Below are 144,179 nucleotides of genomic sequence, written 5' to 3' on the forward strand. Positions count from 1 at the left end.
AACTCAGCACTTAACTTCCATGGAGTTACCCCAGGACTGAATTTGATCACCTCTCTAAAGCCAGGGGGAAAGTTGTATCCCAGGGGTGGGTCATGTTGTTCCCTGGGGATTAGCACATATCACACACATCTTCAGCACTTCTTTCCAACATATTCATTACAAAGCACTATTGACCGCAACTTTAAAATGTATTTCTTCTCGAATGAGTTACTGTGGAACTGTAGGGCCTTCCAGGTTTGTTTCTCAGCCATTTCCAGAGCAAATGTTAGCAAGGAAAAGCAGCGTCTCCTCTCCCACTCCAAATTTCCAAACCTTCAAATTTAACCTGGAATCTGAGAATCAAACTGGACTCTTCTTGAGTTGTGCATCATCACCAGTGATAAAGGATCAGCCAGCAAATTAGCCTATTTATTAAATTTTTATGACACTGTAGCAAACCCTCAATGATACCTGGGAGACCCCATTGCGTTCAACAGAACTTGGCAGTTAAGGAATATAAATCTGTAAAAGAAACCTGGTTTTAGTCATTAAAGTAACAACTTGATTCCTAAAGGGGGAAATCCCCTGAGTAAGGTTCAGGTTCATACATTTACTCTCGGGGCAGAACTGTATTTTAATACAGTTGGCAGAATCCCATGGCTCCAACTAGGAGTCAGATGTCACACTGCCCCCAACAGTAGTAACTAGACTGGCAGCCATGTTGTGAAAGGAGAGAATTGAGTGGGGATACAATCCTAGACTGTTTAGGTAAAAATGCTACAGTATGAAATTTACTACACTTCCTGTTGCTCCTGCCCCCAGGTCTGCCACCACTTCACCTCTATCCTTATCTGAAGCAACCTGTACACAAGTGACAATATTAGATCCCTCTCAGAATCATGATTGACTCATGGAGTCTTTTTGCATTTGTGGGGCAATGCTGCCATCACATGGACATTCTAATTTAAACAACAATTTAAAATGTTATTTTCCCAAAAGATTTAACCCAATTTAATGACAAAGCCATAGCCATCTACAAACTTCATGACTGTTAGTTTGCTGCACACACTGATCCCCACAGCAGCAGCAAACACAGAATTCAGATCATCATATGGCAAAAGTATAGGATCTTACCACTTGAGCTAAAAATGAATCTCTGTTAGCTTTCAGCAATATAGGGCTGGTGGCACATAGCTGAGCAGCTCTGATTCTACTCTCTAGATAGCAGAGGTGCTAGCCTTTTTACTGTATTCTGAAACATCTTCTGTTTCAGTCATATAATCCACAGCCTGAGCCAACTAAAGTAAATGAAAAAATGCCCATTGACGTCAGTTGGTTTTGGATCAAGTCCCTAATTAAGTGCTCTTTTTTCCCCATGGAGGGCAGCTGTCTCCCAAGTAAAGAGACATACAAATTACACACTCTGCATCCGCAGAAGTGAATTACGTCCATGTGTTGTAAATTTAACCTTGCCCCATTGCACTAAGTAGCGAGCCTGGGCTGTGTGCAGAAATGAGTTGAACCCCAGACTAGAGCCCATTTCATGCACAACTGTTTATTAGCAGGTATTACACAAAGAGATAGTGGTGTGTGACGGGTTGTTACCCCCATGGTGTAGTGTGGGAGCCATGGGAACTGCTGTGGGCTCTAACCCCCAGCTGGACAGGCCTCTCTCACACTGCTTCATTGGAGATACAGCCAGTCTCACCAGGCCCTGTCATCACCCAACACAAAAACAGGTGGCGCCACACACCCAACTGAGTTACCTCTGCTGTGTATATCAGCCAAACTGGACAGTCCCTACGTAAAAGGATAAATGGGCACAAATCAGATATTAGGAATGGCAGTATACAAAAACCTGTAGGAGAGCACTTCAATCTCCCTGGACACACAATAGCAGATTTAAAGGTGGCCATCCTGCAGCAAAAAAACTTCAGGACCAGACTTCAAAGAGAAACTGCTGAGCTTCAGTTCATCTGCAAATTTGACACCATCAGCTCAGGACACTTTAAACAAAGACTGTGAATGCCTTGCCAACTACAAAAGCAGTTTCTCCTCCCTTGTTGTTGCACACCTCAACTGCTAGAAGAGGCGTCATCCTCCTGATTGAACTAACTTCGTTATCTCTAGCCTGATTCTTGCTTGCATATTTATACCTGGCTCTGGAAATTTCCACTACATGCATCAACCAAGTGGGTATTCACCCACGAAAGCTCATGCTCCAATACATTTGTTAGTCTGTAGGTGCCGCAGAACTCTTTGCCGCTTTTACAGATCCAGACTAACACGGCTACCCCTCTGATACTTGAGTTACCTGAGTGCTTTACCTAAGGGACTCAGACATACAGCCAATTTCCCAGCTCCCCCGCCTTGCAGCTCTGCTGGAGTATAAACCCAGAATTATGCCAATTTACACTGCACAGGGATATGTACAAAGAAAGCACATCCATATAGTTTGCTCTCCCCTCAATTTGGGGAAGAGATGCACAACAAGCTTGTGTTAACCAAGCTGAGATTTTCCCCAAACATTTCAATCAAAGCATGCTGGTAAAGATAAAACATGTTTATTAACTACAAACAGATAGATTTTAAGTGATTATAAGTGATAGTAAACAGATCAAAGCAGATTACCTAGCAAATAAACAAAATGGCAAACTAACCCTAAAATACTAGATAGGATTTGAATCAGTAATCTCTCACCCTGACTGATGATACAAGCAGTCCACCAAATTTCCATACACAGGCTAGAAATCCCTTTAGCCTGAGAGCAACACTTCCCCCAGTTCAGTCTTTGTTCCTCAGGTGTTTCCAGTTCTGTTGTGAGGGGCATGAGGCCAAGAGATGTTGTCACTCCCCACCTTATATAGCTTTTGCATATGATGGGAAACCTTTGTTCCAAAATCAGTTCCCAGTTCAATTTTTTTTTTTGTGGGGGGGGGGAGGGAAATAAACTCCAAAATGGAGTTCAGTGTCACGTGGTCCGGTCACATGCCCTTGTATGCCTTCCTGAGTCACAGAAGCCATTAACCATACGCTGTTTGCAGTGTTCTCAGGAAGGCTCAACAGGTGGGGGATAAGCTTCTCCTAAAGCCTATTGTTTCCCCTAATGTCCCATTACCTTGAATAGGCTCAGCTGTCTAAACTGGGAGCATCTTGCCCAGTGGATGTCATCCAGGTGTAACTACATTTGAAATACAGCTTCATAGTCAGTATTCATAACTTCAGATACAAAAATGATACATGCATAAAAATCCAATAATCATATTCAGCAAATCATAACTTTTCCATAGATCCTGACAAGATATATCTTGTACAAAATGTGTCGTAATTATGTTGTAATCATACAACTATGAAGAATATGGGGTGCAATGTCACAGTGTGATCCAGAGTGTGGAATCTTTGCAGTAACTGAGCAACAAAAGGGAATAGGAGGTTTTGCAATTTTTAACATTCTGTATAATGCTGCTTATTTGCTAGTCTGTCCTCCCCTAAACTGAGCCTGTGAGGGTAGGAACATAGTTGTTCAACCCCAAAATAGACCAGCCTTCTACGATAATCGAGCATGACTGAGTACAGACAGCTTCTAACCCAGAGGAAAATCACCAAATATTTCCAGCTAATTGTAGCTTGAGATCTCTCCATTTGCAAGGCAACAGAGACCTAATTTTAAACACACAAGTAATTGTTAGAGGTGGTTATTTCTTACTTGAAATCTATGAAGTGTCAACTGAAAATAAAACAAAAGCCTGGGTATAACTTCAAGCCATGTCTCTGTGGGACTGCTCCCGTGTTTAACATTACACACCTGCTTACATACAGCTCCTGGATCTGGACCTTAGTTTGTTAATCACTTAGGGCCAGAGTGATTCCCTTCCTCACACTAGTCCTGTACTCCACAAGGAGCCCCACTGACTTCAAGAGACCTATTCAAGGTGTAAGATTCTGGTCAGTGCAAGGGCATCACAGCCTGCTCCTTAAATTATAAATCAAATGTGAAATTGAACAACTACTAACTGTGTCATGTAGCCCAGGGCACTGGAGCCTTCCCAAAAGTGGGGGAGGCGGGGGCACCTTCCCCCTCAAGGCCCCAACTCTACCCCCTGAGTCCTTGCCCTCAGCCAGGCCAGAAACCAGACCATGGCCAAGACCCCCCGCCCCCCAGGGTGGGATGAAAGCAGCTCCCTGCCCATGTCCCAGCACCCTTTCCAGGGCAGGTGAAGGGACCCAGGCCCCCAAAGCTGCCTTTGTGACTCTTCCCAACCCAGCTCTGGCCGGAGCGGGGACCTGAGAGCCACAGCCCGGCCATGATAAGAGATGGGCGGTCAGCTTAGGGGAGCTGTGGTGGACCCTCCACGGTATGGGGGGCCCAAGGGGAGCAGCCCCTTTCCCATATCCCTGTCCCTATCCCTCACCCAGGGCAGGTGGAGGGTCCATGACTCTGCGGCTCTTCATATCTGCCTGCATGGCAATTACTGTGGCTGGGCTGCAGCTCTGAGGGGTCGCTCAGCCAGAGCCAGGTCAGGGAGAGCCACAGAGGCAGCTGTGGGGAGCCAGCACAGGTTTTTGGACCTTCCACTTCCACTTGCCTTGGGTCGGGTGGGGAGAAGGGGGCTGGGGACACAGGCCGGGGGCTGCTCTCAGCCGCCCCGCTCCCCAACACCGGGCAGGTGGAGGGTCTGACGCAGCTCCCCAGAGGTGCCTGGGTACACCAGCCAGGCTCCACGCTGGCCTGGCCATGGGGTAGGGCCTCGGAGGGAACAGGAAGGGAAAGGGTGGGATCCGCCCTCTTGAAAAGTGGATGAACAAGGGCCAAGCATTTTCAAAAAGTTAAAAGGCTATGACCTCCCCTAGTTCTTGTGTCACTGTTTGTAACCTATCATTTAAATGAGCTTCTGTACCAGATGACCGCAGGATACCTAATGTGACACCAATTTTTTGAAAAAGGCGCCTGAGGCGATCCAGGCAAGCCTAAATTCAGTACTGGGCAAACTGGTTGAAACTCTAATAGAGAACAGAATTCTCCAACACATAGATGAACATGATTTGTTGGGTTTTTGTAAAGGGAAATCATGCCTCACCAATCTACTAGAATCTTTGAGGGAGTCAACAAGCATGTAGAAAAGGGGGATCCAGTGGCTATAGTGTACTTAGATTTTCAGAAAGCCATTGAAAGGTTCCTCACCGAATGTTCTTAAGCAAAGTAAGCTGTCAAGTGATAAGAGAGAAGGTCCTCTCTTGGATCAGTAACTAGTTAAAAGATAGGAAAGAAAGGGTAGGAATAAATTGTGAGTTTTCAGGCTGGAGAGAGCTAAATAGTGGTGTCCCCCAGGGTCTGCACTGGGACCAGTTCTATTCAATATATTCATAAATGATCTGGGAAAAGGGATAAATAGTGAGTTGGCAACATTTGCAGATGATACAAAACTACTCAAGATAGTCAAGTCCAAAGCAGACTGTGAAGACTTTCAGAGGGATCGCACAAAACTGGGTGACTGGACAACAAAATGGCAGATGAAATTCTATGCTGATCAGTACAAAGTATTGCACATTGGAAAACATAATCCCAACTATACATATAAAATGACGAGGTCTAAATTAGCTGTTACCACTCAAAAAAGAGATCATTGAGTCATTGTTGATAGCTCTCTGAAAACATCCAGTCAATGTGAAGTGGCTGCCAAAAAAAGCTAACAGAATGCTGGGAATTGTTAGGACAAGGGTAGATAATAAGACAGAAAATATCATACTGCCTCTATATAAATCACTGTTATGCTAACATCTTGAACACTGTGTGAAGATATGGTCTCCCCATCTCAAAAAAGATATATTGGAATTGGAAAAGATTCAGAAAAGGGCAACAAAAGTGATTGAGATATGGAACAGCCTCCATATGAAGAGAGATTAATAAGACTGGGACTTTTCAGCTTGCAAAAGAGTAAGAAATGATTCAGGGGGATGTGCTAGAGGTCTATAAAGAGAAAGTAAATAAGGCGGTGTTATTTACTCCTTCTCAAAACACAAGAACTAGGGTTCACCAAATTAAATTAATAGGTAGCAGGTTTAAAATAAATAAAAGGAAGTATTTTTTCACACAATGTACAATCAACCTGTGGAACTCCTTGCCAGAGGATGTTGTGAAGGCCAAGACTATAATAGGTTTTAAAAAAAAACTAGGAAAGTTCATGGACCGTATGTCCATCAATGGCTGTTAGCCAGGACAGGCAGAGATGGTATCCCTAGCCTCTATTTGCCTGAAGCTGGGAATGGGTAGCAGAGGATGGATCACCTGATGATCACCTGTTCTGTTCATTCCCTCTGGGCACCTGGCATTGGCCACTGTTGGAAGATGGATGGACCATTGGATAGACGGATCTTTGGTCGGACCCAGTATAGCCATTGTTATGTTCTTATATGTTTCTAGTAGTTGTATTTACACAAAACTTTCTGTGCCTGAAATTACTTATTTTTTGATCCAATTGACATAATGTTTAGGCTGGTAATGAGAAATGCAACGTCCAGCTGGCTGTTTTGCAAATGCAAAATGCTCCCCTGGTTCTCTGTATTGTTGTAATTGTAATGTTCTTCTGCTTTTGTTTATTCTTTTGGTTGTCTTTAAGTAAAGTAAAGTATATATGTTGTTAGGATATAGATAATCAGGCCTATCTGTAAAGGCCTATACTTTAAGAATGTAGCTATATGTTTATCATTTAGCTAGTTAGAGAGGTATAAAAGAAAGAATCAAAATCACTGTCAGCCTGTGTAAGGGCCTTCTCTCACTGTGACTGTCTGAGGCCTTGTTCTTAAGCTAAGGCCTTTAGTTGGAAAGTGTGTGGTCACACCCTCACCCATTTCAAACTAGCCATATTGAAATAAGGGAATCTGGAGCTGTTAGAAAGGTGATCCGATCTATCACCTCCAGAAAAGGAGAGAGCCTAGAAGATGTAAAAGGAAATTTAGTTTGATAGTTTTCTGTTTTGATAAGTGAGTTCTACCATAAACATAGTTGGGAACCCTTATGCTTTTATAGATGTAGTTGTGAAATCCTCACTTCTGTATTGTTTTATCATTATAGTTCCCACTTTGCTATTGTTTATTTGCATGGTCTCTGTCTGGTTCTGTGATTGTTTCTGTCTGCTGTATAATTAATTTTGCTGGGTGTAAACTAATTAAGATGGCGGGATATAATTGGTTAGCTAATCCTAACCCCCTCCGAGAGCCCGCACTGTGCACTCCAATCCACTGCTCGAGCCCTGAGCCCACTTCCAGAGCCAGCACCCCGCACCCTTTTCTGCACTTCAACACTCTGTCACAGCTCAGCCCAGAGCCTGCTCTCCCTTCCACGCTGCAGCCCCCTGCCCCAGCTCGGTGAAAGTGAGTGAGAGTGGGAGAGAGCAAGTGACATAGGCGGGGATAGAGTGAGGTGGGCGGTTGGAGACCACTGGTCTAGATTAAATTGGTCCTACCTCAGCACAGGGGGCTGGACTTGATAACTTCTCAAGGTCCCTTCCAGCCCTACATTTCTATGATTATAAACTGAAACTGTAAATGATCGTAAATGTGAACAATACAGAACTGCTGTGAACTAATGCACTCAAATATTTTATTTCTTATCTCTTTTAAACATTTAGCATCGTCTTGGGTGGGGGGGAGGAGGAAGGAAGTAAATCTAGGGCTTCTGAAAATGGAGGGACTGAGGGGGCTGGTAACAGCCAGACATAGAGCATTTTAAGAAATGCACTATACCCGCTTTGTCCGTGCACAATTTGGTCTATGCTCCTAAAGACTCAGATGCAAGACACTTTCTATTCCAGTCTTTAGTCACTATACAGCTCTGTTACTGACCTCAGTCTGTGTATATTTATTTCATTTTATCTAAGCCTTCCTCCTTCCCACCAGTAAATATAGTCCCTGATTCTTGGCTCTGGCTGAGCTGAGCTGAGCTGGGGGCTGAGTTGGTATGGGGGAAAATGGCGGTGGTATGCCACCTTCATGGCTCCCCAATTCTGAAATCAGCCAGGAGCCAGGTCAACGCCTGATGTAAATTAGAGCAGTTGAAAGGGGGCTCTAGTTTACACCTGGCTGCCCATAGCTGCAGGAGGTCATTCTGACAGCTGGGAATAGCTGAAGTGCAACAACAAGATGCTTCACTGAAGTGCACAGCAAATTTTTTCATGATTAGGAGATACGAGAATATCTTAAAATGAATCCTGAATTAATGAATCTCCTCTAGGCTAGTGCAAGATGGTGAGTTTACTCTGAGCCCTGTGTGGAAGGGGAAGCACAGAGTTGAACAACCCCAGGAAGTCAGTATAACTCAAAGACACTGCCCTGAGTCACATTTCCTCCAGATCTCCTGTTTCACACAGGGTTAGAGGCAGAGGCCCTTACCAGACCCAACATGTGGACATTTCCTCTGCAGCCAGGTCTCCGGGCTGGGGCATGTTGGGAATGGCGGGGGAGTCATGGCTCTGCCTAGGCCCCCTCACTACTCACGTTAGTGGAGGGAAGAAATGGAGTTTCAGAGAGACCCTGCGCCCCGCACACACCCCTTTGCCCAGACTCAGGTAGGTCCTGCATGGTTGTACAGAGGAGTGTGTGGGGTGGGGTGGGGTGTGAAGACAGGGAGGCTCATGTCCCCTTGCTTTGTCAATGGCAGTGCTGGCCACATTTACAATCTAGCCTTTAGAGACTTGGCCAGTCTGTAGGGTTTCTGTTGAATCTGTTTTTTCACAGAGTTCAAGGGGAACTACATTACATAAATTACCAGTCAATATCCACCAGACGATACAGTAATTAGTTACAAATTAAATAGGATGAAGGAGTGGTGTTTATCTTGGGATTGTGTGGAAATAACCAAGTCTAATACACAAACATACTTTATTGACTCAGATCTTACACCACCTACCGATTCATAGTTTTCCTCTTCCACTGGTGGAAAATCCCAGAGAAATGGACAATAATTACCACTTGCTGCAGGAAAATTGGGGCCTCCACCTCTATTGTAAGGGCAAAATACTCCAGTAAGATCCAATGTGTCACTCTTAGACCTGTGGCAGAAATGGTGACATTTCTTCTCACCTGGAAGAAATTATCTATCTTTAGATGCTCCAAAAAGGTGGATTAGTTCCAGCAGGAGACCAAATGCACAAAAAATCAAATATTTTTAGAAAGGGACTTGGATCAGGTGAAAAGCTCTTTGTTTTCATTTTGCTTTATCCTACTCAGTGCTCTTAATCCTTTAAATGGGCAAAACTTAACAGCATGTTTGGTATAGAAGACAATCCATCCCTAAAGCACAGTAGTTGGGCCACAATAACTACTGCAGAAGTGAAGGCCCCAAGGATGTCTTACAGCCGCACATATTTAATGCAACTCAATCTTTTTTTTTTTTTTTTTTTTTTTAAAGCATGTGAATAAGTAGCAGCCTATGAGTGAGCTGACCAAAACGTATACACCGGTGGTGTGCAGTCATGTCATGTGAATCCCAAATTCCCAGTTGTTGTATAGCTTATGAATCAGGGTATATTGACACTCGTGGCTGGCCCGTGTACGCTGACTCAGGCTCACAGGGCTCAAGCTGCAGGGCTATAGAACTGCACCGTAGACCTCTGTGCTTGGGCTGGAGACCAGGATCTGGGACCCTGTGAAGGGGAAGGCTCCCAGAGCCCACTCTTCAGCCTGAGCCCAAATGTCTACACTGCAGCTCGATAGCTCCGCAACCTGAGCCCCATGAGCCTGAGTTACCTGTCACACATGACAGCCAGTGAACAGCTGAAGTGCCTGCAGACAACTCATGGGCTCAGTGTTGTCCAAATTATCTGAAGAGCAACAAATATGTTTGACAGAGATCAAGAGCAGTTCACAAATCATTTATACACAAACAAAGCAAAACAGGCAAAATTTACCCAGAGTGAAGTGAACGTCCAAAACAGAAGCCCTGGATTACCAAATCTACATAAGAGATAACAAAACTCCAGTGGGGCATGGTGCTGGCACATAGGGTCTCAGAGTTGTGGTGTGGTTTTTCAGAATCTTTTTTGGGAAGAGTCATGTATGTGAAATAGCTGCTACTTATGCTATTTCTATGCATGTATGTTTATTTTGGTATCTGAAGTTCTGAATATTAGCTATGTTTATTACATGTTTTCTTGCTCCCGTGGTAATGCCCACAAGCTATTTAGCCAGCACATGAAGGGACAAGTCAAGTTGAATGGCCCATTAAGGAACATTTAGCTCACAATGGACTCGCCTGTATAGACTTAATGGAGTTTTTGTAAATGTTCTAAGTAGAATATGGTTGGGGATGATGGACATATAACTTGCCCATGTGACTCCATACACCATCTCACAGTGAGAACAAATTTCCCTTTCCTTGGCACTTGGTGGAAGCTAAAAGGCCCTGGCCTGGAAACATCTCCATTTTGCCTCTTCTGCTCTGGCTGCTTTCCTGCTCCAGCCTCTGGACTATGAACATAAAGTAATGGGAGCATTCTAACCAAGGGACTGTGGACTTTAAGGTCATCTGAAGCCTTCATATTTCCTTGATCCTTTGCAGATGGACTTATGAGTTGGATATGGTACAGGGACTGTTCTAGCGTCAGTGATTGCTGATCTCTCTTGCAACGGACAGAGATCAGGTGTCTGCTGACTTTCACACGTAAGTCAGCAGCCTTTGAGACCTGTGGTGTAAGCAACATAGCCCTTGCTTGAGGGGTTTTGTTCTTTCCTCTCCAAATGTCAAAGCCTGTTTCCATTGAACTCAAAATTCCTTTGAGCTCAAGGGGAATAGGATTTGACTCCAAGAGATCAGAGAATGTGATTTTGATCAGTTGCTTTTCTGTCCAGAGACACTTCTCATGCATGTTCTGCCAGGCTGATTTTGATTGCCCCTCTTGTATGTCATGCTGAGGAAAATAATAAGACAATTTAGGCTGTAGTTCTATCAAGATGTACATGGCACACACAATTCGATGCCTCTTTTCCATCAGACCCAGATGGCACAGCCTCTTTGCCTTTCTAGTGCTGGTGGAGAGCAATACTTAGACAAAGGTAAGCTGGCAGAAGCTTACTTTGACATAAGGGTGGCACTGATAGTGTGTTAAGGGAAACTGAGGTGAATGTCCTTCCTATCCTTTCATTTAAGAAGTTTTCAATGTGGTGTGCTGCTGGATCCTCAATGACACCTGGAAGTACAGGTGGCACCAGGAGCCAAAGCTTCATTTTACAACTGCATCTGTTCAACAGATGTAGTTGTAAAATTTTAGACAGATAAGGGGGGTGTCGGAGGAAATGGGGAGAGCATGGGGGCCCTGGGCTGGGGGTGAGGTCAAGAGGAGTCACATGGAAGGTTACATGAGGAGGTCACATGCACCACCACCCCTTGTGTCCCTCCTATGACTGCAGTACCAGCAAAAAATGATTCCTACTTGCACCACTGTTTTCAGGTCATTAGAATGTTCCTGATGGAGCCATTTTGGCCTCTTCCGATCTTTCCTTTGCATCAGGATAGTTTGCAATTGTGCATTTAATATTGTGTCTTTGAGACACTGTCAGCTCTCCTGAACTCCATTTTCTATTAGATTTTTTTCCCATGGGACCCTGCCTACTCGTTCTCCGAGATTTTAACAATCTATTTTTTTAAGTCCATCATTCTTATTCTGCTCCCCTCACTCCTTTCTTTCCCTAGAATCATGAAATGTATCATTTCATGGTCGCTTTCACTCAAAATTTCTTTCCACCTTCAGATTTGCTCCCCATTTCTCCCCATTGATCTGAATCAAATCTAAAATGACTGTCCCCCTGGTTACTTCTTCCACTTTCTGAAACAAGAAGTTGTCCCCAATCTACTCCAAGAACTTAGAGGAATGGGTGGATCATGAAACAGCTTCATGCTGAGACTTTACAGACTTGGTCCTTGATCCTGCCCTGTGTTTTGTGTGGGAAGAGTGCTGCAGAGCCTTGTGGAATTCAGTGGGACTCTGCATGGACAGGGGACTCCACCCTCATGCAGTTCCCTTTTCATTATTGATCTTTCTTCCCACTTTATTAGCCACTGGGACTTTTAAATATTTGTTTTGCCAGATAAGACCAATGGTCAAACAACAGTACTTTTCTAGAAGAATTCTGATTGGAGGATACTGGTGCTCAGGTGAGTTTAGTCCTCCCAGAATATTTCCATCTCCCAGAATAGGGGATTTTTCGCATTTTCAAACAGGGTATTTAAATAGAAATTGAACATTCTGTTTGCAACTGCAGTGAAAAGGCCACTATCCAACCATGTTACGTAGCCTCTCCCTACTGCTTCTGCTAGCCCTGAAGGGACTGTGTACACGTGAAGCTAAGTGCCAGTTAGAGATTATTCTTTTCTTTTATTTCCCCTTTCCCCGCTATCTGATCCTTTTATTGAGAAGGATCCATATCAGCAGGTCAAGTCCACCACTGCCAAAACAGCTAGAGAACCAGTGCATTGACCCACTTACATCAGTAGTGAATCTGTCCCACTGAGCACTGTTACATGCCAACTGTTTTCTCTATTGATGGTTGACAGATTTGATCATAATCCTGCAAGAGCTCTTAGCTTCCAAATACAGACTATGGAAAACACCCTCCGTGGTGCCATTTAGAGGGGCAGGAGGGGCTTTAGCCCCCCTCCCAAATTTCCTACCTGAGGTCTGCTCACAGCGCACCCCCAGGCCCAGACAGAGTTCTTCTCTGCAACACAGCTTGTGTGTGATATGTGATGAGTTCTGTGCTGCTCCCAGCTTCCCCCTTTGGGGCAGGTAGTTTGTTTATAAAAAGAAGAAAAGTGATTAAGATAACAAAAGGCTTGTCATAAAATTAAATTAAGGATTATTAGATGATCCTGAAAGCATTGCCAGGCACTCCATTTAAAAGGTAGGAAACAAACGGTAGGAATAAATGGTGAGAATGGAGAGAAGTAAATAGTGGTCCTTCAGGGGTCTGTACTGAGACCAGAGCTGGTCAACATATTCATAAGTTAGCTAGGGAAGAGGGTAAACAGTGAGGTGGCAAAATCTGCAGATGATACAAAATTACTCGAGACAGTTGAAACCAAAACTGACTGCAAAGAGTTACAAAGGAATCTCACAAAAGTGGGTGACTGGGCAACACAGTGACAGATTAAATTCAATGTTGATAAATGCAAAGTAATGCACATGGCAAAATATAATCCAAACTATGCATACAAAATGATAAGGTCTAAATTAGGTGTTACCACTCAAGAAAGCGATCTTGGATCTTGCAGTCATTGTTGATAATTCTCTGAAAGCATCTCCTCAGTATGCAATGGCAGTTAATAAAGCTAATAGAATACTGGGAATCATTAGGAACGGGATAGCTAACAAGAGAGAAAATATCATATGGCCTCTATGTAAATCCATGTTATGCCCATATACTGAATACTGCATGCAGATTTGGTCGCCCCATCTCAAAAAAGTTATATTGAATTTGGAAAAGATACAGAGAAAGGCAACAGAAATGATTGAGATACGAACAACTTCCATATGTTGAGAGATTAAAAGACTGGGACTTTTCAGCTCGGAAAAGAGATGACTAAGGGGGATTTGATAGAGGTCTATAAAATCATGACTGGTATAGAAAAAATGAATAAGGAAATGTTATTTACTCCTTCACATAATACAAGAACTAGGGATCACTCAATGAAATTAATAGTTAGCAGATTTAACACAACACAAGAGAGTATTTCTTCACTGTCATCCTATGGAACTCTGTGCCAGAGGATGTTGTAAAGGCCATAACAAAGTTCCAGTAAGAACTAGATAAGTGCATAGAGGACAGGTCCATCAATGGCAATTAGCCAGGGTGAGCAGAGATCCAACCAGGGCCAGTTCTAGGCACCAGCAAAACAAGCCAGTGCTTGGGGGGGGGCACATTTCTAGGGGAGGCATTCTGGCACTGGCCATAGTAGATGTCAACTTGATTTTTTTTCTGCTTCCTATTGATGTTTACAGATGTTTTTTCCAGCAAGGGAGAAACTGACTGAACCTATAAAGGAGCACTGAAACTAACGATACACAAAATGTTGTCGAATGTACAGGAGTCCTCATTTAAGACAAAACTCTCCTCAATTCGAATGGTGAAAGACTAAGCCCAGTGTAAATAAACTGTGGGTATGGGAGGATAATATTAAGTGTTTCTTGTTACTAAACAAACAAACATAAAATTGCAGACAAATATGTGAATTTTCAAATTGACTATCTCCATTTAACAAACGAGATAAACTTGTGGTCTGCAGTTTTTCCATCATAAAAACATAGGGTTGCCAACTTTTTAGATGCTGACAACTAGACCCCCTTTGCCCCAGCCCCTGCCCCGCCTCTTATTTAAAACCCCACCCCTGCTCCACCTCATTCCTTGAGGCTCCACAATTGCCCTGCGTCTTTCCCAAAGGTCCCTCCCGCCATTTGCTCCTCTCTTCCTCGCCCCCTACTCCCCTCCCTCCCTTGCTGACATTAGGAAGAGAATATGATTATGGAGTCAGGTATTCCCTTGGAGCAATCCTATATATTTACAAGCAATGTGCACAAAATCTTATTTCCCAGGACACAGTAGGAATTAAACAGGAGGAGGCAGTTTCCTTAATCTCAGTTCTAAACCTCTTTCCAGACAGCACTCTGCCCAAAAAGTTCTCCCCATAGGCTCTCTCTCAGGGCCTTGTTAGATATGCTCTGTTTGCTGTCTCTTTGGCTTTCTGCTTCTGCTGCCTTATCTGCCTGCTTCTGCTCCTGGCTGTTTCTGCCCACAGATAAGCACAGCCAGCCAGTTGCATTGGCATTCAGTCGCCAATGAAACCCCACCAACCACAGAGCTCAACTTCCGACTAGTCTTGTATTTGCTCTGTGTTTTGGTCACTGGTCCCTCTTGTTTCAGTTATCTTACTCCAAAAGCAGCTTAATTGCTAACATTCTCCCAGCTGAAACACAGCTATCATACCCACCACCATTAGCCAGATTCCACTCATCCTCTAATAATATACAAATTATGTCAAATGCACAAAGTACACAAACGGAAGAATAGAAAACAAAGAATATTCTTTCCTGTAGTCTCTTGCAGTACAAGTAACCTTAAGTGTTTGCACAAACAATTTTCACAGAAAAATGTGAGGGGGGGGCTTATGTGAAAAAACTTGCTTGTTTCAATCCATTTTTAATGATCAGATTTCCTCATCTAAAAGGCCACCAACATTCATTCATATTACTGTCGTGCCTAAAAGGCCAATCATGGACTAGGCTCCCATTGCGCTGGATGCTGTAGAAACACAGAACAAAAAGATGCTCTCTGTCCCAAGGAACTTACAATCTTAAGTACAAAACAAGAGACAGCCCCTGGACTTTCTCGTTCCTCTCCCTAATATACTTGAGTGTGTACCTTTTTAAATGAGTGATCTCATCAAAGAGAAGGCACCACAGAACATGTCGAGGTTCACCCATCACTTATTACGACTGAGCGTGATCACACAACCCTCTCCAGTGTGACACACTATTTGGCAATAATTATCCAAACATTCAGGACCAATACTGTGAAGGCAAGTGAATGAAATCTCATGCTGAAGAATGAATTTCATTCTCTTTAACTGTTATCACACACTTGGTTTGAAAGATGGACAAATGTTTGTGGAGGGTTCTTCATTACTTTTGCCTAAGTCACATCCTGTCTTCTCTCCTGATCCTATTCTGACTCAAACCCATTCATTCCTCACAGAGAGTCAAGTGAAGAGAGAATTACAGTTGCTGTACGATGTGTGAGAGTATAACTAGCTATGATTTCTGTTCTAGATCTCTACGGCAAAGCCTTTATTTTTCCGAAGGAAACAGACACTAGTTATGTTCTCCTGTCTCCAGATCTGCCCTTGAGTCTTCAAGCATTTACACTTTGCATGAAGGTGGCCTCAGTGTTACCAACCAATCGGGAAATCATTCTTTTTGCCTACCGCACCAAGGACTATGATGAACTTAACATGTGGCAAGAGTTTAATGGCACCTTCAGTTTGTACCTGAGTGGTCCTGGGGTGTCCTTCACTCTCCCAGCACTCAACACCTTTGGGAACCACATGTGTGTGACCTGGGAATCTCAGTCTGGTCTCATCGCCTTTTGGGTAAATGGTAAAAGGAGCCTCAGACAAGTGCTGAGACCAGGGCATAGGATCCAACCAGAGGGCACTGTGATACTGGGGCAAGATCCGGACTCTTTCTTGGGCAGCTTTGAGAAGGCCCAAAGCTTTGTGGGAGAAATAAGCAACCTTTATATGTGGGACCATGTCTTATCACCCTCTGTTATCGAGCGCGTTTACCTCGACTACTCATTTCCCAAGGGAAATATTTTTGATTGGCAATCATTATCATATAAGTGTACAGGAGATGTGATGGTGGAGTGATGTGCCATGTAATGTGAACAAAGAGGCTTCCGATGTTCTAATGTTTCATTTCTCCTATGCGAACACAAGAAATAAAACAGAACAAGAAACAGAGTGCAAAACTCTAGAAATTTGTGGGTGTTTTTTTACAAGATAGAAATTAGAGATGGCAAAGCCCTTATAGGCAGCCTTGTCCCATGCCCACACATGTTAAAGCAGACTTGTATCTAACATATTATCTCAAGGCACCTTGAGACGAAAGCTGCTATGCAGATTTGTGGCGCAAAGATTTGCAACGACCTTTACTGATAACACTTCAGCTCCAGCTCACTGGATATGCAAATAGTCATGGGGGTGGGAATATCTGGTCTGTCAATCCTGTCCAAGTGACCAGCCCCATTAGCTGAGTCCCCAGTGCCTACTGGGCAGACCATCACTATAACGAGGCTAACAACATCACAAATCTGTGATCCCTGGCACTAGCACAGAACCAGGCAGTCCAGATGTGAGAGATCCTGCTTGGTGGGGCTCCCTGCACCAGAGGTGTGCTGCTTGGTCCTGAGTCACTTTCCCATACATACACCCATGACCTTCTGTCATGCTACTTGCTGCAGGAGAAAAAATACCAAACAACTAGCCCTCAAGTCGCCAGTCCCTAGTTTAACCAAGTGATCTGGAGCTCCTCCAAGAGCTCCTTGACAGAGAATAAAAAGTGTTGGAAAACTCCTGTAAAATCTCTTAAATAACAGAACTGATCAGTCCTCCAGGGAAGGCATTCAACATGCATCCTTACTGGGGGCAACCCTCCAAGATAGGGTGTTCCCCACCATAATTTAATCTATCAAAAATATCCTTCCTGGCTCTGGCAAGCAGTCAGATACTCCTAAGGGTTCTGTGCTTATCTCTATCAGATTACTGCCTCTAGCTCTGACCTGGCCACCAAAATAAGTGAGAGAGAGGGGGGGAGTGTTACAGCCAGGCTCATACAAAAGTCAATAATCTGTTGTCCTCTCTCCCTGTTCTGTAGTTGGCGGAGGGATAGCTGGCCATGTAAGGTACTGGAGAATCAGCCTCCCCCTACTACCTGCTCTGTGTTTTACCGCAGACCTCTATGCCTTTGCTCTAGGAAAAGCTGGGGGCGGGTGGGTTTTCAATCCAGTTAGCTCAACTGAAAACCCCATTTAGCACCAACACAGACACAGTTAAAAAAAACTTTTAGTGCCACGCCTGCCCAAGCAATGCCACCTCTTGCCCTCCTAGCTATGCCCATGTTCAAAAGTGGGGGGATATGGCTCTCGGTTCCTGCACGTTCTGGCACTGCTGCCCCCCCACCCCCACCTTCTATATTCTATAAAAGTTCTGGTGCTCTTGGGTCATGATGTTCCCTGGAGATTAGTAGACATCAGACTGGCCTTTAGCATTCCTTTCCAGCATATTCGTTACAAAGCACCATTGACAGCAACCATAAAATATACTCTCAGTTAATGTGCAACTGGTATCATGGGGTTCCAGGTTTCATTCTCCACCATTTCCAGAGCAAATGTACTTAATTTACAAGTAAGAACACTACCCCCTCTCCCACCCCAAATTTCCAAAACTTCAAACTCAACCTGGGATCTAAGAATCAAGCTGGAGTCTTCCTTTCCCACATCATCACCAATTATAAAGATTCAGCCAGAAAATTAGCCCATTTATTAATTTTTAGGACCCCATAGCAATTCCTCAGTGTCACTTGGGAAACCGCATTGCAATCAACAGAACTTGGCAGTTAAGGAGTAAAAATTTATGAAAGAAACCTGGTTTTAGTCATTACATTAATGACTCAATTCATAAAGGGGCAAATCACTTGAGTAAGTGTCATGTTCATACTGTGGCAAATTGCCAGTATTGTTATGCTGGGTCTCACGCTTTCTCTTCTTTGGGGAAGGTTCAGGGCACCACTGCTTGCCTCTGAATCAGTATTTTAGTTACCCCACTAGTGTCCTTGAGGAGGGTAGGGGAGTGGAGAAGGAGGGACCTGGACCCACCCTCTTCTCCAGGTCCCAACCCAGGGGCCCTGAGGTTTGTGGTGAACCACTTGAACTAGCGGTTCCTTCCCCTGGGCTGCTTCCCTCTCCTGCCCTTCAGCTTGTGAAGGGGCTTCTAGCCCTCCTTCTACATAAGCCAGTTGCCCCTTACCTAGGGTTTGGATATCTCAGCCCACCACAGCACTCCTCCAAACTTTCCTTTTGATCTCTCTTCAAAACTGTTCTCTGTTCCAACTCCCACACTGTCTGGCTGAAGCAGGCGCTTTTATCACATGACTGACTGCTGGTGCTCTAATTGGCTTCAGGTGCTCTGTTAATCTATAGCAAACCTTCCTCCCCTTGCAGGGAATAAGGCTTCGTGCTAACACTCTTCTGCTGCCCTCTGGCCACGCTATATCACAATACATATACTTTCAGGCTAGAACTGCATTTTAATGCAATTGGCAGGATGCCATGGCTCCAAACAGGGGTCAAATGTCACACTACAAGCAGCAGTAGTAACTAGACTGGCAGCCATCTTATGAGAGGAGGAGAGAATATTGGCTTCAAATACAATCCTAGACTGTGGATGTAAAAATGCTATAGTGTGATCATTACTGCAGTCACTGGTGCTCCTACCTCCCGGTCTGCAGCTTCATCTCAATCCTGATTTGAAGCAACCTGTGCACAAGTGATAGAGCATTAAATCCATCTCATAATCACCCTTGACTCAAGGAGTCTTTTTGCTTTTGTGGGGCAATGCTGCCATGACGTGGCCATTCTAATTTAAACAACAATCATTTAAAATGTTCCTTTCCCATCAGATTTAACCCTATCTAACAACAAAACCTATTGTGCATTTGAAAAATGATACTGAAGCACATAACGAAAACCTTGAATCTCATGCCTATTATGGGAAACTCAGAATTTCCTGTTCTGTCTTTTTCTAGTTCCCAAAAGAGGACAGAATCCTATCTGAGACAGTGACACAGACCTAAGTAGATGCTAAATATGCAGTCTCTCTCCTTCTTTGTACTTTTCTCAGTCATCAAGATGTCCCTTTACCATTTGATTGTTTTTATAACTACTGCAGCATAGATGGGTGCAGGAGAAGGGCCCAGTGTGTGTCCACTCTGCCTGTTTTATACCTTCAGTCCATGTGCTTTGAAGTCCAGGCGTGTCTGGAGGGCATTGCTGAGTCTCTCCAAGCAAGGCTGAGCAATTCCCCTGCTGTGGTCTCATACAGGTGAGTCACTGCATTGAAGCCCCCTTGCTGGAGAATGGCTCTTGATGGGCTGTTTCACACCCCACTCAGGCGTTGGTTACTTTCCTTGCTGTTGCCTCCGGGGAGCTAATATCTGGCTGATTCCCCAACTTTAACAGCATGTTTTAGTGACAACCGCACAACACAATTCTCATAATTTCACATGCATTAATGATATACATATATGAATAGAGAAATGACTTTCAGCAGATCATAACCTTTCATCTGATACCTTACAAGGCATTCTTTATATGTAATATCACATTTATATACAGATGAGAAATATGGAGGGTTATGGGGTGCCTCCCCAAGATACAGAATGTCACACTTGGGTTTTCCCACCTACTCAAACAGCAGTTTTGCTGTAATATCTCCAGTGCAGCCCTTGAATCTCCTGGCATTTACACTTGGCACTTGGCTAGCCTCTGAGTTATTGGGTGAATGGGAAATCATTCTCCTCCTACTGCACTGAAGATGGCAAATATACCTTATGTCAAGTTACTGTGGGGTCTACACCATGGGGGGGTCTATGGGAGAAACTCTTCTGTTGATTTACCTTACTCTTCTCATCCGGGGGTAGAGTAAATAAAAATTAATGGAGATATACCTATCTCCTAGAACTGGAAGGGACCCCAAAGGGTTGTTTGGCACAGTCCCCTGCCTTCACCAGCAGGACCAAGTACTGATTTTGCCGCAGATCCCTAAGCGGCCCCCTGAAGGATTAAACTCACTACCCTGAGTTTAGCAGGCCAATGCTCAAACCACTGAGCTATTTCTCCCCCCCCCCCATCAACTGAAGAGTGATCTGTTGTCAATTTGATGGGTCTTCAGTAGCCCCACTAAATCAACTGCTGGTGGATCGATCTCAGAGCATCAATCCCGGCTGTAATGTAGCTGTACATTACATAGACCTTACACTACTGTAGATGTTTAACTGAGTTTAAATTGTGTTTTAAGACTGTTCAGGTTGGTGGGGGGGGGGGGGGGAAGCTGCGCAAGTAACAGGCAATATAGCGTGGGGCCACAGACAGTTTACGATTACATTCTTAGGCCTGCTAGCTAGCATAAATACATGTGATCATTTATTATTTTCTTGTGTTCTTTTGTTTATGGTACAAGATGTAATCGATCAAAGGGGGGTCAGTAGTCTGGGTAAAGGATACAGTTAATTAAAGGATCCGGTAGTTAATGAATTGTAAATGATGAATTGTAGCACCTGTGGAAATCTCTGTAAACAAGTAGGGTATAAAAGACATGGCAAAGGCTAGTGATGTGTGCATGATTTGAGATTTGTATCTCCTGCACCTTATTTGATATCAAATAAAGAGATTCACTTCTCCACTCCGGTGTAGTCATTGGGATACGCACACCGGGCAAACGAACCCTAACTGTTGCCCCCTGCAACAAGGTGACAGAACTAAGCTTCACGGCTGCTGGGGCTTTAGTTATGGACAGAAATCAGCTCAAACAATAACATTCAGATCCAGAGCTGAACTGTGAACTCCCAGGGCATTTGGAGGTGTTTGGATCCAAGGTTTGGGTTCAGGCTCATCTCTTGTTAAGAACCTGAATTCCAACAAGCAAAAATGTCAACTCTTTAAAGTAAAGGTAAATGTGAAAACATCCCAGCTGTCTCTAAAGCACTGCTGAGCGCCGTGGACAAGCTAGATGGGATATAGAGAGGCTTTCCTTTGAAGTTCAGCCACTTGTAATTCTTACTGAATTTCTATTGCTGTCCAGAAATTATAGTGGAGCCCTCTTGTGGCTATTTTGTCAACTGTAAATTCTTGAGTCTGTTCTGCTGTCACAGAATAGTATCTTGCCTTGAAGTTAAGTTTTAGGTGACTATTTTCCAAGCTGGGTGCCCTGATTTCCAGAGGTGCTGAGCACCCACAACTCCCAGTGAAGATAACGGAATTAGTCCAGCTTTACCCTGTTATAAATGAAATCAGATTCGGACCAATATCTTTATATAACTGATTTGTTCGTTTCCAGAGGTGCATGCTCCATAAATGAAACCTAAATCATCGTGTCATAGGTGGCATGGTTTACTGGAAATGTTAGTCACCCAGAGTACACATTCATTCAGTTGCCTGTATATTTCTAGCACTGTCTTTGAATGGCAATTTTCATTCCTTACATAAAACAGAACTAAAATCAAAAAGGAAATGAACCATCCATTCTAATTCCATTAGTATCTACATGTCAAGAAGTGCTTTCAGTATAGCAGACCTCTCAAGTTGCATTTGGGTCTCAAAAAAAGGCATTTCACCCAAAAGCTTGTTTCACCAGTTTGTAGGCAAACAGATGATGGGGTTGTGACGGGTTGGATCACAGAACCCCTTGGGAACTGCCAACTGATGTACTGGGACTACCTATAAGCCCATTTTCCCAGGCAACTTGGGACTTCAGAACCCTATCTGGTGGTGCCAGATATGCTAGCCTGCTACAAACACAGACCCAGGTCTGAACTACGTCCCACAAACTGCAGGCTTAACTGAAAACAGCTTAAGAAGTGCTCCTGTCTCCAACACTCAGGTACCCAACTCCCACTGGGGTCCAAACCCCAAATAAACCCGTTTACCCTGTGTAAAGCGTATACAAGTTAAGCTCATAAATTGTTCACCCTCTATAACACTAATAGAGAGATTTGCACTGCTGTTCCCCTCCACCCCAATATTAATACATACTCTGGGTTAATTAATAAGTAAAACATGATTTTATTAAATACAAAAAGTAGGATTTAAGTGGTTCCAAATAATAACAGACCGAACAAAGTAAATTACCAAACAAAATAAAACACGCAAGTCTAAACCTAATACAGTAAGAAAGTGATGACAGATGAAATCTCACTCTCAGAGATGTTCCAGTAAGTTTCTTTTACAGACTAACTTCCTTCTTGTCTGGGTCCAGCAAACATTCACACCCCTGTGCTTACTGTCCTTTGTTCCAGTTTCTTTCCAGGTATTCTTTGGGATAGAGAGGCTACCTCTTGAGCCAGCTGAAGACGAAATAGAAGGGTCTCCTAGGGGCTTAAGTAGACTTTCTCTTTTGGTGGAGACACCTTCCTCTCTCCTATGCAGAATCCAGTTCCAAGATGGAGTTTTGGAATTACACGGGCAAGTCACATGTCCATGAATGACTCAGTTTTTACAGGAGGCAGAATTGCCCACATGCTATCTTGAATGTCTCCAGGAAGTCTTCTTATATGGATTGGAGTCTTCCAAGATCCATTGTCAGTTAAGTGTTTCTTGATTGGGCACTTAATTTGCACATTCCGTTCTCAAGAAGCTGACCAAATGCTTTACCAAGGCTACTTAAAATTAAAGAAGTATCCAGCCAATATTCATAACTTTGAATAGAAAAATAATACATGCATACAAATAGGATGACTATATTCAGTAGATCATAACCTTTGCAGAGATATGTTACATGACATATGTAGCATAAAACATATTCCACTTATGTCATATATACATTCATAAGCATATTTCCATAAAGGATTATGAGGTGCAACATCACAGGGGTGTTTTGCTTTGTTTTAATTTCCTAATTTGGCTGTTTTCTCTGTGAGGTATTGTGGATAATATAGAATAGGACAGAGTAGAAACAAAGCCAAGAGCCATTGCAGGGGGTAAGGTGTGGCTGATCTGCAAAGAGATGATCTACCCACCTTGCACTCCCCCACTCCTGGTGAAGCCTGATGTTGTATGGAATATGTGGAACAATTTATGATATTATTGATATCAATATTATAACATTGACATGAATCTTACCAAAAATGTTATAATTTGCCAAGTATGATCATCTTGTCTATAGGTTTGTATCCTCTTTGTATTGTGAGCTATAGAGATGTATAATGTATCTGTATTTCCAAAGTTGTGCTGTGTTTCTGGGTGACACCCCCAGACAGATAGGCATCAGCATTGCCTACCCTGGTCGGTGACTGATCAAGGTTCCTCAGCTGTACAATGAACCCATTGAAAGGACCCAGGGGATACACCTTATGAGTCAGCAAGACATGTAGGGGCAGGCCAGTGGACAGAGAACTCTAGGGCTTTTCCATGCCATGTGCCGTGAAGCTTGTGTTTGGGACACAGGAAGTACAAGTCACATGGCAAAACGAATATAAAGGGCTGCTGCATCATCTCCATTTTGTCTTCAGTCATAGAATCATGATAGATCCAGGGCCGGCTCCAGGCACTAGCTTACCAAGTAGGCGTTTTGGGTGGTAACTCTGGAGTGAGGCGGCACTTTAAGGTATTTGGCGGCAATTCGGTGGAGGGTCCCTCACTCCCCCTCGGAGCGAAGGACCTCCCACTGAATTGCCGCAGATCGCGATCGCGGCTTTTTTTTTTTTTTTGGCTGCTTGGGGTGGCAAAATGCCTGGAGCCAGCCCTGGATAGATCGGATCATCTTTCTAACAGCTCCAGATTCCCTTATTTCAATATGACTAGTTTGAAATGAGTGAGGGCGTGACCATATGCTTTCCAGCTTATGGCTGCTCCCACTGCTTAGCCAAAGGCCTTAACTTAAGAACAAGGCCTCAGACTGTCACAGTGAGAGAAGGCCCATACACAGGCAGTGATTTTCGTTCTTTCTTTTATACCTCTATAACTAGCTAAATGATAAACATATAGCTACATTCTTAAAGTATAGGCCTTTACAGACAGGCCTGAATATCTATAGCCTAACATCCATAACATCTGTAGGCAGTGGCAGGGACTGGATCCATTGCACCCGTCCCTTTTTGATTTCCCTTCCCATCTGGGACACTTCCACTCCTAAGTAGGTCACTCTTGCCTTTCCCATCTAAGCCTTTTTCCCATTGACCTTCAACTCTGCTCTTGCCAAAGCTTGCAGGACCTGCTCGATTAGACAAGATAGAGACTGGCCAAGTCTCACTAAAGGCTGGATTGTAAATGTGGCCAGCACCGCCATTTGACAAAGCAAGGGGACATGAGCCTCCCTGTCTTCACACCCCACCCCACACACTCCTCTGTATAACCGTGCAGTCTGGGTAAAGGGGTGTGTGCGGGAAGCAGAGTCTCTCTAAAACTCCATTTCTCCCCTCCATTAACAAGTGAGTAGTGAGGGGGCCTAGGCAGAGCCATGACTCCCCTGCCATTCCCAACATGCCCCAACCAGGAGACCTGGCTGCAGAGGAAATGTCCACATGTTGGGTCTGGCAAGGGCCTCTACCTCTAACTGGGGCAGGGGGCTGCAGTGTGGAAGGGGGTGCAGGCTCTGGGCTGAGCTGTGACAGAGGTTTGGGGTGCGGAAATGGGTGCAGGGTGCTAGTTCTGGAAGTGGGCTCAGGGCTCACGCAATGGATTGGAGTGCATGGTGCATCCTCTTGGAGGAGGTATGGGGTGCGGGAGGGGGCTCAAGACTGGGGCAGGAGTTTTGGGTGCAGGATGGGGTGTGCGATGTGGGTTCTGGGAGAGATTTTGTGGGGGGCTCAGGGCTGGGGCAGGAGGCTGGGGTGCTGGAGCCGGGTGCAGGCTCTTGTAGGGGTTGGAGTGCAGGAGAGAGTTTGTGTGTGGGAAAGGTCAGGGCTGGGGTTGGGGTGGAGGAGGAGGCCCAGTGCTGGGGCAGGGGGTTGGGGTGTAAGTAGGATCCCTGGAATAAAGTTTGTTCTTGTTTGCATTTAAACCTACGTGGTCTCAAGTTATTGCAATATCACACTCTGGACTCTCTCCAATTTCTCCACATCTTGTCTTAAATGTGGCACCCAGAGTGGCACATAGCACCCCAGCTGAGGCCTCATCAGTTCCCTGTGGAGCCAGGACAGATACCACCCGTTTAATGGCTATGCCATGCTGATTTTGTCCCCACATGTGTGTGCTATTGTTTTCTACTCCTTAAGAATTCATCTATGTTTCCACTTTTTGTAGGATTCCTTATTGATTTTCAGGCAGGAGTGTCAGTAGGGAGTACGCAGTCCTGGCAAGAGATTTTTAGCAGGTACGGGGTACCGGAAAGACATGGAGGTAGCCCCCCTCTCCTTAAAGAAAAAGAACACAGCTAGGGAGGGCATTCATTCTTTATACGGCTGTAACAGCACAAAAGCTTTGTTTAAGCTTGTTAGAATATGTATTCTGCTGTTAAGTTAGTCAGGAGGCCTCAAGAAAGGAGGGTTGTGGGGGGGATGGAAGATATTTAAACAGTAAGAAGAACAGGAGTATTTGTGGCACAGATTTAGAGACAACAAATTTATTTGAGCATAAGCTTTCGTGGGCTAAAACTCACTTCATCAGAGGCATGCAGTAGAAAATACAATAGGAAGATATATATACACAGAGGACATGAAAAAATGGGTGTTGCCATACCAACTATAATGAGACTAAACAGTTAAGGTGAGCTATTATCAGCAGAAGATAAAACAACTTTTCTAGTGATAATCAGGATGGCCCATTTCCAACAACTGACAAGAAGGTGTGAGCGGGGCAGCGGTTTAACGCTTAGGGAAGACATCCCTAAGACTTATCACACATCTGCCCACCATTATTCGAATGAAGCTCCTTCTGGTCTGACAGCTCAGGCGTTGTCAGTTTCATCCAGAAAAAATTACAGACTTGAAACCTAATCCTGTAAACCATTAAACATTTGATCAATCCCATTGAAGACAATGGAACTAGTTGCATGACTATGGACCATTTTTGTGATAACAGTTTCAGGAGTCTGTTCTGTTGCTATAAAGGAAGTTGAATCTCCCACTGAAATGCAATGTTTGGGTACAATACCATAAAGCAGTTTAGGATATAGTTCTGCTTAAAATTTGTCTTTTAATAAGTCATATATATGCTGAAATGGCTCCTCACCTAACTCCCATATTCCCTATAAACAGACTGAAATACTACATATTTGGGGGGAAAGTGAGTAGTTAAGCATGTGGATGTTTGTGTAAGGCGACTGTTGCCCCCTTACTAACATTCAATGGGGGTGTTTTGGTTGACTAGCTCCCAGCACTAAAAGGGGAAGGGTCGATGGGAAATCAGGACCCTGAGACTGACAGTCCCCAGGAACAATGGCAAGAGGCCAATGCTCCAGGTCAGCCTGATTGACAGGGCGGGCAGGCTAATCAGGGAGACAGAAGGCCATATTGGGTCCCGATCTCTGTGTGAGCTGGAATTGCCTGGGTCAGACAGAGTGGGGCTGAGCTAAGGAGAAAGCAGAGGCCCAAGCTAAACTGAAGAGCAGAGCTGTGCCAGATCCAGAGGGGCCAGAGCTGCAGCCACAGAGCCAGAGACACAGCCCAGGGAGAGCAGATCCTGTGCGGGGAGCAGAGCTGCAGCCACAGAGCCAGAGACACAGCCCAGGGAGAACAGATCCTGTGCGGGGAGCAGAGCTGCAGCCACAGAGCCAGGGACACAGACCAGGGAGAGCAGATCCTGTGCTGGGAACAGAGCTGCAGCCATAGAGCCAGGTGTGGTGAGCAACTGGGGCCAGCCAAGGGGGGACCTTGGGCAAAGAGCCCAGTGCAGAAAGACACCCCCAGCCAAAGTTCCTTGCAGGCCAGGCTGGGAGAGGGATCTTAACCCGACAGGGGGCTGACGCTGGGAAGAAGGGTCCCACCACCCAAAGCCCGGAGATGTGGGGCCACCACCATTGCAAGTCTCCAACCAGCAGCATCCCTGCAGCACAGCCAGGGCCTGAGATGGAGGCCTGGGACCTACAAGGAACAGGCTGTGAACTGCGTTGATGTCCAGAGACACTCTTTGTAATGTTCCCCTGCCACGGAGCAGAGTGATGTTTTCCTGTAACCTTTCCCATTTTTCCTTATTCTTTTTTAAAATTAATTGTTAACTAAATAACTTGTATTTGCTTTAAATTGTATGGAATAATCAGTGGGTCAGGGAGGTGCCCAGTGCGGAGAGGGTGCCCCGGAGTGAGCACACCCTAGCCTCTGCTCCAGGTGACCAGGGGTGGGGGTTGAGCAGGTTTGGGGGTCGAGCCCCCCAGGAATACTGGACCCAGCCTTGTTGGGGTTATGAGAACTCTGCCAGACAGGAGAGTGGAAGGGGAGTCCTCAAGGGCAGGGAGGCCTCTGGGTAAAGGAAGTGGGAGCGAGGACTCAGATCCTTTCACTAGCCCACTTCACCGGGGTAGCGCAGAAGCCAGGAAAGTTCCCTACAATAACGAGACCATTTCCCCCACTTACCTTTGTATATACAAACACCCATTTCATCACTGTACTGGAAAATATAGCTGAACGTAATTTTCTATGGAATTAGAAGAAAGTTTAACAGCCCCAATTGTTTTCTGTGTTAATCAGTGTGTCCCTGAAAAAATTATGTGTCTTCTAACAGAAAAGAAACAGTCCACACTTACTGAAAAACAAATTCCTTCCAACTGGTGTTCAGAAGAGTGATACAAGATACATACATAACCTCATGAGCAGAGGGCAGAGAGGATACCCTCCCACATTATGACCAGCAAAATAAATAAATAATACTAGTAAAATCTCAAAGAGGCAGAGGTTCACAGATTTGCAAACCTGAAAACCTGTTATGCTTTAAACCACCTCAGCACATACCAGTTTTATGAACGTTAAAAAATTAACTGCAAAGAAACACTGATGTCTATTAACCTGAATCTGTGCCAGCCAGTATGCCCTCACTGGCTAAAGGTGCAGTCACACCTGAACAGCTAAAAATTAACCTTGCCCTTTTAGGCTAAACAGAGTCATGTCACTGTCTCCATCTCTGTTCTTACATAAGAGATAACAAAACTCCAGTGGGGCATGGTGCTGGCACATAGGGTCTCAGGTATGTGGTGTGATTTTTCAGAATCTCTTTTGGGAAGAGTCATGTATGTGAAATAGCTGGTACTTATGCTTATGCTATTCCTATGCATGTATGTTCATCTTGGTATCTGAAGTTCTGAATATTAGCTATGTTTATTACATGTTTTCTTGCTCCCGTGGTAATGCCCACAAGGTATTTAGCCAGCACATGAAAGGACAAGTTGAATGGCCCATTAAGGAACCCTTAGCTCACAATGGACCCGCCTGTATAGACTTAATGGACTTTTTGTAAACATTCTAAGTAGAATATGGGTGGGGGCAATGGACATATAACTTGCCCATGTGACTCCATACACCATCTCACAGTGAGAACAGATTTCCTTGGCACTTGGTGGAAGCTAAAAGGCCCTGGCCTGGAAACATCTCCATTTTGCCTCTTTCCTGCTCCAGCCTCTGGACTATGAACATAAAGTAATGGGAGCATTCTAACCAAGGGACTTTAAGGTCATCTGAAGCTTTCATATTTCCTTGATCCTTTGCAGATGAACTTATGAGTTGGATATGGTACAGAGACTGTTAGCCTCATTGATTGCCAATTTCTCTCTTGCAATGGACAGCGATCAGATGTCTGCTGACTTTCTTTGTATGCAGAGTCAGGATGACCTCTACCCTGACATTTGGTGGTGAATTGTGACGAGCGTGGAAAAGAACTTCAGGGGCTGATCTTGTTTGCATAGGCACACCCACCCTGCCTACCATGAACCCACAGCAGCCCAAATGGTCACTTTGGCTTCTGTCAGATCCCCAGTTTCTCTGTTATTGGGGCAGGAAGAATAAAGTGTTGTTATGCTGATTATGTGAATCAAGGACAATGAAACTCTTTTATGACAGAGGGACTCGCCATCAACTAAGTAGCACTCATTAGACAAGAGACATGGATTCCAAAACATAGTGAATTGAGAGAGGCTGGGGAGAGAGATTTGTACTTGATAGTATGGGCCCCTACCCTCTTCTCCCTTGAGGCCCTGAAATACCAATTGCACCTTAAACTTTCTCTACTCTACTGTGGATTGTCAGAGCTAATTTTAATTCCATTAGGAGTCTAGTTACAGGCTGCTGAGTTGAATTCACTGTGGGCCAATGGTGTACCAGTCCTGAGGCTCCCCTACTACAAGCTGAAATCACTAAAGAGCTGAAATCAGTGAGTGCTGTGGGGGAGCATGAGGCTATGTTGCTGAGCAGCTGGTGAAGCAGAGGAGTTTGTGGGATGACTGGAGTGGCTCATGGGACAGCTGGTGGAGTGAAGCCGCTGCAGAAGAATCCCACAAAGAGATGGGGCTGTTGGCCTCGGATCATGTAAGGTGCCCCTTAACACTGCTGCACCCCCCAGGCTGGGAGGTAAATCCCTGCAGATAAAGTTTTGAACTCTGCACTGACTAGGGACAGAGACTTTTGGGTTTGGGGGCTTTTGGGTGATTTTTGGGTTGCTGGACTCAAGGGACTTTTGGGGTATTAGATTTTGGGAGATTTTTTGGGTTACCGGACTTAAGACCCTGAGGGGAAAAGGTTACTACCAAACTTACTTGGGGGTGGATCTTTTGCTCATGGTTTGTGTTATGAATCCTGTTTGTGGTGTTTCCTCAACATAATGCTGCATTGTTTTCCTCCTTTATTAAAAGGCTTTTGCTTCTCTCAGACTCTGTGCTTGCAAGAGGGGAAGTATTGCCTCTTAGAGGCGCCTGGGGGGTGGTATGTAATTGTCCCAGGTCACTGGGTGGTGCTCGAGCCAGTTTTGCATTGTGTTATTGAAACAGAACCCTTAGATACCGAGCCTGGCCCTTGTTGCTGCCAACTTAGATGGGCAGAAGGGTTACACTTACCTGAGTCAGCAGCCTTTGATATCTGTGGTATAAGCAACATAGCCCTTGCTTGAGTGTTATTGTTCTTTCCTCTTCAAATGTCAAAGCCTGTTCCCATTGAAACTCAAAATTCCTTTGAGCTCAACGGGAACAGGATTGGACCCCAAGAGATCAGAGAATGTGATTTTGATCAGTTGCTTTTCTGTCCAGAGACACTTCTCATGCATGTTCTGCCAGGCTGATTTTGATTGCCCCTCGTGTATGTCATGCTGAGGAAAATAAGAAGATAATTTAGGCTGTAGTTCTATCAAGATGTACATGGCACACACAGTTCGATGCCTCTTTTCAAGTGCCCCCCCTTGTGTCCCTCCTATGACTACAGTACTGGCAAGAAATGATTTCTACTTGCACCACTGTTTTCAGATCATTAGAATGTTCCTGATGGAGCCATATTGGCCTCTTCCTATCTTTCCTTTGCATCAGGATAGTTTGCAATTGTGCATTTAATATTGTGTCTTTGAGAAACCGCCAGCTCTCCTGAACTTCATTTTCTATTAAAGTCCTATAGGAAAACAATCTGCCTACCAGTTCTCTGAGATTGTTAAAATGTATTTTTTTAAGTCCATCATTCTTATTCTGCTCCCCTCACTCCTTTCTTTCCCTAGAATCATGAAATGTATCATTTCATGGTTGCTTTCACTCAAAATTGCTTTCCACCTTCAGATTTGCTACCCATTTCTCCCCGTTGATCTGAATCAAATCTAAAATGACTGTCCCCCTGGTTACTTCTTCCACTTTCTGAAACAAAAAGTTGTCCCCCATATACTCCAAGAACTTAGAGGAATGAGTGGGTCATGAAACAGCTTCACGCTGAGACTTTACAGACTTGGTCCTTGATCCTGCCCTGTGTAATATGTGGGCAGAGCCCTGCAGAGCCTTGTTGAATTCAGTGGAACTCTGCATGTACAGGAGACTCCACCCTTATGCAGTTCCCCTCTCATTATTGATCTTTCTTCCCACTTTTTCAGCCACTGGGACTTTTAAATATTTATTTTGCCAGATAAGACTCAATGGTCATAAGGACATAAGAACATATGAATGACCGTACTGGGTCAGACCAAAGGTCCCTCTAGCCCAGTATCCTGTCTACCGACAGTGGCCAATGCCAGGTGCCCCAGAGGGAGTGAACCTAACAGGTAATGATCAAGTGATCTCTCTCCTAGCCATCCACTCCACCCTCTGACAAACAAAACAGAAGTCTAGGGACCACATTCCTTACCCATCCTGGCTAATAGCCATTAATGGATTTAAACCTCCATGAATTTTATACCCGTTCTTGTTTAAATGCTATTTAGTCCTTGCCTTCACAAGCGCCTCAGTAAGTTGGACTGTGCACTGAGGAAGAACTTCTTTATTTGTTTAAACTTGTCTGCTATTAATTTCATTTGGTACCCCCTAGTTCTTGTATTATGGGAATAATAAATAATTTTTCCTTATTTTATTTACTTTCTCCACATGACTCATTAATTAATACCTCTAGCATATCCCCCCTTAGAACTTCCTCTTTTCCAAGCGAAAAGTCCTAGCCTCTTTAAATCTCTCCTCATTATGGACCCTCTCCAAACCCTAATCATTTTAGTTCCCTCTCCGAACCCTTTCTAGTGCCAGTATATCTTTTTTGAGATGAGACGACCCACAGCTGTACACAGTATTCAAGATGTGACGTACCATCGATTATATAAAAGACAATAATATAATCTCCGTCTTATTCTCTATCCCCTTTAATTGATCCTAACATTCCTGTTTATTTTTTTGACCACCTCTGCACACAGTTGTGACCATCTTCAGAGAACTATCCACGATGACTCCAAGAATCTTTTCCGGATTTGTTGTAGCTAATTAGCCCCATCGTATTGTATGATAGTTGGCGGTTTATTTTTTCCAATGTGCATTACTTACATTTCATCTACATTTAATTAATTTGCCATTTTGCTTGTCCAATCACTTAGTTTTGGTAGAACTGGTTTAAGTTTTTCACAGTCTGCTTCGGTCTATAACTACTTGAGCAGTTTAGTATCATCTGCAAACCTTATGCCACCTCATGTTTTACCCCTTTCTCCAGCATTATTTATGAATAAGTGAATAGGATTGGTCACGAGGACTGACCCTTGGGGACAGCCACTAGTTACCCCTCTCCATTCTGAGAATTTATCATTAATTCCTACCCTTTGTTCCCTGTCTTTTAACCAGTTCTCAATCCATGAAAGGACCTTCCCTTTTATACCATGATAACTTAATTTACATAAGAGCCTTTGGTGAGGGACCTTGTCAAAGGCTTTCTGGAAATCTAAGTACACTATGTTCACTGGATCCCCCTTGTCCACATGTTTTTTTGACCCCTTCAAAGAACCCTAATGGATTAGTAAGACACGATTTCCCTTTACAGAAACCATGTTGACTTTTGCCCAACAATTTATGTTCTTCTATGTGTCTGACAATTGTATTATTTACTATTGTTTCAACTAATTCGCCCGGTACCGACGTTAGACTTACTGGTCTGTAATTGCCAGGATCACTTCTAGAGCCCTTTTTAAATATTGGCGTTACATTAGCTGGGTACAAAAACTGATTTAAAGGACAGGTTACAAACCCTAGTTAATAGTTCTGCAACTTCACATCTGAGTTCTTTGAGAACTCTTGAGTGAATGTCATCTGGTCCTGGTGACTTGTTAATGTTAAGTTTATCAATTAATTCCAAAACCTCCTCTAGTGACACTTCAATCTGTGACAGTTCCTCAGATTTGTCACCTACAAAAACTGGCTCAGGTTTGGGAATCTCCCTAACATCCTCAGCTGTGAAGACAAGCAAAGAATTTGTTTAGTTTCTCTGCAATGACTTCATCGTCTTTAAGCGCTCCTTTTCTGTCTCTATCATCGAGGGGCCCCACTGGTTGTTTAGCAGGCTTCCTTCTTCTGATGTATTTTATAAACATTGGGTTATTACCTTTGGAGTTTTTGGCTAGCCATTCATCAAACGCCTCTTTGGCTTTTCTTATTACATTTTTACACTTAATTTGGCAGTGTTTATGCTCCTTTCTAATTACCTCACTAGGATTTGACTTCCACTTTTTAAAGGAAGTCTTTTTATCTCTCACTGCTTCTTTTACATGGTTGTTAAGCCACAATGGCACTTTTTTAGTTCTTTTACTGTGTGTCTTAATTTGGGGTATACATTGAAGATGGGCCTCTATTATGATGTCTTTAAAAAGCGCCCATGCAGCTTGCAGGGATTTCACTTTAGTCACTGTACAGTCTGTACCTTTTAATTTCTGTTTAACTAACCCCCCTCATTTTTGCATAGTTCCCCTTTTTAAAATTAAATGCCAGAGTTGGGCTGTTGAGATATGCTTTCCACCAAGGGATGTTAAATGTTATTATATTATGGTCACTATTTCCAAGTGGTCCTGTTATTATTACCTCTTGAACCAGCTCCTGCACTCCACTCAGGATTAAATCTAGAGTTGCCTCTCCCCTTGTGGGTTCCCGTACCAGCTGCTCCAAAAAGCAGTCATTTAAAGTATCGAGAAATGTTGTCTCTGAATTTTGTCCCAAGGTGACATGTTCCCAGTCAATATGGGGATAATTGAAATCCCCCACTATTACTGAGTTCTTCATTTTGATAGCCTCTCTAATCTCTGGTCAAACAACAGTCTGTTTTCTAGAAGAATTCTGATTGGAGGATATTGGTGCTCAGGTGAGTTTAATCCTCTCAGAATCTTTCCATCTCCCAGGCGGAGCGGCAACGGCCACAGTGGAGCCACCGCCAGGCCCGAGAGGTCCCGTACCAGTGCTACCTGAGCCATGCCAGGGCAATGAGAACGACCCTGGCTTTTTCAGTCTTTATTTTCTCCAGGAACCTGCTGATCAGAGGGAATGCGGGAAAGGTGTAGAGAAGCTGGCCTGACCAGGGCAGGAAAAAGGCATCGGAGACAGTGCCCTTCCCTAGCCCCTCCTCCCCCCCGGAACAGAACCGGGAGGATTGTCGGTTCTGCTGGGTCACGAATAGGTCCACCTAGGGACTGCCCCACCTTCGGAATTGCTGGTGGGCCACTTCCGGGTGTAGAGACCACTCATGCTGAGAGGCAACGTCTCTGCTCAAGCGACCCGCCCTCACATGCTAGGTGCCCAGCAGGTGAAAGGCTTTTAGGTGGATGTCATGGGCTATACAGAAGTCCCACAGCCTGAGGGCTTTGCGGCAGAGAGCAGAGGATTGGGCCCTGCCTTTCCTGTTGATATAGAACATTGAGGCCATGTTGTCCGTGAGTACCCTGACTACCTTGCCCTTCAGGTGCGAGCGGAAGGCCATACATGCCAGTTGCACTGGCCTGAGTTCCTTGACGTTTATAGGAAAGGTCAGGTCTTGCAGAGACCACAGACCTTGGATCTGAAAATTCCCCACATTGGCCCCCCAGCCCAGGACCAATGCATTAGACACCAGCTCCAACAACAGGGCCCTGTTCCTGAACATGTTGCTTGATGCAAACCACCACCGCAAGGAGATGATCACTGAGTCTGGCACAGTGTGGACCTTGTCCATTCTGTTCATGGCCTGAGAGAACTGCAAGGCCAGCCAGAGCTGGAGGGGCCTCATCCTGAGTCTGGCGTGTCGGACCACATATGTGCACGCTGACATGTGACCAAACCGTGGCTGTCATCACCAGGAACCTTGCGATTGAGTCGATGAGCCCTTTCAGGGTCTCAAACCTGTCTGCGGGGAGAGAGGCCCTGGCCGATGTTGCGTCCAGGAGCGCCCCGAAAAACTCTATGCGTTGGACTGGGACTAACGTGGACTTCGTGTTGTTTACCAACAGGCCCAGGGTGGTGCATGTGGACAGGAGGAGTGCCACATGATCCCTCACCTGCGATCAGGAGGTGCCCTTGACCAGCCAGTTGTCCAGATAGGGGAATATCTGGATTCCCCGGCACCTGAGGTAGGCCACTACCACCGACATGCACTTTGTAAAGACCCTAAGGGCAGTGGATGTCCCTGGCCGCATGGAGGGCTTCAGGCGTAAATGGCATCCGGACATCCGGAAAGACCTGCTCCGAAGGGGCCAGGCTACTCCACTCAATGTGAGTCGGAAACCTGGGGTCTGGTGGGAATCGAGGGCTACCCAACATGGGCCTAGCCTCTGTCCCAGACTTCCCTCGGTGCCATTGCAAAGAGGGAGTCTTTCCAGTCCTCTTGGTGTGCCCCATGGAAGGGGAGCAGTGCCGACGGGTCGACGGTACCGGAGAGTCTCCACATACCTATGCTGCAGTCCTGGGTACCGGTTCAAAGTGGTGTGCCAGGGTCAGGACCAGCGCCAACTCCATCAGGATGGCCTGGATCCTAATGTCCTTTACTTTTTTGGTCCAGGGCTTGAACGTCTTGCAGATCTTGCACCTTTTGCTGATATGGGTTTCTCCCAAGAGGCACAGACAGTCCACGTGTGGGTCACTCCTTGGCATAGAATGCCAACAAGAGCCGCACGACTTAAATCCCAGAGCATGGGGCATGCCCTGGCCCCGGCTCACTAACTGCAATAGTTAACTGACTACAGGTACTAATGAACGAATGAACAGTTCTGGGGACAAGCTGCAGCAAAGCTGGAGCTGAGCAATTCCAACGCATCTTCACTGGCAGCAAAAAGGAACTGAGGGTTGGGGGAGCACGCAGCTCCCCTTATACTGCGCCAGGCAAGCACCACTCTAGGGGTCACTCCCCCACTACGGATACTGCTAGGGGAAAAACTTCCGGCACCAGTGCACGTGGAATACACATGAGCAATCACTCGAAGAAGGGGGTTGGATATGATACCTGGCCATACACAAATCTTTAACCGTCCAGGGACCCCACCTCCTTTTGGGACCCTCCCTTCCCCTATCCCCCTCAGTGGGGATGTGCAAACAGAACCCTGCAAAAGCAACAGGCAGTTTTCTTAAACCTTCACAGTGCATTGTCTGCACCAATCACAATCACCTCCTAGCATTACAAGCACTGCACTCCCAAGCATAGCAACAAATATTAGTGGGTTTCAACTTCAAATTGCTGCCTCAAGGCATCCCTGATCCTTATCACCCTGCACTGCGCCTCTCTAATAGCCCTGGACTCTGACTGTTCAAATTCAAGCACCAGGCGCTGAGCCTCAGTGGTCCAGCCCTGAGTGAAGTTTTCACCCTTCCCTTCACAAATATTATGGAGAGTATAGCACACAGCTATAAATATAGGAATATTGCCATCAGCCATGTCCAGCCTCCCATATAGGCTGAGCCAGTGGGCCTTTAAATGGCCAGAAGCACACTCACCAGCCACTCTGCACTTGCTCAGCCTGTTGTTGAACTGCTCCTTGCTGCTGTCAAGATGCCCTATGCATGGCTTCATAAGCCATGGCATTAAGGGGTAGGTGGGGTCTCCCAGGATCACAATGGGCATTTCAACTTCCTCTGCATGGATCTTCTGATCTGGGAAGAAAGTCCCTGCTTGCAGCTTCCTGAACAGGCCAGTGTTCCGAAAGATGCATGCATCATGCAACTTTCCAGACCAGCCTGTATTAATCTCCATGAAATGTGTACGGTGATCCACAAACACCTGGAGAACCATTGAGAAATACCCCTTCCAATTAATGTACTCAGTGGCTAGGTGGTCTGGTGCCAGAATTGGAATATGCGTCCCATCTATCGCCACTCCTCAGTTAGGGAAACCCATTTGTGCCAAGCAACCCACAATGTCATGCACGTTGCCCAGAGTCACAGTCTTTCGGAGCAGAATGCAATTAATGGCCCTGCACACTTCTGTCAATATGAGTCCAACGGTTGATTTCCCACTCCGCACTGGTTAGTGACTGACCGGTAGCAGTCTGGAGTAGCCAGCTTCCACAGTGCAATCACCATATGCTTCTCCAATGACAAGGCAACTCTCATTCTTGTGTCCTTGCACCTCAGGGCTGGGGCGAGTTCATCTCACAGTCCCATGAATATGGCTTTCTTCCTCTGAAAATTCTGCAGTCACTGCTCAACATCCCAGATGTGCATGACAGTGTGATCCCACCATTCAGTGCCTGTTTCCCAATCTCCAAAGCAGCGTTCCACTGTGGTCAGCACCTTTGTGAATCCCACAAGCAATCTCGGGTCATAGCTACTATGTGTGGTGAGATCAATGTTGAACTCCACTGCCACTCGTGACATGTTAGTCAGAGCGAGCAGCAGACTGGTCAACAGTGCAGGATCCATTCTTCCAAACTGAAGAGGCAGAGCACGCAGTACACAAAGGGTTGAAAGATGGTGCTAAATGCGGAAGGAAGTACAAGCATTGCTGGGATGTGAAGCAATGCATCACAGGGCATCGGGACAGGACCCAGGATGCCCCGCGACCCCCTCCACATTCCCACAACTGTTAGCGGCAGAAGAGAAAAAGGTGCCCTGTGGGATAGCTGCCAAGATTGCACTCCTCTGAATACCACTGCAAGTGCCACAAGTGTGAACACACTATTGCGCAGGCAGCTGACAGCATGAACACACAACAGCGGTTTCCCTTCAGTGCTCTCTGAGTGGCGCTGTAACTGCCAGTGCTGTGACTCTGCCAGTGTAGACATACCCTGAGCAACAATAGAGAATAGGAGGTTTAGTAATCGCTAACACTCTGTGTAACACTGCTCACTTGCAAGTCTGTCCTCCCCTAAATTGAGCCTGTGGGGATAGGAATGTAGTTGCCCAACCTAAAAATAGACCAGCCTTGTATGATGATTAAGTGTGACTGAGTACAGACAGTGTCTAACCCAGAGGAAAATCACCAAACTCTTTTCCATTTCCAGCCTAATATAGATTTTAGATACGGTACTTTGAGGTTGCTCCATTTGCAAGGCAAGAGAGACCTAATTTTAAACACACAAGTAATTGTTAGAGGTGGTTATTTCTTACCTGAAATCTTTGAAGTGTCAATTGAGAATGATACTAAAGCATGAGTATAACTTCAAGCCATGTCTCCATGGGACTGCTCCCATGTTTAACATTACACACCTGCTTATGTACAACTCCTAGATCTGGGCCTCAGTTTGCTTAATCACCTATGGCCAGAGTGATTCCCTTCCTCACACTAGTCCTCTACTCCACTAGTAGCCCCACTAACTTCAAGGGAACTATTCATTGTGTAAGATTCTATTCAGTGCAAGTGCATCACAGCCTGGCCCTTAACTATAGAGCTGTATTTACACACAACTGTCTGTGTCAGACATCACTTACCTTTGGACCCAATTGCCGAATGTTTATGTTGGTAATGAGAAATGCCATGTCTAGTTGGCTGTTTTGCAAAGGCAATGTACTCCCCTGGTTCTGTGTATTGAACTTCTGCTTTTGTTCTTTCCTTTGGTTGTCTTTTAAGTAAAGTCAATCACAGCCACCTAAGGCACTGCGAATGTTCTTATTCAGAGACTGAGGATTCACTCAGCTATGTACCGATACAATAAATGTTGTCATTTTTGAGCTAAACTTTGGCTCTAAGAGCCAGCAGTGCCCTGAGGAAAAGGTGGGTTTAAGCATCTGTAGCGCCCAAGTGCTGATAGAGGGAGGTATTAGGGAACTGATTTACAGAGATGCTGAGCACCACAGCACCCATTAACTTCAATTAATGTTGAAGGTGGTCAGTGCCTCTGAAAATCAAGCCCTATGGCCATAATACTTCCAATAGCACTAAGGGAGGCATATTTGATCATTACACGTGACAGCCTGATACCAAAGCTTACAGAGTGTCTTCTATACCAAACAGACCCTGCTCCCCAGCGGAAGCTCGAGGGCCGGATTAAAATAGTTGGAGGGCCGGATATGGAAGTAAGAAGTTGCCCCCAATACACTCCGAGAATTTATTGTATGGTCAGGTCAAGAAACAGTGTTGCTCTAAAACTTTACAGATTTGGGCCTGGTCTACACTTGGGGGTGGAGGTTGATGTAAGATATGCAACTTCAGCTACAGGAATAGCATAGCTGAAGTCGGTGTATCTTATTTCGACTTACCTCCCATCCTCACAGCATGGGATCGACAGCCGCAGCTCCCCCTGTTGACTCTGCTACTGCCGCTCGCCCTGGTGGAGTTCCGGAGTTGACAGGAGCACATTCAGGGATCGATATATCCCGTCTAGATGAGACGCGATATATCAGTCCCTGATAAATTTATCGCTACCCACCGATCTGGCGGGTAGTCTGGACGTACCTTGGCCACTGATCCTGCAATGTGTTATGTGTGGGCAGAGCCCTGGAGAGACATGTTGAATTCAGTAGGACTCTGCATGGACATGGGATTCTACCATTGTGCAGTTTCCTGCTCATTATTGATCTTTCTTCCCACTTAATCAGTCACAGAGACTTTTAATTATTTGTTTTTCCAGATAAGAGCCAATGGTCATAAATGTTCCTCTTTTTAGAACAATTCTGATTGGAGAATATTGGTGCTCAAGAGAATAGGGGAGTTGTCCATTTTTCAGACAGGGTATTTACATAGAAATTGAATATTTTGTTTGCAAATACAGTGAAAAGGTCACTATCCAACCATGTTACATAGCCTCTCCCTGCTGCTTATCCTAGTCCTGAAGGGACTGTCTACAGATAAAGGTAAATGCTATTTACAGATTATTCTTTTCTTTTATTTCCCCCCTCCCTGTTATCTAATTATTTTAGTGGGAAGGTTCCTATAAGCTGGCCAAGTCCACCACTGCCAGATGCAGCTACAGAACCAGTGGTGTTGTACCCTCTTACATGCCATCTGTTTTCTCTTGATCATTGACAGACTTGATCATGATCCTACAAGACACCCTTAGCTCCCAAATGTAGACAATGGGATGCACTCCCCTACCTCAAGACCTTCTAGCTAAAATGTTTCCCTGAAAAGAGTTTTACAATATTGCCAGCTATTCTTTCAGGTTATATCTGGGAAAGTGCTCCCATAAGAATTTCTCTGCCAGTGCAAACAGGGTTTGTCATTCAAAATTTTAAGCTCACCTGCAGTAAGACAGGGTATTCCTGATTATTTCCTGCAGTCCCTGAAGTGGCACTTGAAGGTATAGCATCCCAGTCCAGCGTTTATGACAAATATGAAAACCCTGGCAATGCCATTGATGGGTCCCCGTCCAGTGATTACCTGAGAGGAAAATGTAGTCACACGGACTTAGATATTAATCCATGGTGGACACTGGATTTGAGAGCGAGGGTTCAAGTGTTCAGAGTAAAGATCACCAATCGAGGCAACTGTTGTGAAGAGTGGCTAAACGGGCTGAAATCCAAATTAGGAACTCGCCGGAGAGAGGCGGCAGAACGAATCTCAGGCAATACGCTCCGATGGTCTGAATGAAAGTGCTTAAGTGCATAGAAGGAAATGTAGTGGAAGTGATCAGAACAGATCTCCAATGGTTTTGTTGTTCATAATGGTTTTAACTAAGCTATGCTCAGTTCCCATTGGCCAGCACAACTGCCCCTGCTCATACCACTTGTGTGTGTGTGTGTGTTTAACATGTTTTAAAATGGTTTCTCTCAAGTATGATGTGAGTGTAGTTGGGGTTTTAGAGGCTAAAAGCAATTTCTTCACCTCTCCTGCTGGTAATTGCATGATCAGCTTTTTCTCTCTTAAGACCCTTGATGTGGCACTGAAAGTGAGCAGCACAAACCCCAGCATTCATGCTGAGTCCTGCATGGCACTATTGTGTGTGAGTGCACAGGTCCAAGCTAGTGGCTCCTGAACCAAGATTGGGCCTTTAATTAGACTTTCACAGTTTGTTTCTCAGAACCGCTTTCCCATGGGACATTGAGTTAATGAATCTACTGCCTTGATTTAAAGAAAGCTGTTGTTTAAAACGACTCAGCATCAGATTCTGCCATTCTTATGAGTGTTACCTGGAAACTCTTTGAGGAGTGAGGTACTACACAATATGATTAAAGGTGGCAGAATTTGGCCCTACAGATCCTCATGCCAAACTTGTAGAATCAACCTTATCTATAGCACTACTACAGCAGACACTAGAGTAAATAGTCTGCTCGTGTTGTTCTGCCTTAATAGTGATTCATTGTTTAACAAATAACTGAGGAAAAACAGGATGATGATTACATTTATTTGCTGAATTATGGGGCCGGTTTGTATTTTTCATCCTTTCCCCTCCTGTGATCTGAGGTCTTGTTGTTGTCAAAGTATAATAAATAATGGCTATTAATCTGGTTCATTTCCAGATGTACACAGATCGACTCCATGGGCAGTGGGGAAACATGCTCATTTGAATGTGAAGGAATGCAAGGGCAGTGACTGTGACCATCCCAGGCACAGAAAAATACCTCACATTGTGTGAAGTCCAAGTGTTTGGTCTACCAGTAAATTCTTCTGGTAAGTAGAGCATTGCCCTGGTGGAATGTATTGGCTGGTGTTCAGCTGCATGGCTCCCCTTGGCTGGAGAGGATCAGATCTACATAGAAGTGTGTACTGCACCACTGCTTTCTGATCAATGGAATTAAACATACTCAGGTGTGTGGTGTGCTGAAAAGGACACACCAGAAAATGTGAGAAAGCCTCTTCTGCTGCAAAGAGAGTTCTGATGAGGTTTATGAGTGAAGTCTCCAATTTGACAGTGACCACTGAGATGGTAAACAAAGTGTGAGACGCCTGGAACTGTGTAAAGATTGGTATGAATGTTGTCATACACTTTTAAAGAACAGTTTGTGTCTGTCTTTGGCTTTCTGCTGTGCCCACACTAGCACTTTTGTCAGTAAAACTTATGTCGCTCAGGGCTGTGAAAAAAACACACCCAGCTGGACATACGCTACACTGACAGAAGCATAGGCGCTGACTTCTGCTCACACTGGGTGCTTGACCCGCCTCTGCCTCAGGCCTTGCCCCGACTTGACCCCTATCCTGCCCCCATTCCAACCTCTTCCCCAAAGACTGTGCCCCAACTCCACCCCCTTCCTGCCCCTCTTCTGACTCCTTCCCCCCATCTTCATCCTGGCTCCGCCTCTTCACTGCCTCCTCCCGAGTGTGCCACGTTCCCACTCCTCCTCCCTCCCTCCCAGAGCTGACACCATGATGAGCTTGACAATCCTTGCATATAGCTAAGGCTTGATTCTTGTCTATATTAAGGCCCCTTTATATTGCTCTGACAATAATTTACGCTCACTTTCAGGGATTTTACACTGTCAACAGCATAAAGTGCCCTCATGTACGTGAGAATCAGTCCCCGTCTTGCTAGTTACCACAACTCCCCAAAGTCATATTCTGACACAGTGTAATTTTCCAATGTAGACTAGTCCCTAGATGATGCTCCAACCCTTCCTGCTATTGCTTTCTTCTTGATCTTTCAAGATTAGGAGCCACACAGGTTATCAAACAATTTCTTAATAGCTAGCTAAGGGACATGTTTTAATAGTGATGGAACAGACTGCCACGGCAAGTGTGGATTCTCCATCTCTTGAGGTCTTCAGATTAGGACTGGCTGCCTTTCTGGACGTTAGGCTTTAGCCAGACACAAGTTAGTGGGCTTACTATAGGGGTAACTGGGTGCAATGTAATGGTCTGTGATATACGGAAGTTCAAACTAGATGACCTAATGGTCCCTTCTGGCTTTAAACTCTATGAATAAGAAGTATTGCTGAAGAAAGCTGCAGAATGTAGTGCAGTTTGGAGAAGGCAGAGCTTCAGCCTCTTCTGCCCCTCATGCTCTTACTTTCCAGCCAGACACTGTGTCCTGCAAAGCTCCTAAATCAACAGGTGGACAGGATGAAGAGCTAGAGAATGGCAAGAAAATAGGCTTTTGTTGTTGTAGATCCTTTAAAAAAAATGATGCAATGCAGAGAATTATGCAGCATTGTGACTGAAAAATCAGTTTTTTGGTTTTCTGGGAAGCTACGAAGCACATGGGGTCCCTGTTTTTGTGGTAACCATGCTTATCTTGACTTTTACATTCTCAACCATACTATTGCATGAATGGTGTTTGTGTTTCACTGACTTCATGTTAATAGCTACAGCATTTAAGAAAATCATTAACAGAAACACTTTTAAGTGATCAACTGATTCTCATGGCTGGAACATTTGAAAAGGTCTAAGGATATTAGGAACCCAGGTCCTTTAGGCCCTTTTGAAAATCCCAGCTAACGTGCTTATTTCAGTGCGTGAGCATACAAGAGACAGGAGCTTCCATTCCACAGATACAGACTTCATGGTGCTAGTCCTCCAAGTTCAGAATCCATACCAGCTCTTACCACTCTCTGTGAATAAGATCCTGTTCATTTCCAGGTGTGCTACAGTTGAGTCCATGGAGCTTGGGCAAACACTCTCATTTGACTGTCATGGAATGCAAGGGTGTTATGTGACTGTGACCATCCCAAGGCGAGCTGAGTACCTGACTGTGTGTGAAGTGCAGGTATTTGGTCTGCCACTGATTTTCCCTGGTGAGTACAATTACTGAATTCACACACCATAGATCTGTAACTGTGTTTGTCGAAAATTAACCCCAAAATTCTACTGGAGCCCTATGCAGAGGCAGTGACGAATGAGCGTAAAACACTATCAATGGGGTAAGTGAGTAAAAAAATTCTGATTTAAGGCTTGTCTGTATAGAGAATTCATGCCTAGTAAGATGGGGTGTAAATATACAGCATGCTAGCTGTCATGCACTAAAACTTCCATAGTGCACTTTGAGCTGCTGCCTTTGCACAGATGTGAATGACTACACAGGGTGCCAGGCAGTGGAGAATCAGGACCATTGTCTTTTCATAGGAAAGTAGGGTCAAGGCCAAAGCACTGAAAGGGGATGTCTATATCCAAAAGAAATTCATTGGGAGACCTCTCATGGATACTGGAACTGATTGACCTTAGGGGGCCTGCTCTCCACCATATCTTTGATATGCTTCACTAGGTCTTTTGGTGCTGTTATTGTCCACCTTGGCCTTCAGCCTTCCTTTCCAGCCTATTCATCAAGCATCACTAGCAGCCGCGTTAATGGAGTCCTTATGCCCAACAGTGCCAGCCAGGGACAAATAATTTCAGCCAGATGGAAAACACCAGACTGAGATGAGGGAGGGGAGGATAACAGTGGGATGAAATACAGCACCAGACTCTGGGCTCTGGGTCATTTAACTTTCACATACAGGGCTATGGCTAAATGAGCGATGATACGTTGCTGCAGAATTATTTAGTTCTAGGCAAAAGTTAGACAAGCACCATATACTTCAGAAGCAAGGTCTTGGGTGCAGCGTAATGAAAAACATACCGGTAATGTTAAGGCATGATGTGGCACAACAAAGCCCCGTGCCAAGGGCACAATGTTCAGTATCCAATAGAAAACATTTATCCTGGTTGTGGTGGAGATGATCACCAACATAACAGTATAAATCTTCAAAGTGCTGTACAATCAACAAAGTCTACAGACAGATCCCCTTCGTTTTGTGTTAGATGTCAATCACGAAATCAACTTCTGGGTCCAGCGCCCTGGAACCCTCACAGGAAAGACTTGTACGTAATGCAGTGCTAGGGTGACCAGAAGTCCTGATAAAATCGGGACTGTCTCAATTTTTAGGCATTTGTCCCATGTCCCAATCAATGTTTGGTCGGGATGCAATTTGTCCCGATATTTCAGACTCCTGGTTTTTTTTGTTTTATTTTTTGTTTCGTTTTGTTCTGCTGGTGGGACTCCACTTTTGTTTTGTTTTGTTTTGTTTTTTTCCCCTCTGCCAGCAGGACTCCGGGACTTGAGGTTGTTTTTTTTTGCTCTCTATCTCTCTGCCAGCGGGACTCCGGGACTCCGCATTTTTTTATTTTGCTGTGCTGCGGGACTCCACTCCCCCCATCCCTTCCCCCCGCCGGCGCCCCCCAGGTGAGACTCCGAGACCTGCTGTATTTTTTTCTTTTTTTTCCCCACTCCGACTCAGGACTCTGTTGTTGTTTTTTTTCTCTGTCGGTAGGACTCAGGACGCCAACATTGTTTTTTTTTATTTCCTGTGCTGACGGATTCTGCTTTTTTTTGCTCCACTGGCGGACTCCCCCCCCCCCCCCCCGCTCCATGTGTCCCGATATTTTCTTCATCCCATCTGGTCACCCTATGCAGTGCTGAGCCAAAGGAAAGCTTGGATAAGGGAGTGATTCTGAGAAACCAAATAGTAACTACATGTCCAGGGGCAAAATTTTGGATTCAGACATCTTTTTTCTTTTGAAAAGTGCCCCAGTACATAAGAACAAACACATTTTTGCTTCCCTTCTGCTACGTGACCAGCTCTGGTAATGATTTGGGTTTTTTAACTATGTTTCAGGTGAAACACTCGGAGCACCAAAGACAACAACAGGAGGTAAATGCTGCCAATTTGATATGGTTGATGGAATATAGCTAGACAGACTGGAATTTATGTTCATGTAGCACAGGCTTGCAGAGCAACTATGTGCAGCATGTGCTTTATAGAACCTAGAACAGTGGTTTTCAAACTGTGGGTCATGACCCAGTACTGGATCGCGGAATGTAAGGCACTGAGTCACAGTAGCTCTGGTCAGCACTGCCATCCGGGCCGTTAAAACTCCCATAGGTGGTGCTGCCCGGCTCAGGCAGGCTAGTCCCTACCTGTTCTGACACTGTGCTGTGCTCCAGAAGTGGCCAGCAGCAGGTCCAGCTCCTAGGTGGGGGGGAAGGGAGGGGGCACAGGGCTCCACACACTGCCCCTACCCCGAGCACTGGTTCCACACTCCCTTTGGACTGTTCCTGGCCAATGGGAGCTGCGGGGGAGGCAGTGTCTGCAGGTGAGAGCTGCACGGAGCCAGATCTGTTGCTGGCCAGCTCTGGGGCACAGCGCGGTCCATGGTGCCAGCACAGGCAATAAGCCTGCTTTAGCATTCCCTCTACGCCGCTGACTGGCAGATGCCCAGGTTAAGCCTGTGCCCCAGCCTCACACCCCAATCCCTTTCCCCAGACATGAGCACCCCCCCCCTCAAACCTGGAGCCCCTTCCTGCACTCCAAACCCCTCATCCCCGGCCCCACCCCAGAGCCTGCACCCCCAGCCTAGAGCCCCCTCCCACACCCTGAACCCCACATTCCTGGCCCTCAGCCCTCATTCCCATACTCCAACCCTCTGCCCCAGGCCTGAGCCCCTCCCATACCCCGAATCCCTCATCCCCAGCTCCATTGGGTCGTGGGCATCAACAATTTTCTTCAACTGGGTCGCCAGAAAAAAAGTTTGAAAACCACTGACTTAGAACACATGCTTTATAGTCCCAACCTGTAATAGAGAAAGCACAAATATACCATGTTATTCTACACATATATGGAAAAATGCCTAGCCCAGTGGTCTATAAATAATGCTGCTAACCTATAGCAGGTAACAATAATATTTTGTATTCATACAGTGCATTTCATCCAAGGATTTCAAAGTATTTTGCCAAGGTGGGTGTTATATGTATAGAAAGGAAACCTGAAGAACACAGAAATTAAGCAATTTGACCAGACTATCAGAGCAAGTCAGTGGCAAGCCTCCAAGTTTCCCGACTCTTAATCACTGTAAGCACTAGACAGTTTCTGCCTAGTTGTTCAGCTCCTGCCTATATGCAGAGCATGCCGAAACTGCAAATCTCCATCACATTGCTAATACACACCTATAGTGAGCACTGATAAACCGTACCTGTGAAAGGGTGAAGAAGCCTTTTGGGAACTGAGCAAATAAATCTTCTCAGAATATACAACAGGAGAAGTCTCTTCATGAGTTCACAAGGTGTTAGGGTGTATACAGGTTACCAGGACTGCACAGGTAGCATAGGCTGCTACTTGGGAGAAGTGCCTCCTCTTCACCCTGGCTGAAATCCTAGCCCTATTGAAGTCAATGTCAAACTTCCCATTCACTTCAGCAGGGTCAGAATTTCACCCCATGTTCCTAGCCAGGTTGAAGAGTTTGCTTTCTAGCTTGTATGGCCACAGAGAGACTGCCAAAATTCATTAGTAAGGCTTCGTTTTAGTCACGGGTATTTTTAGTAAAAGTCATGGATAGGTCACAGGCAGTAAACAAAAAATCATGGCCTGTGACCTGTCCAGGACTTGTATCATATATCCCTGACTAAATCTTGGGGAAGAGGGTAGCGTGGGGGTGCTGCGGGTGCTCATAGTGGGGGAGCCCAAGGGGCACCACAGGTGATGGAGGGGCAGCCGGTGGATGCCATGAGTACTTGGGAAGGGGGGTGGTCCGGGGGCACAACAGCTGCTCTGACAGGGAGCAGTCTGGAACCACTGCTGGTGCTGGCAGGGTCTCTGCTGATGCTGGAGGGGGATTGGTGGGGCTGACAGGCTCCCTACCCAGCTCCTTGCAGCTCCCTGTAAGCAGCAACATGTCCCTCCCTCAGCTCCTAGCTCCGCGTGCTGCCACATCCCGAGCATCGGCTCCAGAGCGCCCATTGGCTGGAAACTGTGGCCAATGGGAGCTGCGGGGCAGGCAGTGCATGGAGCTAGGAGCTGAGGGAGGGACATGTCGTTGCATCCGGGGAGCTCTCCAAGGTAATTGTCACCCACAGCCCTCACCCCCTCCTGCGCCCAAACCCCCAGGCCTGAGCCCTCTCCCACACAGAAACTCCTACTGCTGCTGGGGCGGGGGGTGGCCCAAGACTGCCCCAGCAATAGTCAATGCAGCTGGCCCAGGCAGCCCCCTGGCCAGTCACATCACCCAGCTGCTGCAGAAGTCACAGAGGTCCCAGAAAGTCACGGAGCCATGACCTCCATGACAAACTCGCAGCCTTACCCATTAGTAAACCAACCAGGCATGGCAGATAGCATTGGATTATGCTGCCAAGCCCATCAGAGAGTGTTTACATGGTGAGCCTGGCGCCGGGGAGGTGGGGGAGGAGCGGGCAGGGTTGGCCACCCCCACCCAGATTTGCTGCTTGGCTTGTACTGAGCATGCTCACACAGACTGAGCATGCTCAGTAACACTGCTGAAGCTGGCTGCCCTCACTCCACCCCACACTATTGGCAGGCATGGGTCTCCTCAAGAGTCTGTGACAGGAGTCAGGATAGCCTGGGACAATTCGCAATGTTTGATAAGGTTTTTCAGACCTCATTTAAGCTCAGCCATATGAAATACAATATAGCTGGTACTTGCAGACTGGAATGCAGCACATCTTAGTCTCCAGCTTTCCCTTTACTAACACTTCATAAAGGTTTTGAGTTATCTTTTCATCTCTACCTGCCTGCAGCACACAACAATAGCATCTATCCACAGTACACCCTAATATCACGTCACAGGGAGAGTGCACACGTGTATAGTGCTGCCTATAGCAAGCATTCCAAGAACATATTGTGACAGGCCCTGATTCAGGAAAGTGCTGAAGCACATGCTTAAGGCCATCCCTATTCAGGAGAGCACTTAAAAATGTGCTTTAAGTTAAGTCCTGTCCTGGAAAAGGGAGGCTTTCCTGAACTGAGGCCATAGCAAGCAAGTCAATATCCCCTATAGTGAGCAACTATAAAGTGAGTTGGGTGAAATCCTGGTCCCATTGCAGTCAATCTTAAAACTCCCATTGATTTCAATGGGGCAGGATGTCACTGCTTGCGAAGAGGCGAGGAAAAGGGTTGCCAGTCCTCCACAGTGTTCTACAGATCACTGATTCTATTAGCAGGGCAACCAGCCAGCCAGTTTACAGTAAAAGATGTAGGTAAATTGAGCGAGATTAACCCATGCTACGTAGAGCCTCGTGGAGGTATCTGACATCCCAGAGGCCAGGCATGTCCAGTCTGTGCTGAGAAGTGGCTTAGCTTGGCTTGAGAGTAACCATGTGGCATGGCATTTGCCAGCTGTCCCTCAGTATTAGAGATCACATAAATAAGGATCAGGAGATAGCTGAAGCAGGCCTCTGCCTTATGACTGTAATAGGCTAGATCTTGACTGATTTAATCTACTTTATTTTGCTGCTGTGGGTGTGGGGATATTTCTTTCAATAAAATGTGTAGATCTTTGGCTGTTTCCTTATTTTGCCATTAAAGAGTTGCGTTTTGTATCTCTTGGCACTAACTCTTATGTGTTCTTTGGCTGATTACCTTGATGAAGCTACTAGTCTCCCTAGTACTGCACCTGTAGTAATTTCACAACCAACTGTCTTTCTTTCCAGTCCCAAATGTAGCACCACATGGTATTGCCTCCCAGTTCAGCATATATATGTACTCCTATAAGGCTCAGAATGCTAACAATGGCTCTTTATCTGCCAACGCTTTGATGGGACAATGTACCCACACACGTAAAGACTGGTCACCCTGGTGGAGGCTGGATTTGAAATCAGAGCATAAAATCTTCTCTGTTGCACTAACAAACCGAGGCGACTGTTGCACGAATCAGATAAACAGTGCTGAGATCCAGATTGGGAACTCTAATGAACGAGGTGGAATAAAGAATCCAAGGTATCCCTCCTAATCTTGAGCTGTCATTGCATGAACATACCAAAGTCAAACTCACTATGGGCCAAAGAAATACGGAATGAATTAGAAGCTGTTTCTTTTTCCCTTATTAAAGACTAGTTATGGATAGAGCAACAGCTCTGGAGAATGACATTTTATCCACAGAATGAATGCAGTGGCCATACGGATATTGCCTATACCATTTGCTACCACCTGAATGTGGAGAGACCATTAAAGAAGTAAGAAGGGGTTTTGGTCTCCATGCCCCGTTCAGTTCTTGGTCTTTTCTATGACTCTCAACCACTCTATCAATTAGTGCCAGTTGTTGTGATGGTTTTTATGATGAGGATGCCCATCCACTAGGAACTGGATTCAGCTCACTAACTCATTATGGACTCATTCACAACTGTGGAGTGAAGGGTGCAAGATGTTTTCCATTCTATGGCCTGTTTTCCCACCCACTTTAACTTACAGAAAAAATGTAGTTTTCAGATTGTTTTCTGCTTAATTTTCTTTTAGCGATGAGAATGAAAAAAGGAGCACATGTCTGTCTTTTGTGCAACCCTAACTCAAAATGTAACATCTTTTAAAAATTCTAATTGGTCATGGATTTAGTTATCCACTTATAGTGCAACAGCTCATTATCTTTTAATCAGGGTGCTATTCTTTCCAGATGTGGGACAGTTTTCCGCATGGATTATGAGGAAACCCTCTCATTTGATTGTGAAAGAATGCAAGGGCAGTATGTGACAGTGACCATTCCCGGGTGAGCTGAATATCTCAGTCTGTGTGAAGTGCAGGTCTTTGGTCTGTCCGTGAGTCCTTTAAGTGAGTACTCTGCTGAAACTTATAGTGTTGATGCAAGGATAGAGATGCAAAAAACAATAAGATTTATCAATCAGAAGTAAAGTCAACCAGATGTAAAGATTTATCGATCAGATGTAAAGCTACCCTCAGGCTAATGTCTTCCCTGCACTGGAGGTTTGCCTCCATCCCACCCATCACTAGCCACCAACTAGGTAGCAGCACCAGTGCAAACCCATAGGCCTGGTCCACACTGGGGGGAGAGGGGGGGGAATCGATCTAAGATATGCAACTTCAGCTATGAGAATAGTGTAATTGAAGTCGACGTATCTTAGATCAACTTAGATTAACTTACTTCACGTTCTCACGGCAAAGATCGACAGCCGCTGCTCCCCCGTTGACTCCGCTTCCACCTCTCGCCCTGGTGGAGTTCCGGAGTGGATGGGAAGTGCATTTGGGGATCAATGTAGCGCGTCTAGATGAGACATGATACATTGATCCCTGATAGATCGATCATTACCTGCCAATCCAGCAAGTAGTGTAGACATACCCATAGTGTAGACAAGCTCAACTGCAATATGCATGAGTGCCACCTTTCTCTCCTTGCAAGCAGTTTGCCTTGCTTATGCTTGGCATTTGGATGGATGCAGTTACATTGTTGTACACCCACCAGTGGCCGGAGTTGAGGAAGTTTCTTTTTGTTTGTAGGCAAGGCCTGCAGCCAATGTAATTCTCCCACAGCTGAGAGGCGAACTTCTTGAATGATTAGCCTTAGTTTCTGTTGTGTAATTTAAATCTTAATGAGGACTCCGTGTTTAATTACCAAAATACAGTCTTCTGGATTCTTTTCATGTCCATTCACACAACACGCTGATGCAATGATTTCTGACAAAGTCCCAAGGATGATTAAACTGAAAGAGTACAGAATACAGGGATGGAGAAGCAAATAATCAGACTTGTGTTATCCTATTTATTTCTGTGCCAGAAGGAAGGTTAGAATGCAGTTTCCTTTAGAGACAAACTTAGCCTCATAGCACTATCTTAATATAAATAATAATCATCATAATCAGAACTGCTTATTTAACTCTATTCAGACAGGATTTGTCTTTTTTTAACCCAGTGGTAACTTGAAATTACATTTTTAAGACCGTGATTGATAGCCTTCTGTAGACCTTGTTCCAGCAAAGCACTTTGGCATGTATATAAATATAAGTACTTGATTACTTCCTATCAAAATTGATAGAACTGCTCACATGCTTGATATTTTGCATGTGTTTAAGTGCTTTGCTGGGTCAGAGCTTTAATTAAAGCCCCTGTGAAAGGATGATTTTGCAGGTGGTGGAGATTATAATTTTTTATGGGATTGAAAACCTGCTTCTGAAACTAAAGATGAAAAGGTAAACTGTTAGTTGCTTCAAAAATGGACTTTTGCAAGATGGTGATGCTTAACCTGCATTGGGGAGAAATGGTTCTTAGGGTCTGAAATGACAAGAGAGTAATTAAATTTACCATTTACAAACAAAGGGATGAAAATGCCTTTTGGACCACAGGAGTTACAAAAGAGAAAATGAAGTCTAATCTCAATAGACTGGAGCTGGCCCACATACAAGTAGAAAGGGATCCATTATGCTAAATAGCTGAAGGTAATTTGTGTACCTCCAAATAATAGAAGGTAACAACAATACTGTACCTGTCATATTTCTCAGGCTACCTGAGCATTGAGGGTGACTGGCTGATGCCACTTCCCAAAACTAGCCCTGAAAAGAATCCAGTAAAACAGAAAGGTAGGTCTGGTTAATTCAAACACACACTCAAAACTTAGGCTACTTGAAGATCAATTCCTAATTTAATGAAGAATATTAGGAGATGCTGCAATTCTGCATATGTAGGAAAAGGCGAGTAATAGTTGTGGATGGCGTTTACTGTAGGCCCAGGATGAGACAAAGAATTTTAACTCTAGAAATTCTAGTTTGGGGTAGGCAACCTATGGCATGCATGCCAAAGGCGGCACGCAAGCTGATTTTCAGTGGCACTCAAACTGCCCAAGTCTTGGCCACCAGTCCAGGGGGCTCTGCGTTTTAATTTAATTTTAAATGAAGCTTCTTAAACATTTTAAAAACCTTATTTACTTTACATACAACAATAGTTTAGTTATATATTATAGACTTATAGAAAGAGACCTTCTAAAAACGTTAAAATGTATTACGGGCGCATGAAACCTTAAATTAGAGTGAATGAATGAAGACTTGGCACACCACTTCTGAAAGGTTGCCGACCCGTTCTAGTTAAACACCTCATTGTGTAGAACTAGCTGGCAATGATGTGAAATAAATCCATTTTATTACTTGAAATATACTTTGCAAATTTAAGTCTCTTTATATAGCTGGTGGATGGTCCCTTAGACTGAAGATGCTCTTCACAGTTTAATTAATAGCAGCCATCTGAACTGGTTGGTCCTGGAAACTGGGACCTTTGAGAGGCTGGTGAGGCCAAAGATTTTAGCATATCTTCCCAGGAAATGGCTTTACACCAGGGGATGGTTCCACTGGCTCTTGCCTGGAGTGGAGTACAAAGCAGATTTGTATTTGTGGATAAATGAAAAACATAACCTTAGTGGGTAATTTTCACGTTCTTATGCTGCCTCCAAACCACTGCTTCATCTGTATCATTACTTGGGGCATAGAATTCTCTTTCCTCAACATTAGTTATAACCTAGTGACAGCAAGTTAGCACAGGTTGATCACTGTTCTCCACAGTTCTGATTCTTTATAATCTATAAAGTAATTAAGATAAAACTATGGAGATTTACAGGTTTGTTCTTATTTCTAGTGGTTTAAATTATGCACTAAGGAAAAAACAGCAGATAGATCAAAATCAGGAGTATGAAATACAGTATGTAAACACTTAGTACAGGAGCATAAATGTGATATACACACACTCTTTCTCTCTCCCTCTGTAGTATAAATAGATTATCAGTCTCCAAGATCACTCAAAGTCCTCTTTGTCCACTGTTTACACAGATGACTGGAGCCACCCTATTGATCATCCTTCCTTTCCCAAGCTTTGTCAGGAAGTTGTGCAGATCTGCATCTCCATTTGCCCTTTCCTATGGGTTTACAAGGCAAGCCAAATTATTTGCCCATATGTATTCTTCACCCATCCCCAGGGAAACACAGCATCTTCTCTGTCTAATGGGTAATGAATAAGATTCAGATGAAAGTTAGGCAGGATGACTCCGTGATGTTACCCAAGATTCCACACTACATATCTATCGTTTCAAATTCTCTGTAGTAATAGCAGATACCTGGGGCCAAATTCTGATTTCAGTCACATTTAGCTCCAGGGATTAGGCTGGCTGGCTTCAGGTCACTTTCAGTGAGAACCTCATGTTTGTTATTACCCCAGTGTTCATGTGACAGACAAGATCACTGCAGATCCCCTAAGTTCACTTTAATACCATTCCTCCTATGAAGCTTATGCATCCACATACACAGTGCTGAAGCACACAGAGAAGGAGCGTTCTTCTACACTCCATGGGATCATGGTCGCTTTTATACAGGAAAGAGAATAATGAGAATGAACACACAGAAGAGAACGATGAAAAGTGTTAGAACTCTGGAGAAAAGAGAAGGCAGGAAAGCAGCAGATAGAGATTGTAAAAGGAGAGAGAAGAAAAACTGGGTGATGGAAAGGAAAAAAGATAACAAAAGACAGAAATGTGTGTTTTTATTAAACAAAGAAGGGGTTTGAAGTATTGCCGATGCTCTTGATTTATGCTGCTTTCAGTAGTGTCCAAAAGGAGTGTAAAGACAATGGCTCTGCCCTCCTGAGAATACCTCTAGCACAGGGGACTCCCTGGGTGGTTCTAGCCACTTAACCTTCCCCCAAGCATCCTCCCTATCCCCCATAAGTGCTCTGTGCCACCACCTCTCACAGCCCCCAGCGTAGAAAGCATCCTATGGGAAGGGGACATGGCCGAAGCACAGATTCACTGTGGCTAGTCTCAGCTACAACAGTGGCCCCTAAGGACTGTGGTGGGCAGCCACGCATAAATTATTAGGGCATCTCTGAGGTTATTTTAATTTATGCCAAGAGCCAGGTGGATCCCCACAAAAGCACCAGATTGTGGTGAGTCACATATGTGGAATAAAGCCACCTTGCTCCTATTCCCACCCCATGCCTATATGGAGCAGAGCCTCCTTCAAATAGTAATGACACTTCACACTTTTTATAGTACTTACATCTGAGGGTCTCAGAGCAGTTTAAAAGCATTAGGTGTTGCTACCTCTCATGCCCCCTTGAGGTATGCAAGTAGTTTTATTCTCCTTTTACAGCTGGGGGGAAATGAGGTGGAGAAAGGATAAATAAAGTATCCATGTTCAAAGGGGGAGTCAGTGTGAGACAGAAAATAAAACCTAGGGCTCCTGATCTCAGCCTCTTAACCTACCCTCCAACTTTCTCTTCTCAGTCTTAATTATGTTGTTTGCAACGGCAGTGCTATACTCATATTATTATTTATTTACTCCTATTGTAACATGCCGCCCCTGGATGAGTGGTCAGCAGAGAACCCAAGACCTCTACACCTAAAAGCATAAGCTTCTATTGACTATCTCCTCGAGAAGTAGAGCGAGCCAGAGCCCTGCAAATCTGAGTATATTCGGTTTTATACCTGGGGACCATGTTTCCAGATCATGGATCAGATGCAGATGTTGTATCTGGACAGGGCTCTAAGGAGATCCATAAGAGAGTGTGGGTTACACTACAACAATTTTAAAGGTCTAGTTTTGGGCCCAACCTCAGTGACAGCGTCCCTTTAAATTATGTCAAGTTTAAGATATATCAGTGATCATTTGTATCCTGCACTAGCTGTACCAAAAACCTCTGATTTTCTTCCTCTTTATGATTTTCTGTACTTTTTTTTAAAGCTTCCACCACAGACTCCCCTTCGCCCTCAAAGGGGAGAAAAGGCTCACGTAAGTAGTTATCCTTTTCTCGGTTTCTCAGTGGCAGGGGTTATTATTATTATCTTGTACCATTGAGCCTTGTAGCTCTAGTGACAGACCAGGACCCCAATGTGCTAGGTGCTGTACAAACACCGAACAAAAAGATGGTTTCTGCCCCCTAAGAGTTTACAATCTAAGTATAAGACAAGAGACAGCCACTGGACCATCCTTCCTCCTAATATTAGTGTATGCCTTTTTAAATGGGTGATCTCATCAAATCCCAGCCACCTCAGAACACCTCAAGGTTCGTCCATCACTTATTACTACTAAGCATGATCACACAGCCTTCCCCAGGGTAACACACCATTTGGCAATACTTGTTCAAACCATCCTATCATGCAGCACAAAGGCTGTGAAGGAGAATGAATGAAATCCCATACTGAAAATTAAATCCTTTTCTCTTCAGCTAGTATCACACGCTTGGTTTGAAAGATGGACACATGTTTATGGAAGGTTCTTCATTACTTCTGGACATGTTGTCTTACTCACATTCTGTCTTCTTTCCTGATCTTATTCTGATCAAACCCATTCATTCCTCAAAGAGGGTCAGGTGATGGAAGAACTGGAGTTGCTCTGGGATAGGTGTGATTATAACTAGCTACGATTTCTGTCCTACGTCTCCTTGGAAAAGGCTTTATTTTCCCAGAAGAAACAGACACTAGCTATGTAGTCCTGTCTCCAGCACAGCCCTTGAGTCTTGGCGCATTCACACTTTGCATGAAGGTGGCCCCAGAGTTACCGCCCAAACGGGAAATCATTCTTTTCTCCTACCGCACCAAGTATTATGATGAACTCAATGTGTGGCAAGAGTTTAATGGCACCTTTAGTTTGTACCTGAGTGGTCCTGGGGTGCACTTCACCCTCCCCAAACTCAACACCTTTTGGAGTCACATGTGTGTGACCTGGGAATCCAAATCTGGTCTCACAGCCTTTTGGGTAAATGGTAAAAGGAGCTTAAGAAAAGTGCTGAGACCAGGGCATAGGATCCAACCACAGGGCATTGTCATGCTGGGGCAAGATCCGGACACATTCTGGGGCAGCTTTGAGAAGACCCAAAGCTTTGTGGGAGAAATAAGTGACCTTTATATATGGGACCGTGTCTTATCACCCTCCATTATCCAGAATGTTTACCTGGACCACTCATTTCCCAAGGGAAATATTTTTGACTGGAAATCATTATCATATAAGTGTACAGGAAATGTGATTGTGCCATCCAAACCGTAACTGAAATGTAATGTGAATGAAAGGGCTTCTGACATTCTAATGTTTCATTTCTCCTATGTGTGCACAAGAAATAAAATAAAACAAGGAATAGAGTGGAAAATTCTAGAAATGTGTGGGTGTTTTTTTTACAAGATAGGAATTAGAGATGGCAAAGCCCTTATATATAGCTTAGTCCCATGCTCACACGTTAATGCCAATCTTGTCTCTAAAGTACACTATGCAGATTTGTGGTGCAAAGATTTGCAAGGACCTTTATAGGTAACAGTTTAGCTCTAGCTAACTGGATGGTTGTGCAATAGGTCATGTGGGTGGGAATAGCTGGGCTGTCAATCATATCCCAGTGACCAGCTCTATTAGCTGAATTCCCAGTGCCTACATGTGACCTCCTATTCGGGGCAGCCCATCACTACAATGAGGCTAACAACCTCATGAATCTATGATCCCTAGCACTGGCACACAACTAGGTAATTCAGATGTGGGAGATCCTGCTTGGTGGGGCTCCCTGCACCAGAGGTGTGCTGCTTGGCAAAGATAATGTGTTGCCAGTCATGCTTGTTCAATCACGTCGGCTCACCACAGCTGAAAACCCTAATAACTCTTATTAAAAGGCAGGTTAACACATCTTAAGCTGTGATAATGTATTAAAAACTACAGTTTGCCCTGGCTAGACACATAAAACTTTTGTCAGTGTAATAATGCCAGTTAGAGGTGTGGATTTTATGACATTTTGATACTAGCAAAAGCCCTTGCGCCGATGCAGTTATACCTGCAAAAAGTCATTTAACCAGCATAGCATATTTTGTTCGATGAACTGATATAAGCCATATTGGCAAAAGTCCTCTTTTGCTGGTATAAACTACACCTGTGCTGGGCAGGTTATACCTGTATAGTTATACCAGCAAACTTTTGTAGTGTAGACTAGACCTGGGTTTTGAAAAGGTATTGGCTAGCATGTTTTAAACAACTCAACCATTTTCCTAATGTAGCCGTACAAGAATTTTAGAGGTTTTTAGTTGTGTTACGCTAATTCAATTGAGCAAATACAATGGAAAAACGCACCTATTTTTGCCTGTCAAAGCTCAAGAAGTTGGTGACGTATTTGAAGTCCCAACACAACATTCCATTCACAGCTGCATTTGTGCACATTCTCTTCCCCACCAAAACGTTTTTGGCACTTACCTGGCATTTTTCATCTTCAAAGCATGTGACAAATACTAATTAATGAATCTTCACATCACCTGGGTGATGTTGATAAATATTCTTACCATTTTACAGAGGAGGCACATGAGTCCAAGAGGATACTTGACTTGTCCCCGGCAACAGAATCAGAATTAATACTCAGACATTCTTAGTTCCTAGCCCTGTGCTCAGAGCAGTACACCAGTCCTCATCAAGTTTTAGGCTCCTCAAGAGAGGATGCAAACCAAATGCACGGGGCTGGTCAAAACTTGCTAATCAAAAGATTTTTTTTTTCTATTTTGAGATTTTTTAAAGTCAAATGTTTCCATTGGTGGGGGCTGGAATCCAATGAGCTGTACAAATGAAACATGCTGGGGTTCATTTAATCACAGATATCTAGGTCAATACTTCCAGTATATTTGTCCTTAACAGCATATTGTTATATGCATATTAATAGTCCAGAGAAGATGTGTGCCCCCACACCCTGATTTGCTGCTTGGTTTGTACTGAGCATGCTTACATTGACTGAGCATGCTTAGTAACACTGCTGAAGCCACTGCTCTCACTCTCCCCCCCCCCACACACACACTATTGGCAGGGGTCGCCTGTAGCTATTTAATACTTGTTCTGTTTTCACCATCTCCTCAGCCACATCCATCCTCCCATCCTCAGTGCCATGCAAACCTTCAGACCAACAAACACATCCTCAGCTCTGCTTATTTGTAACATTTCTGGTGAGAGACCACCTGACTAATAACTGAAAGGTCATCCTGTGTGCATAGGTAGATAGCTGGCTATTACAAGAGGATTTTAAGCTTATACTTGGGGTTTGGTCAGTGACACTGTCAATAATACAAAGAATACCACTGAGGCTACCCTCTCTTGGAATATGCTCTGCTCTTTGCCAATGTTGTTTGTGTAAAGGCAGGCCAGAGGGTGTTAGGACTAGAGCTGAGTGACTAATTCTTCATGACTAGTTATCCAGCAAATGCACCCCTTCTTTCTGGGCACAAATTATTTGAACGTCCTATACCATGCTAGACACCTAACAAAAGGAAATATAAATACAGTCCCTACCCTGAGGAGTGTACAGCTTCAATTCAATATGACGCGACAGGTAAGGACTGTAAACAGAATGAAGTCGGGTTAAGGGATAAACCTCTTTTAGCTCAGTCACTATAAACCTCTGCATGATCCTGTCTACACTCAAGAGTCAGCACTGGTGCAGCTACACTGATTGCTCGCCACCGATGACAGCTTCCCTGGTGTAGGCCAGTGATTCTTTCACGTCGTGTGTGTGCTGCAGCCAGTCAGGGACAAGGACAGAGGTGGGCAAACTATAGCCCACAGGCCATATCTGGCCCACAGGGCCGTCCTGTCTGGCCCCTGAGCTCCCAGCCGGCCCCAGCCCTTCCCCTACTGTCCCCTCTCCCCTGCAGCCTCAGCTCACTGTGCCAGCACTGCGCTGGCGTCGCTGGCTCCAGCTGGTCGGCATGACTCAGGGGCAGATTTACAAGGGAACACAGGCTGTCCTGGGTTGGGACCCCCCAACAACAGGGAGCCGCAAGGCCGGGCGCTCGGGCAGCTTAGCACCGGCACACCCCCCGCAGGGGGAAGTGGCTGCACTCCAGGGGCAGGGGAGCAGGCAGGCAGAGTGGGTAGCGGGAGTGTGGGGAATGCGGCTGGAGGACTCAGGAGGAGCACTGGGCAGCTGCACAGCCAGCCAGAGAGAAGCAGCGCTTTGAACAGGAAACCGCCACTTCTCTCCATCTGCACAGCTGTCCCTGCTCCTCTTGAGTCCTCCGCCCATGTTCACAGGGCCACATTCCAAAAGGGGCTGGGGGAGAGTTCTGGGAGGGGGCAGTCAGAGGAAGGAGGGCTTGCATAGGGGGTGGGATCCTGGGGGCGGTTAGGGGCAGGGGATCCCAGGAGAGCGCGGTCAGGGGGACGAGTGGGGGGGTTGGATAGGTCAGGGGTTCTGAAGGGGGCAGTCAGGGGATGGGAAGTGGGAGGGGGTGTATAGGGGGCGGGGGGCAGGCTGTTTGGGGAGGCACAGCCTTCCCTACCCTGCTCTCCATACTGTTTCGCAACCCTGATGTGGCCCTCAGGCCATAAAGTTTGCTCACTCCTGGACTAGGATCTCCATCAGAGTTCAGTTTTCAAAAGTACACTAGGCTTAGCAAATAAACTGATTGGTTGAAAGTGTATTTTATTTATTCCTTATTTGTTACATGCACATGAGGGTTCACTCATCCAGCAAGCTGACTGGCTAGCACTCATCCCAGTCGGTGTAGTACTGGATAAAGTCACTAGCTATTTAAAGGGGAGGAAGGGCAGTGATTCCCCTAGGAGGATGACTGCTCTCATTCAGAGCCAGGAATAGTCTGATTTTTTTTTTTTCCTGCACTTCAGGAAAAGCGAACACACAATGTCCATTTGACGGGATCATTTCCTGAACATGATGTGAGCTGCACTGTCTCCAGGTCACTTTCCAGTGTGTCACATCCTTCTGGACAAGGGGGGGGAGGAAATGGCAAACTCCCACTATGAGGCAAAGCATTCCCACTGCAGCAATTGGTTCGTGGGAACTATAAATTGGGTTCATCCAGAAACAGCATAAAATTTGTCCTTGGTGAGATTGGCTGGAAACGAAAGGTAAGTTGGAAATATTATTGCTCGGGACCCCTTCAGCACCAACAATTAGGAAAGAGTATTCTGTCCAGAAACATTTTTGGTCTGTTTCAGGCACTTTTCTATTACTAATGATATTATTATTACCACTATTTAAATAATTAAATACATAGGAAAGTTTTTTTTCTGAAAACCAAGGGAAGGAGAGAACGGCTGGAGATTCTGTTCTCCCTGTAAACTGGGAGAGACAACAGGAAAGCCTGGAATGGAGGGGGATATTATTTTACTAGTAGTGTCTGTGAGACTGCAGTTTTCTTTTTAGAAAAATGTTCATTTTCTCAGCAAGAAAATCAGTAGCACAAATGATTAAGGGGCTACCAGAATTGATTTCTTATATATTATTATCAGGTCCGATTATGTTCTGCACAAATGTTTCGCTCAGTGCTTGTCATCTGTACCAGTTTAGGGGACAGGAATGGTGGTTGACAATAGTGTTAATGTGTTGATTTGGTTACCTGTGTCTTCTAGAGATGGAGTGGGTTAGGATCTCTGCCACAGAAATCTTTCACCCTCTGGCACTCTAAAGGCTGCCTGTCTTTCAACATGAAGTTGTATCAGACAGGAAACAACCTCTAAGGGTCTGTTTCCGTGTTTCTCAAATGCAGTCACTGTGGCTGCATGTGACCACCAGAGGCTTTTCTTGTGGCCACAGCCTCCTGGTGTTCCTGGATGGACAGCCTTGGTTGCTGGAGCTTCCAGAAGGAGTTGGGCTGCTGGAGAACTCCCCACCTTCCCAGGGGTGGTGGGGCTCAGGATTTGGCCTTCAGCTCAGGAGTGGTAGGGAAGGCAGGCTCTGGTCACAAGGCTTCGGGCTTCAGCCACGGGGCTTTAGACTCTGGCCCCCCACTGCCTCCCCTGGGCAACACCTCCCCCCACCCCACCCCCGCATTGCCCCTGTACCCTGCTGCCTCCCCCGATCCACCAGCCAGGGCTTAATTTGTCCGCAGACTTCTTGGGGCTGAGTAAATCTACTGTGACAAGTGATACTTGTATGTCTGTTAATACCATTTGTCACAGCAGACTTGCTAGTTAGCAATAAATAAATTACAACGATATGGATGTGTATATGTGCATATTTATTTGTTTTTCCTAATGCGAATTAAGTATTTTAGGGAAAAGCGTGAGAGCAGCGAGAGTTGGGGGCCACATTTTGAGGCCACCAAATAATTTGTCCTGAGAACCCCTTGCACTGTAGGTGTGAGGTGTGACTGCAGGTCATGTAGACATACCCAAGCAAGCTTTATTCTAGCTAGCGCAAGTACCAATAGCAGTGAAGGCACGGCAGCATGGAGTTCAGCACAAACTATCTGCCCAAGTAATACCCAGGATCATGGGCAGATTTGTACAGCTTGCGCTGAAATACATCCTGCCACAACTTCAATGCTATTGGTACTCATCATTGCTAGATTAAAGCTAGCTTAGGGATAGCTACACATGCTGCAATCACATCACTGGCTGCAGTGTACACATATTTGTAGCTCCTTTGCAAAACTGCTCTAGCTAGGGAGGCAGTGGGGCCACTGCACTGGGATTCAGGAGACTTGATTCTATTCCCAGCTCTGCTGCTATATGACCTTGGGAAAGTCATTTCATTCTGTGCCTCAGTTTACCTATCTGTAAAATGTGGATAATGATACTTTGCTAAGGGATTTGAAATCAATTATGAAAAATGCTTTATAAAGAGCTTGGCAATATCATTAGGTTGTTTCTCTGTTCCCTTAAGCTAAGTACAGGACACCAGTAGCACAGTAATGATCACACAATGCTCACAGCCTGAAAAGAGAACATAGAAATGTAGGGCTGGAAGGGATCTCGAGGGGTCACCAAGTCCAATCCCCCACACTGAGTCAGGACCAAGTAATCCTAGATTATCTCTGAAAGGTATTTGTCCAGCCTGTTCTTAAAAACCTCCAATTATAGCGATTCCACAACCTCTCTTGGAAGCCTATTACAGGACTATCCTTATCATCAGAAATATTTTCCCAGTGTGTACCCTCAATCACCCTTGCTGCAGAATAAGTCCATTAGGTCTTGTCCTACCTCCAGTGGACCTGGAAAATAATCAGTTACCATCCTCTTTATTACAGTCCTTAACATATTTGAAGAATATCATGTGGGACTGTATCAAAAGCTTTACTAAAATCAAGATATATCATGTCTACAGCTTCCCCCCATCCACTAGGCCAGTAACTCTGTCAAAGCAGCAAACTAAACTGGTTTTGCCTGAGTTGTTTTTGACAAATCCATGTTGGCTATCACCCGTATTATCCTCTAGGGCAGTGGTCCCCAACCTTTTCGTCTGGCAGGCGGCAGACGAAGGACTGTGGCGGCGTAAAGCATCCGCCGAAATGCCACCGAATTTCTGCCGCATTTTGGTGGTGACGCCTCTCGATGACATTGCTTGTCGGCAGCAAGTGGCATCATCGAGAGGCATCGCTGACAAATTTCTGCAGTGTTTCAGCAGCAATGCCTCTCGATGACATCACTTTGTGGCAAGTGGTGTCATCGAGAGGCGTCGCCACTGAATTTCTGTGGCATTTCAGCGGCAATGCCTCTCGATGACGTCACTTGCCGCTGACAAGTGACTTCATTGAGAGGCATCGCCGTCGAAACGCCGCAGAAATTCGGCGGCATTTCAGCGGATGCTCCATTGCCAGCCAGAATGCGGGTGCATTTAGATGCCCCTGTGGGCACCATGGCACCCGCGGGCACTGCGTTGGGGACTCCTGCTCTAGGGGCTTACAAATTGATTGTTTAATCATTTATTTTACTATCTTCCCATTCAAATTCACCCTAGAAATAAGGTTCTCAACATTTTTCATACAGTGAATGTTTTAGGATCTCACTCACAACTAACATTAAAGAAAAAGATGATGGATATGGGACCTTCCTGAAATAGGTTTGCAACTCCCCATGGAGAACCTGACCTTCACTGAGAATCAATGTCCTAGGGATTATCCCTCTAGGCTTCACCTCATCAGTCTCTGTATTCACCACCTTTAAACAGAAAGAATCCAGGATAAATCCCATAGGATCTCCATGAAGGAACAGGTGCCTGGGATTCACCTCCTTGGTACCTGCACTACCTTGAAGCAGCAGACAGAGCCTTGAACCAATCCTCAAACACACACTCCTAAGACTGACTGACTGAGTAAAGCCCATCTGTTTGTATTTCCTGGCAGGGCCATGGAGAGAGATGCTATAACCTTTCCTCCAGCACTGGACCCTACACGCCACTTCCAAATGCTGCTGCTGAATCAGAGAAGTAAGCTGCATGGCCAGATCAGGAAGCTTCGCAAGATTGCACGAAACATCAACAAGCTGCGCAGGCGATCCCTGATTGCAAACATCACTGGGAGTTCCCTGAGTGCAGTAGGAGCAATCACAGCCATCGTAGGGCTCTCCTTGAGCCCTGCCACTTTAGGGGCATCTCTCCTGGCTTCTGCCGTGGGCCTAGGCGTAGCATCTGCCGGAGGGGCTGTCAATGTCACTTCCGATCTCTCCTTAGTGCTCTCTAACTCCAGGGAACTGAGAAGGGTGCAGGAGATTGCAGTGAACTGTCAGAACCAGATGAGGGAAATCCTGAGCTGCCTAGAATTCCTCCACCGTGGACAGGGCCCAATGGACCCCCTGTTGCTTCAGTCAGAGAAAAACGCTTCCATCTCACTGTACAATTCCATCTGCTTCATGGTATTCTACGGTTCGCGCAACTTTCTTGTGCCAGAGTACACGAGGGAGGTCACAAAGGTGAGCCAAGCTGTGCTAAAGGCAAAAATCCAGAAACTGGCTGAAAACCTTGAGTCCTGCATCAGAGCAATGGATGAAGTCTGTGAACTCTTAGAATCCAGAGCAGAACTTTCCTCCAACACAAGAAACCCCAGCTCAAGTGCCAGGATCACCATCAAACCCCAGGGATCATCCAGCTGAAACAGCCAAAACCAAAAGTGTGGGGTTAGAGATGCCATATTAGTCATTATTTTTATTACTGCTGTTATTTTTACAAGCATTTGTGGCACCCATCCCCACAGCTGAGAACAAGTTACAAGATTCTGATTTAAATATGTCAGCAAGCATGTCTCTAAAAGGGAGCTGATGCTTTTACCTCCCTGCAGTACTGAACTAAAATATGAGGTTATGATGGAGATCTAGTCTGTAGAGTAAATGACAAGAACGACTCCAGAGGCTACATTTAGTGGAAGACCAGTAGGGTAAATGCTGGATTAAAGGCTAATCTGCCAACATTTCCTTGGCTCCCATCTGGTGCTGCTCCATGATGGCAAAGAGGAATCGGTCTGGAGTCAGATCAAAAGGCTCCTTACCTGGTCTTGCTCCCTGGTTGTAAATAACCTATGAATTCTTCTTCTCATAGAGGTAAAGGGAGTGAGATCTACTGATATATCTAGCACTCACAAATTTCCTATTAAAGTAGCCAGAGATGTGACAAACTATATCCACTAGACTGCAGTACAGCACACATAATATCTCAGCAGGCGCTATGCACCAAAAAGTATGCTTTCCCTTTTAAAGAGATATTTTCTTTGCCACGTGCTGTGGGACAAAGTGGAAATTGTGATTTTATTTCCTATTTATTTATATAGAGTTATTTTAAGCCTTTAGAATTGTATTTAAAGAAGAAAAAATGATTAAGAAAGTTAAAAAGAATGGCTTCCAACCCAGAGGGAAGCATTCCACAGGGCAAATATCTGATGGAAAGTCTCCTATTGACTCACCAGCCAGCGCAACACCCTATCAAAAAGGAAGAGAATTGTCTGAATTCAAATAGGCACAAAGCATGTAGATTGCAGGAAACCAAGTACAGGTCTTGGGATGGGAGGGGGAAAAAGTGGAAATGGGGAACAAATCCCTGAACAGGAGGGCTCACCTCTTGAAATATGTAGAGGAGAGTGACAGTTCCTCATGCAAAAAGATTGTTCCAGTTGTAAGATGTGGCAGGGGACTTGATAGAGATGTCAATAGTTAGGTGTCTTTGGGTATCAGTGTGAAGGTGGCAGATCTCATGAGACAGCAATACACTGTTAGCGAGTGCTGTGGAGGATTCTGCGGTTGGGATATACATTGGTACTCATGAAAGAGAGTGATGTAGAAAAGATGGGTAGTCCAGTGGTTAGGGCACTAGCCTAGCACTTAGGAGACCCTGCTCTGCCTCAGACTTCTTGTGTGACATTGGGCAAGTCACTTGGCCCCTCTATGCCTCCATTCCCCATCTGCAAAATGGGGATAATAGCACTTCCTTATCCCCCAGGGGTATTGGGAACTCAATACTTTGCATATTGTGAAGTGCTTACATATGGTGGGGGGGGCATATAAGTAGCTAAAATAGGTCTAGGAGAGAGGACTTGGAAGCTAGCTTTATATTAGTAGGAAAAAGGCTTAGGTCTAGGTACATTTTCAGTCCCACATGCAGAACGGGCCATACACGAGGAACTTCAGAATCTCAGTGCAGGGATGAAAAATGACCTAAAGAGGAGGATTTAAATGTATGAAGCACTGAGGAAACTCTTGGTGGGGGAAAAGCCAAGCCACAGTAGCAAAGTTTGAAGTCTTGTTCTTGTTTTATGCCCCTCCCATGTTCTTGGAACATGTGGTTTTATGTACTTTAAAAAACCAAAAGCAGTTGTCACTGAGAGCATCTCACATCCGAGAATGATTGCCATGCATGAGTAATGACTCTGATGTGACGCTGATTCAATTAAATGAATCTGAAGCTATTTTGTGTCAGTGTACATGTATTTCTGTATGTGTGTGATCTCTGATATTCTACCACATCCATACCCCAGTGCTGGGTCCCTGCTGCCTTTCTGGCTACCAGACGCTATAAATAAAGACCCAGTACTAGCAGTGTTGTGTATATTTGGTGTGGGAGGAGTGACGGGCGGGTGTATTGTATGCGTATGTGATCTCAAACATCAGTCCCGCATAGCCATACCATATAAGTAATGGATATACAAGTCTGTGCACATCTCCACTTGTGTGAGTACGTGAGTGCTGTTTGCGCATATCTCTGAGTGCATGAAAATGGCCCCGAGGATTGCATGTGAGCAAAAGTGTTTTATCTTGGTGTGAATGCAGACGTATTGCGTGATCTCTAAAAACATTGCTCTAGCAATGCAATACCCCACAACTAATTCCTGGCCAGCTAAGGACAGCCCTGGTTCCACAGCAACATGCAATTCTGCCCAGAGAGCACAGGAAGATCAGCTAGAAGAGACCAGCCAGTCTGGTCACAGCTTCTCCCTTTCTTTTCAATATTCATCATGAGTAGGCTGCGAGTTTGTCACAGAGGTCATGGAAGTTATGGATTCCGTGACTTTCCACGACCTCCGTGACTTCTGCAGCAGCTGGTGCACCTGGCTCTGGGGTTGCCCGAGCATCTCAGGCAACCCCTGGGCCAGTTGCACTGGCCACTGCTGGGGCAGTCTCAGGTCACTGCCCCCCCACCCTCAACAGCAGCAGGAGGAGTTTAGGTGTGGGAGAGGGCTCAGGGCTGTGGGGTGGGGCACGGGAGGGGGTGAGGGCTTTGGGCAGTGTTTATCTTGTGGGGGTGGCCTCCTTGGAAGTGGCAACATGTTTCTCCCATGCGCTGCCTCCTCCTGCAGGCACCACCCCCACATCTCCCACAGGTTGCGGTTCCTGGCCAATGGGAGCTGCGGAACTGGCAGCACACAGATCTACAAGCTTAGGGAGGGACATGTTGCCACTTCCAAGAAGCCACGTAGGGAGCCTGCCAGTCCTGCCAATTCTTCCCCCACCGTCCCCCAGCACAAGTCGGGTTACTGGGTTGCTCCCACCCAAGCACCCACAAGTGCCCCCCAGACAACTCCCCTAACACTTGCTTAGCTCCCCGGACTGCCCCCCCAAAACATCTGCGGGCCCCCCCAGGCTCCCACAGCACTCCCAGGCCGCTCCCCCCCCCCAAGCATCCATGACCCCCCATGAGCACCCACGGCACTCCCAAGGTTTAGTCAGGGGAATATAGTACAAGTCATGAACAGGTCACAGGCCGTGAATTTTTGTTTACTGCCTGTGACCTGTCCATGACTGTTCCTAAAATACCTGTGACTAAAACGCAGTCTTAATCATGAGTGGTGTTTGTTCCATGGTAAATAAATCATTGAAAGACTGACTCTGTTCTCCAACTCGTTTCATTATTTGGGTGGCAATAATAATATAGATAAATTGCTTCTTTTCCTGCCCTCCCTCCCCTTTCCCAACTTCCCAGGAAGTTCTATTAGCTGCCTAGAAGCTGAGATCCAGTCAAAGGGTTCACTTCCCCATTCAGCCAGCCAGGCAGAAACTTCTGTCTTAATTCAATCTTTACTCAGGCAAAATGCCCATTGACTTTAGGATTTGGTTTCTTCCAGTCCTGGTGTGCACACTCAGATACATAGGACTGTCCTAACAAGGTCTCAAAGTCATACCCAACCATAGATGGGTTTTACTAATCATGCGATGGAAGATCTAAGTACTAAGTGGGACCCCCATCAGCAAAAAATATCTAATATTAAATACTAATATTTTTACATTTAGTTTAGCCCCTTTCACCCTCAGTAATCCCAAAGTGCTTTACAAACAACTTTACCTACAGTACCCATAAACATGGAAAGTGGCAGGTGTTTAACTACACATCACTCTACCCAACACGTTAGGACAGGAAGTAGACTTTTATCAAAAGAAATCTTAGAGCAAAAGACCACCACACTGAGTCAGACCAAAGGCCCATCTAGCCCAGTATCTTGTCTTCTGACAGTGGCCAATGCCAGGTGCTCCAGAGGGAATGATCAAAACAGGAAATCATCAAGTGATCCATCCTCTCATCTTCAGGCAAACTAGAATTACGTAACCTGGAATTTGGCCAAGATACCAGACCTAACATTCCTACTCCAGGGACACCCTTAATAGCCACTAATGATCTGGTTCTTGGTTTCACATTTCTTCCAAAAGATAACACCTGCAGCAGTAGAAGGCAGCATAAGGGCAGTGACTTCACTCAATCTGAGGGAAGAGTGACTTCCTATTGTATCACCAAGTCCATTTCCTGCACCATCGTAGCTTTTCCTTTGAGGTCTCCCATCTAAGTTCTGACAGGCCTAACATGACTTAGTTCTAACATATGATAAGATCACAGCCTATGGTGATGTGGCTGCTGGCCAACTTTTGAAGAGTCTAGTCTAGAGCCCCCTCCAGTATTTTCTGCCCCAGAACACTGTGGGAAGTGGTAGTTCCATTCTTGATGGTGTCCTGGTTATTGTTTCAGGCTTCCTCTCCTTTCCCTGTCACACAACGTTTATTTGGATTTCCCCTCACTTTCCTCATTGTCCTAGGAATACAGGAAACAGCACATTTGGAATCCATTGACAGATGCTCAGTTATGTCACCATTTCCTCAATTTCATCAAACCAGGTTTTCTAGATTGAGAGAGTGCTCATCAGAAACACCTTCACAAGTTCCACTGAAATCAGAATCACTGTACTAGTCTAACACAAATTCTGTGACAGTTTAGCATTCTTTCTTCTAAGTCAGGTGAATGATATTCAGCACCCCTAAGTTGGCTGTGCACTTTTGTGTGTGCACACATGCATTACACGCATGGGGCTGTAGAACCAGATACAACTGATACATGTCCAGGCTCCTGCTACCACAGATCCATCTCTTCTACTACCCCATGTGACCTCACATAACCAGAGGTCATATGGCTGAAACTTTAAAAATAACTTCAATCTGCCAGACAGTCACATTAGCTTCACTCCTTCTTATGTCATCAGGGGGTATTAACAGGAACACTGCTGCCTGAAATCAACAGTAAACATCAGTGGATTCTTAATCTTTTGCATAGTACAGAGCACAAATTAATAGAAAGGTTGTTGCATTGAACAGCTCCCTTTTCATTCACAATTGCATGGACTCATCCTCCCACCTGTTCTCTCTCTGGCACATCAAAAACGGTTTATTTTGAAAAATAAGATTGGAAAGACTATAAAGTAATCTTAGCAGGGTTGGCTGAAAACAATAATCTGTTTTTGACAGAAAAATTAGTGTTTGATTAAACAAAAATTATCTAAAAAAGCTGTTTCATTGAAAAATTTAACACCCCAAAATAAAAATATTTCACTCAAAACCTGAAATATTTTGATTTAGAAATGCTGACATGGTGCTTTACAGCAGTTGTTGTTCAGTTGCTTCATATACCCATTCTCCTCTATGAGGCAGGCTCTCCAGCTGGACTACATCTCATAATGGATCATAGCCAGGGATTCCCATGAAAAACCACCAAACCTCTCATAGAGGGGAGACAATGTTGCATCATGTGAGATGTCACCTGATCAGGAAGTCCAGCCAATAGAAGAGAATGGGAGCTTGAGGCACCTGAACTACAACTCCCACAAGTCAGCAAGATTTCCAACTTGAATATTTTGGTTTTCAAATTTCTGGGGCAAAATAAAAACTTTGAATGGAAAATTTGGGGAGGGAGAGTTATTTGTTAAAATTTTCCACAGAAAGAGAAGATTTCACCCAGCTCTAAAGTTTAACTCTCTTTGTGTGATTTAATGCATGGAAACAAGGAAAAGAGGCATCTCCACAAAGTCAGCCAGCTGAACACTGGTGCTCCGCTGCCTGGCCTTGGAGAACTGCTGATATAGATATTTTTGTTCTCTTTGAGAAATTTGAAGCTTTTGTGCAATTGTGACCCAAGAAACTCTTAATGCCAACTGGCAAGGGGGTTTACTGGACTGTCCTGATTATGGTATTTATATTCTGATTCACCAAAGAATGTCATGTGAAGTCTTAAATGAAAGCTGGAGTCATAGCATTGTGAAATGTATGTACAGACACTATGTAAGGAGTTACATTTATATAAAGAAAACATGTTTTAAAGTCTGTATTAAGGCACAGTTGACAAACAGGTTTTCCGTCAAACAAATGATGTTTATTCACCTGTCTTTGTTGAGGTGTAAATTAAGCTTTGTAAGGTAATACAGTGGGCATAATTTACATACAAAGTCAATAGAGAAATGTGAAATCGACAGGGCAGCAGCACACAGGAAAAAAAAAAACCCAGGGAGTTGTACTGTCTCTGAATACAGACAATGACTTTTGGGGATAGAAGTAGAAGGCAAAGAAGACACCCCCTTATCCTGCACCTAGGAGATAGTGAGCATGATCTCACTAAACACACTTTTCATTAATATAAACCCTAAATGTTGAGGGCTTTTTTTACACCTATATTTATATTGAATATTGTCATGGATTTTAATAATTCAATAGAGATTACATGAATGAGGATTTTATTTTTCCCTTTATGCCAATAAATAAGTTGTGAATGTTTTATTTTCCTTTGTTGCATATAGTTTCTTTCATTTGAGAATAATTATTTTAAACTGATTGTTTGGCAGGCTTCCTGTTTCTGCCGTACATACAAAAATGTTGCGCTTAGTTTTTGCGTCCTGAGATAGCTGCTCTTCACATTCTGTATTAGCCTGCCTTATACTTTGGCACTTGACTTACCTGATTTTATGCTCCTAAAAAGAGTTTACTTCCAATTTGTAAAGGATGCCTTTTTTGCCACTGCTTCTATTACTCTGTTGTTTAGCCACTGTGGCATTTTTGGTCCTTTTTTTTTTTTTTTAATTATTTGGGATATACATTTAATTTAAGCCTCTATTACAGTTGTCCTCAGCACCTCCCTGGTATTTCTCTCTTCTCCCTGTTATCTCTCCTCCTTTCACCCCAGCCCATCACCAGAGCATAGCAAGCTCTTCCTGCTCTGGAAGGAAGGGTGATGAGTCCTAGATTTGCTCTTCGCCTCTGGCCTTCTGACTCCACCATGGATCAGTGGGCAAGTTCCACCACCTTAAGCACAATCCACTGATACCACCAAAATGAGACGCCGCTGAGCTCTCCGCTTCCTTTCTCACCCGCTTTATGGGCAAGTTGATATTGATCATCGGGTGACTCTTGCACAAACCCCTATAACCCCGGCCGGGAGCACTGCCCTTCCCAGAGCTCTGAACTACTGCCCCAGTCGGTGGCAAAAAGCAGCCAGCAGGAGCGAGCGCTGTGGGAGCAGAGCAGACCAGGCAGCCAGGTCTCACCTTGATGCAGACACTGGAGGTCAACTCCGCCTGGGGGAACAGACCTGACACGTTCAGCGCCCGCCCCCCATGGGGCCTGACCCCCGGCGGGAGCTCCCTGTAGCGCCTCCCCCCTCCCGCGCGCGCGCACCCAGCATATGCGCAGAGGGCGGGACCACACTAGCTCCCAGAGCCCCCTCCCGCCGCCGTATTATCATCACACGCACCTCTCAAGAACCAGGAAGGAACGCGGCTCGCGCGCCCCGCCCCATTGCGCCCTGGGTTGCGTCCTCTGATTGGCTGGAGACTCGCCGCGCTGGGACAACTAGTCGCACAATGCTCTGCGTCCGATTGGCCGGCCTCGTGACAGACCCGCCCCGCCCCGTCCCGTCGCCATGAGACGGGATGTGACGTCATTGGAAAGCGATGCTTCTCGGGAAACCACATGTCCCCGCGCTCCCTGCGGTGGGGGTCAAAGGTGAAGCGCAAGATGGCGGCGGCGAACCCTGAGCATGGGCTGTTGGAGGAGGCGGTAGAAGAGCCGCGGAGCTTCAAGGACCTGGTGAGATAAGCGAGTCCCCCTCCCCCTTCTCCTCTGGGCCTGGTGTCTCTTGTCGGGTTCCGCCCTGCTCTGGGCCCCGCGCGGTGTCCGTCTCCCGCCCTCGTCAGAAGCTGGCGCGCCCGGCTCCCTGCGGGGCACGCGGGGGCGGGGGTTAACCTGGGACTTGGGCACTTGGCTCAGTTCCCTGCTCTGCTAGCGGCTCCCTCGGTCTCCATTGCCCACCTGTGCAGTGGGAAGGACCGCGCGGCCCACCCCGCCCCGCCGTTGAAGACTGTGCGGGGCTCAGGTACGAGGGTGGTGTCGGGGCCAAGCACCGTAGCGAGCGCCCCCGTTCCGCCTGCCTGGGACCTGAGGGTGATGCCACCCTGTGCCCTTCCCCGCCTGCTGAGTCTTGCTGCTTGTTGCTTAATCTTTGAGCGTTGAAAGTAGATCTGGTGCCAGCACTTGCTGTGGGACCTGAACACGCAGCCCTCCAGGTGTGCTGTGCTGGTACTATTTGTATTAACTGGCAAACTGTCCAGCTTTCATTTGGGGCCTCAGTTACTCTTGATATGAGAGCTTAAGAGATGCTAAAATCACTTTATTCTGTTCTTAAATGCCTTTCTCTGCGCTGTTTCTATATGAAAAAACAGCCAAGTAACAGGGAAGACATGGGGAAATGCAACTGGTTGTATACAAAGTGCTGTGGAATGCATGAATTGGAAAAAAGAAATCCCCCCCCCCCCGTGATCTTAGTTATAGTGATATTAGCAGGTACTTATAGTAATAGGGGGTAACATTTTAAGACAGATAAGACTCTTTTTTTTAATGCAGGGATTTCCTTAAAAGCGATCCCCACAGTTTGTGGGTGCAGTATTGAGTGTTCATGGGTTGACTGGGAGGGACTTAACTGTGTCAGCTGCATTTGATTAGCTAACTTGGTAGTTCTTGGCCATTTCTTGATGTTTGTCCCCTTTTTTCTTTCACTCTCAGGGAGTAACAGATGTGCTGTGTGAAACTTGTGACCAGTTGGGATGGAAGACACCAACTAAAATTCAAGTTGAGGCTATTCCTGTGGCTCTCCAAGGTGAGCAAAGTCTGCTTTTCTGTTTCTGAGAACAGGTGTGGGAAGAAGGGTGTAGACTTCACATGGGTGAATCTTGTAAAGGTCTCTAATTCTTGAGGTGATTGAAGACAGTGCTTCACTTTCCACAGGAGCATGAATGTTAACTCCAGTATCCTGTCCAGATTCTAGTTCAGATCTGACAATTGGTCACCCTAAACTTCCCCTGCGATTTCAGATGGATACAGTATTCCTCACTGCCTGTATTGCTGTTTAGTTTTGAAGTGCACTATAAAGATATGGCATTGGGTAAACATGCTGTTTAATGGGGCTGGATGAAACATTCATAGCATATAATTCAACAAATTTTATTTTTCCTCTTTGTAAAATGTTACTGTATATCATGATCTTTTCAAAACTATTTGCGAGTTAATGCCAGTAACTAAATCTTGCTCTGTAGCAACTTCATTAACAGTTCGTAGTGAATATTTGAAATTTCATCTGTCTTGATTAGTCACATAGATCCTAGGTATGTAAATATTGTTTAAAAAAAAGGTAATCAGTTAAATGATTAAAATTATATCATTTAACAGATTAACCAAGATCCCTCCAGCCAGACTGGGGTCACTCTGGCCGGCTTGGTGCAGGCTGTGGGTTAACAGTTATGGTCAGATAACCTTTTACATCCTTAATAGATGCATGGTAGACTTCTGCTCTCTGCCTGAAAGAAGGTGTATCTTAGCATCAGGTTTCCAGAGTGAATAATTGCTCATTCAAAATGGCTTTCTGGGAACATCCTGTAATTGCTCATTTCAGTTACGTTTTTAGCTAACATTCCTATCGCTGAACTCAGTCACTAGAATATTAATAAAGTGAATACTATTGGGATAAGAAGACAATTCAATAATACGTTTTAAAAGGTGAGTTATTTTTTCAGTGTTTGCTTGTTCTATTACTTATTGGCAGGTACATTTGAATAAAAGATACATAGGTATTAGTACTTCTAAAATTAGTTACACTTTAGGAACTTTCCTGGTTGAAGTCAAGGATTGGGGTTATTTTAAGTTGTGCCCGTGCCTCAGAACAGACGGTGTCTTTGCAAAAGCAAAGTTGGTACTGCTACTGGATCTGTCTGCAGCAAGGTTCCTAAGGCCTGAAACATGTCTAAAACTTTACCAGATTTCCTTATCAGTCATGAAGTGACAAAGATAATTTTTTTGGACATATTTAATCATTTGGGGGCAATGGTGTATGAAATGTTTGGATTTAGTGAAATGTAAAGTGAGAGTTTGCAACCTGAAGTTCTAAGACAAACTATATGCTGCTTGGAACCTAGTGGAAAGATAAAAGGGACTGTGGGATTCAAGTTAAGTTACATAGGACTAAAACCATGTTTAAATGCTGCAAAGATCTATGGAGGCTCCCTATTCGGGTGCTGTGTCCTTGCACCTGTTGTTTTCTCGCTCCTGTGAGTACTTGCTGGTACAGGTCTCTCAAATCTCATTATGGGTTTCTCTTTTTTTTATGATGCTGGGAGGGCATATCTCTAGGCTCTAGTATAACAGGCTTTTGCCTCCACCTCTCCTCTTGTAGGCCGGGATATCATTGGGCTAGCAGAGACAGGCTCTGGAAAAACAGGGGCCTTTGCTTTGCCCATCCTGCAGACACTGCTGGAAACACCCCAACGCCTCTTTGCTCTTGTCCTCACCCCAACCCGAGAGCTCGCCTTCCAGATCTCAGAGCAGTTTGAAGCGCTTGGATCCTCCATTGGTGTCCAAAGTGGTGAGTAGCCTTCTAGTGGGCCTCAGAATTGTACAGTTCAGATGGTACTGTGTGAAAATTTGAGGGAGTAGGAGAAAGCTGTTAAACTGTAAGGAAGGGAGTAGAGAGTATGGAATGAGGGGAGATAGAAGAATAGAGCATGGGATTGGGAAAGGATCGTTGGTGAGGGGGTAGTATTTAACCTTTTAGTGTGAAAAAGAGCACGTAGCAGTCTGTCCTCTCTGAGGTGTACATCCAGGCAGTGAACGTTTCCCAAGAGGGAAGTGAGGAGGATCACTGATAACTATGTGTTAAATTGTCAGCCATAAATTTGAGTCACCACCCCAATGAACTGAATAGAGGAGTTCACACCTATCAGGCTTTCTTTGCAGCCTCCCTGCAGCAGTTCCATATTCAAATTAATGTTTTAAGGTTTAGTTTACAACCATAAGGGCTAGGAACTCCGAATGAATGCACAGATTTTGCAGCTAAACTTAGTAGCAAGGGGTGGATTTTGCAGCTAGCTTTGTGACTGTGGAAAACATAGGGGCATGACAGTAAATAAGCTGAGGACTTGAAATCTGGATTAGGATATCTGGGGGAAGACAGTTACTGGTCAGGGATGCCAAAATGTAGTTAAAGAGAATTCTTATTAAGATAAGTGGCTTTAAATTCCTATACATAAATTGTGGGTGGATTTGAGAGGGGACAGGAATAGGTAGATTGTTGATTATAGTGGTGGCTTGTACTGGTTCTGTTCCAGGTGGACTCACTCTGCCTCTTTTTTTCCCACAGCGGTTGTTGTGGGTGGAATTGACATGATGTCACAGGCTCTGACCTTAGCCAAGAAGCCGCATGTTATAATTGGTAAGAAATCAGCATGTAGAGTGATGCTTGTCATAAGATCACAGGCCTCCTAAGGAATGTGAAATGGTGGTGTTGGTTGTCAGAAGTTCCTATATCTGTCTGGAGGGAGCAATGACTGTAACCTCAGTATGTTCCTCTTGGCTTTGAAGAAGGGACAGTGGATGCAATGCAGCTCATCTCAAAATGGCCCAGCCACATTGCCTTGGGACTGGTCTCCCATTTTCCACCAAGAACTCAAGCACCATGGTCTAGAGCTCTTCTCAGGATGCCTCTGATGTGGCCCACTTTTTCCCTTGGAAAGCCTGGTCTGGTGGTCTCATTTTAAGACAGCTCTGGTGCACAGGAGCACTTCCATCCAGGGAAAATCAGTCTGCTTTGGCTTCTCACCAATCATCTTCAGTTCCCAGCACAGCTCCGTACTGCTGTGACTGCCTTTACAATTTTAGGCAAAAGAAGCCAATTCTATAGCAGAGTCCCTCCCTCCTCACGTGGATTGCATTCTGGGACATTTTTCCCATTACTGTCACCTTTACCTTTCTTTCTGATTGTCTGTTGATAGCAACACCGGGCCGTCTGATTGACCATCTGGAGAACACAAAAGGTTTCAACTTGCGAGCTCTTAAGTACCTGGTTATGGATGAAGCTGACCGGATCCTCAACATGGATTTTGAGACAGAGGTGAGGCCTACAATACCCGCCGTAAAGGAAAAGTCCTATAGAATTTAACAGATGAAATCAATACAGTTTTAAGGAAACTATTCTAAATGTCTATAAGACTTAATAGGACAGTGGTTCTCAAACTGTGGGTCAGGTCCCAAAGTGGGTTGCCACCCCATTTTAATGGGGTTTCCAAGGCTGGCATTAGACTTGCTGGGGCCTCAGACTGAAGTCGAAGCCTGGGGAAGTGGGGCTCAGGTTAAAGGCCCCCTGCTCAGACTGATGCCTTTGGGCTTCAGCTTTGCCTTCCTGCCCCCTTGAGGTGACAGGGCTTGGGCAGGCTCAAGCTTTGATCTCTCCCTCCTGGGGTTGTGTAGTAATTTTTGTTGTCAGAAGGGGGCCACAGTGCTATGAAGTTTGAGAAGCACTGTAATAGAAAATGAAATGTTGCTGTAGCTTTATTAAACTATCCCACAAAACTTAATAGTAAATTATATGTTACTTTTAACATCCCATAGAATTCAGTTTAGAACAGTTTAGAAATGAGCTAATCTCTGTTAAATTCTGTTGGATTCTTCCCTAAATGTTTGTGGTGGTGTTCCTCATTAGGTGAACATGCTGATGTACGTACTCCTGCAGATATACTGCCTGTTGACTTTTGAAGTCCATGGTGACTGTCTAGGTGTCTCAGCCCACAAAGTAGCTTCATTTTATATGGTTCTTCTAAAAGGAGAGGGATTTATTGCAATGGCCACTCCTCCCATATCAGACAGATTAGCATATGGGCCTGTATTCATGTATTCTCTGCATCCTCTGCTTGGAACACTTAATTGAAGGGGTGCATGTCTTGACTTCTACTGTGCCTCAACAGCAGGTTTTGCCTCCTCCTCCCTCTTTTACAGGTGGATAAGATCCTAAAAGTGATTCCCCGAGACAGGAAGACATTCCTCTTTTCTGCCACCATGACCAAAAAGGTGAGAGCATAACTTTTCTCAGATCAGCCTGTGTGTTTTGAAAGTGGGGAAAGGGGTCATGGATTATCTGATAGATGTTTCTACACCCCTTTCCTCCTCCCTAAGTCTGCATCTACACTATGAGTTAGGGATGTGATTCCCCTGCTTGTGTATGCATGCTCATGCTAGCTCTCATTGAGCTAGCACCGGTGTAAGAATGGCGTAGCCGTGGAAGCATGGGTGGTGAAGGGATGGCTTAACCCGGCTGTGTACAAATTTGCCTGAAACTGGTAGGTACATGTTTGGTATGACCCAGCCATGCCTCCACTACCAGTGCTACCATGGCTACACTGCCATTCATGCCCATGCTATCTTGAGAGCTAACACCGGTACACAAGTAGGGGAAAGCAGCAAAGAATCCTGTGGCACCTTATAGACTAACAGACGTTTTGGAGCATGAGCTTTCATGGTGCATCCGACGAAGTGGGTATTCACCCAAGTAGGGAAATCATTCTCCTAGCTTGTAGTGTAGACCGAGCCTTAGAGCTGTGTTGCTGGAGGATTAGCGTCTTGCTAGTACTGACTTATTTTGATTCCTCATTCAGGTGCAAAAGCTCCAGCGTGCTGCACTGAAGGACCCTGTTAAATGTGCTGTTTCCTCCAAATATCAGACAGTTGAAAAACTGCAACAGCATTATATTTTCATCCCCTCGAGATTCAAGGTAATGACTCTCTTCTCTTCCTATCCTCAAAGCCATTCTTGCTCCTTCTTCATAGTTACACTCGTGCTCTTTCTGACCTTCTCTGGCTTATGGTTGAAGTTGTCCTTTGTTCTCATGTAGTCTGTACCACTGCTGTGTGTGTTGATTCTTGCAGGACAGTTACCTGGTTTATATCCTGAATGAACTGGCTGGGAACTCCTTCATGATATTCTGCAGTACCTGCAACAACACTCAAAGGACAGCTCTCTTGCTCCGCAATTTGGGTTTCACTGCCATACCCCTCCATGGACAGATGAGTCAGGTAGTAGCCTATCTCACTCCTTGCTGTGTAGGTGTATATGAGATGAGGATGTGCCACTGTGTTGTGACCATAACGTGTGTAAGGCTGGCTCCCTAGAGCTTAATTTAACATTAATGCAGCCACCAAATTCCAGAGTACCAGTATCGGGTGTTCCAGGTGAAAGCTTAATCTCCCAATCCTTCTGTATACAAAAGGATAACAATAGTTTAACAAGAATAGGATCAGTCCTTTGCTATTTGATTCCTTAACTTTTGAGTTATAAACTTGTTTCTTTATTTTTCTTTCTCCTATCACAGAATAAGCGACTGGGATCCCTGAACAAGTTCAAGGCAAAGGCCCGTTCCATTCTGCTGGCTACAGATGTTGCAAGCAGAGGTTTGGACATCCCACATGTGGATGTGGTGATAAATTTTGATATTCCCACACATTCCAAGGTGAGATACTCATCTTGATAACCGGGGGTTCCTATCCCCTGATGCTTAAGATTGATCACCGAAGCTCAGTACAGAAGACTCTTCTTTCTCCTCTGCTGACTGGAGCTCTTAGCTCACTCTTCTAGATGAAGCTGTACTGGTTCTTTTCTATGGTGACATTTTCAATTGGTCTTGCTTTTTGGGTACATTGGTGTGTACTGCAGAACCAGGGGCGTGATACATAGGGATGCTTTCTCTGTGCATGGAGGGAGGGCCAGGGGGATAAATTCCAGCTTCTGTTGCGTCATGCTAAAGGGAAAATATCCACTTTAATCTTGGGAAATAGTCCAGTTTATAATGATCCCAGTTTCTGTATGTTGTGGACTTTTTTTTTGTTTTTTTAAAAAGTCAGTGTTAGGTTTTTTCTGTTCTGTGTTCATAACGATTTTCTTTGCAAGGGAGAAACTGATTAGACTAGAGTGCTGTGAAATTGTACAAATTTATCAACCCGAAATAGACACTTTACTAAACCTGAAGAGTAATCTTAGGACATCTCTGTATGTAAGGCATAGCATTATCAGATGTGACTTTTCAAGTTGATGGCATCGCTTGTTAAGACTAACTTGTAGCTCAGTACCTGCTGTTAGGTAAACAATGTTCCATATTCTAGAAATTAAAACGGACTATTGTTTCCTGTAACACTTGTGGTGTACTAGACTCTGCAAACAAATAAGAGGGACATAGTCCCTGTACTTGAAGATCTTAAATTGTGAAAAGACTACGGGTAGATTAGGAGTAATAAACCTGCTAGGTCATCTAGTCCAGGATTTCTCAAAGTGGACACCTCCCCCTTACAATTCACTGTCTCAGACCTCTTCCCCTCTTATTTCTTGCAATCATATAACAAGCCAATGGCAGGTATAGAAAAGTGGCTTACGTATTTTTATCTGCCTTACTGTGGTTTAGGAAATGAATTAGTACCATACAACCAGCAAGTGCTCCTCAGATCAGCTGGGAGACTTCAGATCTAGTTCGTCTTGCCCACTCAAGGCTGCTTCCCACTGTATGTTCTCGAGAGCTTTTGTCTAGTATTAAATGATCCTCGCAATGGAACTTCCACATCCTGTAGACTATTCCAGTCCAACAGGGTGTACCCAAAAATATCTTGATAGTTCACCTTATTTATGTCGTGGTTTGATTTTGTCCGGCAGATTTTGCAGTGCAGTTGACTGTCAGAAAAGGAAAAAATGAGGAGAGGCACTGTTGTAGGCCTATACCATAATTCAGAGATGGGTTAATGCCAGATAACAAACTAGAAAGCTGCTTTCACCGTCCCCTCAATTCTCAGGGAGCTACCCATGCTATTCCTTTGAGCTTAAATCCTGACTATTGTTTCTCCCCTCCCTCGTGGCTTCTGTTTTGTCCTAGGGAAATGAGTAGTCCTCCCTGCGTAGCCATTTACCTGCTGCTTGTTGGGGCCTCAGTATACTTGGGCACAAAGCGCATTTCCAGGGACTGTTTTCAGTTCAGTATTTAGCGGAGCACATCCTGTTGCTGACTGAGATATTTGCTTTTAGGATTACATTCACCGTGTGGGGAGGACAGCTCGAGCTGGACGGTCTGGCAAATCCATCACCTTTGTCACTCAGTAAGTACCATCAGGGTGTGCCTGCCTCTTCCAGCCTGCTTCAGAGTAGGACACCTCTCCTCCTGCTCCATGAGTAGGGAGCATCTTTTTTGCCCTGAGGAGCAGACAGAGTTCAGTGTGGTGAGCTCTGATAGGAGCTACATACGACTGGCTGACTCGGGGTTGAGGCTGTGGCTAAAGAGAACCAAAGAATTCCTGGGAAGACTGATCTGTACGGGCTTTCATTTTTCCAGGTATGATGTGGAACTATTCCAGCGCATTGAGCACCTCATTGGCAAGAAGCTGCCTGTATTCCCCACACAGGAGGAGGAGGTCATGATGCTAACGGAGCGTGTGGCTGAAGCCCAGAGATTTGCTCGTATGGTATGTTTCACTTGTCCCTTGCCTTTCTCCATTGCCCTGAATTTCTCTCTGAATGTGGAGAGCCCTAGCAATTGCTCACCTTGTATGGGGGGTGGTGGTTGTTTGTTTTTTCAGGAATTGCGGGAGCAGGGAGAGAAAAAGAAGCGATCCCGGGATGAGGCCGATGATGACGACACAGAGGGAGCTACAGGTGTCAGGAACAAGGTGGCTGGTGGGAAAATGAAGAAAAGGAAAGCCCATTAGCCAGATACTTAAACTACTGTCCCCTTTGAGTTTAAATGGGCTGGAGCGGTACCTACCACAAAGTATTTCCATCAAACCTGAAGCCTCCAGAACTACACTTGTAAATGGCAGGCCAGTTGGAAAGAAATTTTCCATCATGTCTGCGTCTTCAGCACCGTCTTCAGTCATAGGGTGAACCTGCACCCTAGTAGTATGCTAGAACCCGTTGTCCTACTGAGGGTTAGTGTCTGTTCTAATGCTGGGCTGTAAGAGGGAGTCATCTCCTGCAGCTGGACTGTCCCCTGGACCTGGAAGCAACAGTCTCCTCGCAAAGCCCATTTTTATAGGGATTAAATGGGAAATGTTGGCCTATGGACACTTTTTTCCCCTCAGTCATGCTGCAACCTATCATCACTCACCACCCAAACCTCAGCGAGTACCTCTTTTATAAGACAATTGGAAGGAAGAAGAAAACTGAGAAGCACCTTAAATTTTCCAGGGTATGCATATGATGCTCCAGGACAGGATTCTCGCCTTAAACAGAGACACTCATGCTGGGGCAAAAACTCCAAATATGTTTTGTTCAACCACAAATCAATTTGCCTTTCTGTGTATTCTAACTTATTGTGCCACTTCTGCTAACTTTCAAAGTTATGTGTTTTAAGGGGTTTCTCTCCCCTGTAGGTCAACACCTTCTCCACCCACACCCTTACTGTGAAGTCAACTCAGCATATGCTGTCACCATGCTTTCTGTGGCAGCTGTCTGATGTCCCAGACATTGCAGTGACTTCATATAGTCTACTCCTGCTGGAGGACAAATGCCAAGAAAATAGGGAGGCATGGGCAGACTGATGTACGTCTTTCTATGCGCCTGTAGTACCTGAGAGTTAACACTAGGGGGAAGTTTTACACAGTCAAGCAGCAAAGCCCTTTATGCTGGACCAACAGTAATTGATTATCAGATGTTCTATTTCTGGTTCTTCCTCTTTATCTCAATAGTGCTTCCTTTGTGTATTGTTTCTGAGCTTAGCAGAATATAAGAAGCAGAGAACCTCTTTGTAAAAAGTGGAAGAGAGAATTCAGCTTCCTTTTCAGTACACCAGCAATCTGGTTCTAATTCCCACAGGTGGTAAACCAGTGCTAATATGAGCTGAAAGGGTGCTCTTCTGTTACTTTCTAAAACAACATGCCACCTCTTCAGGCAACTGAATAATTCTGCTGTCTGGGTGGTTTACAAAGTGTCTGTTAGAGCTGATCAGAAACAAGAATTTCCCTTCGCTTAGAAATGCAGATATTTGGAGGAGGGGGTTCTGAATGCGAAGGAAAAAACAAAATTTTGAAATTTAAAAATTCTAAAAAACTGATTCAGGGCCAGTTTGTTAATGTTAAAACATTAAATACAATATGTAAAAGTCAGGAATAGTTACAGTTAAAGTATTTATCAAAAGCAAGTGTTCTTACTTCCTTGTGAAAGTTCATCAAGATCAAACACATTCCTGCAAAGTTTCAGTTTACAAAGTACAGTTTAAATAGCATTTTCCAACAATACTGTTGACGAGCTCTATTGCCTATAATACAAACATACGCCTAAGGTGATGGTCATCTGATGCAAAATATTTATCATTAACCTTGACTGCCTTATCAGTTATTTATCCTGGTCATTTGCAATAGCAACTTATTGATACCAAACATCCAAGCAGCTTCAAATGGATGTGCACTACCAAATTCTTGAGTCCATTCCCTCCCAAAAGAGTAGAATGCTATCACTTGGTTGAAGCCTGTGTAAGGGTGACAGCTTGTAACTTATCAGGGCTAGACACAAGAGCGTTGTTATTGTAAAGGAGTGTTTCACACTTTTTTCAATGGGACTTCAAGCACTTGTTTCTGTCTCAGGAGCAGCTCACAGTACTGGACTTTGTGATCTTATGTACAAATGTACCTAAAACTATCAAGTACTTATTTAAAGACTTTCTGGTGCTCAGATACTACAGTGATACAGTTAATCTTCACAGCACCTCTGTGAGGTAGGGAATTGCTGTTATCCCTGTTGAGGCACAGACTAATGGCTTGTCTACAGGAATAATTAGCCCGCAGGAAGCTGGATGTGATTCTACCCCCCACCAGTCTGCTACAGTCTCTTTGTGGGTACCTTGCTGGCATGTAACAGCTCCTTACAGCGCTTTGATCTGGTAGTTCTTTTTGAAAAAGCACGTTAACAAGTATCTGCAAGGTGCAAAAGAACAGTCACCCAGCTTGCTGCCATCCAGTTGTTTTTGATGACAGACCCTGAGTGGTGATTTGCACCAAGTTTCATAGGAAGTCTGTGGTGGAACAGGGAAACCAACCCATACTAGTACTGTAACCACTAGGTGCTCCTTCCCTTTTCAAAACTTTAAACCAGTGGTTCTCAACCCGTGGAGTGCATGCAGCCTAGTTAGCACACAGCAGTATGCTAAAAAACAATTCAAAATTTGCTGCTCTGGCCTGGCAGGGCCAACTGGGGGGAGACAGTGGCAGGCAGCCCTGCTGGAGTGCTCCTGCCAACAGTGGGTCTGAGTGCTGCAGGGGCCATAGTGTGGGAGAGTGGGTCTTGGGGGGGAGGGCTCTGGGCATTGAGGGAGTATGGAGTGCTGGTCAGCATAGGTGAGAGAACTATGGGAGTGGGATGTGCTGGTGCACCCCCAGGTTTTATGTAGGTCTCCACTCCTGGCCTTGCACCAGGGTACTTGGTGCCCGGCAGGGCTTGGGTCCTGTGCCCAGGGTAACAGGGCTCTGCTCCTAGCCCTGCTCTATGGACAAGTCTCTGGGCAAGGGAGTCTGAGGGGAGTTGTAGCAGGGGGCGCTGTGGTTCTCAACCTGTGGCCCATGTAACTCATTCCTACACAATGATAAATAGGTTGAGAACTGCTTTAACTTTATTTCTCCCTAAGCCCTACACAGTTAAACTAATGGTAATAGACCCTGGCTTTACAGCTGGATGGATAGATTTAAAAAAAAATAAAAACCAGCTTTTTAAATTGTCCTTAAAATCTACATTCTTCCCCCTGTGTCTGCAGTGATCTCTAACACAACTGTCTGTAGGATCCAATAGCAGCTCACAGGCGCAAACGCTGTGAGAGCATCTCAGTCCCCCAGCACTACTAAGTGATGCCCCCGTCCCACCCACCCTGAGCAGCATGTAGCTTTCCAGTGAGTAAGGGGAGTAAAACTGAAAATAAACACACACAATAAAGAGAGAGGGGGGAATGAAAAAGAAGAGGAAATGGGAGGGAGAGCCTGTTTTATCCACCAACGAGTAAGGGAGCTTTTAACAAAAAGACTGGGAATTGCTGTCCTAAGGTGTTCCACAACTATAAGAGTGTGAGTTCTATCTTGGCTTAGGATCTCACAAGCTAAGCAGGGTTGGCCCTGCTGCAGGGGTGGCAGGTTTGTAAAAATTTTGGTGGTGCCCAGAACCTGCCCCTGCCCAAACTCTGCCCCCCACCTGCCCACAGCTCTGGGAGGGAGTTTGGGTGCGGGAAGAGGTCTGGGATGCAGGCCCTAGGCTGGGATAGGGGTTTGGGATGCAGAGTACAGGCTCTGGGAGGGATTTTGGAGATGAGATGGGGTGCAGAGGTGTGGGGTGTGGCTGCAGATGATGGATTTGGGGTGTGGAAGGGGCTTGGGCAGAGGGTTGGGGTGTAGGGGATGAGGGCTCTGTCTGGGGCTGGAAATCAGGTGTTTGGAGAGGCTCAGCGCTCGGGGAGGGGGTTGGGGTGCAGGAGGATGAGGGCTCTGGCTGGGACAGGGGATAAGGTGTTTGGGGTGTGGGAGAGGCTCAGGGCTAGGGCAGACGGTTGGGGGGTGAGGGCTCTGGCTGGGACAGGGGAAAAGGTGTTTGGGGTGCTGGAGGGGTTCAGGGCTCGGGCAGAGGGTTGAGGGTTTCCTGGGGGATGAAAGCTCTGACTGGGGGTGTGGGCTTTGGTGTGGGGCAGGGCTTGGGATGAGTTTGGGGTGCAGGCAGGCTGCTCTGGGAGAGGGGCCAGGGAGGAGGATACCCCCCAGCCCTTTCCCTGCTGGCAGCAGCAAGCTCTGGGGGATGAGGAGCCCCCCTTTCCTGCCCCCCTCCCCCCAGCAGCACATGATCACTGCATGTGCTCCTAGGGCCCCTCTCAGATCCAGGAATGTCCCTCTCCTCCCCCATGGGGGGGGTGCTGCGTACGCCTCCTCCTCTGCTGTTGCCCTTGACTGTAGCTTCACTGGGGGGTGAGGGGTGGGGCTGCCTCCTTGCCCAGCATGGGGCAGGAGTGGTGACTGTGGGCGAGGGAGGATGGGACACCTGTGCTGCTGGAGGGTCCTGCCGGAAAAGGGAAGGGTCTGAGGGGAAAGGGCAGGCTCAGAGTCAGTCTGCCATGGCAGTTGAGATGGGGGGGCACTAGGACCGTGAGGCAGCAGTTACTGCAGGGAGGCAACCTGGAGCTGCACCAAGAGGCCATGTGTCAGTTTTCAGAGTAGCAGCCATGCTCCCAAGCCCAGGGGGACAGGGAAAGCACAGGGGGCGGGTGGGCTGGGGAGGACACCCAGCCCCAAATATTGGTGGAGCTGGGCCCCTGGCTCTAAATATTGCTGGTGCCCGAGCACCACGTGGCTATGGAACTCGCTGCCCATGCCCTGCTGGTATGTGATGGTATGTCTATACAGCAGTTAAGCACCCATGATAGGAGCTTGTCAGCTGACTCAGGCTCATGGGGCTTCGGCTGCAGGTCTGTAAAATTGCAGTGTAGATTTTGGGGCACGGGCTGGAGCCCAGGCTATGGGATCGTTTCTCCTCACAGGGTCCCAAAGCCCAGGCTACAACCCTAGTCTGAAAGTCTGCACCACAATTTCACAGCCTTGGAGCCTCATCCCTGTGACCCTGAGTCAGCTGACATAGGCCAGCTGAGGTGTTTAATTGCTGTGTAGATATACCCTCAAAGGCCTCCAAGGAAAATCCTTATATAGCTGAGAGTGGTGTCAGGGACTCAGTGTATGGCAAGCTTTTGTCTGAGCAGGGCCACGCAGAGGATTCAAGGGACCTGGGGCAAAGCAATTTTGGGGGCCTCTTCTATAGTATTGCAACTTTTTTTTATGAAATACTATATTCTCATGGGGGCCCCTGCGGGCCTGGGGCAAATTGCCCCAGTTGCCCCCCCTTACCCCCCGGCAGCCCTGTGTCCGAGTCAGTACTGAACAAGCATTCCAGTATGATTTAAGGGGTACTATGCTGTTGGAGTAGGGGGCTGCCTTTTGATAAAACTTAAACCACAACTCAAGGAGCACCGTGGGTAAAAGGTGAGCCAGAACATGAGCCTCTTCCTTCCAGTGGACATTGGCTCCTGTTCCACAGCGGAGGATTGTGAATCTCAGATTCTGTCTTGCATGTGCACTAGGGATCCAAGATCATCTGTTTCCTAGAAACTTAATTATAGGGAGAATGTGAGAAGAGGAACGCTCAAATTCCAAAAAAAGCTAAACCACTCCTTATGAAAGAATACAGAGCATTCCTCATGAGAGAGGAGTGGTCCTGAGAGGTATTGATGTCCTCCCCTCCACCCCGGACTGGAATGACAAGAGCTATAAAATTCCTAGCACTAGAAACCCAAAGTGCTTTCCCCACCCACATTCCTGCCTGTGCCTCACCTACTCAAGCGATGTGTGTTAATTTCAGCTAAAAATATCACGTTTGAATACCAGGAAAGAGTTTCTCGGTATGATTGTGCCAAGAGCAGGTGCTTACGTTACCAAAACGAGGGAGTGGGGAAGCGTAGCGTCCTAATACTCATTCCTTCCGGGAGGGTAGAGTGTTAATCTCACCTAGGCTATTAGCAACGCCTATATCTGACATCACAGGATATAAGCAGGAGACACCTTTCTACACAGGGAGGGTAGCTCATGTCAGCCTAACCATGGAAATGTCAAAAACACTTAAATTTCACTCCCACCCATGGGCAGCGAGTATAATAGGCCACGGGAGGTTCTGCCTCCGGCATGGCCGCCAGACCCCCGGTTGCAGGGTTTGGCGGCAAAGTTTTTGCTTTTATTATGCCCCATGCAGATTCTAGGACGGCTGAGGAGGCACATACTGCCTTGGCAGCCGCCCCAGAACCTGCATGGGGCATATCAAAAGCGTCTTCTACAGACTCTTTTCCCCTGGGTGGTGGGTGGGTTGAGTCCAGGGAGGAGAGGCACAGCGCAGCTTCGGCCAGCCCAACCAGGTCTCCTCCAGGCTTGCGGGGAGGCTCGGGGCTTCAGCCTGTCTGTCTGGAGCTCCTCTGCTCAGGGGAGGGGAAGACTCAGGAGCTCCTTTAACCCAAAAGGGGAATGCTCTGGGCTGCAGCTGCACCGGGGATCCTCTGGGCAAGGGGGTGGGGTTGTGGCTCTGGCCACGGGGATGGGGGGGAGGCTCAGGGGGTCTCAGGACTCCAACTGTGGGGATGGTGTGGGCAGAAGGGGCAGAGCTGGGGACTAGCCTCCGCAGAGGGGGACTCCACCCAATGCCCATGCTCCCACCGATGTCACTGCCCTCCTACGCCAACTTAACTCCACCTCCATGAGCGGCGTGGTGTCAAAGTCAATGTCATTAGGTTGATGCAGTGTCAGTGTAGATATTGCGTTGTTTATGTCGACTGTTGTTAGCTTTCAGGAGGCTCACACTGACAGGGCAATCGTACAAGCTCTTCTGGTGAGGACATGCACCATTGACACAAGGAGCAAAGTGTAGACACACACAAGCTCTATGGTGATGTAAATTAGGTTGACTTAATTTTGTAGTGTAGACATGCTCTCAGTCCTTGGCAGAGATTGCTAATAAGGCGGTCATGAAGTACTAATTTTGAGACGGCATTAGACTCCAGCAACTTATTTCAGTTAGGTTGTAAATTGTTCAGTGTGATCCTTGATCTCATTCCCTCCAAGCTTGGTCTACTGTAGCCTGAATTTGGTGGCATTCGGGGTTAAAATTCAGATGAGGAATATGGCTTGAGGCATTGTAGGGCACTGGGATGTATTTGACAATGAGTGTATTGTTGTAAGGGGGTGGGGGCTGAAGATGAGCAGGAAATGGATTGTACTGGTTTGTAATTTAAAGTTATGACAGGCTGTCCAGAGCCCTTTTTATGTATAATTTGAAATACTTTTCCATTGGGGGGGTCTCTATACCTGTTACTAGCTGGGAGTCCTTGTCTTAAAAAGTAAAGGGAGCCTTTCCAACACCCTGCTGTTAATGGAAGGAGGCAACTTAGAAAGATTAGATCAAGGAGCTGAGTTGTCTCCTTTTGCTAGAGTCTAGGATCAGCTGACCAGAGGGGTTGAAACTTGAGCTGCCTCGGCCATATCCCTGGACTATTTAGGGTGAACCTGTGACCCATCACAGAAACAGGGTATGCAGTGCTGTGAAGCAGGTACCCCCTTCATAACTAATGGCCTAAATAAGTTAGGAGCGAAACCTGGCGATTTTCTACCAGCACCACTAGCGGGTGATGTACAGTGAGCATTTGGAAGAGGCCCAAGTCTGGAGGAAGCTCCCAGAATAACAAATGATTTGGAGTCTGGAGGGACTAATTTATGAAGTGAGACTGAAATAACTTAACAGCCATAGTTTAGCCAAATATCTATATCATATTGTAACTGCTTACAAGTATTTTGAAGGGTGTAAGCACAAAGGAAGGAATGGGTATTGGTCAAGGTTTGAGCTCGGTGACTTGCACAACAGAAACGTGCAAACATTTGTTCCAAGAGAATTTTTGGCTTTTCTGTAGCTGTACTTTGACTACTTTTTGCAAACATTTGAGTGAGTGACTAATTCTTGCAAACATGCAGAGCAAAAATCTCGTGTGCACACATAAACCTGGCACCAAATTCCATACAAAACCACAAGTGTGTGTTTGGCCATTTTGAAATCAGACTTTTCCTCCTGTTGAAAAACTTCTTATCAGCAGAAATTACCACCAGGTGAGTTTAGGTGGCTAGCCACACTCCAAGAGTAGCAAATCATTTAAGACTGATGGTTTGCAAGCAACCTGTAGGCTGAATCACGTCCCTAGAATGGGTTTGCATGTCTATGGAGTGAGGGGGAAAGGCAATGTATTTTTGTGCTCTCTACATAAAAGTGAAACATAGGGTTTAAATAAGAAGTAGTAGATCAAAGCCTTCTAGAAGTCCTTTTTCAAGCAGACTCCCTCCCTTCCTTGGACCACTTCCCTTCACCTCTTATACTGGACATTGTTTTAGGGGCACAACCCGTCCCATACCTGCCCTCCTTTCCTCCCCTTCCTAAAAATCCTTCAGTAGGTTTTCTCCAACAACTCCTTTCAGGCAGTGTAAGTAGTGATGGCTGGGTTTACCTTCTTCTTTTGCAGGGTGTGGAGCCAGAGAACCTAGCTTTCTAGAAGGGCTTTAAATTGGGTAACCAATAAGATTCAGTTAGGAGCTTGGCTCTGAACAGAGGAAGTGAGCTCCCACACATCAGGCTTTGGCTTTTTGAGCCTTCCTTCCCTGGGGCAATGGAAGAATAATGTACAGGAGGAACCTGGGCTACTTAACATTCCTCCAGTTGCTTTCTTAAAGGCTTGCTATGTTATACCAGAGAAGAATGATCATTGTGGTGTCCCAATCAGTGGTATAGACAGACATTGCATGAGGCTTTGGGGGAGAGATAGCTCAGTGGTTTGAGCATTAGCCTGCTAAACCCAGGGTTGTGAATTCAATCCTTGAGGGGGTGATTTGGGGATTGGTTCTCCTTTGAGCAGGGGGTTGGACTAGATGATCTCCAGAGGTCCCTTCCAACATTAATAATCTATGACTGTTAGTCATAGAAGATTTACTGTTGTTACTGTATATAGTTCATTTTCACAAAAGGAACAATAACCATTTAGTTGCAATAGGTTATTGCTCAGACTCTTTCCTGTATAGATGTTTTCCTTCTATGATATGTGCACGTAATATTTACTTCTGTTGTTCATAAATCTTTTTATAGAGTCTACAGATTTAAACATTGGAAATGGTACCAACCCTGTTTTTTACTCTGTAACTTTGTCATATGAATGACAGGGAGTCAATAATAGTAGGATTGCACATACACTGATCTACCCTCACTAACACTACTGTATAAATATAACATGAGAGGAAGCAGGGAGGTAACTAATCTACCCAAAGAAGAGGACATAAAAGCTGCTGTACTGGTTGAGAGCAATGGTCTATCTAGCCCAGTATTCTGTCTCTGACAGTAGCCAGTACCAGAGTTTCACAGAGAGTGTACAGAACAGGACAGCTCTGAAGTGATTGTCCCCTGGCTTCTGGCAGTCAGAGGTTCAGAGTTGTCCTGAGCATGGTGTTGCATCCCTGACCAGCATGACTAATTCTTTGTGAACTTATCCAGTTCTTTTTTTAACCCAATTATTCTTCTGGCCATCAAAACATCCCACATGTTACTTTTCCACACAATATACATTTATTTCCTCTTGTTTGTATTAAACCCGATGACTATTCATTTCATTGTGTGACCTCTGGTTTTTGTATTGTGGAAAAAGGTACATAACAATTCTTTGTTCATGTATGCAGTGGTGATATAGCCATGTTGATCCCAGTATATTAGAAAGACAAGATGAGTGAAGCAATATCTTTTATTGGACCATCTGTTGCTGGGGCCTGGTCTACATTACACGGTTAGGCTGACGCAAGCAACTTACATTGTCACTTACATTTGCCCCACTAAGCTGACTTAATAACACCACCTCCCCAAGCAGCATAGAGTCAGGATTGATGTAATCAGGTCAATGCAGTTTCAGTGTAACAGCTGCCAAAGTTACTTGTCTCTACTGTTATTGGCCTCCAGGAGCTGTCCCACAATGCCCTACACTGAACACTGTGGTTACCATTGTGAACCCTGCTGCCCAGGAGTCAGATAAACAGGCATTTTTGAAATTCCTTTTCCTGGTTGCCCATCTTGGCGAGCACATCTAGTAACTCTTCATTGTTAAGTGTAACTGCCAAGGTGACCTTGCAGGCTACATGCTCCAAAGTGCCCCCCCCCCCACACACACACACACACACCGCCTGCCTTCCCAGGCCCACAGGCCTTGAGCACAGCCCAGACCCTCGGGGACGGAGGGTCGGGAGGAGCAGGTGCTCGGGCTGCATAGGGCACCATAATTGGTAGGGACGGTCCTACCAAGGACCCCAAGTCCCAGGCCCCTGCTGTGAATAGCGAGGAGGAGGAGGAGATGCATGAAGAAAAGGAGGAGTCTGGGGGAAAGGTGACTGAGAGATCCAGCTGCGCAGTGAGCAACAAGCTGTTTATGGCTCCACCAGAGTCCAGCCTGTCCCAACAGTGAAGCCCGGGCGAGCCTGGTGTGGGGGAAGGAATCTCTGGTAAATGTGCTGTTTACTTTGAAATTACAGGGATGGCCCATCCAAAGCGGCAGGATACATCTTGCAATTTGCTCATTTTTAATTGTGCATCTGAAGAAGTGAGGTTTTTTACCTGTAAAAGCTTATGCCCAAATAAATCTGTTAGTCTTTAAGGTGCCACTGGACTCCTTGTTGTTTTTTTAGTATAAGTAGTTAAAACATATTTCAAGGTATTATTCAAGGTGAAGTGACCTGTTAACACTTCTCCAGTCATAAGGTTGGGAGGGAAGGCTGAGGATGGAAGTTAAGTGGGTTACGGATTGTTGTAGTGAGACATAAATCCAGTGTCTCTGTTCAATCCATGATTTTAGTACCTAGCAAAGTTATGAATTTAAGTTCCCAGGCTTGTCTTTTGAAGGTTTTATGCAGGTTTCCTTCCACTGACTCCACTGGCCACATTGGATTGGGCATAGTCAGTAACAACAGATGCCCTAATGACATTTTCTGCTCGCACATACTGGAGGGTCTCAGGGCCTGTTCAGTGTAGTTCTCCACAACTTTACCTCACCTCAGGGTACCATTCAGAGAGGGGCACCTCCAGGATCCCCTATGGCCTATGCTGCCCAGAATGGAATGACAGTGGGGGAGAGACAGGGAGGAACAACAACTGCCTATGCTATCACTTGTGACAAGTGACTCTCTTGGGAGGGGGTGAATTGCTAATAAGCAGCTGCAATATCCATCCTTCCCCACATCTGTCCCCTAAGGTCTTCTCAAAATACTGACATGTTTTAAAACGTCAAACAAGCCTTCTCTTACCTGCATGATTGCAGGTAGCATATAGCTTCAGGGCGCAACTAAAATCTCATGCATTTGGGGTCTCCTTGGGCTGGGGCTGCTCCAGCGTGTCTTACCCTCACGCTTGCTCTTAGGAAGCCCCAAACCTGTCTGAACTGAAGGCACCAGCTGGCCTATAAAACAAAGAGACTGATCTTGAGAGACAGACCAGTCCTCGCTTATAAAAAGAACAATACTTCTGCACTTGCAAGCATGGAGTCTGAGTGTAGCAAAATCCTTTTAATAAAGGAAGGAAACAATGCAGCATCCCATGGGAGAAACACCACAAACAGGATTATATCCTTAGGGTCTTAAGTCCAATTACCCCAAAGTCCAACAACCCAAAAGTCTCTGGTCAGTGCCACCCCAGAATTCAAGAGTTTATCTGCAGAGTTTTACCACCCCCCAGCCTGGGTGGAAATGGGGGGAGTCCACACAGGGTGTTAAGGGGCACCTTACATGGGCCAGGGCCAACTGCTCCGCCTCTCCATGGAGTTCTGCTGCAGCCTTCACCACAACCAGCTCCACCACACCAGCTGGGCCACTCCTCCAGCTGTCCCTGCAAACTGCTTCACTGTTCCATGGGCTGCTCCAACACGCTGCAAACTGCTCCACTCTGCCAGCCACTTAACAGTAGGTCTTCAGGCTCCCTCACTAGTTAGCACAGCACTCAGTCATTTCAACTCTTAGTAGGGGAGCCCTGGTGCACCATTGGCCCAACATAAATTCAGCTCAGCAGCCTCTAGATGGACTCCTAATAGAATCAAAATTAGCTCTATTCTTTAACAGTGAAGGGCCACATCTAGGTGGGGAAATTGCATGCAGGCGCATGAATGTGGGGCTGGGGAAGGGGGTTGGGGTATGGGAAGGAGTTTGGAGTGTGGGAGGGGGTGTGGTGTGCAAAAAGGGGCTCAGGACAAGGGGTTGCGACACAAGATGGATGCAGGGTATACGAGAGGGCTCAAGGCAGGGGGTTGAGGTGCGAGAGGGTGCAGGGTGCGGCAGGGGTCTCAGGGAAGGGGGTTGGAGTGCAGGAAGGGTGTGGGGTGCAGCGGGGGGCTCAGGGCAGGTGATTGGTGTGTGGGGTGCAGAAGGGGCTCAGGGTGCAGGCTCCAGTCCAGCTCCACTTACCTGGAGTGGCTCTGGAGTGGCAGCAGTATGCAGTGAGGCTAAGACAGGCTGCCTGCCTGCCCTGGCCCCACACCGCGTTGCTCCCGGAAGCGGCCGGCACCATGTCCCTGTGGCCTCTGGGGGAGGAGGGGCAGAGGGCTCCACGCGCTAGCCTCACCTGTGAGTACCTCCCCCAAAGCTCCCATTGGCCACGTTTCTCTGTTCCTAGCCAATGAGAACTCTGGGGGAGGTACCCGCAGGCGAGGGCAGCGCATGGATCCCTCTGCCCTCCTCCCCCAGGGTCCGCAGGGACATGGTGCCAGCCACTCCCAGAAGCGGTGCAGGGCCCATGGCATCACGGGAGTAGCAATCCCATGGGCTGGATCCAAAGCCCTGATGGGCCGGATCTGGCCCACAGGCCATAGTTTGCCCACCCCTGATCTGAGGGGACTGTCTGTGACTCCATGGTAAGACTGTTATAATGATCCAGGAGTGCACATTTATCACTGGCTTGGTGAAATCTAATTATAGGCTCCACCACCAGTTTGGGCTGTCTGCCCTGTTTTTGACAGTCTGCCCCGAGATAGGTACTCACAGTCATCAGCCACCCTAGGCAGCGCGCCTGCCCCAGCCTTGCCCCTTTCAGCAGGCTGCCTGGAAATGCTGTGCTGTGGCTGGCACTCAGCCATGGAGGTAATATAAACAAATTGAGGTGTGGCTCTTGGCCTTGATTATCACTGTTCTCCTGATGTCCCAGCTCTGCTCCCTCATGTTCCTCCAGCGAAGGTGCTGCAGACTAGTCAGTTCTTGCACAATGCTGACAGGCTATCATCAAGACCGTTTAATATGTCAACAAGAAGAGAAATGCCTCATCACTCTGACCTTTCCAGGGCTATTCTTTGAAAGACTCCCTGGTAGCTCTTTTCAGCTTCTTGTCAAACCTCTGAGGAGTCCCATTTTTCCATCTCCCTTAGGCCCACCCCATTAATTCCAGCTCATGTTGGTTCGCGCTCTGTTATATTCACAGACGCATTGTTCGTTCATATTAGAAATGACTCAGACAATGAGGCTTCTGTCACTTCGCTTGAGAGACTATTCCATTGTTTAATAAAGGTGGGTCTGTGAGTTGTTAGGAAATGGTCCTTTCCAGAAACCACTTTGCTTAGGTCTCTACTTAAAGCATTACTGCAGCGGCACCTCTGTAGCGCTTCAGTGTACACAGGGGGGAGTCTCCCATGGGTGTACGTAGTCAGCTTCCTCAAGGGGCAGTAGCCAGGTTGATGGAAAAATTCTTCCAATAACCTAGTGCTGTCTACATGTGGATGTAGGTTGGCTTAATTACATTGCTCAGGCATGTGGATTTGTCAGGCCCCTGACAAACAGTTAAACAGACCTGATTTTCTAGTGCAGACAAACCACTAATTGTATTACTCTTAAATCTATTTGTCCAGCAAAGGCTAGGCTCCTGGGACTTGGGACAGACTGTGCTTTCCTAGGATGGGTCCTAATTTTTACCATAACCTTAGCCACTGAACAGATAATGGATAATATTATGCATGAGTGGTTATGAAAGGAAGAATCTAATTGGCCAGTGAAGGTTCTGACCATCTGGATTAACCATGTGAAAGGTGGGGCTCATCAGCCATCAGTCATCACAAAACATTTTAGAATCCCAACAAGACAGCAGATGAAATGTGGGTCTAGCAGGTACTGGCACCTCTGAGGAGGCCAGAATCGAATGCACCTAGAATGAGTATCTGGTATAACTGTGCACCCCAAATCCCAGTCTTTGCTGCCATAACCTATGGTCAAGTACTGTATTATTCCAGGTGTTGACAGCTATGAAAGTGAAAATGCTTGCAGGCCTGATTTACAGACTGCTGCTGGTGACTTAGGATTCACTATGCCAGTACAGAACCACTGCCCTTCCGTGTGCCAATGCGATACAGAAGCCAGACTCTGAGCCCTTGTAATTTGAGAACTGATGACAATGTTTGCGGGAGAGGAGGGATGTCAGCCCCAGTAACTTGTCTGAATCCTATTACAAGGCCAATATATTGAAGCCAAGATTGGGTGTTAGTCTGTAAAATGTTCTAGTTCATTCACCTTAGGCTTAATGCAGAAATTAGTGGCTGAAACTCTGTGTCCTGTGCTATGCAGGAGGTTAGATTGATGATTATAATAGTCCCTTTTGACCTTTTAAAGAAATAAATCTATGAACATTCTGCCAAAATAAAACGTCCCCTCTAAATTCAATTGGATACAGTTTTCTGCCCACTCTGTCCTAAATTGTGCTATAATGTTGCTGTGCGCTGTTAAATAGCTGGTGCACCCCACCCCAGAGATGATTGCATTTCAGTGACAAGTGCAGTGGTCCTGTAAAGCAATTTACAGTCTTTGAAAGTTGCTCTGTAACACTGTTTTTAATAAGCAGTGAGGGTTGTTGTTATACTAATAATGAACTGAACACTCCCCTAGCACTGTGATCTGAAGAGGAATAGAGCCCATTGGCAAGAAGAGATGGGTACTGCTGCCCTTCCAGTGATGAGCACAGCACCAGTCCTTTTCTAGGAGACCCTGCCACCACCCCTTTCACAGCCATACCTGCTATTTGTCTTTGACTGCATGTGTTTCCCCTGTTAAACATGAAATCCTTGCATAGGGCTTGGCTCTGTCCCACACACTCTGCCTCTGTTTAGCAAACAGCCAATGTCATGTGCCTGTGGGTTTATTTATTAGGTGAGCAGGAACACTGCCTGTTCTCTTACAGTCCTGGAAGCATAGGCATGATTCCAAACCCACAACCTTTCACACCTTTCAGGAGGAGGAACAGGAGGGCAGAGTGAAGGAAAAGAGGAAGGAGACAGAGAACCAACCAGCCTCATCAGTTAATAAAACCAAATCAGGCTAGACAACTCCAGGGAGCCCATTAAATAGCAGGCATCCTAAATGCCTAACTGTAGTGAAAGGACAAAGGATGGGCTAGTGGGAGACATGAACAAATTTACCCACCAAGTGGTTCTGGATGGCGTCGTAAATCCCATCAGCAGAGCTAGTAGGGCTAGCATCCCGTAGGGTGAATCGAAATTTCCCATCACATATTTTAGATGGAATATTGTGGTTGAGACTAAAGGAAAGTTTTCCTGGGAAATGTCTAATTTTTAAGAAAAACAAATTGATTCTTTTTAATAAAAAATTTAACTTTGCAGGAGGAGGTGAAGCAAAATAAACTCACTTTACAACCAGCTCTTGGCACCAGATCACCACTCTTCCCCCTTACTTTAAAATGGAATTAGAAGGAGAATAAGAAGAGACGGGATCATGGCCTAAGTGTCAGTACTGACACAGGCAGAGTCTCTGGTCTGAATCCCAGCAGGGCTGACTCAGTGCTGTTTTTTTCTCAAGCTGATAAAGTTCAGTGTTTACTGTGTGTGGATCTTTCAACTGTGACTCTAAGAAATAAGTTTTGTCTGATGTGTGCGGACACTCCAAGGATCCCACGGTAAGCGCTTGCACTGGTGAGCCTGGACCAACTTTCCCCTCACTGCAACATGCACAGTGTGCTGGTGATTTGCCTGTCTCCATCCCAGCTGTGGCTGTACTTCACTGTTGAAACAATTCCTGCACTTTGCTAGTTTGGATAGGGGTTTAAACACTGGGGAAATAATCCCATAAAACCAAAAGGTGGAGCTCAAATTGCCACAATCCATTCGAGAATGAGTCTGGGAGTGGTTGGGCTGTTGTGTACGTATGCACACACAGACTAACTGATGGCAGCATTCTACAGGAGCAATCAGTTGGAATAGGCCTGCTACCAGACCACTTAAAACATGCCTCCCCCCCCACACACACACACACATTCCTCTCCCTATGGGGCAGGTACACCTCTCTCGGCCACACACTGGCGTGGCTATTATTAGCTCACATTTCTATTGTTATTTAGTCATTCATTCAGAGTGTGCAGAAGGGTGCTCTTTGCCCCAAGGAATTTAAAATCTTGTTCAACCAATAGAATGAGGATATTTGTATCATAATGCAGCAGCAGCAATTGATGTGCAAAACAGGGCAACTGTCATGAAAATATTCTTACGGTTATATGTTGTCAGACAATTATTGTTGAAAGGTTTTGTGAAAGAAGTGATTTAAAGCAAGGATTTTGAAGGAGAATGCAGAACTGAACACAAGTTATTGGGCTCAGTACAGAGGGAACAGTGACAGTTAATGGCCTATGATATACAGGAGGTCAGACTAGATGATTTGATGGTCTCCTCTGGCCTTAAACGCTAGGAATCTATGAAAGAAATGTGGGCAGGGGAAATGCAAGATTTGTGCTTTCCAGGCCTTTGCTCCCTAACTTTTACTGTGACTTTCACAAAATGCGGCACTTAAGAAACATGGCCAGAAAGCTGCTGGTCTTCTTCAAATGCAATATGAAAATTGATGTGGCCCCTTTCCTGAGCAGTTTTATTGGAAGGGACCCAGGATGTCTGCCATTCCCACACCTATTATCTGTCCATTTCAGATTTCAATTTGTAGCGTGCAATGCCCCAAGCAACTTTAAAATGAAACATGTGATCTCAGTCTGACCGGGTTGTGTGCATCAATATGTCTGAGAAGTAAGGATGTTTTCTGTGGGAGAAGAGACTGTAAGTGCAGCTGTCAATTTAGCAGCAGCTGGACAAGAAGAATTTAAAAGGTCCATGTTAAGATCAGCTGCTGCTCTCCCTGTCAACTGGCTTCTACAGTGTTTGAATGTACCTGGGTCTCCAGCCCAGAGCATCACAGCTATGGATTTCCGATCACATATTACAGAAGGCTGGTTTTCTTCTTGCCCAGATTTTCTTCAAACATGTCAAAAACCGGACCCATAGTTTATCACTGGTGCAGTCCCAGTGGTAGGAGCTGCACTAGGAGATGTAGTCAGGTGACAGAGGTAAAGCTTTTAGCCCTGTCTGCATGACAGTTTTCACTGGTGGAACTGCTCCAGTTGTGAGTTACAGACCATATTTTTGCCCATATGCTCAAGGCCACTGAGGACAAAGACTGGAGCCTGTTTTTCTACTCACTTCTATTGAGTTAACACCATTGGCATCATTGCAGTTATTCTTGACTTACACTGGTAAGTAAACACAGAACCAGGCTCACTGTGTTTAGCAAACTTTGAGGTATCCAAGCACTTAAAACATTACTCAATCCAGTGTGAATAATGTCAGTGTGTGGGTAAATGCCTTTATTATGCACACGCAAATAACTCCGCAGCTGCATGGAATTTTACCAAGCTCCCCAAATTAACTTCCCGCACAGCTGAGCAGCTGCATGTGAAATTTAAGCATAAAGACTTATTTAACTGAGGAAAACTAAGTACCTGAAACGGAGCCTTAGCATGGAAAGGTCTCTATGAAGGGGCTGTAATCCCCTTCTCAAACCTAGCATTTATTTGCTTTCTTTGGCAGCTGTTACACACTGAGCACATGTCGGCACTGAGCTATCCACAGTGATGTCTCTAAAGCTATTTTCTGAGATTTTTTTAAACGCACTCAGAGCCACTAGTATACGAGTAACTTTAAACTCCCTTTCCGTTGTTCAGTACTTGGTACTTGTCCAGAATGAACTGTGTCCTCCATCATGTTTTGCTTTTACTTGTGTTTTCTAGATCATTCTGGAGTTCCACAATCCTTTCTGGTCTTGACTAACTTAAATCTGTGCATGTCATTTGCAGGTTTTGCCAGCTCAGTATTAACTTTCCCTCTTCCATGTGTCTGTTAAATATGCTGGGTCAGATTCTCTGGTGTGGCCAAGCTGGGCTCAGCACAGGATGTAAGGAGGAGGGCAAAGAACTAACACAATGGGGTCCTGCTCCATGACACTGGCTCCTAGGCAGTATAGTGACACAAAATAATAGAAGCAAGCTTCCTGCTCCTGGGCCTGGCTAAGGAGCAGGTTGCATACAGCAGCTATACCAACCTGACGCTATCTGGGGATTTCCTTACCACAGGGAAATCTACAGTTGCCCAGTTAAGGCTGCATTCTGATCCATTGCCTGAGCAGTGCAAAGCAGCTGGCACTGGGGAGCCAAGGATCTAGGGTTACCAGATGTCCTGATTTTATAGGGAAGGTCAAGATTTTTGGGTCTTTTTCTTATATAGACTCCTATTACCCTCCCCCCATCCTGATTTTTCACATTTGCTGTCTGGTCACCCTACAAGGATCTCACCCACTGGACAACACTGGCCCTAGTGCTTATCCCTGGTTTACTCCTCTGTTGGTGTCTCCCCATGTAGAGAATTCTCTATTTATTCAGATACCTACTATTTCCTTCCTAAATCTTATGCAGTGTTCAACCCTCGGGCTTAACTCCTCGCCCTGTGGTTATTAACTTCTCTTTACAGTTTCTTGTCAGAGACTTTATCAAAAGCCTTTTAAAAATGCCTGTGTATTAGAGCTGGTTGGGAAGCTTTCATCGAAATGAAACAGCAGGGGAAAAAAGTGACACCCACACCCACCCCTCCTTTTGCAGCCAGCTCTTTGAGTTCAATAGACTCTCACTCACTGATGCTTCTGCACAGGCACAGAGCTGAGCAAGGGAGCCAGGTAAGCAAAGTTTAGTCTCTCCACCAAACTTCCAGAATGTGTGTGTTGACCTTTGTGATGTTGAGCAGAGACATTTTATGGCACTGCACTGTACACACTGTACCCGGTGCACTGAGTTCCACCCCAGGCAATGTGACAAAGAGACAGAGCTTAGGTGTTGTTTACAGTGGGCTCCCCCTGCCCCCACCCCCGTTTTCTACCATTTCAGTGGTGTAGTTCTACCAGTCATAGCAATGGTGAGATCTCTAGTGTAGACTGGGCACCAATGACAGCCAGCCTTTTAACTGTGTAGTCTCTAGGTGAGCTCTGAGCAGGGTTAAAGGACACAATGCTTAAAATGCTAGCAGTCACCAGAAGCCTGACTATGCTAGTGCTCCCAATGAAGCTGAGCAAGAATAGCTTCCCCCTCCCCCACCACAAAAAAGAGTCTCAGCTAGAATTTGCTATGGTGCTGCCAGACACTCCAGAAATACCTTAGATAAACTAGACAGAGGAAGAAAGAACTCCTGCAATACCAGGGTTGCCCCTCCCCACCTCGCGGTGCCACCTGATGTACTGGGGTACCACTGAACCCACCAGTTCCACCAGTCTGGCCTTACACTGCCTTATTGAGCCAGACCCTCAAGCCTCCTCCAGCACACACACAGGTAGAGCCACACCCAGCTGCAGAAAGACACAGTCACAGAGATCAGCTCTGTGTGGGAAGATTTACCTCAGGAATTGCGCAGCACTCAGGTGCCCACCCCCTCCGGATTGCAAACCCAAAATTATATTGTGCTGCCCAGAAAACTGTACAATGTAAGCTCATTAAATTTGCCCCCTCCCTTAATGTGGAGGAAGATATGCACAGCTTTTTGCCCCCCGTTATGGATTCCACAAACTGAGTTTTAAAATAAACAAAAACAAGTTTATTAACTACAAAGGATAGATTGTAAATGATAAGGGATAGCAAACAGAGCAAAGCAGATTACTGAGCAAATAAAGCAAACACGCAAACTAAACTTAATACACTAAAGAAACTAGCTACAAGTAGTAATTTCTCACCCTAAATGTTGTTTTAAGAAAGTTGCAGAGTTTCTTGAAGAAAAACTGCTCTTGCTTGCAGCTTAGAACTCTAGGTATTCCTTTCACAGGCTAGACACCTTCTAGCCTGGTTCCAGCCCTTTCTTCCCCAGGTCAGTTTTAGGTGTTTTCAGCAGTCATTTTGGATGGGAGTTCAGTGACGAACTGACCCTGATTAACTCACTTCTCTTCTTTAAATAGGATTTACATATGGCTGGAATCCTTTGTTTCCCAGTTTGATCCCCACCCCCTTGTGGAAAAATACTAGCTGTCCAACATGGAGTCCAGTACCAGGTGACATGATCATATGACCCTGCAGTGTCAAAGTAGCCATAAATCCTCAGGGAGACTTCCCAGGAAGGTGGGAGATTATCATCTTCAAAGTCCTATTGTTCTCCCTATTGACCCATTGACTAACCAGCCAGACTGATTGCATTTTGCCTGGTGGGCGTTCCCCCGGTGCAAACACTTTTGTAATTGATACATAGTCCATATTCCTAATTTTAGATACCAAAATGATACATGCATACACATAGGATAATCATAGTCAGTACATCATAACCTTTCCAATGATACCTCATTTGGCTGAGTGTCACAGTTGCACAAGAGGCCTAATTTTTCCTACTTGATTTCACTTGGATTGTAAGCTCTCCAGGGAAGGGACCATATCTCCCTTTACGTGCAGCACAGGACACAGTGGGGCCCAGTCCTGACAGGGGCCTTTGGGTGCTTACCAGAATAGAAGTAATAATAATTATGGCCATTCAATTCCAATGCACTTGACTCCAGGAAAACAATTAAGTAGTTAAAACTAACTATAGAAGAGATTAAAAGATCTAAATATTTAGTTTGGCTAAATGACAACCGGAGTGAGAAAGTGATGAGCCTGGGATTGAGAGGGACACAGTTAGATTAGATACAAGGGCTGGCTGAAAAATATTCTAGCAACATTTTTGCCAGGAATTTTCCAGAAAAAAACCAACCCACATATGCTTCCCAAGATGTTTTGTGAAGATGGTTCAATGCCGAGGAATTTCCAACATAACCCTGCCTGGCTTCCTATCAGTTCACCTTCCTGGCTCTTTGACAGACTGCTGGACTGCCTCTGTCTTGGGGACTTCAGGGCTTCCAGGGTCTGCAGCTCTGTTAAGATGAAGATAGTCCGGCAGGGAAAGTAGTGAAAGCCCCATCACTTGGATCATTTGAAACTAGACAGGACAAAGTGCTTGACAAAGACTGCAGGGAAATCTGCATTAGCAAGGGCATGAACACAAAGGACCCAGTACGTCTTCTCCATCTCAGGTGTCTTTCAGATTCTGACATCTGCCCCCTCAGGCTAATTATAAAGCTTGATTAATTATGCTAACAAGCTATGGTTGGCTGGCACACACTACTCCAATTAGCTGATCCCTCATACACCTCTTCATTCCAGGGAAGCTTCCCACACAGCTTTACCTCACATCATAATATCAAGGATGAGGGAAGAGAGGCACTAATTGGCTCAGAGTGGGAATCCCATCCAGTTTGTTCCAGCCAGAAAGGTGGTGGTAGTGATGTGAGGAGCAAGGGATTCTTGAGATTTATCGGGGGATGCAGAGGACACCCTAGAGCAGAGAAGAGGAATGCCTCCACCCTTTCACCTGTTAGAGATGCTGGTGTGTGCCATGCTTGGAGATGGACACTCTGGCATGCGTTAAAAATGAAGAATACAACAAGAAAACAGGAATCAGCAGAGATATGATACAAACAAATAATGGGCCAGATCCTCAGCTAGTGTAAACTGAGAGAGCTCTCCACTGATTGAAACTGTGCCAGCGAGGGATCTGGCTCAGGGTTTCCTCTCTCCTAATTCCTTTCCCCAGCTGCAGGGGTGGGGAACTCACTCCATCCTCTCTGGGAGGGGAGGCAGAACAACTTCTGGGTCAGCCCTTACTCTGGCAACACCCTCCCTCTTTTCATGCATCAACCACTATTCGTGTTTATAAAATCCCTTCTTCTAGAGTCAAATCAGTTTTATATTGTAAACTCTGTAAGGTAGATGCCAAATCTTCAGGTGTTTATACAAACACCACACGCTGCTGGTGCCCAGTAGATAACGCTATTTAAAACAACTCCCTGTTTTTGTGAAAGGGCAGTAGCAGATCCATGGCAGGAAGAACAAATTTTCTTTCCCCTCTTAATATCTACATATTTGTCTGTTGTTGGAATGTTGATCCATCTCCAGTTTTCCATTTCAATAAGTAGCTCCAGTGTTTTGGTGTCTATGTTCAGAGGGAATATTAAAGAGTATTTGTTTGGAATATTTTAACATAGGCCCTTGTGGCAAAGTTGCCACCCCACCATGCACCCTCCTGGGTGGCTATGATATTGCAGCAACTTTTTCCTCAGTTTCTTCCCTCTTCCCCGCAACTGTCGTTTGGCCTACTCTTGCCATAGGAGAGTCCTAGCCATTCAGCCCAACCACTTTGCAGAGATGGGCCTACCCCTTCCAGGGCTATGGCCGTCTTCACCAAAGTCCAAATGAAACATAAATAAAACTCATTGCAGACATGCCTCTGTTGCTAGACCATTCTCCCACCTAACCACAGGCTTGTATGCCTTGATCAACCCCAGCACACTCCTCCTCTCACTCAGGGGTTCAGATAGGCTACAGCTCCTCAGGGACCCCACTTCCACCTCACCCCTGAAGGAACCAAGCTATGCTGGTCTCATACACACCCTCTTTCAGGTTACTCCTCTCCTCTCCTCTCCTCTCTCCACTGACCTCACCCAGCACTTAATGGCCCCAAACCCTGTTCTTTCCCAGTGGGGCTTTATTTCATGTTAGTCCGGCCCACCCTCCAGGTGTGAACAGGCAGGTTAATTGGCCTCTCAGACCCATAGTATCTCTTTCCTGGTATGTGTGGGGTGAACACCCCATCACAGCACCCCCTAAAACTTCCCCTGCTCATAGCCTTATGGTCCCCATGTACCAGGAGAACATGTGTTAGGAAGAGAAAAGTATTGGAGAAATCTATTCATTTAAACAAGTTTCTTCACTGTTGAGCAAGCAGCCAGCACTGCTTGGCAAATACGCATATTGAGTGTCACATACTGTGCATGTCTCTAGTTTGTTCCTGAGCTGTGTAATGGCAGATAGCACAGTGTGAAGCTTGAGTAATCTGAAGGAAGTGAAGTGGGAGACATTGTAGAGCTCTTGAATTCAACTTTTTCTTAGCAATTCCATCCTATTTGAAGCCATCTGGTCAATTCCAAAAGGAAAATAATTTGTCCTTAAGATGTACTTTTGTGACATGACACCCACCCTCTCTCAGTCTCTTTTCCTCTCTACCCCGAAGCATCAACCAACTGATTTAGCAGCATTCAGGGAGCAGGGAACTCAGAGGCAGGAAAACCATCCCAAGTTTCTCTTCAAATGTATGGCAGAATTTTGACAAGGGGCTCCTGGTATTCCCTTTCAGTGTCTTGCTGACATTAAACTGTGGCCTTTGAACATTTTTGAGCAGAGGGGTGATTTGAATTGACAACATACATGACTAGATTTAAGGCTTTGAAGCTCAGTGCCAATTCCCTACTCCACTGCAGTCGCAGTGGATGGTCTAAAGTTTGTACCAAAATTAATTTAAAGACAGAAGAAGCCAATGGGGTTGGACAGGGTGTAAATTAAGGTAATGTTGAGTCACCATGATTCTGAGCATTAAAAACATGTTTTGAAGGAAAGAGGTGTTTCTGTGACATCTCTGAGGCACATTCTATAAGGTAGCTGAGCAGAAGGAATTAATAGACATAGTTGATACCCAGCCAATATTGCTGGCCAAAAAAAAAAAAAGCACGTAATCCAGATGCATTCCAGAAGATTAAGTGTCATCTCTTCCTGTACACCTCTTTACTCTGTTGTGTATTTCACTGTTCTCTCCCCAACCAACCAGAGAGAGACTGTAGAATTCTGATCTTCATTGGGAGCCACAGGCAGTTTTGCTACTGAATTGAATGGAAGCAGGCTCAGTTCCATTGTTTCTGACCAATACACCTTTATAATTCCCAGGCTGCAGAAATATAGCAACCCCCCCCTACATGCCAGTTACATTTGGCCTGCCAGTGCTTCAGGGCAAGGATCATGCGTAATGTTTTCTAAAGCCCCTAAGCATATGTCTAAACTACAGTGTAAGCCCAGGGTTAAAACCTAGGCTCAAGCCTAACTCTCCTGCCATCTGCACACAAATTGCACTAACCGAGGACCCATAGTGGTGGAGGGTCCAAGCATGAGCCAAGCTGGGATTAGGGTTCAAGTCCTCTCACTTTGTAGTGTAAATGCAGCCCCACCGTCTTTGTGCTCTGGGAGTCTGCCAAAGGTCCCCCAGACTGACTTTTTTTCTACTCTGGACTGGCAAGTTGGGTGAGCAGTCAAGTTTTCTCACTTTGGACCACAAATAAAGGGCCACTTTTTGTGAGGGTGCTTGGAAACACGGGGCTATGGGTGGTCAGACTCAGGCCTGCATAATGCAGGGTAGATGCTACAGTTCCAAGCTGGGGCCCAGGGTTCAACAATTCCTAACCTAGGGATACAAATGAATGTAGATGCTCACGCCCTCAGTTAACAAACCCAGGGTCTGCTAATTCAAGTTCTGCTAATCCTGGGCTTACATTCTAATGTAGCCTTACCCCCAGAGTCTGTTCCTATGTCTTGGATGGAGACGTACTTGGGGCAACTGGCTCGTCCCACCCCTCATGCCGCCACAGCTACACTTTATTTTTAGTGCAGTAGCTCAATCACAGCTGGCATAAGTATGTCTCGGAGGATGCCAGAGCAGTGGAGGGGGCCAGGCGGCCATAGCCCCATCACTTTTAAAAGTGGGAGGGCTATGCTTCAGAAAAACATGAGGGTGGGGCCTTGGAGGAAGAGGAGGCGCAAGGGCAGGGGCTCAGGGAGAAGGGATGGCATGAGCTGGGCAGGTCCAAGGTTTGGGTGCTGGTGCCCCCCTCCCCCTCCACACACTTTTAGGAAGCTTCTGCTGCTCCTACTCCTCACCCTGAGAATCATACTTCCAGCTCAAAGTGTAGACGTACCTTTAGGTGCCTACGTTCCATTGAAAGTCAATCGCACATAGGTTCCTAAATCACTGAGGTGCTTGTATAAATGTTACCCCACATTTTCACAAGTCTGTATAGCACTTGGGGTGCTGAATGAGTTAATCGTAATGTGGAAAACATCATCATTAATCCTTTTTCAAACATGGATGAAACCGGACACTGCACCCTAGTGAGGTTCACTGTCTCTTTTAAATATATGTAATTAACTTTCCACTTATATCAGTCATGCATTATATATTATTTATATACCCAGGAATAGAGACAGGTGAATTTCAGATGGTTCAGAGGGTTGGTCCAGGTAGATACAAAACCAAGATCACTTCTCTGAAACACCCTCTTGGGTCTGGAGAGTTGGTGCTGAAATCTTCTTGAGAGAAATTCCCTTTCCTCTCCTGTGATTTTCACTATTGCCAGCTTCTTTCCTAACTCACTAAAACAGGGACCTACCAGGAGTGTTTTTAAGAAACTTTAAATCCCTTTTCTTAAGTGTACACTGAAATGAAATTGGAATGGATCAGTGTAACTCTCTGATCATTTGGACAGGCACCCCCACACACACACTATATTAGTGTTGGCCAGAAGTCAGATGATGAAAATACAAGTGGCTTTCATTGGAGTGTCAGATTTTCAGGTAAGGAGCTGCCTCTTACTGTGTGTCTCTAAGGCTTGGTCTACACTCGGGGGGAGGGATCGTTCTAAGATATGCAACTTCAGCTACAAGAATAGCGTAGCTGAAGTCAACGTATCTTAGATCGACTTAGATTGACTTACTTTACATCCTCGCGGTGCGGGATCGACGGCCGCAGCTCCCCCGTCAACTCCGCTTCCGCCTCTCGTCCTGGAGTTCTGGAGTCGACAGGGAGCGTGTTCGGGGATCGATGTATCGCGTCTAGACAAGACGCGATACATTGATCCCCAATAGATTGATCACTACCCGCTGATCTGGCCAGTAGTGTAGACATACCCTTACTATGTATGGCTGCTAGGGTGCTGAGACCACAGCCTACCATGCTGATCAACATTGTTGCATTGTTTTCTTGTACTCCACTATCTGCCTGGCTGTATCCATCCGTTGGCTATTGTCTTATACTGATAGAGTGTGAGCTGTTTTGGGATGGGACCATCTTTTTCTTCTGTGTTTGTACAGCTTCTAGGACAATGAGGTCCTGGTCCCTGATGGGGGCTCCTCGGTACTAGGAAAATACAAATAATAAATAATAGTCATAAGATCCAGTGCCTTGCATGATGGGGCCTGATCTTGGTTATGGCTTCTAAGTACCTACTGTACTGCAAATAATAACTAATAATAATGGAGACTATTCCCAGGAAGCACCATTCAAACGAAATAACTCCATAAATAAAATGAAATAACTCTCACATTCAAATTACCCTGTTGGCGTTTAGACAGGCTCCCTGTTACAGGTGTGGTGGTTCAGAGCCAGACTCTCCTGTACCCTGAGTTATAGTTTTTATCAGAGCAATAACTGTGACAAAGTGATTCAGATTCCTGATAGCGCACAAGGCATCGTCACCAAGTCCTCCTTTTATTGGGGCACCAGAGCAGAGTAACTGGAAATTCCTTTTTTCAGGGAATGATTACAGGCTTGTGGGTGCAGTCACAGATTATAGTGAGAGGTAGTGACCATGAAGGAATCAGAAGCAAGGGAGGTCTGATGTGGTCTTATCTGTGGACCTAGCTACTTGACAGAATTCCCTTCTCTGCCCAGGGACAGAAGAGAAGGGAATTCATCTCGGTTTGGAGTCAGGATTGGAGGGATACAGAGTATAAGGGTCAGAGTACAGTTTGAAGGGTCATTCTCATCACAGGGTGTCTTGTACTTACAACCCTTGTCAGTGATTAGCTCCATGGCAGGGAAGCATATCTAGGTATGATGGAGTGGGGCTGCACTGTTAAGCTTCCCTGCGGGCTCTCACAGTCTCCTGCCCTGCTGATGCCAGGGAGGTGCAGTTTATCAGTTGCCTTGATGAATACTATTTGATTCAGTCCTGGGGCTGGGCCTGCCTGAGGTTCCTTCTCCACCCTACCGCAGGATGACTACCCCACTGACATCAGAAGTTTTCACTTCATCTCCTGGCACCAGGAGTTTATTTTTATAACAGCACCAGGAGCAGTGGAACTGGAATAGGCGTGTCTCACTCCCCGCCCTCCCCATCCTGGTTACTTTTAAAGCTGCCCTTAGAGAATGAGTGCAGACCTGCTGCTTGCCCGAGATTACAGGAGCTGCCTGGCATTACTCTCCACCTGGGTGCATCGGAATTTTCTTCCTTCAGCCACTGTTACTGAAGTCTCAGCTTCCATACAGGATACTAATAAGGTAATTCAGAGCTATGGGGCTGGGGTTTGCTAACAGCCTCCAAGGGGAGGCAGGGAACTCAGACCTTTCTCAAGGTGACTAAGTTGAACAGCCTGGTAGTGTGACTAGAGCCTCAGAGGGGGAGTCAGGTGATCTGGGTTCTGTTCCTGACCCAGCTACTGACTTACTGTGTACTTTTGGACAAGTTACATGCCTTTCTGAGTATGTCTACACAGCCTTTGGGAGCCCATGGCAGCTAGCCTCCGGCCCAGGTCGCCAGACTCAGCACTCTAACTATAGCTGTGTAGACAGCCCGTTGAAGTTATGGCTCGGGCTGGAACATGAGCTCTGAAGCCAACCCCCATGCTAGGCTCCCTTTGTAACTCAGTTTCCCCACCTGTTACCTTGGGGATAATGATGCTTTCTTTCCTTGCAAAGTGCTTTGAGATTTACAGATGTAAAGTCCTTATAAGTATTGTAAACTACAGTATTAAAATGAGTGTGGTGGGGAGGGAGCGTAATCCCAAGAGAAAAGATTTAGAGGGGGCATGTCTCATCCCCTTCAGCTCAGAGGTGTCCCTGAATCTCCAGCCTAAGATGTAGGGGGCAGAGGCATACACCCTGCAAACTTTCACACACAACACACACACACACACACAAACACACACACTCTGAAAAGGGTACCTTTTCATTTTAAAAGCGATGTCAGTTCTCAGGGATGGCTGTGGATGGCTGCACGTATCAATGCTATTACACAAGTAATCACTGATTATAAAAAAAATATGCGTGAGAAGAGAAATTAACAGGTGACTTCTGACCCCCATCTCAAAGATTTTAGAACTCTTTCCATCCTTGGCCAATGCTGGGTGCTGCACTGGTGAACCTCTAATGTTTCTTTCACTACCAGCATGTCCTGTTCAGCATATCTCACTATCTGCGTGTCCCGTGCCAGTGCCTGTGTCCCACGCTTGCTCTTTGCGATCTCCAGCTGTCTGTACCCCTGTCTGTGTGTCTGCTAGAGGAGGTCAAAGAGTGAAATAATCTGAGGTGTGAATATTTATGTGAATACAAGTGTTGGATTTACTTCCCTAAGATTCATGTTATTCCTTACTCACAAGTGTTTGGACCACTGCCAGGCATTTGTACAAATGATCCGAAATCCCCAAAGTTTAATGAATGATGATTCATCTGAAAATCTCCAGTGGACATGCATTATCAGGATTCACTACTTGTGACTGGTCATTCTCCTGTTTAAAATGATTCAGCCCTCCGAGTCAGGAATAGAAACTCTACTTTATGACTTAGGTGTCCAAACACAGAGTAAATAGCCCTAGGGAGCAGTTGGAAAACACCCTACAGAAAGAAAATTAGTCATCCCAATTCACAAAATACATTAGAAACAAATCAGGATTAGCTTGTGAACAATTTGCTAACCAAAGGGACTAAATTCATAAGCAACATTGTTTGTCGTGACGAGGGTATTTCAGACAGTTCTGGTGTCTGGTTTAGTGGTGGGATCTGTGGAGACAACGTAACACAACAGTGCTCTCCATCTGGTAGTAGTGGCCTTGATTCTATTCTCCCCAGTTGCATCCCATGGACTTCCAGATTTCCTGTATATTTACATACTTATCATTTTTGTAACCATTGGTTTTTTTTAGAGAGCAGTACATTTTGCATTTCCCTCAATGTGGGGTGAGATGCCGAGAAGAGGTACAATACACCATTATCAGATAGCTCACCCTGGGGCATGCATAGGTGTGCTCAGGACCGGCGCTAGGGTTTCTTGCGCCCTAGGCGCACGGCCATTTCATTGCCCCCCGCGCTGATCCCGTGGCTCCGGTGGAGCTGCCGCAGTCATGCCTGCGGGCGGTCCACCAGAGCCGCATGAGCAGCCGACCATCCACAAGCATGACTGCGGCAGCTCCACCGGAGCCGCGGACCAACGGACCCTCCACAGGCATGCCTGCAGCAGGTCAACCAGAACCGCCTGCCACCCCCCCAGCAAAATGCCACCCCCCGAATAATCCTGGCTCCCTAGACAATTGCCTAGGCTGCCTAAATGGTAGCGCCGGCCCTGGGTGTGCTTCAAGTGACATTCAAGGGTGCCACCCTTTGTTGGATTTTCTATTTTTTTTTTTTTTTTTAAGGACTCAGTCCTGCTTCATAGAAGTCAAGGAGAAGGATCCCAGGACTAGGCCACAAATGGAGAAAATGGTCTAGAGAAAACAAAACCATGGGCAGGGGCTTGCACCTAACAATGAACATCATGGAATCACTCCACATTTCTTCACATATCAGAAAGAAGAGTGCAAAGGCCATTTCCCCCTTTGCAGTCACTTTTAAGACTTGATAATAACAGAGCTTGAGCCTGTTGGTGTGTTAGAGACACATCCTACATAGGATCTTGAACTAGGGACCCTCAAAGCAGCATCACTACTGCCTGAGACAAAGAAGACTGTTTCTGAGACATTAACAACATTAGCACTGACACTCTCTTTTGGGCCTCCAGCCACTGTAGGGCAATGGGGAAGCACTTGCGGTGAACAGGTGTCTTTGATATGTTTTCTGTTGCCAAACTGACATAGAAATCATTGAAATGTAATGTAGGACTAGAAGGGACCTTGAGAGGTCACCTAGTCCAGTCCTCTGCATTGAGGCACGACTAAGTATTCTATAGACTAGAGGTTCTTAACCTTTTTCTTTCTGAGCCCCCTCTGAACATGCTATAAAAACTCCAGGGCCCAGTGCGGGTGAGGGGAGGACTTGGGGCTCTGGGCCAGGGGTGGAATCCTGGGGCATAGACATAGTTTGACTTCTGTTTTGGAGGAGCAAGGGGCTTGAGCCAGCTCTGCACAGTGGGGTCCAGGGAGGGAGTGCCACCTTCACTCCTTGACTCACCTCAGCAGGCCACCCAGCCTGTCTGGGCTGTGGAAGGATGCAACCAAAAAAATATAACTCAAAGTGGTGATTCAGCACAAACAGTTTGAAAACCACTCAGGGTGCAGGCAGGGGGGTAACTAAGGATGCAGGTAGGAGCTCTGTGTGGGCAAAGAGGTAGCTCAGGGTGCAGGGAGGGGGCAGCAAGGGGCTGTCTGCCAGGAGGGCTCCCCTTGTGGTAGCTGCTCCCTGAAGGGTCTACCAGCCTGAAGCCAAGTTCCCCTGCCTGGGTAGCTCTTACTGGCTGCACGAGCACTCAAAGGGGGCTGGGAGCTGAGGAGCAACCACAAACTTGGGCACCAGCAGCAGATGGGGGAATGCCACAACTGCCTGCTCCATGGCACCACACAGCCAGAGAAGCAGCTGCCCTGCACTGCCTGGCTCCAGCTTCCCCTCTGTCTATGACCTGGCAAGAGGGTGGGGCCTGAGAGGAGCTTGGGGAGAGGAGGAGGTGGTGGGGTGGAGTTGTCCCGGGACTGCCCCACTCTGGGTAAGGCACTGCAGTTGTGGTGGCAACACCCTTATGCCCCCTCAGCCATGGTGCCCTGCGGCCCCCCTGAAAGGGCTCACAGATCCCCAGAGGGCTGTGGACAGTTGAGAAATGCTGATCTAGACCATCCCAGAGAGGTGTTTGTCTAACTTGTTCTGAAAAACTTCCAAAGAGAGAGATTCCACAACCTCCCTAGGTAATCTGTTCCAGTGCTTAACTACCCTGACAGTAAGGAAGTTTTTCCTAATGTCTAATCTAAATCTCCCTTGCTGCAATTTAAGCCCATTGCTTCTTGTCCTGTTCTCAGTGGTTCAGGAGAACAATTTACCACCCTCTCATTCATAACAACCTTTTATGTACTTGAAATAGGTATCATGCCCCCCCTCAGTTTTTGTTTCTCCAGACTGACCAGCCCAATTTTTCCAGCCTTTACTCATAGGTCATTTTTTTTAGACCTTTAATATTTTTCTTGCACTTCTCTGGACTTCCTAGAGTTTGTACACATCGTTTCTCAAGTGTGGTGCCCAGAATTAGACACAGTACTCCAACTATCAGAGGGTAGCCGTGTTAGTCTGGATCTGTAAAAGCAGCAGAGAATCCTGTGACACTTATAGACTAACAGACGTTTTGGAGCGTGAGCTTTCATGGTGAATACCCACTTCAGATGCAGGTAGTGGAAATTTCCAGGGTAGGTATATATATGCTAGCAAGCAAGCTAGAGATAACGAGGTTAGTTCAATCAGGGAGATGGGGCCCTGTTCCAGCAGTGAGGTGTGAAAACCAAGGGAGGAGAAACTGGTTCTGTAATTGGCAAGCCATTCACAGTCTTTGTTTAGTCCAGAGCTGATGGTGTCAAATTTGCAAATGAACTGAAGCTCAGCAGTTTCTCTTTGAAGTCTGGTCCTGAAGTTTTTTTGCTGCAGGATGGCCACCTTAAGGTCTGCTATAGTGTGGCCAGGAGGTTAAGTGCTCTCCACAGGTTTTTGTATATTGCCATTCCTGATATCTGATTTGTGTCCATTTATCTTTTCCATAATGACTGTCCAGTTTGGCCAATGTACATGAGCAGAGGGGCATTGCTGGCATATGATGGCGTATATTACATTGGCAGTGACGTGCAGGTGAATGAACCAGTGTGTGGCTGACTAAACAAAGACTGTGAATGGCTTGCCCCATCCTCCCTGCTTGAACTAACCTTGTGTATCTCTAGCTGCTTGCTAGCATATATATACCTACCCCTGGAAATTTCCACTACCTGCGTCTTGACGAAGGCGGTATTCACCACGAAAGCTACGCTCCAAAAACGTCTGTTAGTCTATAAGGTGCCACAGGATCTCTGTGCTTTTACAGTTCTCCAACTGAGGCCCTTATCAGTGCTGACTAGAGTGGAGAATACTCATCTTGTGTCTTTCTTGCAACACTCCTTCTAATACACCCAAAATAATGTTTGCTTTTTTTGCAACAGAGTTACACTGTTGACTCATATTTAGCTTGTGATCCACTATGACCCCCAGATCCCTTTCCACAGAACTACTTCCTAGACAGTCATTTCCCATGTTGTATTTATTCAATTGATTAGCCCTTCCTAAATGTAGTACTTTGCATTTGTCTCCATTGAACTTCATCCTATTTATTTCAGACCCTTTCTCCTGTTTGCCCAGATCATTTTGAATTTTAAACCCGTCCTCCAAAGTGCTTGCAACCCATCCCAGCTTAATTTAACTGTCATCCCCTCCCAGCTTGATTTAACTCCCATTGACTTAACACTGTCTACACCAGAAGTTTGATTAGTATAACTGCATTGCACAAGGGTGTGGATGTTCCACAATTCTGGGAGATCACTAGTTATACTACTATAAGTTTGTGATTAAAACCAGGATTGAGTAATTCTTAATTTGTTCTTTCCTATGTTAGCCTCAGATCCTACCCCTACTGATGTTCACTATGTTAGGACTTGTCTCCACTGGCACTTTACAGCGCTGCAACTTTCTCACTCAAGGGTGTGAAAAAACAGCCCCCTGAGTGCAGCAAGTTTCAGCGCTGTAAAGCGCCAGTATAGACAGTGGGAGCATGGAGGTGGGTTTTTTTAGAGCACTGGGAGATCTCTCTGCCACAACTACACAAACCACATTAAAGCGCTGCCATGGCAGCGCTTTAATGTTGCCAATGTAGACTAGCCCTAAGTCATCTGATTACTGTTAATCTTTCTGAAAAGTCAAACAAAAGAGGTATTTAACACTTTGGCCATTACTGCATTTTATGTTATTGTCTCTCCCTCCTCATCGAGTAATGGATCTATCCTATCCTTGCTTTTCCTCTTGCTTTTAGTGTATTTGAAAAATGTTTTCTTGTTACCCTTTAGGCATGAAAAATAGGTATTTGTTTGTGCCCCTTGGTTACTGGCCGATCTCAAAAGTATTTCGGTTGGACAGGAGAACAGTAAAAGCAGCTATGATAGAGGTATATAAAATAATTAAGGGAATGCAGAAAGCTAATTTAGGGCTTCAGGGCACCCACTCCCATAAAACAAGGACAAGAGGGTACTTGGAATAAGACAACAAAGTGAAAACTAACAAAAAAACAAATCTATTTTCATGCTATGTATAAGCAACCTTAGCAACTCATTGGTGTGGGCTATGGAGGCAAATACTGTAGCTTAGTGAATTTCAAGAAAGGATTAAGTATGTCTATGAATAACAATAATGTCTGTAGTTCCATTATCTAGAATAAAAGTTGCAAGGCTTATCAATCTTTATGCCTCAGGGCATTCAGCTAGAGTCCAGAAGAAAACTCTCCCGATTAGAGTAGAATATTGCATAATTAGAGACATTCTGAGGTGGGGCTAGGGAGTGATTCATTGTCCTCTAAGGTCTGCTTGGCACCTGCCACTGTCAGGGACATTATGCCAGACTAGATGGACCATTGGTTAGTTGTGATGCAATAATTCTTACAAATAGCCTGACATAGATAGAAATAGGTATTGGATCCTATCCTCCTCCTTTCCCCAGCTGCTGTAAAACTTAACAAGATTTATGCTACATTGGTGTCTCAACTTCTTCTGCAGATCTTTGGAAGAATATTCATAGAGACATAGAGTTTAAGGCCAGAACAGACCATCTAGTCTCATCTCCTGTACATTGTCAGATACCAGCAGTACCCGGCACCGCACGCTAAACCCAACTCCCTATTGACGGCTGTTCTGTGAGTTACCATGGCTTCCTTGCCTCCTCCAAGCTGCCACAAGGACACTGACTATTATTTACTCGGTGACACTGAACAAGCCTGGGGCATCATCCTGGAAACACTGGCTACAGCTGGTGTCATTGTCACAATCAGCTTCATTCTCTTGCTACTCATCTTCATGGGTAAGGTCCAAGACTCCAGCAAGCGACACATGATCCCTATCTATTTCCTCTTCCTCTTAGGCACCCTAGGGATCTTTGGCCTCACTTTTGCTTTCATCATTAAACTTAATGTCCGGACTGGTCCCACTCGCTTCTTCCTCTTTGGCGTCCTCTTCGCCCTCTGCTTTTCCTGCCTCCTGACCCATGCCTTCAACCTTGTCAAACTGGTGAGGGGGAAGGCCCCCTTTTGGTACCCAGTGTTGCTGGTTATTGCCATTAGCCTCACTGTGGTGCAGATTATTATAGCCATAGTGTATGTAGTCATTATAGTGGCCAGACAAAATACTCCATTTACTACGATGAGTCCAGAACAACGCAATAGGGACTTTGTCATGCTTCTGATCTACGTGCTCCTCTTGATGGCACTCACCTTCCTGGTCTCCATGTTTACCTTCTGTGGGACATACAAACGCTGGAAGAGGCATGGAGCACACATCTATGTCACTGGCCTGTTCTCCATAGCCATCTGGGTGGTGTGGATCACCATGCTTTTGCGAGGCAACCTAGAATTAAAGAAACAACCCATCTGGGATGATCCTGTCATCAGCATTGCTCTGGTGTCCAATGGATGGGTCTTCCTGATGATGTACATGGTGCCTGAATTCTGTTTTCTGACAAGCCCACACAAACCTGAGGACTACCCTCCAGAAAACTATTCTTGCCAGCCTAAATTCATGAAGAAGATCTTTGGAGTGGAGAACCAAGCCTATATCAAGGAGGAGACCACAACAGGTATAATGAAGTGTGTTGTTTCATAGCATCCTCGCTTGCAGTACCTAGAATGAAGGAGAGAGAGCATCAACCAGGAGTTGGAAGGGATAGGGTGGTTTTAAGAAGGAATATGAAGATGGTAAATGACTTAGAGGTAGAATTTATTAGGGAAAGGACATGCCCTCCCACTGAACACTGCAGTGGGGTCAGGCAGTGCATGTGTGTGAGGAGCTCTGCGGTGGAGGGCTCTGTTGAAGTCTGCATATGGGAGGATCTTTTTGTGTAGGATCTGGGATGTGGGGAGGACAACAGCTATGGAAGAAGAGAGAGAAATTTCAGTGCCCCTAGTTCTACCACAACCTTTTACTTAAGATATTTCATATCAGTCTCTGATTGATAAGAAAATTGGAAATGGTAAAATCATCTGTGGAATTCACACTCTTCCTACCTGCTGGTTACCTAGAGGACAGTCAGAAGCAGTTCTCCATACAGCATTGGGCCCCCTCTGGCATGGTGTTGTCATGGTGACACTATGACACTTACTGTTTGCCTTCTTCTCTTTTTCTTCTTTTTTTAGGCCCAGAAAACAACAGAGATCCACGCTACATTCCACATTATTCTCACTTTCAGATGGAGGTAAAGACATCCCTTCTTTCATCTATTTCACCAGGGAGATGGGATGAAGCTGCCTTTTGTACACAGGATAGGCAGAGCTGGGTGGGCCCTGAGGCTGAGGAATCTTTGGTGGAAATGGGGTTGAAGCCTTCATTTGGAGAGAGGCTGGCACTGTCTGAGTGAGGCTGTGGTATATCCCCATTCCCTGTTCATTGGCTATTGGGAGAGGTAGTGTAATCAATTCTGGGCAGAGGAGGGGCTATCCCTAAATTGTATAACATGTAATTTTGGTGACTGTCAGCACCCACTACTCACCCCATTGGAACACTGAAACAAACATGCAAAATTAAGGACCGACCCATCCTTAATGCAATGTGTAACTTATGGAAACCCCCTACCTGCCTCAGTGAAAACTCACTATCCCATCAGGGATGATAGAATCTGTCAGAGCTGGGTAGGGTGACCAGATAGCAAGTGTGAAAAATTGGGATGGGGTGGGGGGTAATAGAAGCCCATATTAAAAAAAAAACCAAATATCGGGACTGTCCCTATAAAATCGGGACATCTGGTCACCCTATAGCTGGGCTAGGCCTAATCGTTCAGTATAGGATCATTCTCCACAGTCTATTCTAGAGTGCTTTGATCAGTCCTGTTTCAAAGGGCTCAACAAGCAATGTGGCTTTTGCCATTTCCCTTGGGAAACTGCTCCATGGCCTAACAGCTTGTGTTCTTGGGAAGTGTTTCCTGATATTCAGTGTACCAGTTCCCCTTTTACTCATACTCATCCCATTTACTCTTCTCCAGTTTTGAAGTTTGATCACATGATTGTTTCTTTTTCAGAGCCTCAAACCTCAGCAGGAGTTCTCCATCCCCCGGCCTAAAACCCAGGTCAGCCCATACAAGGATTACACCGGCGGGCAAGGCACCAAGTAACAGCTCAGTGATCAGCCAAGAGACAATGCACAGGCAGCCAGGACTCAGAGAAAGACCACTGCTTCTATCCTGCTAAACAGACAGAACCTGACTGATAGGACTGCGACTGATGAAAGGGATGGGCCCTTTTTCTTCCCCAGCTCCCTTTGGCTTTACGCCTGCAGCACTTTAATTCCCTTCCATTCATCCAGCAGAGCACTTTGAACATAAATCCCCCTGCCTACTCCTGTTCAATCAGTTCCCTGTCTGCAATCATGTGACTGAGCTCAGCTGTTCTTGTCCAGAGGCAGTGGGTTTCTGATGGCACCAGAGCTTCCTGCGGTAAGGCCCAGGAACCAGGAACCTTGTCAGCAGAGACCCCAGGCCACTCAGTCCTGATCACCTTAGCATCCTTGTGCGCACTGCCAGCTGGTAAACTGAAACAAGCAGGAATTTTCAGGAATCACCTTCCGACTGCCTTCTGACACCCAGGGCCCAAAGTCTCATGTATTGCTGAAAGTACCTGACCCATATAGCACTGATCCACCCAAGTACTGCAGCTTCTCTGTCTCTAGTTCCATAGCACTGACTCACAGCTACAGCTGGCTGGCAAAGAGAGATAATCTTTCTTTCTTTCTTTCTTTCTTTCTTTCTTTCTTTCCAACTTTATCCCCCTTTAGAGTTGGTTGGAAAATGGCACGGGGGAGGGAATTAATTAAAAGTTTTGGAAACATTAGTTTCCATTGAAATTTTGAAACCTTCTACATTTCCTGACCAGCTCTCCTAACAGCTTCCTCCCTAGACATGCTGCTTACCATTGATTCCCAAACTCCACCCCCAAGATAACCTTCCCAGCACTGACCACCAGCACCACCACCATGCTCCTTCCCAGCACTGATTTCTAGTCACTAGGACTCTGGTCTTCCTAACACTGATTTCAGTCCCCCAAACCTCTTTTCTGACATTTCTGACTTCTGGTTCCTTCCAGCCCCTGAGTCTCATGTTTCCTGGCCACCCAAGATCTTCCAAGACAGGAGGGGAGGTAGACTCCCTTTTTCCCAGAAGTGTGTGTGAGCTCCGTCCTGGTGATAAGTCTGCAGAGTTGACTCTTCCTGGAGTCTGCGATGCATTTTGTAAATAGTCTTGTTTGCATTTATATATAAATACACAGACATCCCCAAGTGAATGAGCTATGTACGTTAGTGGCTTATGATTCTATATTTATTTAATACTTTGTATATGGAATATTTAATAAAAGCCTGGTTCACAGGAACTGTCATTCTTCATCAGTGAAATGAACCTTCTAGTGCAGTGGAGGAGTAAGGGCCAGTATCTGTCATTTGTGATACTCCATGGGTTGTAGTGAGTGAGTTGGCACAAGCCCCCCAAAGGGAGCAGGGCGGGGACAAGCACTGAACCCCTTAGGAGTTGTCACTGTGGATCATGTTTAACTTTGTAGGGTGATGCACTGTTGGAGAAGAAGATTTAGTAGCCCTGGCTTCTCTGTGCTACTGTTCCAGACAGAAAAGGGAATTCAGATTGCACGTTGCCCAAGAAATGAAGAACTCTAGAACCAGGCCCTACATGACATGTGGGCAGAAGGCTGCGAGCATTTCAGCTGTGCATGCGCATGTGTGTGGGTCTGGATTATATTATTTGTGTCTTGTTCCACACTGAGCACACTGTAAGAATGTAACTAATAATAAATAAAAAGAAATAATAATGTGTATCTATTTATTTCAGTTTATAAAAATGCACCCATCTAATTGTACCGTAATTATTGAAAAATCTACAGACTGCAAGCTAGTAGCCAATGTCTTAATATGCAGGGATGTTCTGGATTCCCCCATGGATTCCTCATCTGAATCTATTTACTCAACCCTAAACGCAATCCTTTGTACACTCACATTCTAGAAAACACCTTGGGGAAACAAGTAGGCCTTGCAGTGTCAGCTGAAGTCAACAAATTCAGGATCTGGAGAACCAACAGAAGAAGCAAACATCACACTAGTGAACTCATCACTGCAGATTCCTTGCCTCTAATCCCCTCACAATTAAACCAGGGAGCTGATATCCCCCTCAGATAATCTTAATTTCTGTGGTTTTAAAACAAAAGCCTTGTATGCATTAGCAAAACTCAGACATGTAATTCACCACCAGTGCAAACTAGCAATGGTGGAAATGCTAATGTAAACCAGTCTCAGGTGTCTAACCATGGTCAGAGCCCTGTCTGCACTATCATTTCACCTGCTGCTTTCAGCAGTGGAGCTGCACTTGTGAAGAATGACAGGTGCAAATGTTGCTAGTGTTGACACACTTGGATAGATGTGTGGGCTCTCAAGGAAACCAGGACATAGCCCAATTAAGATTTCATTATTTAAAATCAATACCTGAAATTGCTCACGGAAACCAAGAGTTCTCAGAACTATGTGTGTGTGAAGAGTCAGTAGGTTAATAAGTGTAGCGAGAGGGAAACTAGTTAGGGATTCCAGTGTGCTAGAATACTGTAAATACATACAAATGAGAGGGAATTGCACAGAACCTGCCGGTTTTCTAAAGCCAGCCTAGTGTACAGTTTAGGAGGAAGGACAAGCATGGCAGTCGGCAGAGCTTGAAGTCATGGGCCCAGGACATCCAGGAACCAAGAAGAAGGACAAACTGGCATTCCCAGCACTCATGCAAGTGCTGCACACAGTACAATGGGACTAGGAAAAGGCATGACAGGGCTTCATACACACACGTAATAGGTGCAATAAAGACTGTATGTTTGTAAGGCCATGATTTTTGTGACAAACAACATCTGTGACTCATAGCCTTATAAACTTTAAGGCCAGAAGATAAGGCCTTATCATCGTGATCATTGAGTCTGACCTCCTGCACATTGCCAGCCACAGAACCTCACCCATCCACTCCTTTAATAGACCCTTAACCTCTGGCTGAGTTACTGATGTCTTCAAATTATTTTTTAAAGACTTCAAGTTATAGAGAATTCACCATTTACACTAGTTTAAACGTGCAAGTGACTTTCATAATTTTGTTTGTTTTTTATTAGCTTCTGAGCAAGACTTGTCCATGGATTCTGCATCCATGTCTTAATGATCTCCGAGATATCTGCAAAAGACCCACAACTCAGCCACTCACCTTCTATGTGAGATAGGCCAGACTGAGCACAATCGACCTGTGCTCTACTCTCCATACTGGCAGCTAACCAGCTGCTAAGTGAAATTCAAGATATTGGTAAGTATATTCAAGGACCAAAGTGGATGAGGCTCCACTACCTTAAGTTCTATCCCCAGCCCTCCATGTGACCTACAATCATCAAGAATGATGGAACTTGATATCTCATTGGTGAAGCTGGCAGGTGAGGGAGGTAGGTCATTCTCAGTAACAACCCTAGGCCTTTCAAATTGGCTCCTGCCAGTAAAACCACTTAAATATGAACCTAGACATTTAGAGTTGGAAGATGCATCTCTTTCCACTGACTAAAGAATATAAAATCCTGGGAGCTTAGCTGACTGGCCAGCAGGCCTGGTAATCAGAGAGAAAGAGAGAGTATTTGTGCATTTGTCACCCATTGAGCTGGGCCTTTAAGAAAAGTTCATGCCCTAGCTCTGACTTGTGCCTGTTTTCCTCCCAGATCAAGAGAATTCTGGGACTTGTAGTCCAGGGACCACTGTAGTTGTAGACCTCAGAGCAAGGCCTGTTGGGAAAGGAAGTGAGTTAAAGGATAGCCACTTTTCTCACTCTGAGGCCACGTCTACACTACGGGTTAAAATCGAATTTGCTAAAATCGGTTTTATAAAACTGATATTATAATTTCGATTTCATGCGGCCACACTAGGCACAGTAATTCGGCGTAGTGCGTCCATGCTCCGAGGCTAACATCGATTTCTGAAGCGTTGCATTGTGGGTAGCACTTCCGTAGCTATCCCATAGTTCCCGCAGTCTCCCCGCCCTTGAGATATCAGGGTTGATACTATTGTCGGGGTTCTGGGTAAATGTCGTCAGTATTCCTTCCTCCGAGACATCAGCTGACAATCCTTTCGCGCTATTTACACGACCCTGGCAGACGCCATAGCCCAGCAAAGCCATGGAGCCCGTTCAGTGCCTTTTTTTTTTTTCCGCGACCGGTATGTGTGCCTGGAGCCGCGAGAGAATGAGGCGATACTCCAGCGCTACACAGCAGCATTCAACTGCTTTGCAATGATAGCAGAGATAGTTACCGGTTGTTCTGTACCGTCTAACTGCCTGGAGAAAACTGCAATGAAGATGACGTTAATCTCTTCCTCGCTGTAACTGTCCGCTGTATCATGAGTGCCCCTGCTGGAAATCGCTGGGGGCGGCAACGCAAAAGCAAAAATTGGGATTGACTCACTTGGAACTTGAGTCAATCCCTCCTTATGGTTTCTAAAATATAGAGTCAGTCTGCCTAGAATAAGGGGCAAGTGAATGAGGACACGTAGGTTCAGGCACAGCCTGCTCCTTGTCAGTATTCACACAGGATGGGTCCCTTGCAACAACATTCCACTACCACCCATTGCTATCCCTCCTCCCCAACCTTCCTGGGCTAAGCCGTGGCAGGTCCCCACCCCCCCATTTGTGCGACTTAAAAGAATGCAGGAATAAGAAAACAGAGACTTGTTAGTGAGATAAAATGAGGGGAGGCAGCCTCGCCGGGCTATGACAGTCAGGCAGTACAGAATCTTTTCTTTCACAGGAAAGGAGGGGGCGAAGCCCCCAAGTTGCTATGAATGAAGATGCTTATTAGCCGCTCTGTCCTATCTACTGGGAGTAACCAGGAATCATTCCCATCGATGATATTGAGCAATTATCAGGCATGGGTTCATGAGGACGGTTTACCTGTCCTATTAGCACCGTCTACCACTGGGAAGGGGGAGAGAGCAGATAGTGCTCTTCACTGCTGTAGCATCGCGTCTACCAGCAGCATTCAGTACACATAGGTGACACTGAAAGAAGTCAAGAAATGATTTCTTCCCTTTCTTTTCACATGGTGTGGGGGGAACGGAGGAGCATCCTGAACATGCCAGACACTGTGTTTTGAACTACAGACATTGGGAGCTCAGCCAAGATGCCAAATACTTTTCAGAGACCTCCGCTGTGGAACTGTGGGATAGCTGGAAGTCCTCAGTACCCCCTCCCTCCCTCCCATGAGCGTCCATTTGGAGTCTGCTGGCTTCCCCGTTAACGCTTGTCACGCAGCGCTGTGTAGCCTGGAGGATTTTTTTCGAACGCTTTGGCATTTCGTGTTCTGTAACGGAGCTCTGAACAACAGATTTGTCTCCCCATAAAAGCGATCAGAATCCAAGTATCCTTCCCATACGGTCCATGGCTGCGGAAAGCTCTTTGGATTTGAGACTGCATCGCCAACCCGTGCTGATCAAGAGCTTCACGCTGGGGGCCAAACAGGAAATGTAATTCAAAGTTCGCAGGGGGCTTTTTCCTGTTACCTGCCCGCTGCATCCGAGTTCAGATTGCTGGCCCGAGCGGTCAGTGGTGCACTGTGGATACCACTGAGGCCCAATAACGTCGTATTTCCGTCCAAACTAACTGTAATCCGATATGTTAATATCGAATTTAGCGCTACTCCTCTCGTTGAGGTGGAGTACAGAAATCGATTTAAAGAGCCCTTTATATCGATATAAAGGGCGTTGTAGTGTGGACGAGTACAGCGTTAAATTGATTTAACGCTCTTTAAATCGATTTAAATGCGTAGTGTAGACCAGGCCTGAGAGTGTGTCCTGGAGGGAGAGACTGCACTGGTTGTTGGAGGAACTGCATGCAGAGACAAACGGCTGGGAAAGGATAACCCTGGACATCATGGTGTTTGGTGAACAGATTCTGGAAGAGATGAAGAACCCTGGAACAAGAGAGAGATGCTCCTATCCACTCCCATGCATCAAGGGGAGAATAGTTGAAGGTGCAGGGACAGTGGAAGAAAGGCCATGACCCTGACAGAGATGTGGAGACATTTTGTCTTTTGTTCTGGACTTTGTTTGACTCTAAAACTGGAGGACACTTAGCTTTGATTGAGGGCTAAACAGGAGAGGGAAACTGAGGCACAAAAGAAGGCAACTGATGCCAAAGAGGTAAGCAACCCTCTTGTTGCATAGTGGAAGATGTTTTCTTCTGTGAACTTGCAACACTGAGGAGTGTCATCTAACATACAGCAAATAACCCAACAACCCATTATGAAAGTTTCTACTGTTGTTAATGGTAGTTGTAGCCAACACTCAAAGGTATCAGATATATTTAAGATATTGAGGTGAAATATAAGTATTAATTAATGTTGTAACAAAGACCCAACAAGCCTCAGGTCTGTAAGATATTTATCTTAGCTAAATTAGGCCTTAAGATTTGGGCTAAATTAGCATAAGTAAGTAAGACACCTGCTGAGCTTGTGTCTATGTCTGTGATATACCAAGTGTCTATGAGAGATCAGCAGCCACCCCAAGAGGACCGACCTGGTAGCTGGGGTGAAGTGTTAGAGACTGCCTTAGGGTAAGTGCCTGTTACTATGGTGATAAGCACGTGTTACTGTGGTGATAAGGTGACAAATGTTAATGAGTATCGGGAATTAAGGAGTCAGTCTCTACAGTGGCAGCAGCACTCTTGGGGAAAGACTGGCCAACTCTATTCCCCTCCCTTTGGCAGGAGTCTTCAAAGGAAAGCTCCATAGTTCTCCCCTAGGACGAGGGCATAGTAAAACAGTCATCACTGCTTTCTTTAGCTGCGTTCAGACTGTTAATCCTGTGCTGGGGGATCTTAGGTGTGACATCACAGAGTCAGGAGCAGAAGAAGCTCCCTAAAAGTATGTGTGGGGGGCACCAGTGCCTGAACTGTGCCCCCTCCCTGAGGCCTTGAGCCTCCACCCCACCCCTTCCCTCTGAGTTCCTGCCCTCAAGCCACCCCTTGCCCTGAGCCCCCATCCCACCTATTCCCCCTAAGATCCTGCCCTCACACCACCTGTTTCCCCTGAGCCCCCATCCTTATGCTGCCTCTTCCCTCAAGACCCCACTCCCACACCGCCTCTTCCTCCACGGTCCCAACCCCGCTCACTCCTTTTCTTCCCTCCCCCACATCGCTCACCCTTATGTCTGGTAAAAAGTGATGGGGCCATGGTCCCGTGACTCCCTGGTTGCAGAGCCCCTCCACAGAAGCATTGTTTCTAAGTTGGCTAGGAAGGTTCAGTTAGGATTCAGGCTTGGTGACAGAAGATGAGCCCTATGTGTTGACTTCAAAACAGGAAGGTGAGGGCCACGTCGCTGGGGCGATGGAAGGAGACCGTGTGGGGAGAACCTGAGCTGCTTTGTAATCCTCAGGAAAGGAGCATTGGAGACTCCATTTGCACAGTTCCTCCCTGATACTACTCCAGTGAACGAATGGTGAGCGCCAGCTTGTTTCCAAATTGTACGTGTGAACACATTGCAGGCGGCGTTCAGGATGAGCTGAGAGACAACTCTGGGAGTCTAGTCTCACTATGCTGCATAGTTCCATTGCAGAATCTATTTACAAGGGGTTTCCGGCTACAATTCCTGCTCCTGTCTCTACAATTTTTAAATAACTCCCCTTAAACTAAAGTTTCTAAAGCAAAAATGTCAGTAAGACAAAACCATCAATTCTGTAAAAACCACACACATTATACAAGAGGATGCAGAGAGCCTTCCCTCTCCACCCTGTCCCCCATTACATGGCCTATGCAATGGCCAGGAACAGTTGCAGACCCTGCACTCAGGGGGCAGGGTGGAAGCAGTGCTGCAGGCCCGCTTCACTAGCCTGCACAGCAAGCTTGAGTGTATAAGGGGAGCATGTTGCCCACCAAAGCATGATGTGCCATGTCTGTATGCTTCCAAAGTACCCTGGGGTGCCCAGGATGAGTTTGTTTTTCCCAAATCCCTCCTTGAGCTTCCCCAGGATGGCGTGGCACTGCTGTACTTTACTGGCAAAATGCAGGCCTCACTGTTAGTTCCAGAGTTGAATTTCAGTATCTGTCACTTTACCCTGTGTGGAGGCCTGTAACCTATAAATTCCCAAACTGTGCTCTGCAGAACGCGACCTGGTCACATGATACTTCCACTGGCTCCTCCTTCAGCTGTTAAATTGAATCAAGACAATTCCAATGCATTGAATACATTCCTAATGTCACTTTTTCCCTGCAAGCAATTTCTGTATTTGCCAAAGGGGCAGTGGTGTGGCAGCAAACAGGAGAGGACGTGGCCTGTGCAATCCTGTTGGGAGGGGAGGCATTTCACAAAGCAGTCTCCCTAGGGTGTGGCCTGAACGCTGGGGAAGTCTGAGAACCCCGAGTGGTCATGTTCCCTTAGTAGGAAAACAAAACGCTTGGGCCCGAGAGGGGCCTTTGTCAGGTGTTGCTCAGAGGGGATTTGGTGAGCGCGGGTTCACTTAGGTCCATCTGCACTCATCTATTTGTGCCCTGTATAGCGTGGGGAGGGAGAGTCCAGTCTCCTCAACTTGAGTGACTCATCACTGCAGCACTGAGTGACTCAAGCAGACCCAACACACCTTAAGCAACTCTGTGCCTGTAGCTGAGGATCCACTGCTGAGGCCAGGTGTTACCTCTCAGACCTGAGGTCAGACGACATGATTTCTGGCTTTAGTATCTAACATCTCTGTTTTTCACTCCCTTCTTTTTCAGGCCAGGTACAGGCTCTCCTTTGCTTGATTCCTCACTCCCTTCTCTTTCACTGCCTGAGACCCAGGAACACCCATACTTCCCTCCTTTTCTCTCCATGGGATCCACTCCTCCCCTGGATTCACTGAGGGCTTGGCTACACTTGAAACTCCAAAGCGCTGCTGGGGGAGTGCTTTCAAGTGCAAGTGTGGTTGCGGTGCCAGCGCTGGGAGAGAGCTCTACCAGCGCTGCAGGTATTTCACCTCCTTGAGGGATTAGCTTACAGTGCTGGGAGCTGCATTCCCAGCGCTGGGGCATTGTTTACACTGGCGCTTTACAGCACTGTAACTTGCTGCGCTCAAGGGGGTGTTTTTTCACATCCCTGAGCGAGAAAGTTGCTGCGCTGCAAAGCGCCAGTGTAGCCAAGGCCTGAGTCTTTATGATCTAGCCTCTCGTCATCCACATGACATTCTTAGGTCTGATACTCTCCCACCACTTAAAGTCAACATGCCAGTATGGGGTGAGCCAGACATTTCCAAGGAAATTGGTGTTTGCTTTCCCTTCACTATGGTGAACCTACATCATTGTACATTATGTCATGAGTAGCGCACCCTCTTGCACATTTCCAGTATGAACATTACTGCTTAACAATTTGTAAGTCTTTCCAAACCAAACCAAAAACTTATGGCTCTGGTGGGTGATAAACAACAAATGCAGTGGAATCCTGAGAGCGGCTGGGTGTCTGTAAGTCTGGCTTATTTCATAGAGCATTTGAAGACGCTCTGCGTCTCTTGGGTTTTATCCCGTGCTCTTTCCAACAGTAGATTGAATCTCATCATACTGTCAGTAATGGGTGTATATCAGAAAAAAGCGGAGTTTAAAAGAGAGTTTTTTGTTCTCTAGATAATTATTCAGTTGTGAAAATACCACATGTTGCTGTACCACAGATTTAACATGGTCCAGAATTTTGTACTGAATCTACTATGGAGATGGTGAGGATACAGATGTACACTAGTTCTTAAAACAGTTGCAGGAATCCAGGCAAGAGGAATGCTGGAAAATGTTACTTCTATGCAGAAGATCTACAGTGAAGTGGGGAGAGAGACTGAGTAGCTTATCTTGTTTTTAATAATGTCCCTTGTTCAGTGTTGGAAGGAAGCAAAGCTTTCTGTGACTGACTTCTTACCATTGTCCCAGGATGTGGGGGAGGTTCAAATATGAGACACATGAGGCCTAATCTAGCAAAAATTTCAGCACCCATTGACTGCAGCGCTGAACAGCTTGCAGGATCAAGTCCATGAAGTGACCCCTGGGGAAGGGACACTGGGATTTAGTATTGAAATGTTCCCCGAAACATGAGCACCCCAAGTGAGTGTCCTAATGTATTGAAGTAGTTTTGATTTTTAACTGTCAGTGGAATAATTGCCTGTAGAAATTCATCATTTTAGTAATTTTTGTTTAGTAACAGCCTCGATCTCATCACTAACTAAGTGAATAAACAGGTGGACATATTTACTGTAATGATGGCCTGTAATTAATGCTGGCTCCCATCCATGGAACAGGTGATACAGGAATAAATCCCAACTGCCTGTGGATGGTGCCATTGTTAGCCAGTTCTCATGCTTATTGCTGCACTGTGAAATTTTGTAACTGGCCACTAGGTGGGAATCTTATATCAAGGAAATGCAGCTGTCTTCCAAAAAATTGAGCACAAAGTGGCTCTGAAATACAGGGGGAGAACATTGAGGAGGCTGGGAAGTGGGAAATCTGTTTGACTGGCCACACACACCACGATGAGTCTGTGGTGGACCCTTCTCCATTGTCCATTTTAAAAACTGACCTTTAATATTGCTTTTAATGTATAATTTTCTACTAATTCTCATGCTTTTCTCTGTGAGCCTGAGGTTACCATGCTGAGACTGAGATGTAGTAATGTTGCCAGACCTTACGATTTTATCGAGAATCTCACCATATTTGGCTGGTTTTGAGTGGCCTTTTCCCCTGAAAGCTCCAGCTCATGGAATCCTGTGATAAACAAGAGACTCTCAGCTTCTTCTTTATCTTTTTTTTTTTTTTTTTAATTAAAGGTTTTCTTCAGAGCTGGTTGAAATTTGGGTATTTCCAGTCCACAGGAAATTCCACCATTGGAAATTTCCTTTCATCCTGGATCAGATGAACAACCAAAACTTCCCACAAAACAAAATTTCCAAATGTTTTCGTTTCTGTAATGTTGAAGTGCTTCCTTTTGACTTTTCTGTATTACATAATTATAAAAGTCAAAAGGAAGCACTTCAATACAAATATATGACAAGAATATCAAATCGATGTGTTTCTGCAGAACATTTTGTTTACATCAAATCAGCATTTTCCAATGGGAAATTGTTCCATTGGAAAACTCTTGACCAGCTCTAGTCTTGTCTGCACAAGAATATTGCACAATTATAATTTTAAATCTGTTCTTAAGCCAGTACAAAGGGCTGTTTGGACACATTGATTTTGATAATAAGACGGGTTTATTTCAGTTTAGCTGAGTTGAACTAGCTCCTCTCACCACTTGATCACCACAGCTACACTATTTTTAGTGCACTAGCTTCATCACAGCTAGTGAGTTTATGTCTCCTCATGCTGGGAGTGACACCTGCAGCCCAAAGTGTAGACATATGTACCCTAAGGATAGGGGTGGGTAGTGTGATTCCCAGCTCGGGTAAACGTACACGTGCATCTCTGCTCGAGCTAGCACCTAAAAACAGCCAAGTGGCCATGGCAGCACAGGCAGCAGCTTGAGTTAGCCGCTCAAGTACGTGCCCAGAGACTCAGGTGGGATTGTTTTCCAGGTATGCTTACACTGCAATGAAAAACCCATGGTTGGCTTGTGCCAGCTGACTTGGGCTCATGGGGCTGTTTCATTGCAGTGTAGACTTCTGGGCTTGGGCAGGAGCCCTGGCTCTAGGACCCTGCAAGGTGGGAAGGTCCCAGAGCTCAAGCTGCAGCCCAGGCCCAGAAGTCTACACTGCAATGAAATAGCCCTGCAGCCCAAGCCTTGTGAGCCCAGGTCGACTGGCATGGGCCAGCCAGGAGTGTCTAATTCCAGTGCAGACATACCCTCGGGCAGCTAGCTTGAGCTGCCACCCATGCTGCTGCAGCCATACTGCTATTGTTAGTGCCTAGCTTGAGCAGAGCCAGCATGTGTATGTTTCTTCAAGCTGGGAATTACATCTCCCAGCTGCTGTGTAGTAGACGTATCCTGAGTGGCTTACTCAAGGTCACATAGTAAGGCTGTGGCAGAGCCAGGAAGTGAACCCAGATTTCCTGAGTCCTAGTCTAGGGCCATAATCACACAGATAAGAGTTTAGTGACATACGCAAGAAATCCACTTTATGTGCTGGTTTGAAATTTGTACAAGAAATGGTGAAACTAATAAAGCTGTGAGGCTTCTGCGAAAATATATATGGTATAGGAAGGTTTATTTTAGAAACGACCCTGATGCAAAAACTCCCCATCCGCGCACCATGTCCTTTGGGAATCATCTGGACTTTGGAACTCTGGCTGTCTGCGAGAAACGCACGGTGTGGAAGGGGATGCTGAATGGTCTGAGGTCAGACCCAGGAAGGTGGAAGCTGTGTAAGCTTCTTGCCCTGGAGACCGTATGTTCAGAGAGAGGAGGCATGCTTCATACGGAGTAGTTCCAGAGCATCGCCACAAGTCGTCTTTATTTGTAATTATATGCCCATAATGAAGCACATGACCCAAATTATTGTACAATGAATATGTAAAGCAACCCAGATGTGTAAAGCAACCCAGCTGTATAAAGCGATCCAGATGTGCAAAGCAACAACATTCCAGATGTTTTTCATCTAGTCCACCAGATCTAACAAATAAGAGAATGAAGAAATTCACTGATGTTCTTTATCTTTTCTGATTGAAGTATCAGTGCCAAAAAGTTAGTTTGTCGTTGCTCAGCTACACAACCATGCATGCCTGAACTACAGATGAACTCTCCTTTCACTGGCTGAACTTAGCGAATTCATTTCTCAGATGAATGCAGAACTGAAGTCCTGACCACATGCAGTCCTTAAAAAGCCCATTGCACTTCGTGCAAGACAATTTATTATTTTCATTGCAGGAGCACTGCAAGGCCCCAACCGACACTGTGGTGGGAAGAAAGATTGTGCTAGACATTGTACAAACACCTAGTAAGAGAGCACATGCTCCAGAGAGCTTATATTCTAAACCAGGGGTAGGCAACATATGGCATGCGTGCCAAAGGCGGCAAGTGAGGTGATTTTCAGTGGCACTCACACTGCCTGGGTCCTGGCCACCAGTCTGGGGGGCTCTGCATTTTAATGTAATTTTAAATGAAGCTTCTTAAACATTTTAAAAACTTTCTTTACTTTACATACAACAGTAGTTTAGTTATATATTATAGACTTACAGAAAGAGACCTTCTAAAAACGTTAAAATGTATTACTGGCATGTGAAACCTTAAATTAGAGTGAATAAATGAAGACTTGGCACAGCACTTCTGAAAGGTTGCCCACCCCTGGTCTAAACAGACAAGCCAAAGTGTGTGAAAGGTGAAGTGCTTTGTTCAAGGTTACACAATGGCAGAGATTTTCTCCTTGGTACATGGTCCAGGTTTGACTTAGGATATATATATTCTTGCCGCTCCCAGGCATGCACTTGGTGTGCTCGTTCCTGGAGCCGCCCCTGAACCCTAGACCTACTGATTTCCTCTCTGTGCCCTATCCTCTGGACCATGCTGATCTCAAGAGGGAGAGAGGAAGGGATCTGGGAGAGCAGGGGCCACTGAGGTTGACCTTCAGGAGTTTTCATGAAATCATTCCATTGGAATGTGGGGACTTGCCCCTGTCCACCTCCTCACTTGTTCCATATGGGAGAAGTCCCACAGATCTCAGGAATCGACTGGAGGCCAGAGCTATCTACATGAAGAGCAGGCCTCTGATTCAGAAGAAGGTTGGCCTTCGGTTAAGGCACCAGACTATAATTTGGGAGATTAGGGCTCACTTCCTGGTTCTGCCACAGATTCCTTGTGTGACCCAGGCTACGCCAATCACCCTCTGTGCCTCCATTTCCAATCTGTAAAATGGAGGGCATACTTCCTTTTTCTTTTCTACTGAGCCTGGAAGCTCTTTGGGGGCAGGGGCTGTCTGTGTTTTTATATAATACTTATCACATGAGGGCCCTGACCTTCGGTGAGACTGCTAGGGGTTAAGGCAACACTCATACATATTAAACAGGGTCCCCATCCCGCTACCCCCAGCAATCCTGAGCAACATAGCTCCAACAGATCCTCATGGTCAGGTGGTCCCTGGCCTGCTGAAGCTTACAAAAGGAGAGTGCCACAGGCTGTAGATCAGGGGTAGGCAACCTATGGCACAGGTGCCAAAGGCAGCAGATGAGCTGATTTTCAGTGGTACTCACACTGCCCAGGTCCTGGCCACTGGTCCGGGGGCTCTGCATTTTAACTTAATTTTAAATGAAGCGTCTTAAACATTTTAAAAACTTTATTTACTTTACATACAACAATAGTTTAGTTATATATTATAGACTTATAGAAAGAGACCTTCTAAAAATGTTAACATGTATTACTGGCACACGAAACCTTAAATTAGAGTGAATAAATGAAGGCTCGGCACACTACTTCTGAAAGGTTGCTGACCCCTGCTGTAGATAATTCTTTTTAAATCCTGAGATGTTTTCATTCTCCATGTAAGGCAGTGTAAGATTGATTATCTATCTTGCTTGTTTAAGATTTAATTTTTTTTTATTGTTGTAATTTTTGAAAATATGAGAAACTGGGTTGTTTGTGTGTGTGGTTTTTTTTTTTTTTTTGGTTTTTTTTGTTTGTTTGTTTGTTTGTTTTGTAAAGGAAAGCTGAGGCTGGAAGTGACTTCAGGGCATTGAAGGGATGAGATGTTGAAAACAGAAAAATGTTCCTTAAAGGGACAGACCCATCCCATCAGTGCTTTCTCTTCTGGTTTCCTCCTTCAGAGCACACTGTTAAAATGCAATTAGACTTGTGGAGCATATTCTGCCTTCACCTGTGCAGCTGATGTTCACACTGAAGTCAGTTGGAGCAGAAAGATATCATCAGAGTGGGAAAATGGCCTATCCATGGGAGAAAAGTCAAGTCCTTACCAATCAAGTCAATGGCATAACTCCTTGTGGCTTTAAGCCTTGCATTATATACTTCTAGTGACTTAATAATCCTTATGGACATGTGGATCTTAGCAACAGCCATGGAAATAAAAACATGGGTTTTTTTTATTACAGAATCATAGAAGTGTAGGACTGGAAGTGACCTTGAGAGGTCATCAAGTCCAGTGCCCTGCATTCAAGGCAGGTAGGGATGCCCTCCCTCCCAGTTTGGCTGGAAGTCTCCCAGAATCAGGCTCTATCTCCTGGAGGCTACTGAAGCCAAACCGGGAAATTTTAGGCCATTAAAAGACTGGCAGCGAAGCAGGACTAAGGCAGGCTCTCTGGCTCTGCACCACTCCCAGAAGTGGTTGGCATGTCCCTAAGGACCCTGTGGGGGAGACAGGCGGTCTCCGCACTCTGCCCATGCCCCGAAAGCCGAGTCCACAGCTCCCATTGGCCACATGCCTGCAGGGAGGGGTAGCACACGGACCCCCCTTGGCTCTCCCAGGGGCTAAAGGGATGTTCTGGCTGCTTCCGAGAGTGGCGCAGGGCCAGGACAGGCAGGGAGCCAACCTCTGACCCCAACCCAGTGAAAGCGAGTGAGGGTGGGGGAGATTGAGCAATGGAGGGAGGGGAGATGGAGTGAGTGGGGCAGGGTCTCAGAGAAGGGGTGGGGCCTCAGGGAAGGGGCAGGGCAGGTGCCGTTTGGGTTTGTGTGATTAGATAGTGGGCAACCCTAAAGGCAGGACCGTACAATACACCACTATATTAATTGTAATTAAGAACCGAAAGTGCACTTTCTTTCAGTTTCCAAGGACTCCAGCCTCCCATCCCTAAAATACTAAAGGAAATCCAAATGCAAAGGCAGCTTGGACACCAGTCCTCTTAGCCTGACTTTACCACAGGCGTACTTGCTGTGTATGTACTTTATCCCCAGAGGTCTTGTGGGAGAAGCAGGGGGCAAGGGGGATGTTGTGTGTTATGTAATTAAAGGCCACATCATAATACATATACCCAAGGGTTTGGAACTGATGTTGTACTGGGCATCTTAATTTTGGCACTTATGAACAGTTACCATTATTTTAAACCATCTAATGGTAACTATATGTCTCCCATTATCAAGGTAGCTAAGCACCTCATCTTTGATAAGTTTAGCCTCACAACACCCCTGTGAGGCACGGCGGCACTGCTGTTATCTGCATTTCACAGCTGAGGTCCAGAGAGACTAAATGACTTGCCCAAGGTCATACAGGAAGCCTATAGCTGAGAAGGGAAGTGATCTCAGCTACAAATTAGGCTAGTGCTGTAACTACTGGCCATCCTTTCTTCCGCCTTCATAATGTACGGATAAAATCCTCTGATGCACTCCTCCTGCCCCTGCTGCCAGTCCTTTATGCCCATTGGTAGCAATAGCTGATCACAAAGCCATGCTGTGCCGGCTTTTGCAAACCCACACTTGCTCACAGGCATACAGGCTTAGGTCATGGCTCATCAGATTTTTGCAGTAAACTTGATGGAAACTCTAGCAGAGGGCTAAAGCCATCATGACCTCAAATAGGTAATGCATCCTGGGAATAGGGAAAAAGGCTAATCAAGGCATGGAATGGCTCGTTCCTTCTCTACGTCCCCTCAGGAGAGCTACTGTTCATTTGAATTCAGAACTTATTTTGTAAAGCAAAGGTTTCAAGATCATGGGCCTGAAACGATTGTACCCTGCTCTCCAACGGTAAGTAAGGCAGCAGTCCGCCTCACTGGCATGGAGCCAGGCATGAGGTGTGAGTGTCCGAAATTGCCTTGCTGCTCCAGAGCACTACAAGAGAAAATCCAATGTGACTGTAAGGCATCTTCTGCACAGCTGTGCTTCCTGGGCGAACACTGCCTGCTTCCCCACTGCTTCCTGGGCTGGGGGTGTGTGCGTGTGTAAATTGCCCGGCCCACATGGCAAAGGAAGAATGCTCATCCTTGTTGCCCTCACAGCCTTATTAAAAATCCCACGTGAGAGAAAATGAATCACTTCTTACATCACTAGCACTTCCAGCTGTTAATGTGCAATGGGCACCCACAGGGTGCTTGTGTTCTCTCTAGAATCCTGTTGGCAGAGATATTTATAGAGCACATACGAATGGCCCCAGTTCAGGAAGGACAGTTAACTTTAAACCTGGGCTCTCATTGAAGTCAATGAGGCTTAAGGAACGTTTTTGAGCTTAAATGATTATAAAACAATTCTTTAGCACCATCAATTTATGTTACTCAGTAAACCCTCTCAGGAGGTAAAGGGGAGAGTAGCTATCTCCTCATAGACTTTAAGGTCAGAAGGGACCATCTCAATCACTGAGTCTGACCTCCTGCACATTGCAGGCCACAGAAACTCACCTACTCCTGTAATAGACCCCTCACCTCTGACTGAGCTACTGAAGACTTCAAATCATGGTTTAAAGACTTCAAGTTACAGAGAATCCACAATTTTCACTAGTTTAAACCTGCAAGTGACCCCTGCCCTATGGTGCAGAGGAAGGTGAAAACCCCCACAGTCTCTGCCTGTCTGACCTGGGGGGAAATTCCTTCCCAAACCCAAATCTGGTGATCAGTTAGACCCTGAGCATGTGGGCAAGACCCACCAGGCAGATACTGGGGAAAGAATTCTCTGTAGTAACTCCTGCTGGAATTCATGGTGGGGAGTTGGTCTGACTGAGACACTCAGTGCATGTGCTTGTTGAAAAGGTCCAGATGAGAGAAAGGAGTCAGTGACTTGGAGACTCAGCCAAGTATCCTCCTGGCTCTCAGCCCTGCCTGCCAGGAGCTTTGGCACCGTGAGTGGGATACCATCTGCATAGCCATCCCAGATGTTAAGAATGGTCATGTGACCAAAAGGAAGCTTGTGATTAGGGTACCAGTGAGGTTGATAAGTCATATGTTTGAAAGAGGTTTAATAAAGTTGTGACAGGTTCAGTCACAGAGACGCCCTTGGGACTGTCACCTAACGTGCTGAGATTACCTCTAAGCCCATTTTCCCTGCCAGCTTGGGACTCCAGAACTCCACCTTGTTGAGCTAGACATGCTAGCCTGCTGCAACACAGACCCAGATCTTGTCCATGCCCCCAAAGCTGCAGGCTTTAACCAAAAACTGCTCAGCATGTTGCCTCAGCACCCAGACACCCAGCTCCCAATGGGATCCAAACCCCAAATAAATCTGTTTTACTCTATATAAAACTTATACAGGGTAAACTCATAAATTGTCCACCCTCTATAACATTGATAGAGAGAGATGCACAGGTATTAATCACTTACTCTGGGTTCAATAATAAACAAAAGTGATCTTATTAAGAATAAAAAGTAGGATTTAAGTGGTTTCAAGTAACAACAGACTGAACAAAGTAAGTTATCAAGCAAAATAAAACAAAACATGCAAGTCTAAGCCTAATACATTACGAAACCAATCACAGGTAATATCTCACCCTCTGAGATGTTCCAATAAGCTTCTTTCACAGACTAGACTTCTTCCTAGTCTGGGCCCAATCCTTTCCCCGGTACAGGCCTTGTTAGTTCCAGCAGCCATCTTGGGTGAAAAGCCAGGGCTTTCTCATGACTGGGATCCCCTTTGTTCTGTTCCACCTCCTTTTATAGCTTTAGCATAAGACGGGAATCCTTTGTTTCTCTGAGTTCCCACCCCTCCTTCTAAATGGAAAAGCACCAGGTTTAAGATGGATTCGAGTACAGGTGACATGAGCACGTGTCACTGTAAGAACTCCTTCTTCATTACCTAGGAACTGGCCGACAAGTACACAGGAAGGCTTGCAGGTAAACAAACCCATTCACAGTTCATTGATTCTGAAGCACTCTTAATGGCTTCCACTTAATATGTTTACATCAGTAATACAAGTTTATATCTTGTTCTCCTAACTCCAGACATAGAAATAATACATGCAAATGAATAGGACGAACACTCTCATTAGATCATAAGCTTTGTAATGATGCCTTACAAGAGACCTTTTGCATGAAGCATATTCCAGTTACATCATATTTACACTCATAAGCATATTTCCATAAAAAATTATGGAGCGCAAGCCAGTGAGGTTGATTAGTGATATGTTTGAAAAAGGTTTATTAAAATATCTTCTGATGAAGGCTACCAATGAGCGTAAGAGGATTAACGTGCTCCATCTGTGGAGGCAGGGTGGGGAAAGGAACATCACCCCTTCAGTCAGCACTGGTGACCTCTCCCTGATTCCAGCTCCTGGTGGCAGGATTGTTGAAGTGTTGCTCTGTGTGCGCCTCTACCAGCTTCTCCATTTCTCCTAGGCCTCTGAATTTCTCTCAGTGCCCCTATTGACTTTCCAGCTGAGTGCTTTAATTTATTCACAATACAGCATCATTACAGCTTTGGTTTTCTCTTACATTCATGACATCGGGTTTTGTATTGTGACTTCTTTGGAGCAATGACTGTCTTTTACTATGTGTTTGTACTGCACTTAGCACAGTTAGGCCCTGATCCTAATTGGGGGTCCCTGGACATTTTCACAATGCCAATAATAATAAGCACATCTGCTGGCACTATGCTGGAAAACCTGAATCCCACGAAATGGAAGAGGACCAGGTCAGCTGACACCACGAAAGCAGCCTTTTAGTGAATGGTAAAATGACGAGGCTGGTAGTGACATTCAAACTAACAATCAGCTGGACACACAGAGACACCGCGGACACTCACACTAGCCCTATCCCACCATAACGTGTGTCATTATGTTGGTGGGCAGGGCTTTACCTCTCTTGATTATGTGTTGGTCAGTGATAGGGGACTGAAAATGACTGATTAGCTGGTTCAAACCCCTCCTGTATTCTCCCCTACAGTTGTGACTTTGGGATCACCAGTGTGAAAGCTGGCTGACCCCCTTAATAGATTACAAGCGGCCAGGGGATGTAGGGGGTGAGTACTGCTCATGGACACAGTAGCCTGAATTTTTGCACTATCTCTTTTCCTCTGCCTCAAAGCAGGAAAATCCTGCTCCAAACCAGTCAGTACTACCCAGATAACGGGAGCATGAGATTTTACACTTACCAATCAAGTATTAACACGCAAGGGTCTTTGTCTGAATGTGTATAAAAGGTTTGTGAAATCTGTGTAAGACAGAGTCTTTTGTACCAAGGTACAGGCTCTCCTTTTTCTGCAGAATAAAGCATTTTCCCTTATCCCTGTCAGGCTGTTAATTGGCTCTCAGCTAGGCAGACCCGATATTTCAGTAACACCAGTGTATGTAAAATGTGCTGTAGGAACTGGCCAGAGGTGGTTGCATCTACAACATCAGCAACAGGCAGGAGGAGAGTCCTCTGCTCTGTACAGCAAAAGCTTGAAGCCCAAGTATGAAACAGGAACAATGGCCCCAATCCCTCATGGCCCTGGCCTGCAGACCCAAAGACTTGGAGCTAATGGGTTCTAAAGCCACCCATCAGGCTCTTCTCCAGAGATTTAGCTCCAACTCAAATGTCTGGATGACATCCCCAATGCTCAGAAAGGTCCCAAGTCCCTGCAGATGCGCACTGCAGCCGCCGCCCGTTAGAGAATGTCACATCCTCGGTGTGCTGTTCTGACTTACCTTCTCCATGTCCTGGCTGGGGGCTGGGGCATCAGTGGAAGTGGCTAACACTCCCAAGCGAGGATGCGGAAGATAACCTCAGCTACTGGGGACCTTAGCAAGTCTCCAGGGGCACTATGAGTGTTACGTGATTTATGCCTGTAAAATGTGTTGAGGAGAAAAAGCCCTAAATTAGGTGCTTATTTATTATTATTAATAATCGCTACTTGAGCAGCAAACACACACTCCCAGGGCAGCTAAAAAGCATCATGGACAAAGAAGATGCGCCTTTTCAAGTCCCGCTATGACTCAGACCACTGGGAAAATAAAGCTCCTGGGCCAACTCCTCCACTGGTGTAAATAAGCCTAATTCCATGGGCTTCAATAGCACTACACTGATTGACACCAGCTGAGGATCTGGCCTCCAATGCCAGGGGCTGAAGTTGAAGCCTTCCAATAGCAATACCAGGGGCAAACAACTGAAGTAGGTTTAGGATGGAGCCTGATAAATGATGGACCTACATGATAGGGTTGCCTCCAATAACAGGAGACTGGACTTGAAGACCCAGGAAGTCTCCTCTGGTCCTATGGCTCTCTGAAAAATTCTGGCATCAGCAGGACATTCACCCAAGCAGCAGGGTGGAGAGCAGACCTTGCCCTTGAAATGAATCAAGTATCTTCCATCCAAATAACTACTAAGTGCACTTTCTCTTAAGTCAGGTCGCTGGAATAGGGTGTGTTCATGAGACCACTTAAAACAAGAATGACTCCATCCCACCCATCCCCCACAAAGTCCTTGTGCTTCCCCATGAGTCTGGCCATCAGGTGATGCAACCAAGCAACTGAAGAATATGTGTGTGTGTGTGCGTGCGTGCATGCAACCTATATAGGTGACTGGATAGCATAGTGGTTAAGAGCGCTGCCCTTTGATATGGGAGACTGCCCTTCGATATGAGAGACTGGGGTTCAAATCCCAGTTGGTACCCAACTTTCCAGTAGGGGTCCTTGGGCAAAAAGACCCCCCTAATGCTTCACCTGCCTACCTCAAATATGAGAGTGACACAAACTAGGAGAGTCATGCCAGCTTGGACGTCACCTGGATTAACAAGGTCTGTACCAGATGTTGAGGAACCAGGACAATCTGATGATAAGTGGGCTACTGGAACAAACCATTCATGGATGAGACAAGAGAACCTGGAATTGATGGAATGCTACTACAACAGTAGACCTAATGAGAGAGGATGTATGAGGGGACTATGGCATGTAAAGAGTCCTACATTCAGCACACTTGAGAAACAGCTAATTACCCAATCCTTCAATCTAGTAAAGAGGAAGCTGCTCTCACAGTTGAGAATAGACCAATCATATTACATCCAAGCTCAGAGAGACCTGGAAGAACAAATACGACATACAGCACCAACGCTACACCCCAGTACCTTGTGTATGAAGAAGCTGGAGATTACCAGGGCCTGAAAAGAGGACCATGACGAGGATGTGGAAGTGAAGGCCCAAAGTTGTCCAGTGGGGTAGGAGCACTTGGGGCTGTGGCTGCCAACAGATCCAGAACAACATCAGAGCTCCTGTCCAGAAGCATCAGTGCTAGAACAGCTAAGATACTGTGCAGAATTCTAAACTCCCAGGCCTCGGTAGAGGACTGAGGTTGAGGAAGACAAACATACCACCATAGCGGGTGGGGCATTTTTTTTTGGTGTGTGTGTGGTGTGTTATATATATATATATATAGACACACACACACATGTATCCATGAATCTAGTCACTGAAAGGGAGAGGGACTGTAAATCAGAAAAAGACAACTGTAAGCCCTCCATACCTGACCTCCATCTTCTTTCCTTTGAGCTAAGCTGTTGGGAGAAGATGATATGGCTACAAGACTCCATGGAGAGAAAGACTCTGGACTGCCTCCCACTACCAGGCATGCTTTTCTATCTGGCTGAATGCTAGGAGAGCAGGGGGATGTGTAAGTAGATGAGAGAAAAAAGAGTAACAAAGTAAAAAGAGAAGTTCCAACCTATAGAGAAATAGGGCTGCTTAATTAAAAGAGACTATTTTTACACTGTGCCAGTTTCTGTTCGGATTGGATCTTTTCTTTCTTCCTTGGCTTGAAGCCATCACAACAGCCATGATCAGTGCTAGTTGACACTTTTCTGGATACTTTTTTTTTTTCAATTAAAAGAAGGAAATAGCCTTTTCTGACACTCACATTTTTCATGTAACATTGTTGACATTCCAACCAACTGTAGGGAAGGGGTAGTCAATTATTTTTTGTCAAGGTCCAAATTTCTTGGTCAAGATATAGTCAAGGTTCAGACTCCAGAAAAAAAAAATATTTTGGAGTCCGTTCAAAAGTGTCTGACAGTCCGGATTTGGCCCACAGTCCACCTATTGACTACCCTTGCTGCGGGGGAGGGGAGGGGAGTTATTTTTAAAGCAAAACTTTTATTTAAATTATTATTGAAATGCTTTGTTTACTGAAAACTATATTTCCCATAAATTAAACATTTTGATAACACTTTTAAATAATATCGTGAGAGTCATCCTGACAAAATGGATCCATTTTGAACCAAGCAAAATGAAAACACCTTCCAAATGTCAAGTAATTCCAAAAGGATAAAGATCAGCTTTGTAAATAAAATCAAGTTCTTAGTCTATTTATTTTTGTGGAACTAGATATTGTGTTTGTTGAAGTGCACTGTACTGACAGAAGCCCTGGGTACACACACCGGGTCTATTTTGGGTATGTTCATAATATTGCATGAGTTCCACTATGGTTTGTCATACCAATGATATGGGGTTCTTTATGATAGGTGGGTTACAGAACTGAAAATGCTGGAAAAGTATTTTGCTTATTTTTGCTTTAGAGTAGTTTGGAACACACCCTCAATATGCACAGTACTTTGCCAGAGTTTGGGTATCACAATGCTCTAATGCTCAAATTCACTACTGGTTACCGCAGTATAGAACAGAGGCATTTCCCTTTAGGAAGACGTGAGAAGAAACACAGCCTTCTCCCTGCTACACCTTGCGGCTTTAAAATAAGGGTTTTTTCTGAATTCTACCTGTTTGAAGTGACATTCAGACTTCACCCCCACAATTTTTATTTTTAGATTTTTCCCTCCCAGGGCCAGTGAGATATATGCAGAGCACCCCCCACCCTCCAAAGATCACTGCCTCAGTGCCAGGAACAGGAGAAAATCCTGGAGGTGTAAAAACTGCAAATTTGTCTCTCTCTCCAGTCTTTCTTGCATTTTGAAAATTCTAGACTTTCATTAAAAAAACTGCAAAAACCATTGTACTTTTTCCTCTTTCTGTTGCCAAGATAGCACCATCAAAATGTAAACAGATGGGTTGCTGCTCTAAGTTATTAACTCAGCTTGGGAGAAAACTGCCTCCAGCCAAACGCTTGGGAAAGGATAGTTCTGTGGTTACAGTGCTACACGTACCTGCAGACCTGGGTTCAATTTCTGGATTTGCTACAGGCTTCCTGTGTGACTTGAGGCAAGTCACTTAATCTCTGTGTCCTGGTTCCCCATCTATAAAAGGAGGGTAATGACCCTTCCTCTGGGTGTAAGCCTTTTAGGGTAGGGGCCATCTCTCACTCTGTGGATCTAGTTCCTATCACAGTGCTGCCCCATGCTCAGCTGGCACCTCTAGCACGTTGTTGTAAGGCAAATAACAAGCAACACTGGCAAAGACCTGCCCGTCCTCCACTCCATTCACCTCAAGAGGAAGTAGAATAGCTCCTTTCTGCAGCTCAGCCTACCACAATGAGGTGTGATCTTCAAAATGTAACTGGGACTGCACAAATGCTGCATTATTCAGGGCAAGCAGTTTGTTTTGTTTTTCCTCTAAATTAAAAAAAAAAAAGATAAAGGCTCTTCATGCAGTGTTAAGGTTGCATGGTTAACATTTACAAAAAGTCAGGCAAGACACGAGTTAATGGAACATGAACTCCCGCACATTGTACAACCGACCCCTGGAGTGGGGCTGCCAATTGGCCTGGAGTCTCCAGGAATTAAAGATTAATCTTTAATTAAAGATTATATCATGTGATGAAACCTCCAGGAATACGTCCAACCAAAACTGGCAACCCTAACGAGGGCTTGCTTCTCCACTGCCTTGTGCAGTCACTTACACCCAGGCAACACTAGTGTAAACTTGCTATCACACTGATTTGGATTATACTCACTTTGCACAGATTTAAAATCACTGCTCAAAGGCACAAAGTAGGGGAAAATCAGGCCCTTGCTTTGACTATGATTTTAACAACCTAAAATAATGAACGTAAGCAAAAGAAACAGGGTGTGTACTACATATATGCCACATGGCCAAGTAATATTGCTCTAGCCTAGGAGCCTTCACTTGTATGCTTCTAACTCTGCAGGCTTAATGTTGCATTAACCTAGTTTTTTCCCTTACATTTAATTATACCTTGGTTAAATAACATCAGTTTGGGAAAGGGATTTTAACTGTCTCTTAAATGTTGATCCAAGATCTTTCCTTACTGAGCTTGATCATAAAGAGGATTTAGAAACTCTTCAATCTTTGATTAAAGAGCTAGGGTTAGTAGAGACCTGACTGTAGGAAAACAACCCTCACCAGGAACCATAACATTCAAAAACCAGTAGGAGAACACTTCAATCTCTCTGGTCACTCAGTAACAGACCTCACAGTGACAATTCTTCAACAAAAAAACTTCAAAACCAGACTCCAACGTGAAGCTGCAGAACTGGAATTAATTTGCAAACTGGATACCATCAGATTAGGCCTGAATAAAGACTGGGAGTGGTTGGGTCATTACAAAACCTAATTTCCCCACTACTTTCTCCCTACTGTTACTCACACCTTGTCAACTGTCTGTAATAGGCCACTCTCCTACCACTTCAAAAGTTATTTTTCTTCCCTTGGTATCCTGCTGTTAATTGATTCATCTCATTAGACTGACCTAACATTTGGTAAAGCATCCCCATCCTTTCATGTATTTATACTTGCTCCTGTATTTTTTACTTCATACATCTGATGAAGTGGGTTATAGCCCATGAAAGCTTATGCCCAAATAAATTTGTTAGCCTCTAAGATGCCACAGGACTCCTCGGTTTTTTTGCTGATACAGACTAACACGGCTACCACTGAAATCCCAGAACTGTCATGCTGCATGCTACCCTCCATCTTAATACACTGTTTTGGGTAACATTTTTTGCTTACTTTTTGCCTTATAATTTTTTTTAGAGTTTTAGATGGAGTTTGTTTTTGGTGCTCTCTCCTCTTTTACTAATTACAGGATTTAGTTATGCTGAGTCTATTTCCTCAAGATTGGAAAAGGTGATCTAGCTATCTCCTTACATCGAGGCTGTTTCTATTACTTGCTCATGCTCAAATTAGGGAATGTATTCACATTAATACAAGGGATATTACAAGTCCTAGAATGGAACGCAACGCTTTTCAAAAGCCAGTTAGGGGACAACCAGTTGTTTGTTTGTTGTTTCCACAATAGGTATTAAAGAAACACGAAATGGAGAGATTTCCAAAAGCTACAAATGTCAGCAGTTAGGCACAAACAGCCATTCAATTTTTTCTAGGAATTGGGTGTCTAACTCCTATTTGTGTCTTTGAAAATCTCCCAAGCGTCTAGTTCCCAAGCAGGCTGTCTTAGAAATCAAACAGTATTTACACAGATTGATCTCCTAAAACATCTGAAACTCAGAGCACTAGGAAACAAGAATTTGGCCTGACTAATACCCATTCTGTGCAATGTATTTTATTTAGGGCTAAGCAGAAAGATTATGAATGGGCTGACAAAAATAGTAAGCTGCTGGCTTGGATACTCATGAGAGATTGAGTACATTCCTGCTGCTCCATCTATCATTGTCGAGGATGGTACTGTTACCAGTGATCCCACTCCAATAAATCAGGTTTGGGAACAGTTTTATAGTAGGTATCATATATCTATGGCTACTTACAGTCCAGTTAGAAGTGATGTGTTTTTAGATAAATGAACTCAAAATACTTAGTGAAGAGCAAGCAGTTGCACCTGATACCCCATTACAAAAGAGGAATTACTTTAACTATAGCCAGCCAGGTGGCAGTCTAGAAACACTCAACGCAGCCTTGCAAAACTATCATGAAAATTTGCCACTTCCAACCATAAAATCTACTCTCCTTCCCTTTACC

The 144,179-nt window shown here is 45.5% G+C and overlaps 5 protein-coding genes and 1 long non-coding RNA gene across 6 annotated transcripts; 5 read left to right on the plus strand and 1 right to left on the minus strand.

Moving 5' to 3' along the window:
• Positions 1–14,682: 14,682 nt before the first annotated feature.
• Positions 14,683–16,393, plus strand: LOC116834975 (C-reactive protein-like). Its single transcript, XM_075068761.1, has 2 exons — positions 14,683–14,722; positions 15,792–16,393. Exons 1-2 carry the CDS (start codon positions 14,683–14,685, stop codon positions 16,391–16,393), a joined length of 642 nt encoding a protein of 213 aa, XP_074924862.1.
• An 18,867-nt stretch (positions 16,394–35,260) lies between these two features.
• On the plus strand, positions 35,261–56,700 carry LOC116834973 (pentraxin fusion protein-like). The gene is given in 8 exon segments (XM_075069140.1): positions 35,261–35,383; positions 41,508–41,562; positions 41,565–41,648; positions 43,562–43,705; positions 49,387–49,672; positions 50,343–50,497; positions 52,180–52,257; positions 56,075–56,700. Coding segments are annotated over 8 exon segments (1,551 nt in total).
• Positions 56,701–60,383: 3,683 nt separating this feature from the next.
• Positions 60,384–66,429, plus strand: APOLD1 (apolipoprotein L domain containing 1). The gene is made up of 2 exons (XM_032797430.2): positions 60,384–60,534; positions 63,753–66,429. The coding sequence occupies exon 2, from the start codon at positions 63,757–63,759 to the stop codon at positions 64,495–64,497; it is 741 nt and encodes a 246-aa protein (XP_032653321.1). The 5' UTR covers positions 60,384–60,534; positions 63,753–63,756; the 3' UTR covers positions 64,498–66,429.
• On the minus strand, positions 61,628–63,082 carry LOC142047077 (uncharacterized). Its single transcript, XR_012656224.1, has 2 exons — positions 62,005–63,082; positions 61,628–61,924 (listed from the first exon to the last, which is right to left on the minus strand). It is a non-coding gene; the product is annotated as an uncharacterized LOC142047077 (long non-coding RNA).
• Positions 66,430–72,068: 5,639 nt separating the features above from the next.
• Positions 72,069–83,152, plus strand: DDX47 (DEAD-box helicase 47). Its single transcript, XM_032797429.2, has 12 exons — positions 72,069–72,222; positions 73,195–73,288; positions 74,858–75,046; positions 75,821–75,892; positions 76,452–76,570; positions 77,452–77,523; positions 78,108–78,224; positions 78,379–78,525; positions 78,822–78,959; positions 80,516–80,586; positions 80,820–80,949; positions 81,064–83,152. Exons 1-12 carry the CDS (start codon positions 72,106–72,108, stop codon positions 81,190–81,192), a joined length of 1,395 nt encoding a protein of 464 aa, XP_032653320.2. The 5' UTR covers positions 72,069–72,105; the 3' UTR covers positions 81,193–83,152.
• A 25,299-nt stretch (positions 83,153–108,451) lies between these two features.
• Positions 108,452–119,304, plus strand: LOC116835013 (retinoic acid-induced protein 3). Its single transcript, XM_032797465.2, has 4 exons — positions 108,452–108,563; positions 115,037–116,108; positions 116,665–116,723; positions 117,543–119,304. The coding sequence occupies exons 2-4, from the start codon at positions 115,184–115,186 to the stop codon at positions 117,633–117,635; spliced, it is 1,077 nt and encodes a 358-aa protein (XP_032653356.1). The 5' UTR covers positions 108,452–108,563; positions 115,037–115,183; the 3' UTR covers positions 117,636–119,304.
• The last annotated feature ends 24,875 nt before the right edge of the window (positions 119,305–144,179 follow it).

The sequence above is a fragment of the Chelonoidis abingdonii genome, chromosome 1, assembly GCF_003597395.2.
Source record: "Chelonoidis abingdonii isolate Lonesome George chromosome 1, CheloAbing_2.0, whole genome shotgun sequence".
NCBI lineage: Eukaryota > Metazoa > Chordata > Testudines > Testudinidae > Chelonoidis > Chelonoidis abingdonii.

Coding starts and splice junctions, on each gene's coding strand:
- LOC116834975 (XM_075068761.1), top strand. CDS start 14,683: ATGCTCTGTTTGCTGTCTCTTTGGCTTTCTGCTTCTGCTG. Junction 14,723..15,791: donor TTGGCTTTCTGCTTCTGCTG/CCTTATCTGCCT, acceptor TGATTTCTGTTC/TAGATCTCTACGGCAAAGCC.
- APOLD1 (XM_032797430.2), top strand. CDS start 63,757: ATGGAGAGAGATGCTATAACCTTTCCTCCAGCACTGGACCCTACACGC.
- DDX47 (XM_032797429.2), top strand. CDS start 72,106: ATGTCCCCGCGCTCCCTGCGGTGGGGGTCAAAGGTGAAGCGCAAGATG. Junction 75,047..75,820: donor CTCCATTGGTGTCCAAAGTG/GTGAGTAGCCTT, acceptor TTTTTCCCACAG/CGGTTGTTGTGGGTGGAATT. Junction 78,526..78,821: donor TCCATGGACAGATGAGTCAG/GTAGTAGCCTAT, acceptor CTCCTATCACAG/AATAAGCGACTGGGATCCCT.
- LOC116835013 (XM_032797465.2), top strand. CDS start 115,184: ATGGCTTCCTTGCCTCCTCCAAGCTGCCACAAGGACACTGACTATTAT. Junction 116,109..116,664: donor CAAGGAGGAGACCACAACAG/GTATAATGAAGT, acceptor TTCTTTTTTTAG/GCCCAGAAAACAACAGAGAT. Junction 116,724..117,542: donor ATTCTCACTTTCAGATGGAG/GTAAAGACATCC, acceptor TTTCTTTTTCAG/AGCCTCAAACCTCAGCAGGA.